Source organism: Rosa chinensis, chromosome 5 (assembly GCF_002994745.2).
Source record: "Rosa chinensis cultivar Old Blush chromosome 5, RchiOBHm-V2, whole genome shotgun sequence".
NCBI lineage: Eukaryota > Viridiplantae > Streptophyta > Magnoliopsida > Rosales > Rosaceae > Rosa > Rosa chinensis.
The window spans coordinates 31,350,533-31,492,429 of record NC_037092.1 but is presented as its reverse complement, the minus strand read 5'-3'; the positions used below and the strand labels follow the sequence as shown (position 1 = coordinate 31,492,429).

General features: G+C 37.6%; 9 protein-coding genes across 11 annotated transcripts; 3 read left to right on the top strand and 6 right to left on the bottom strand.

Moving 5' to 3' along the window:
* Positions 1-3,725: 3,725 nt before the first annotated feature.
* LOC121049187 lies at positions 3,726-5,374 on the bottom strand. The gene is made up of 2 exons (XM_040505823.1): positions 5,201-5,374; positions 3,726-4,330 (listed from the first exon to the last, which is right to left on the bottom strand). Exons 1-2 carry the CDS (start codon positions 5,372-5,374, stop codon positions 3,779-3,781), a joined length of 726 nt encoding a protein of 241 aa, XP_040361757.1. The 3' UTR covers positions 3,726-3,778.
* On the bottom strand, positions 5,371-6,646 carry LOC112203632 (B3 domain-containing transcription factor LEC2). The gene is made up of 4 exons (XM_024344564.2): positions 6,074-6,646; positions 5,898-5,972; positions 5,548-5,648; positions 5,371-5,437 (listed from the first exon to the last, which is right to left on the bottom strand). Exons 1-4 carry the CDS (start codon positions 6,482-6,484, stop codon positions 5,371-5,373), a joined length of 654 nt encoding a protein of 217 aa, XP_024200332.2. The 5' UTR covers positions 6,485-6,646.
* Positions 6,647-39,511: 32,865 nt separating this feature from the next.
* Positions 39,512-42,249, top strand: LOC112202351. The gene is made up of 2 exons (XM_024343338.2): positions 39,512-40,789; positions 41,362-42,249. Exons 1-2 carry the CDS (start codon positions 40,117-40,119, stop codon positions 41,991-41,993), a joined length of 1,305 nt encoding a protein of 434 aa, XP_024199106.1. The 5' UTR covers positions 39,512-40,116; the 3' UTR covers positions 41,994-42,249.
* Positions 42,250-55,546: 13,297 nt separating this feature from the next.
* On the bottom strand, positions 55,547-74,502 carry LOC112168274 (putative anthocyanidin reductase). The gene is made up of 6 exons (XM_024305394.2): positions 74,172-74,502; positions 57,872-58,039; positions 57,528-57,745; positions 57,282-57,441; positions 56,466-56,676; positions 55,547-55,888 (listed from the first exon to the last, which is right to left on the bottom strand). Exons 1-6 carry the CDS (start codon positions 74,314-74,316, stop codon positions 55,714-55,716), a joined length of 1,077 nt encoding a protein of 358 aa, XP_024161162.1. The 5' UTR covers positions 74,317-74,502; the 3' UTR covers positions 55,547-55,713.
* A 14,722-nt stretch (positions 74,503-89,224) lies between these two features.
* On the bottom strand, positions 89,225-91,209 carry LOC112165808 (50S ribosomal protein L24, chloroplastic). The gene is made up of 4 exons (XM_024302476.2): positions 91,050-91,209; positions 90,435-90,473; positions 89,708-89,938; positions 89,225-89,598 (listed from the first exon to the last, which is right to left on the bottom strand). Exons 1-4 carry the CDS (start codon positions 91,158-91,160, stop codon positions 89,413-89,415), a joined length of 567 nt encoding a protein of 188 aa, XP_024158244.1. The 5' UTR covers positions 91,161-91,209; the 3' UTR covers positions 89,225-89,412.
* A 565-nt stretch (positions 91,210-91,774) lies between these two features.
* On the bottom strand, positions 91,775-96,503 carry LOC112167438 (calcium/calmodulin-regulated receptor-like kinase 1). 3 transcript variants are annotated; one of them, XM_040507213.1, is made up of 8 exons: positions 96,155-96,503; positions 94,994-95,629; positions 94,150-94,303; positions 93,689-93,815; positions 93,317-93,402; positions 93,139-93,210; positions 92,764-92,964; positions 91,775-92,368 (listed from the first exon to the last, which is right to left on the bottom strand). In XM_040507213.1, exons 2-8 carry the CDS (start codon positions 95,308-95,310, stop codon positions 92,033-92,035), a joined length of 1,293 nt encoding a protein of 430 aa, XP_040363147.1. In that variant the 5' UTR covers positions 95,311-95,629; positions 96,155-96,503; the 3' UTR covers positions 91,775-92,032. The 3 variants fall into 3 exon arrangements, with proteins under 3 accessions (XP_040363147.1, XP_024160231.1, XP_024160230.1); XM_024304463.2 differs by having other exon boundaries at positions 94,994-95,365; positions 96,288-96,503; XM_024304462.2 differs by having other exon boundaries at positions 94,994-95,365; positions 96,155-96,502.
* A 9,066-nt stretch (positions 96,504-105,569) lies between these two features.
* Positions 105,570-121,399, bottom strand: LOC121049186. Its single transcript, XM_040505822.1, has 5 exons — positions 121,215-121,399; positions 106,749-106,846; positions 106,399-106,516; positions 106,226-106,304; positions 105,570-105,969 (listed from the first exon to the last, which is right to left on the bottom strand). Exons 1-5 carry the CDS (start codon positions 121,397-121,399, stop codon positions 105,916-105,918), a joined length of 534 nt encoding a protein of 177 aa, XP_040361756.1. The 3' UTR covers positions 105,570-105,915.
* A 6,777-nt stretch (positions 121,400-128,176) lies between these two features.
* LOC112203403 (scarecrow-like protein 21) lies at positions 128,177-131,525 on the top strand. Its single transcript, XM_024344376.2, has 2 exons — positions 128,177-128,612; positions 129,377-131,525. Exon 2 carries the CDS (start codon positions 129,537-129,539, stop codon positions 131,256-131,258), a length of 1,722 nt encoding a protein of 573 aa, XP_024200144.1. The 5' UTR covers positions 128,177-128,612; positions 129,377-129,536; the 3' UTR covers positions 131,259-131,525.
* Positions 131,526-132,693: 1,168 nt separating this feature from the next.
* Positions 132,694-133,725, top strand: LOC112203630 (protein DA1). The gene has a single exon (XM_024344563.1). It carries the CDS (start codon positions 132,694-132,696, stop codon positions 133,723-133,725), a length of 1,032 nt encoding a protein of 343 aa, XP_024200331.1.
* The last annotated feature ends 8,172 nt before the right edge of the window (positions 133,726-141,897 follow it).

Genomic DNA, 141,897 nt, shown 5'->3' with positions numbered 1-141,897 from the left:
AGAATTTTTTTTAAAATTTTTTTTTATGTTGAAATGACCATTTTAGGCATCAAAAGTCAAACTTAACGTCCAATTTGGACTGAATAGTAGAAATTGGACATGGCTGATTGAAATTGAAAAGTTTAGAGGGTAAAAATTCAAAATTGAAAGTAGATGGGGTGAAATGATGACACCCTCAAACTTCAAGGGGGTAAACTGAAATTAATCAAAAAAAAAAGTATTGTATCATTCAGATAATTTCTATTAATAGTATGTTGAAAAGTTCGGGATAGTATTATTTATTTATTCTTTCATAAATTTTTAAATATTAATTTGTATTTATTTTTGTGCAATTACAGTAAAATTTCGATAGATAAATGTTCGATAAAATAATAACTTCAGCCAAATAATTTTTTTTTTTTGAAAACTTCCTACTTTTTTATCAGATACATGAATTACTTACCACTAACTTTTTCTTAAAAAAAAAAAAAAAAAAAAAAAAAACCCACCCCATTCCCACCCTTGATGGGTCTCGAACTCTTGACCTCTTATATATGAGACCAAAGCCTTACCACCCCACCAAACACACACACCCAATTACTTACCACTAACTTGTTTTCTCACTTTATTTTACTTCGTAATTTCAATATTTAGATATATATAAGCACACTAGGTTGTAGAATTGAATTTGAAGCAAGTTTTTAATTAACATATTTGTATGTGTGTTTTGTTTGGTGATAGAAAAATATTAGAGAAACGAAAAAAAGATGTGGAAGATTTTGATCCAAAACCTTACCTTACAACAGTATTGAACTGTTTGTTATGGTGTTACTATGGATTGCCATTTGTTAATCCAAACAGCATTTTAGTTGTCACCATTAATGGAATTGGGCTAATTATAGAGCTCATATATCTTGTCATATTCTTCTATTATGCTTCATCAAAAGGACGAAGGAGGGTTGCTACATACTTTGTATGTGAACTTGTTTTCTTTGGGCTGCTATGGTCAGAACTATATTGGCAATACCCGAGCATGAGATGAAGATGAATCGACATTTGAGGGCTGTCATAATTAGTTTTATTTGTGATTTTTTCAATGTCCTCATGTATGGCTCTCCTCTTTTCATCGTCAGTAATGTCATTAAAATAAAGAGTGTGGAATATATGTCATTCTCGCTCTTGATCACTTGCTAATTTTCTAAATGGTTGTTGCTGGACTTCCTATGTTCTTATTGAAAAAGTGGACTACTTTATTTCAGTTAGCAACGGTCTCGGTGCAATTGCTGGAGCATTCAATTGATAGTCTATGCAATATACTACAAAATTACACCAAAAGATGAAGACAAATCTGAGAAGCCTACTAATGAAGTGCAAACCTCAACCATCGTCTAATTATCGCCTATCCATCTATTCATAATCACTTTAAAAATTTTGACATTTAGTTTAATTTTCATATATAACAAGTTCTCTTTTGCTTTTTTATAAAAACACTTTCTATGTTCTCAAATTAGCTATTTTTCAAAATATACTTTTGTAGTCCTTGTATTTAAAACAAATTGAACTTTGAGGGATGTCAATTTGATCTATCTAGGTAGGGATCCTAGAAACTCTCTCTCTCTCTCTGAAACCCTAGAGGACACTGTGGTCTGTGCTAGAGCCTATCTGGCTGTGCCTTGGCCTGACAATGGCCTCCAGCCTAGCCAGCACATGTTGGCAAAGGCCGGACGAGTGATTTATTTCAGGGATGTCTCTCAAGCTCGAAGGTTTGGATCAGTAGGTGTTCTGGTTCGTCTCTTTGGGTCGAAAGGAATGGCTGAGTTGGGGAAGTGGGCTGGGATCAGAGATGGCTTTGCTGGGTCGGAGTGGCGTCTGTTGGCGGTCAATGGTCGGCAAGATGGTGTAGATCAAAGGTCAGCTGGGATCGATGGCGTGCTAAGACGATCGATCCGGATCCACTTGCAAAGGTTCCAGGTGCCGGTTGGTGTTGGGTGGTATGAGATGCTTGGAGTTGTCCAGCGTTGGTTGGAAGGTAACAAAGGCATGAGGATGGCCCAACGCCGGTGGTGGGAAGGCGATTTTGGTGGCTGGGCAACGCAGTTGTTGCTTTGGGTTGGAAAGGTTGGATACCTTGCTAGTATGGCCTTTTGGGCTTGGAGGCTGCTAGTGGGCCCATTCTAGGCTAGAGTTGAGGTTTGGATTCACTTCATGGGCCCAGTCTAAGCTGTTAGTTCATTTAATGTTTTTACTGTTTTAGTTTATTGTTTTGCACATTTTGTGAGCAATAAATCCCTACATTTGTTGTGTAGGGCTAGTCAGGCCTTTTGCCTGTGTGTGCACTCAAAGTGCCTTGTTTGCTCTAGGTAGGTGACAACTTCATTACATTGTCAAATGGTCACTGCCTCCTAGTGGTAAGGTGAGACTAAGTGTTGTCCGATTTATCCTCCGACGACAAAATAGTAGGAAAGCTATGCGTATGGCAATTATGCTACTTTGTAATCAGGTTACGTGTCAAGTTATCTTTCCGTTATGTTACCGCTATGTCAAAGCAAATAGAGTCGCCGGTAGAGCGCTCTTTGCTAGCTGGTGCTTAGTTGAATACAATTATTTAGTAGAGAAGTATGATAGTATTTCAGGACATTCTATAGATGCTTATTGTATAAGGGGTTTAGGCTCAATGTTCCCCCTTTGTATTCAACAGTTTCATTAATCAAGACTTCAGGACAGCTGCACTAGCCTTTTATTCAAAAAAAAAAAAAAAACAAATTGAACTTCATATATCCTTAACTTTTTGCAATGCATGCACCACATTTATTATGGTGCATTAATGGGACTAAGTTATGTAATTCAACTAAAAAAAACATAAAACTCTTTCTAAAATAATAAATGTTTATTTATAAATAAATTAATAAATTATTAATTTAATTTTTTTTTACTATATATAAGTAAAATACATAACAAAATGTGTACAATATCTTTTGCTTCTAAAGTAGTATAGCTAATCTTTCAAAAATACAAAATTTGGATTTTTTTTAAAAATACATATGTGCCCTTATTCAGATATTATTCGCAATTTGTTAACTAGGGATCCCAATAAAATGTCATCATATCTAAGGGTAGAGAAAAGACCAAATGTCCAAGAAAGACTACATGATCGATTCACATGAGATACGATTACAAGATAGGGTTAGGGTTCAACTTCAGATATTAATGTGGGTAATAATTTTTTTTTTTGTGTGGAAAATTACCAAAAATACACCCGAGTATAATTTGTGAATAAAAATTTACTATTTAAAACATTGTAATAGAAATAAGCCAAAACCTGTTGGCTTGCAAAAATACGGCCAAACTGCTTTGATGTATCTAAAAAACAACATTCGGTAACATTTCGGTATTTTCAGAATCCAAGAATGTCATTTCTTTTGAGTAAAATATAATTACATTTTTGTTCAAAATGTGTACTAATTTATCATTTTTGGTAAATCCATTACTCTATTGGCACATCTGACATGTTATATTGATTGTTATTTTCGCTCTAGATAGTAAAACTAAGAATTAGTCTGCTGAAGTATTAGTCAATTACATAATAACTCAATGTTTTTTAGAGTGTAGATTTGGAAAGCGATATTTAGAGCATCTCCAATACACATTAAGTTGAAACTTAAGGAACAACATTAGGGAAAAAAAAAAATTGCTCCAACCATGCTCTCTAATAAGATATAGAAAATACATATTACTCGACCAAATAATCACAACTGCACTTGTCTATGCCCACTGTTTCTTGTCTTCGTTCATGTTGTCATTATAACAAAAAATCATCATGCTCATAGCGATCAACTGCCGGAAGCGTCCCAAGCCCTTTGTAACAGTCATCGAAGTGATCCTCCACCATCTTCACTGTGCTCTGTGAGGACGATGATGAGGCCCCAATTCTTGCCATAGCTGGTTGAGTAGAGCTTTCTAATTGAGTATTGATGACATTGTCGATGGAGCTATTAACTTCCTTAAGTCGTCCACATGAAAAAGCAGGATCTGCAGACAGTGTCACCACCTTGTTTGATTCATCTTCCAACAGTGCTGCTAGATACCATTCATCTTCTTCATTGAAGGTACATGGTGTGTACAATTTTGTATTGTTGGAATCGGTTTCGCTGTGGATGTCAGCATTGTTGCTGGAGTTCACGTAGGTGTTGGTGTTGGTGTTGTTATCGTCAGAGTTGGTAATCTGTGTGTTGATGCTACTGCTAGTGTCATCATCGTTACCGTCTTTACAGTTGGTAGCACAGTGCTGTTGTTCATACGAGAACTCAGTTACATGTGATGGTCCTGTTCCGGCCTTTTCTATGGAGAAGTACTGTTTCCTCGCATGTAAAGACACAAATACAGCAATTAAGAAAGGCTGCAGTAAGCAGACTACATAATGGAAAAATTCTCAGCACAAAGAATACATTATTAGTAGATAACTCGTGCAATGGTAGGCCAGCTCTCCCTAGAGCGATAGACTAGGGCGGTTTGGTCTACAGTCTACCACTAATGTATTATTACTTGAGTCTGTGAAAAGAGATGCCCGCTATATACGACTCCATATTAATGGTCTTACCATATTAGATTCTTTCTTCTCGAAAAATTTAATATCCAAGTTGTGCTTAGGACAGTCCGTTGTATACACCTGGATGACTTTCAATCGTAGATGCATATGAGTCTTGTGTTGAAGTTCACTATATTACTAACATGCTCACGCACAACTGCCTTTTATCATTTCTCTTGTTATATTAGTGAAAGGGTGGTCCACTTAACTGAATTCTATGGATATGTTCTCCTGGTCTAAACTTAGAATTTTTTATTTTCCCCACCCTTGGACCTAATTTTATCAGTGACTCCAGGTTCCTGGTCACTTACTGACCGGCATTACACTACTTCTGAACTCCATATAAAACATGCCTAGATGCCAGTTTCAATTTGTCTTAGTGAGGAAGATGTTTAGGCTATTGCAGGTCCTGCCTAATTACCATGGTATGTTTCAAGAACTGTCAAGGGTGCAAAGCACGCACATAGTTCTAGCTGTCTATTCAATGACACCTTCTCATTTTGTCTCGATCACCACCATTTCACTATCCTCCAAAGATACCGTCCTCATTACAGAAAAAGGTGAAGGGCAATTTTCAACATACCACTTCTTATCTGTAATAAATTCGTAATGTAAAAGAAAATAAGAGAGACTCACAAAGTTCTTGCTCTCATCCTTGTAAAGAGAAATGCAATCTCCCACCTCCAGTCCATTTTTCCTAATAAAGCTTCCTGGTACATTGAAGAAAGGATCGATACACCACTGAGAGAACTTAAAACATATAGTGCTTAATTTGTCAACGAGAGAAATACAAAGAAATTTTGATATCATTCAGTCTCACGTTTACCTGCACTTTCAAAGACATACATTCGACTTTTGTTATTTGCCCAGTACCTGTGTTAATTCAACAGGCAGAAAGGAATATGGCTATAATTAATTTGCAAACACTCTTGATAGACATGGGGTTTATCTGGCTGAATCATCATACAGTGACAAAAACTTACTTGTATTTCATGCCCCACACGTGACCGGAATGTACATCTCTGATCCTCAGCACGATGCCTTGTTTTTCAGCAAGGCTTGGAAGGTATTTCTCTGCCTCTTTCTGTAAATGCAAGCAGATAACACATTTGTTCAGCTTCGTGTAAAATGTTCAATAGTGAAGAAAGCGATATAGAGAGAAATTTTTTGGTGCAAAAATGCTGGCAGTCTGGATGAAGGTATTAATTATTAAGCAGTATAGATCGATCTGAACCATGTTGCAGTAGGAAAGGTCAATAAGATGAAATCAAAATCAATGTATAGATGTTTGATGTTTCATTTAGAAAAAGAGAAAAAAGAGTAATGACCTCACCTTTGGAACGACAATCCTGCCCCAGGATCCAACATCACTCTTCTTCAACTCCTTCTTGAACAACACTCTCAATTCCTATCCAAGAGAGGCTAATAACAATTAACAAATATATATACGGAATGTACGTAAGAGAAAAAAGAAGTGACACTTAGATATGAGATGAATCATGCAGCCACCTTCATATCCGGCGTGCAGAGGTCTGTGTTCTGCATATCAGAATCAGCACCACATAAATCCATCTGCATTGAACTTGATGAGGACCCAGAGTCAGCAGCGCTTCTGCTTAAAAAGTGTCTTCTTTGGCGAGCCATCCTTTGCTCATCTCTTGCAGCCTTGGACTCAATCCCTTCTTGATCTCCAGAGACTGGATTTTGCTGTGGCCGAGGAAGCAGGACTGGATACCTGGGATATTGGAAGGGGGGCTGAGAGGCCTGCTTCTGGTAATTAGGGTATGAGCTTTGAAAGTACAGCTGGCTGCCGCCATTGAGTGGTGGTAGGTACTGAACTGCTGAATAATGATAGGACAGAGAGGATGAACTAGCAAGAGTTGAAGGGGAGGAACTCATAGGTTCATAAATGGAGGTCATGGTGGTTGTTGTGGAAGGAAAGAAAGGTTGTGGAAGTTCTCCATTAACACAGTGAACACAGAGAGGAAGAGGCACAACAAAGCTGGCCTTTTGGGGTTGTGTACGTTGGTGATCAGAGAAGCTAGTGGTGGTGGTTGGTCTGGTTTGGTTTTAAGATTCTGTGTTTGTTTATAGAGATGAGAGACAGAGTGCTTGTGAATGACACAGAGTGTTCAAACTTGCACAGATTTACACCTCGACTTAACCATGGTCGATCCACTCATGCGTTTCACACTACTCTGTCATTTTTCTCCCTCTGAAAGAAAAGCATCAACAAGAGCAATCTTGAGGGGGTGGATTGGATTTCAGCTTTGACTTTTAATTATGAGGACAAGGTTAATGAATTGCTCTTTCCAGGGATGCATGATCTCCTTTGCAATGAGGTCGCCAAGTCGCCAACCATATACCAACCTAGAACCCTTACGGTTTGATTTTTCATACTGCTTTTCTAATAATATTTTTGTTGGAGGTTTTTAGGGTCTGTTTTCATATATCATTAAATAATATATTCTGTTTAATTAGTTTATGTCATGTCTGCGGTGTAAGCAAAAGTTTTTTTTACAACTTGGGATATGAGTAGAAAAGGGGTAGAACAACCTGATGAACTCGATGAATTTTTCTTTTACTCTGGTTTGAAGCCATTTCTTGCTCCTCTTTACTTTGTTTATCCACAAAGAAAGACTTTTAGAGATGCTTTCAAGTCCATCCTGCATAGAAAAGAATCCTTTTATCACAACCTTGTTATTGCACTGACATAATTGTGGTTTTTTCTTTTTTGGGGTAATTACGTAAAGCATAATTAATTCTACACAGGAAACTGTGCAATTAACAAGGGAAACGTTCCCTTGTCAGACAATTTGGCATGAATGCATGATAGGCACGAGAGAAACGATATGTTCTCAGAAAATATATATATCTGGAACAGTAATTAAGTATTCGAATTTGCGTTACAAAATTGACAGTCTGGCCAGATAAGATGCCGATATGAGAAGAGAGCATTACAGATTACAAAAATTTAAAATTATTTTGGCCTAAAAATAATGAAATAAAAGCAAACAAATGGGTAGAAGTATGATTTTGCAAGCAAACTTGCTTGATTCTTCAACTTAGGCCTGTCATTTTTTGAAATTCTTATATGACAGCAATTGTTTTCAAGTATTTAACCATGTATTGTCATGGATATGCTACAAATGCAAGCTTCTATATTCAATTTATTCTCCTTTCAAAAAAAAAAAATAAATTAAATTTATTCTAATCAAATATCCAGAAATTCCTTTCTTACTACTAATTCCACTCTCATTTTTTTTGTTTTTTTGACGATATACGTCTAGCAAATCCATAAGGTAATAAAACACAATTTTAAACAGCTGACGGACAGAATCAGAATTTATATATAGTTAAGCCAATAGGTAATCTAAGCAGCAAAGAAGACAAGCTGGAGATCCTGACTGAAGACATGATAAGTTGATAAAAATTTGCGCATACTCTGAACTGAACAAAGCAATCGTCTTTAAAATATCAATGTCAAAGATTAACAAATGAACCTGAGTTCTTAATAGTACCATGTATTATTTTTAGAGGGAAAAACAAATTTGTATAAAAGTCAAATGATGAAGTAATGGTTCTTAGGACTTACAGAGTTTACCACTGAATCACTGGTATATGCATATTGACTAGGAAGATATTCCATGACAACAATGTCTCTAGTAAGTCGACCTTCAATTGCTTCTAGGATCTTTGGGAAGAAAAGAAGACAAGATTTGATATCATAACACGGATGAAAGACTTGAACACTTCTGAAGAAGCCCTTAGGAGAACATGGCTTTAATAGAGGTGATAAAGAGAGATTCGAAACATGAAACCAATTGTGCCTACAGTTATAGCTGGCGAATGCTCAATCTGTAGAACGTGGATAAAAGCATGCTCTAAACAGATATATATCGTAAGTAGATCAATTTCTTAGTTATGTCTGCTTTTCTTTTGATTATGAGAGCAGAGCACTTGTGTAAGAAACTGAATGTATTTTGGCCATCCAGTTGCCTTCATGCAGTTAAAGAGCACAAACTAATATGAAGCCTTAACCTGATAGACAGATAAATGGGGAATACCAATATACCATTATGCTTTAATACTCATGAATTAAGAAAGAAAGAGTTTCAATAGCTTCAGAGTTTTTCAAGGCCAAGCACCATATATGATCAAGAGTGCTGCATGCCATATGGATCAGCACCACGTCAATCCATTAAATATCAGAGTTCATACATGAAATAAGTTGGAGTTACAGAGTCAGACTCAGTGCAATGGCCAACTAACCTACCATCCAAGGCTGTATAACTTACACTTCTTGATGTATAGAAATAGAAAAGGAATGCTAGCCAAACAAAAGAATAGGGTATCTGAATTGGTCCGAAACTAATATTAGACATCTATAATATTTGTATACTTTATTTGAATGCTAGCATTTCATGAGTCTACTTTTAAGTCAAGTTTGTTTTCAGAAAGTTGTATTCACATAAGTAAATTAACAGGAGATCTCATTAGGTGTTGGATTATTGTTTAGTGATTACATATATACGCCTACTTAAATAGAGGGGATCAGTAAAGAAGGAAAACAAAACAAGGAAACACTCAATTTTTGTTTCTGTGAAAATGAATTGATGAGACTATGTCGTTACATTGTAACGATAGCTATAAGTATTCCTCCCGCAGTAACTACCGTATCGTAGTCTTCCTGCTGGTAACTGAAACCTGGCACTTCAAAAATAATGAATATACTTCAAAGTTGAAACACTCATACCGTTGGCCCGTTACATACTTCGGATGCTATACTTCTAGGACTTTACATGAATGCTAAACAAAACCAATGCTCAAATCATTAAAAAACTAAGTGAGGGGTAATCACTAATCACCAAATGCTAAAGATGGTTTGTTCCTTCTAATAGATAGATTGCACTACAAAGTAACAACTATTGCTATTCAACATTCCATAAACTAGAACATCAGAGGGCAATCTATGTTCTTAAATGCTTCTAACTTTGCTGATGTCATTCAGTAATGCAAAATTAAGCAAAAAAAAAAAATGTTAGGCATATATATATATATGTTCTTTATAGGGGAAAATTCTGTTTAGTCCCTGTACTAGACTCTGTTATCGTTTCAGTCCCTGACATTCTAATTTAATCTGAAAAGTCCTTGAAGTCACAATTTCCGTCTAATAGGTCCTCACCGTCCAAATGCTCCGTTAACTAGCTGACGTGGCACACAATTAGACACCAAGTCAGCGTAATGTAAGCAAGGTGGATGGTAAAATGTCCACTATACCCCTATTCTTTCTCCTTTTTTTTAAAAAAAAAATAATAAAAAATTCTTTCATTCTCTTTTCATTTTCTTTTCTTTACACCCAAAATCCACCACTACCGAGCTCTCCACCACCACCATCACTTAAACTTCTCTGCTTCCTTTGATCCCAGAAAACTCGAATTCCACCTCCATGAAACGACCCTCTTCATTGTCCTCACTAACCTTTAAATTCAAAAACGAAATTGAACCATCAAGACTATTTAAAGGTTCACAAGTATCTCTACCTTCAAAATTTGCAGGCCTAACGAGACCTTGATTGTTCTCCTTCAAACCCATTTCGATCACCCTTAAGACCAGTCGCGACACATTAGAACCCAAAGAAAGCACCTTCAAATACCAAAAACCAAAACCCCTAAACCCAGATTCTTCATCCGCTTGTTCCTTTACCTGAAACCTAGTTCACCTTTACTGGAATGAATCCATTTCCAAGATTAAGTGATGAACCAGTCCCACCCACTATCCACCTACAACAAAATCGCCGCCACCATCTCTCGACTTGTTCTCCAGCTTAGAACAAGGGTTTGTCGGTGGGCACCAGTGTCACGCCCCTGATTTTTACAACAATAAAAATCGATATATATAACCCCATAATTATATATGCGTGAACGTCCAGTCATCAATACAAAATACCTGAAATCTTTTTCCCTTAAACTTACACACATATTGATGCCCGGAACCCTCAAAGTTAATATACACTCGCTCCAAAGAGCTATATATTACACAAGCTTACGAATTAAATTGTCAACAACAAAATAAAACGTAAAGGCTGCTCAGGGTAACTATACAACGGAAGTCCTTATCAAAGGTAAAGTCACAAAGATGGCTTCCTACCGTAAAGCTGCTAACTCGCTGCCTCAACCTCGATTATCCTAACCTGCAGGATTAACTCCTACACCGTTGGAATGGTGCACCAGGTTGCCACACAACAAACCCGGTAAGCTTTTGCAAGCCCGTATGAGTAACTCAAAACACCCATGCACAACTCACGCCAAAAACGAGGAAAACCTTTCAACTCGCGAATAAAGAAAACATACCATGCTTCCAAAAACAATACTCTTTTCCCAAAAGAAACCACGAAAGTCACACCGTGACAAAATCATATAAATCGTTAACCTAACAATTCAAATATGATAAATCGATCCAACCTGGATAAAACAATAATTAGGTCCAACCTGGACAAAACAGCAAATAGGTCCAACCTGGACAAAACAACAAATCGGTCCAACCTGGACAAAACAACAAATCGGTCCAACCTGGACAATACATCAAATCGGTCCAACCTGGACAAAACATCAACACAAATAAATCATACCTATTGTTAACCTAACAAGTAGAATATGATAAATCGATCCAACCTGGATAAAACAACAAATCGGTCCAACCTGGACAAAACATCAAATCGGTCCAACCTGGACAAAACAACAAATCGGTCCAACCTGGACAATACATCAAATCGGTCCAACCTGGACAAAATATGTACCCAGGAGTCTTAAGTAACCTACTTAGATCCCTAAAGTACGATGGCAGACAGACTAGAGCTCTAACTGAATCGTAACCTGTCACTCGGCCAAGGTTCAATCTTACGATATAATATTGCCATGAGGATGCAACCTGCAACCCCGGATCCTTAGGCCAACCTGACCCTCAGATCAAAACGTCAAATCAAATCAAAAGGCGAAATCACAACCTGTGACTCTCAAATCCTCAGACCACCGGTCGTCAGATCAAAACGTTAAATCAATTCAAAAGGAGAAATCACAACCTGTGACTCTCACATCCTCAGACCACCGGTCGTCAGATCAAAACGTTAAATCAATTCAAAAGGAGAAATCACAACCTGTGACTCTCAAATCCTCAAACACTTTTCAAAACAATAGAAATACCATTTCCCACCAATTGTTTTCCAAAAGCCACAACCCAAAACAATAAAAAGCATCGCTTCATGCATATTGTTTCACAAATCCACAACTAATACATGAATACGTATGTATATATATACATCCCATAATATATATATATACACACATAGTCATCTACTCAGAAATGTCACTAATACCATCTACAGTTTGCAGTTAACCAATTAACTCTCAAAACAATAAGGTATTCCCGTTCGTGAATGAACTTCGTGAGATTACTCACCTCAGAATCCCGTTGCGTCTTCAATACAGAACCGAACTAACACTATCACCAACAACTCGTCCAATTCACCTTTAGAAGCACCTAATCACCAATGATCTCAAATTAGTAACGATTCACAAATGATTTAAGTCCGAAACCCTTGTTTTGAACTAAAATCCCTAAAGTGGCGCCAATCGAGGCAAAACCACATTCGAGACCTCCCAAAGTCTCCGGAATACGTCCACGATCGATGTGACCAAACCACAAGTCGATCGGACGCTCAAATCCTCACGGATAGCATAAATCGATCAGTATGAAACTGCAAAAATCATAACAATTCCAAACGAACTCCAAAACTTGCATATTATATATCGAAACGCTCGTATCAACGAGTAGAACATATATAATAACAGAAACAGTTCCTTAAGTGGCCGGAACACCGCCAGAACGCCACCACAGACGGTGGTGCACCGCCGCCGGCCAAAAACACATTATTTCACAAAACTCCCAACATCAAAAAGCTTCATCTAAGCATGCTTGTGAATTCTCATAACTAGCTCGAAGTCAGAAAACAAGCATAAGGGGTCGAAAACTACCTCACAAGCCGTGACCAGTAATCCCAACTGAGTTGATCGAAGTTTCACGTGAATCGATCCAAACAAACACCAAGGATCGATCGGCGAGGCCGCTCTGAGCCCAACCAAGGAAACTCGAAGCCTTGCCGACGTCGGAACAAGGAATTCCGACCGGGTCCGAAAACACCAACCTGCACCGCCTTGCAGCGCCGCCGTGGAGGAGAATCGGTGCTAGAGGACACCAGAGGGATGACCAGACGGAGGAGACGATCCTATCTGGAAAGTTTCGTCGCCGGAGACCGCCGCAGTTCGCCGGAAAAGTCGGGTCGGATCAACCGGGTCCGGGTCGGGTCAGTCGGATTATTTCGATTATGAAGGTGCGAACGAGAGAGAAGAGAGAGAAGGGAATAGTTTCCGGAAATGGAAATTATGAAAATAGTAAGTTTCTCCTTCGGGAAACTTCTATTTATACCAAAATGGAAATTCCTTCCAATGGCCATAACTTTCTCATACGAACTCCGATTCTCGCGTTCCACATGTCCACGAACTCGTATCGACGCGCTCTACAACTTTCGTGAAGGAAGTTTTTGGAGAATCCCAACGAATAAAAAGTCAACCTTTGGCAACCCCCTAAAACCATATTCTTCAATTAATTATTCGCCCGAAACACTTCCGCTCCATCCACGAGCCACGAAACCATCCAACAACCATAAATTAGATTCCGGAAATTCCTCGGAAAATAATTACGAATTTCCGGGGCATCACAACCAGCGGGACTAGTCGTAGCAATGCCGAGTTTGGATTTTCGAGGAGCGAGTTCCAGACGAGTCAACTCGCAGGGACGGTGGAGCTTTATTAGAGGATTGAGGCGAGGGAGTTTGATTGGCTATCGAGGCTACTCTACGCAGCGATGATGGCAAGGATGGTTGATATGAACAAAGAGGTATGGTTTTTGTTGGGGGGGGGGGGTTGGTTTGTAGTGTGGTGAATTGAAGTGGGTATTGCTTGAAATGGGAGAAGCTTTGTTAACAGAGAAGACATTCAAATCTGGGGTGTTAAAAAGTGGAATTCTCTGCTTAATTTTCATTTCTGGAATCTGGGTTTTCAAATTCGGTGCTTTCAATGCTTGGGTTTTTTGTTTTTGTTTTTGGGTAGTTAGATTTTGTTGAGATATTGAGATTTTTGGGATTGAATTGAAGGTGAGAAGGAAGAAGAAGATGAATAGACAACAACAGGCGTCGCACTACTAGTTGTTTTACAGTCGCAGTAACTTAATTCAGTCACCATGGCTTCAATCGACTTTGGCTGGTACACTTTCTGTTTCTTGTTCTAGACCAAGGTTTTAAGGGTTTTTAGATGTTATTGTAGAAAATGGGTTGTGACATTTGACCATCTCCTCATTATAGAAAAGGGGTTGTGAATTGATGGTGTTCCAGTGGGATTGTGATTTGTGGTTTAAAAGATGGGGTCTCTTGATTTTGTATTGATGGAGAAACAATTCGTACTAAGAATTTAGAACATATATAGAAGAAGGGATAACAGTGTTGGATCTAGGTTATGGTGAGCAGAGGAGGAAAGGTGAAGAGCATTAAGATTAGTGGTGGTGGTTGGGCTTAGGGAGAGAGAGAGAGAGCTCGATGGTGGTTATGGTGGTAGTGGTGGTGATTCTCTTATGCTTTGGATTTTGGGTGCGAAGAAGAAGAAGAATGGGAAAATGCAAGAGGGTATATTGGACAATTTTTCAATGACGTGGCATGCAAGTAGCTGAGGTGGCGTGGAATGGAATTTAGCGGAACATTTGGATGGAACCCTAACGGAGTGGACTAGTTGGAAGGAAATTGTGAGGTCAGGGACTCTATGGATGAAATTGAAATGTCAGGGACTGAAACGATGTTGCCTCCATAGTACAAGGACTAAACAGAATTTTCCCCCTTCTTTATATACTGAACCAAATGTTAGGATTTTCCGAAACTCAAAAAACATTTTAGCAGAGTGCAACGTTGTAAAGCAGAGCACCCATGAACCCATATCGAGTTGCAAGTTGCAACCCTGTTATGACAATCCAAACAAACATTTGGGAATATGAAGTTGTAGAATGACATGTTTGCATATAGGAGTAGTAAAAAGTGAAACGTTGGAAGTAATATTAGCGTTGTAAGGAAAGATAGACCTGGGTTAGCAGTGGAACTCTAGAAAGTAGTGCAGCCCAGGAATATGGCGCGACTGAAAAATGGTCTGAAACCATCTGAGGCTCTGGGCAGTGCCACCGAAAAGCGGACCACCGTTATTCTGAAAGAAGAAGAAAGAGTGAAAGGGAAACATATTTTCCCATTTAGACTACTGGACTAGTTTTCCTGCGTGTGGATCAGCAATTTTTCGTTGGGTTAATGACACACCAGTCTTAAACAACGCGTAACTAGCCTCTTAACATACGTTTACACAATTACGCCCGTGTCAAAATTTTTTTTTCTCTATACATTGTATTTTTTTTATATTAAATTAACAATTCATATGTTACAGCTAGTCTTTTGGCGGCAAGTCGTCACCGAAAAGAGGGGCCGGTCTTCTTGCCTGGACACCCCGATCCAGATGCCACGAAATTTTAAGGAAGCTTTGTTCTTTAAAGAGTTTCTGCGACCGGTGAGAAACCTATCTATATATAGGACAACTTTCGGGGTTAAAGCAACACCTTTTTGTTTCATATTGAGTCAAAAGAGGTGCGGCCCATTTGGTTTTAGATCATCTGATAGGTCACTCAATAGTCTTTTGAGAAGTACCCTTGTTTTAGTGAACCCTGGGAGTTGTCGGCGGCTCGACGATATGTATTCCAAAGGTTTACCGAGGTGAGGCTTTTGGCAGGTATTCTATTATTTGTATAGGCTTCTCTACTTCAGGTAGCATAGCTAGGATAGAGTTATCCCCATCTTTCCTTTGCGTTGGAAGTTATAGAAATGAGCAGCTAGGCAAACGAAGATTAGATAGCAAATTCATATGAATTATACAGGGTTCTAAAAGAACTTGCTTACTTGTTAGAGTTAGGAAAACCTCCCAAGTTGTGTTTTGATTGGATCTACGCAGTAAATCGTTTTTTACTTTTATATATATATATATATATATATTTTTTTTTATACCTAAGCTAAGTTCTGCATGCATTGCGGATGGGCCTTGTCGTCATGAATGCAAAGTGGCGAATAAGGAACCCGGTGTCAACCCGTCATCGAGAACAGTATACATCGGATATGTTCAACTCTTTTTCATCTTCGCGCTCTCTCAATGAATCTTCTTTCCGGTTTTTTTTTTTTTAAAAAGCTTATATTCACTTCTCTCCTACCTCCGGTCTTGAACATGATCATGCTATAGGCCCTTAAGGGGATTGGGAAGAACTGTACTGTTGTCAAGATCTCTTTTTTGGATAAACTTCGTCTACCTCAGTCTTTGTTGTGTCTGGTGTTGTTCTCTCCCCCTTTTAGTTGTGGCATAATAGATTAGGACATGTCTGCAGCTTTAAGTCGAACTCACAACCTCCCAGTACTTATGAATGGAAAACTTATGCCACTAGATCAAATGGTATGAGGCTATACATTATATTTTTGTGTTGAGAGAGAATTTTGTTTGATGCTGAAGAGAAAAAAATGTTGTTTAATTCTCTTTAAAAAGGTAAAAGAAAATAAAAATAAAGTAAAAAAAAAAAAAACTGACATTGTCACTCACACATGTTTTCATCCCCCACACACCCCCCCCCCCCCCCCCCCCCCCCCTTTTTTTTTTTTAGTAAATGAAGATTTTCATTGATAATCGCAGGCCAGAACAACACTTAGAAATTTTTCAAAAACGGGAATTATGCACCATTCGCTTAAGACACCGAAGCTCACTTAAACAAGGAGCCTAACAAACTACAACATTACCTTACAAAGAGATAATTTTGTGTGAAAACTTCCTTTGCCAATGCGCTCAATTGCGGTGCGCCAGAAGTTTCCATTATCACAATGTAAAAAGAAATATCATAATCTACAGGCTAAAAAACCACCTAACCACCCATTAGCTCTCATTAAGAAACTAACAAGCATAGCTCCCTAAAAAAAAAGGAAATTATTAGAAAAATAATGAAAATAGAAATAACTAAAAAAATAAAGTTTGGGCCTAAGGCCAAATTCCAGGCCCAAAACCATCAAACCCAAGCTGCAAAAAAATGCAGGCTGCTAATCCTGCAACGCCACCATCTTGTAGGAAAACATCCTTGTTGCCCCACCACCGGCAGCATGCCCATCACCGCTACTGGCTCCGTCCCTCCATCATCCCCATCACGCTTGTAAGAAAAGCTCCCCTCCCAAACACCCCCTCCTAGAGGTGGCAAACGGGCCACTAAGCACGAGCACGACACTCTTAAAAGCGGCCCGATATGGCCCAAGCCCGTCAGTGACCCGGCACGACCCGAGCACGTTAGAATAACGGGTCAGGCTGGGCCTAAGAATATTGGCCCATTGGCCCGGCTCGGCACGGCCCGAGCACGACATATTGTGGGCCGGCCTGTTACAAACACAAAATTTCATTTTGTTTTTAAAAATATTAAAAATCTACAATGATGAGATTTGAATATGAGACATTTTTATTTAAAATCTCATGACAATTCCACCAATGCTTTCTTTTATATTGTTAAAATAATGAAACAAAACATTATATCCTTGTTTTGACATAAGTATTTTTTCTAAATATTAAATATATGTTTATTAATAAAGACTAATCTCATAATAATATAACTATAGAATGAAGGAAAGAATAATAGATACTAAATCTTCATTATATTAATAAAGATTAATCTCACAATAATATACTAAAAATAATATATTTTGAGTTTTTTTTTTTCTTTCTTATAGTGGAATATAAAAAATTATTAGAAATCTAATCTTAAAAAGCTAAGATTAAGAAAAACGTTGTAAAACTTAATTTATTTTAATTTTCTAAATAGTTAAATAAAATTAATTTTTATTTGTTCAAATTAAGATTTTAAAATAGTGCTTTGTAGTGGGTAGGCACGAGCACGGCCCGGCACGATATGGGCTCGGGCCATGGGCCGGGTCGGGCTTAATGTTTAAGTAAATAGGCCGGCACGAGTCCGGCACGATAATAAATGGGCTGATCCAAGCACGGCACGAAGCACGACTAGGCCTGCTTAAAATGGGCTGGGCCGGGCCGACCCGTTTGCCACCTCTACCCCCTCCCTACTGTGGCTCCAAAACACCCAAACTACATTAGAATACTCTGATGCGGTTTGAGCATAACAGACGCCGCGCGCGCAGCCAAACCGCTCATCTTCCTCGGTGACCTCCTCTCCCGCCATGCGTACTCTGATCTCAGGACGATTGACATCAACACCGCCCGTTTCATGCCCAAATGCTGCCCTTCCCAAGCATGGCCTCCCATAGATCTGGATAGGGAAATCAGCACCATACAGCCCTTACTTCGACTGGGTATACGCTACCGCAAGCCACGATGTCCATTCTGACCCGTCCGACGATGTCGCCGTGAGGGCGTGCCGTCGAACCGGGCATACACTTCGGAAGACGACCAGATGCCACCGAAGGTTTAAAGAGAAAAGTGGAAATACAAGAACCTTTTTTTACGTTGTTTTTGTAGAAATTATGTGTCATGTTTTCATCCCTTTGTTATTGAATTTCTTTGTTTTAGTTTTTCCTTTTGTTCTCTTGACCATTTTAACCTTTATACATTAAATTACAGATTTTTAGAGTTTAATAAAGGAAGGGTAATTTCATGTATTTTAAAAATTTAACCTTAATGGTTGTTTGCTTAATTAATATTGATGATAAGGTCACTTTTAATAATTTGTATTATCCTATAGACCATTTAATTTTTTTTCCTCATAACGACTTAACTACACATCTCTAACAACTTAATACACACTCCCTACAAATACATCACTCATTTAATTTCTTATTCTAATATATTACTAAATACACAACCCGAAGTACCTAAAGTATCCTTAATCTCAAAAATCATGAAATATCTTTTTTTTTTTTTTTTTGAAGAAGGGCCGGTGCGGCTGCCCTCAAGTCTTGATTAATGAAACTTCAGAATACATGGGGGGACGCGGTGCCTAAACATCAAATTATAATAAGCATTATGAGTACTTCTTGAAATAATAACAAGAGTCTCAACTAAAACAATGTATTCTAATGAGCACCAGCTAGCGAAGAGTGCTCTAATTGCTACTCCATTCGCTTTACAATTGCGGTGACATACTGGAAAAATAACTCTATTACTAAGAAGCATCATTACAAATAGCATAGTTTTCCCTACTACTATGCGGCAGCGACCATTTGACCAAGCAAGGAATCCGCCGTCTACCCAAAGTAGACACGTTAGTGCCATTTAGAGGTTGCGACCATTTAATATTAGTACATTGACATTTTGTAAATGACCATATTAAGAGTACTATTTAATATATATGATTAGTATATATTAGTATATTGACGTTTTGTAAATGACCATATTGATTACTTGTGTTAGTTATTGGAATCCATAAAGATCTAGAGTTGAACATTCAACCAAAACTATATCAGTAGTTTCTCTACATTAGCGGAACTACGAAGTGGTCAAACAAATTAATAATTACAAAGTTTTCTACATGTGATGTTTTATATTAGACAATAAGTTAACTAATCATAACTTTTAGAACAAAAAGAAAAATTAACTAAACAATGGGAGTAATGTTAAAGTAAAATTGAGATTGGAAAAGTCTACTCATTTCATTTCATAGTCCCTTTATATAGGGATAGAGTTACAACGGAAATATTAATTACATTAAATACATTGAATGCTGATTGATCTATAATTGTGTTGATTGATGGTAATCACTGATTCCTTGATTCCCTCTCCGTCAGTTGCTTTGACGAAGGCACACAATATGTTTTTCCTTTAACACTCCCCCTTGTGCCAAGTCAAAGACGAAATGGTGCATGAGTTGTTGCCTCACTAAAAACCTTGCCAAGTAACAATAAAAACCCTGTGGGACAAAAATACACCTTGGTCGAAAGAAAAGAGCACAACGCACCTTTTACATTTGAGTATGACATGTGTGTGTTAGACTCCCCCTGACGTCTACACCTCCCCCTAATACTTACATTAATCTAGGGAGCTTGGAAAGTCTTCGCATTCCTATGCTTTTCACATGTTTCTCAAATGTGTCCTTAGGCAATGATTTGGTAAACAAATCTGCCACATTCTCCTCAGACCGTACTTGATTCATTTGAATCTTGAGGAGAGTCTGTTGTTGCTGATTGTAGGACAACTTTGGCGATATGTGTTTTGTGTTATCACCCTTAATATAACCTAGCTTCATCTGTTCGATGCAAGCTGCATTGTGTTCGTAAATGCAAGTAGGCTCTTCAGTGGTATAACTCAAACCACTAGTCCCTCGAATATGTGCAATGATAGTTCTTAACCATACACACTCAAGAACCGCCTCATGTAGAACAATGATCTCTGAGTGGTTCGAGGAGGTAGCCACAAAGGTTTGCTTGGTTGATCTCCAAGATATCGCCGTGTTCCCATTGGTAAATACATAACCAGTTTGGGAACGATATGTGGGTCAGATACGTATCCAATATCAGCAAAACAATTCAAAACGTCATTTGACGTTTTAGTATAATGAGTGACGTTTTCGCCATCAACATTTCCTTTAGGGATTGCAGTTCCATCTGCGGTCCCTCTTGTCTCTCTGTAGGGAAAGAACAGTCCCAAGTCAATGGTTCCTTTTAGGTATCGAAAATGTTCTTGATACCATTCCAGTGACGCAGCGTTGGCGCTGAGCTAAATCTAGCTAACAAGTTCACTGAGAATGCAATGTCTGGTCGAGTGAATTGGACTAAGTACAATGATGCGCCTATTGCACTTAGATAGGGAATTTCAGCTCCCAACACTTGTTCGTCATCTTCCTTTGGACGAAATGGATCTTTCCTTGCATCCAAACTTCGACCGATCATGGGAGTGCTAGCAGGATGTGCTTTGTCCATGTTATATCGCCTGACCTTTGGACATATTCAGACTGGTGGATTAATATTCCACAAACTCGGTGTTCTAGTTCAAGACCTAGATAGAATTGAGTTTTCCCAAGATCCTTCATCTCAAATTCGGATTTCAAGTAGCTCGCGGTTTCTCTTATTTCATCAAGAGTACCAATTATGACATATTCTACTACAATTTGCAAATCCGGAACTTGTTTTCTTTATGAATACGCAGGGGCATAATTCATCGTTCTTATATCCCTTCCCAATCAAGTAGTCACTTAGACGGGTATACCACATCCGTCTGGATTGTTTCAATCCGTAAAGTGAGCGTTTCAACTTAATTGCAAACGCACTCTGTGGTTTAGAGTCACTTGACTTGGGTAATGTAAGGCCATTAGGCACTTTTCATATATATCTCTGAATCTAGATCCCCATAGAGATATGCAGTAACCACATCCATAAGCTGCATTTCCAGTCCTTCGGAAATTACTAAGCTAACTAAATAGCGGAACGTTATAACGTCCATTACGGGAGAGTATGTCTCCTTGTAGTCAGTTTCAGGGCGTTGTGAGAAACCTTGCGCCACAAGGTGAGCCACCTCAGGACTTCATTCTTCTCATTACGCTTTCTGACAAAGACTCATTTATGTCCTACAGGCTTTACACTTGGTGGGGTTAGCACTACCTGACCAAATACCTGTCTCTTTGTCAGAGAATCTAATTCTACCTGGATTGATTCTTTCCATTTAGGCCAATCTGCTCTTTGTTGACATTTTTCAACAGAGCGTGGTTCGATATCATCGTGCTCTATGATTCCTTGAGCAATAGTATATATCATCAATGTGTATGGAAGATCTTTCTATCAACTCATACGCACTCTCGTAATCCTTTGAGATTTCTTTGTTCTCTGGAATCATTTCAAACATCGGAGCGTCCTCCAGTATTGATTCATGGACATAACTATAATCAGAGACAATCTCATGAGAGAGATTCTATACATTGATGATTGGTTTGTGCCTTACTCACCCTCTTCTTCCTTGGGTGAGTGTCAATCGAACCAAGTGGCCTCCCCCTCTTCCTTGGGGAGCCACGGCCTCAACCACACCTCCACTAAGTGCGGTTGCAGTGCCTCTATCTGCGGCACCGTACCCCTTGTTGGGGACTTCTAACCTTGCAGGCACATTTGCAGCTGGTATATATGATCTCGTCACTTTTACGATATCAGTAAACGCATCAGGCATCGAATCTGCTACGTTCTGAAGATCGATTATTCTTTTCACTTCACTTTCACTTTGTGAAGTGCGGGGATCAAAATGAGACAGAGCGGGGACAAACCACGACAATTCCTGTCGTTCCCTTGGAAAATCCTTTTTCCTATCTCCCCCTAACGACGGGAAGACTGTCTCATCAAAGTGACAATCCGCAAATCTAGCGGTAGAGAGATCGCCTGTCAAGGATTCCAAATAGCAGATAATTGTTGGGGATTCGTATCCAACATAAATACTTAATCGTCTCTGAGGACCCATTGTGGTGCGCTGTGGGGGCGCAATAGGCACATATACTGCTCAACCAAATATGCGTAAGTGTGAGGTGTCAGGCTCATATCCAGTTACCAACTGGTACGCAGAAAATGGTTGGCTAGCTGTGGGTCCTAAACGAATAAGTAAAGCTGCGTGCAATATTGCATAACCCCAGGCAAATATAGGCAGGTTGGGGCGCATAACCAATGCCCTAGCCACCATCTGTAGCCTTTTGATGGTGGTTTCTGCGAGACCATTTTGTGTATGCACATGGGGTATAGGATGCTCTACATCAATCTCGATAGACATGCAATAATCATCAAATGCTTTTGATGTAAACTCTAGCGTTATCAAGCCTTATAGACTTGATAAGGTGATCAGGGTGGTGAGCCCTTAAACGTATAATCTGTGCTAGGAGTGTTGCAGCATTTCTTGTGGACAATAAAACGACATGTGACCAGATTGTCGAAGCATCCACCAGAACCATAAAGTACTTGAATGGTCCGCATTCTGGATGGATAGGTCCACAGACATTTCTTTGTATCCTTTGTAAGAATGGAATGTTTTGTTTTGTATCTTTAGCATAGGAAGGTCTCGATCCTGTTTTTGCTAAAGAGCAGGCTTTGCAAAACGAGTGATGTGCCTTTGAAATAGTCAATGAGGCATAATGGGAGGGAGGTAGTGCTTCTGGTACTTCAGAAGTCAATGACTGCATTTGAGCAATACTAGAACCGACACCTTGCAGTGTGGCGGATTTTTCTCCCATTTTTCACTCGAAAGAAGGGATGTCCGTGTGAGTTCTTGAAAAATACGGATCATCATGTCACGACCTCGGTGCCATAGGCGGTCATGCAAAAAGCCTGTATGAGTCAGTGTCCCACATTTCATTGTTGGTGATAGTATAGGATTCAATGATCCGAATCGTAGTGAGGTACAGTCCACTAAATTGACTCAAAAGTTTCTCTAAGATGTGTTTCCTTCCACAGTCATTAGATGTAATATCAAGGTATTCAGTTCCATTCTCACGGTGTGTTTTTACATGATAACCGTTGGCACAAATTGCTTTGAAACATTAACAAGGTTCGATTAGCTCTTGGTGCATATAGAGCGTCTGTGACTTGAAATGTTGCGCCATTAGGCAGCAAAAATTTGGCAGTTCCTCGCCCTTTTACTAGTTGTGATAATCCAATCATCGTAGTCACAGAGGAATTATAGGCTATTAGTTCAATGAATAATTGCTTATTTCTTAATATTGTGTGGGTAGTCCCACTATCATCTAAGCACTCAATTTCTCCTCCATTCATTCTTATAAATAAATGGGAGGTATTTAGAAAATATAACTCATATTCTTTAGAGTATTTCTATTTACGTAGAATGGTATTCTTTTCATTCTAATAATTTTTTTTCTCTAGATGTATTGCTTTACATCTTCATAGTGCTATGTTGAACCATGTAAATATGTGTATAGTAAATAAATTTGAATAAATTCAGTGCTTCAGAATAAAATTCAAAATTTATTAATAAGCCAACGATAATCAAATCAAGGTCTTGTTCAGAAATCTTATTCATCAATCCATGATTGAAAATAAACTTTAAGACTTAAACAATAGTCTAATTAAAAATGAGGCATCATGCCTTCACAACTGTTTTTGGAAAATAAAATGAATAAAGCAGATCAGTCAAGATTGAGAGCATCCATTGACTTAGCAAGTTCCTCTTTGCCATTGGAGTCTGCAACTGTAAGGTTGACGTCTAGGTCATGACCTCCTTCTTCCATATAGTGAGCCTCTTGTTCTTTAGACTCTCTATACCTCTTGTAATTGGCTACTACTCGGTTGTTTGCTTGGCAGTTCTTGTACAATGCCCAATGAATCCACACCTATAGCATGGTTCATTGTTAACGCTTTCCTTTTGCATCTTGTTTCCACGATCCCCATGTCCCTTTCCACGTGGTGCATGGTTGCCACGTGGGTAGGGATCAGCACGTCTAAACCCCCTTGCATTGGAGTTATTTCCACCTTTCATTTTTCCATAATTAGCCTCGGGAATTTTCTTTGTCCCAGTGGGCCTGGCATTGTTATTCAAGAGAATCTTATTTTGTCTCTCAGCCACTTGCAGTAGGCTTATTAACTTATTGAAGGTTGTGATTCTTTTGTTGTCATAATCCAACTGATACTGGTTCGCTAGTATAAAAGCTGAATTAGGAAAGGTGGTAAGAGTCTTGTAGATCATATCATCTTCTGTGATTTCCCTTCCACAGAAATTGAGACGTGCCTTTAAGCGCAACAAGTCTTTGTTGAAGTCATTGACATTTTTATAGTCAAGCAAGCGGATTCCATTCCACTGAACAGCCAGTCCTGGGAGCAAAGTATCGTGAATGTTCCCAAAACGTCCTTTAAGGGCATCCCACAGTGCTTTGGCTGTCTTCAACTGAAGGTACTCCCAGCGTAGGCTAGGATCAATATGTCGCCTCAGAAAAATTAAGGCATCTGCTTTCACCTTATTAGATAGTTCATCATCTTTGGGATCAGTAATGGTGGTAGTGTAGTCTTTTGCCACAAAGGCAGTTTCCATATCGGAAACCCAACGATGGTACTCAAGTCCTTCTGAGTCCAAGATGTCAAACTCAGGTCGAATTGGATCAGCCATCTACATAAAACAAGAGAGAAGATATAAATTACGCAGTCATAAAGACATCCACGTAAATTATTTTCCAAACATATGAATTAGATTTCAAGAACAAGATTTGTAATGGTCACACATTTTTTTTTCGATGCTATGTGAAAATACTTTATCACAATAAGTGTGTGTATAATGCGCATGAATTTTCATTATCATGGCAAAATGGAATTGTATATGTTGGATTCTAAAATTAATAATAGCACATTTAATAATAAATAATAAAAACATAGCATATAATAAATTACATGGCATACTCAAATTTCACAAATATATACCAAAATATATGTATGTTACACATAATAACAGCAATAATATATCATGCGTAAAATAAAATATAAATAATAGCATAATATAAAGGCATGCTTAGGAATAATTATATAAGAGTAAATAAAATTCACAAAACATGCTCACAATTGCATAATAAAAACATAAGCAATAAAATATAAAGCATGCTTAAACATAATTATAAATCATGCTTAAATATAATGATATAAAACATAAATAATAAGGCATGCTTAAAACAATCAAAATTATCTAATTAAACATGCTTAATATAATAAAAGCATAAACAATAAAGTATAAAGCATGCTTTGTTAAAATCATAAAATAAAATAAAGAAAACATACTTGATTTCGATAAAACAATTCTAGCACACGCGCGTGTTGATGCAGGCGTGTGTAGCGATGTTTTTGGGCTTGAGAAAAACTGGGCCGCTTCCTCTTTTTCAGTAATGGACCTTGTTTTTTTTTTTTTGGGCTGCAAGCCTACTTTTTCTTTTTTCTTGTCTGGGCCGCAGGGCCTCTCTTTTTTTTCTTTTCTTTTCTGTTTTTTTTTTTTGTTTCTGGGCCTGCAGGGCCTGCTGCTTTTTTTATTTTATTTGGGCCGGGTGTAAACTTGGGCCCTTCTCTTTTTTTTTTTTCGACCGGACCTTTTCTTTGGGCCGGTTTACTTTTTCTTTCTCTTTGTTTTTTTTTTTTCTCTCTTCGATCTTCTTTCTGCTTCTTTTTCTTCTTTTGTCTGAGTTCTCTCTCTCTATTCGCGTCTTCTTCTGTTTTGCAGATCGGAAGAGTGCGGCTAGGAAGTTGGCATCGCGGATCTGGATGTTGGCAGGACGGGTGTGGAGGAGACCGGGTTGGCGGCAGGGCTAAGGCCTGTCTGTTGAGAGGCCGCACGCGAGTTGTTAAGGCGAGCTGTGGCAGCTGGGATCTGCGCAAGCGGGGAGGGCGCTGGAGCGTAGGCGGGTGGGTTGCCGAAGTGGCTGTGCGGGGTGATGCGCGGAGTTGGGCTGCTGGAAGCTTGAGGCTTGCAAGTGCTGCAGGCCCGTGTGTTGCGGCGTGTGTGCAGCGCTTGTGCAAGGCTGAGGCGGGGTCTGTAGGCTGTGTGATGGGCTGCAAGCTGGGCAGCAAGAGGCGTGCTTACAGGTGGGAAGCGCTGGGTAAGGCCGAGTGAGGCGGGGAGGAGGCCGATCTGGACTGAGCAAGGGAGGAGGCCGATGGGAGGCCGATCAGAATTTTTTTTTTTTTTTGTTTGGTGGCGGCAGAAGAAGAAGAAAAAGTATTTTTTTTCTTCTAGGTTTTTGTTTTTTTGTTTTTTTTTTTCGACGGAAAAGGGAAAGAAACTAGAGTATTCTTAGCTATTTGCTCTGAGCGTGCTGATAACGTGTTAAAGTAAAATTGAGATTGGAAAAGTCTACTCATTTCATTTCATAGTCCCTTTATATAGGGATAGAGTTACAACGGAAATATTAATTACATTAAATACATTGAATGCTGATTGATCTATAATTGTGTTGATTGATGGTAATCACTGATTCCTTGATTCCCTCTCCGTCAGTTGCTTTGACGAAGGCACACAATATGTTTTTCCTTTAACAAGTAAAGCTTTTTTTTAAAAAAAAACATTTAATGCCCTTGATTCCTAAATTCTAAGTTATATTTCTCACCCCATTTAATTATAATTTATTTGATGAAAAATTAAATTAGATGGTTTATAACTTTATTCTTGTATTAAATGGGGAGGCTGTGTATAGAAATTTGTTGTGTTTATCTAACTATTTATACATAGTTATAGAATAATATAAGAAAAAATAATTAAAAAAAATCCTAGCGCTAAGCGCCGTCAATAGCCATTTTGGTCGTGTACGCCGCCTCCAAGACGAAACCCGGATTTCATCCTTGACTGTCCTCTTGATGTTGCAGGGGAATGTATTGGTGTGGAACTGCAGAGGAGTGGTGAACCGTGAAACTCAACATGCTCTTCTTGACTTGGTAAGAGCAAAAAACCAAGCCTGATCTTTTTGGCTGAGACTCTTGCGTAGCAAGACATCATTGACTCTCTTCAGGGGCGTTTAGGATTCAAAGGAAATCTGTGCTTTCCTCAAGGCAAAGATTCGCAGGGAGTTGCTTTGTTATGGAATGAGGACCTTCATGCTCAGTTTCGATCTTATTCCCCAAATCATATTGATGTTGCCATTGCAGAGAAAGTGGGTGGAATGACGATCTGGCGCTTTACAAGAATCTATAGGGTTGGTGCACGAATTGAGAGGAGAAGAACTTGAGAATTTAATTCAAACACTTGCTGCTGAAGGGTGCAATCTGCCTTGGATCATGGTAGGTGATTTCATTGAAATCATGAATTGTAGAGACAAGTCTAGGGGTTTGAGACATGCCACTGCTCCCATGCTAATGTTCCAGCAAACAATGACACAGTGTGACTTGATCAAGATGAAATTTGTTGGAAGTCTTTTCACATGGTTGAATGTTGGATCATAATTCATATACATATTTGTGCCCTAAAACATGAAAATTACTTGTTCTAAAGTCCAATTTAATGTTGACTAATCCAATTCCATTATTCCTCTAATCTTATACTTTTGCTTAACCTTTGTGTTTATTTATATATATTTATTATGTGTTTCTTATCATGCTAGGAAATGATGGAGGAGTATGGAAATGCACTAAAAAGTCAACCTTAGCACATTTTCCCTCTCCGGCTAGGAGAAAGCGAGCTAGACAAGAAAGGAGGGGCGGAAGCCTAATCAAAAGAACTTCAAATGAGTTGAAACTTTCCAGATCCATTCTAGACATCCTAAGGATAATTTCTTATGAAGAGTTCAAGCGCTATTTCAGAGTGTAAGGCCTTCAAAAGATCGGTCCAAGTTTCTGACTAAAAGACAAAAAAGACAAAACCGGACTTGTACGGATTCCATCAGCATTTATGGCCAAACCACAGTGAAATAAGCTCTGAAATTTTACCAAGATGATCTACCTTATCAAGGAACATTTGGTATGAAGAAGTCGAAGGCCAATTCCGAAGTCTCGGTGGAGATTCAATTGAATGAAGCTTCAGAAGCAGAAAACAAAGTCAAAAATGGCAGTTTGGCCTAGAACCTTCTTAGGACGGATTTCTTGTGCATTTTTGGAAGGTCTATGATGCTGAAATTATCAAGGAGAGCCCTGGAAGAATTCTACAAGATTATGGCAAGATTAGTTCATCATATTATCCTTTGGATAATAGACATCCCTATGCACCTTCTCTCCTTTGGTTGCCAAATTGACTTTGGTGACCCAAAACCACTCCAACACTCTTCATTTTCATGCTTCCCATGCATAATAAAGAGAGCTAGCTACTCCTCTCTTCTCCCTTAGCCATATTTCTCTACTTTACTCTCTTTAATAGCTCATCATAACTTCCCTTTTCTTACTCCATCTCTTCCATACCCCTTTCCCTTGTTTTTAGGATCTATTACCACTCTTATACTCCACCTTCATGCTTCAATGCTTAAGTTGCTCCTTTTTGCTTCCATTCATCATTTTACTCCTCTCTTTCTTCTCTATATATATAAGGATCTGATAGGAGCATTTTAATGCGACGTTTTAAACATTATTTCATCATATTTACTTAGTTATTTCCTTAAATAAATCCTTCTTTTTTAAGAAAGTTTCTATTTTTAGTAACTTTAATAAAAATTTCTATTTTTAGGTCCCATGGAGCAAGTGGAGCATAAATGAGCTTAAAGGAGAAAGAAAGGCAAGGAAACGTTGGAAATAGCTAAGGCAAGGCACAAGGGCTCCAAAATTGAGCTGAAACGAAGAAATGAAGTTTTCCTGGTCCAGCCAGGAAATCCTGATTCAACAAGGAAAACTTGTTCAAAATAGGAAACTCTGTCAAAGCAAGACTCCTAAGTCAACTAGGAAGCATTATCAAAAAAATGAAGAAAAATGGCAAAAAGTGAGGAGTCCTGATGACAATAGGATACTTGAGTGGAATAGGAGAGCCCAAGAACAAGCTCGATCAAAACGTCCTCTACAAAGGTGATATGGATTGAGAGTCATTTTTTTACAAGAAAAGATGGTTAAAAATCAAATTTGGAGTCCGTATTAGACACATACTGATTTTGGCTGAATTTCAAGAATATATCTAGATAATGACATCTCAATCAAATCCTAAATGCATCTAGACATGATTGTGGCCAAAGGGAGTCTTCTACAGATAATGAAGGAGAATTTCAAGGAAGTGCAACAAGAAAAGGTCCAAAACAAGTCCAAATTCATTGTCCAGATTTATTCCTATTTCCTTGGCCGAAAAATGAAGAGAAAAATCAAACAAATTCTTGGAAAATTCGGCAATAATATATTTTGAAGAATTATGGACTTTATTTTGGAGGCTTTTGATTGGTTGGATGACACAGAAGGGCTTATGTGGCATTATTTGATTGGCTAAAGCTGTGTGGAGCAACCAGATAATTCCTTGGAAATTGAAAGAAGATTCATGAAGCCTTTGTCGTTCCCTATATATAGACCACACCACTTCACACACCACTTCTCCCATAATTCTAAACACCAAAAATTCTCTCCATTCTCTAGTCTTCAAAAGCTCTGCGTCTCAACCAAGGAGGAGAAGAAGTCATGCAATACATCAAGATCCTAGCCGCCATCCACCCTTGTGTCGTCCCTAGAAGATTGCTTGCTTTCAAGGATCTTCAAGTTCTTCGTCTCAAGGCTTTGTCATTCATCTTTTACGGTGTATTTCATACTTTCTTTTGCTTTCCTTTGTTTGATTCGTAGAGTTATGAATTCTAGTTAACATGACGTTAAGGGAAAAATTTAAAGCCCGTTTATATGTTTTGAAATAAAATTGTGATTTCTATATGTTGATTTCTATGTTGCTTATGTGAGATTGCTTGATTGATTTTGGATTACAGAAAACTTTTATATGTATATGTTCTTTGGTGGCCAACTTAGGATATATGCATGTAATTGGAGCAAGATTTAGGTAAACAATTCACCTAATAGTTTTGTGAACCTATTTCATAAGTAGTAAAGGCTTTGGACAAAAGTCGAAATTAATTAAGGACGATTGCAAATAAATGAACTTTCTCATACTAGGTTGTGCAGTTGTGCACTTTGATTGACATCCTTTCTTCGTTCTTCATGCGTTGAATGTGTTCTTGATTAGCTAGCTTTCTAGACTATGATTGCATGTTCATCAATATGTTTAATGTAGGTGCTTTCACTTCGATTAAACATTCAAGGAAAGTAAAAAATGGGAAATCGTTTGTTTTTTAACGTTTCACATGGTCAACTTCTTTCTCATGACATAGAAAATCAACTATAGGAATTCTAATTGGATTGTGGTTTTGATCTTTATTCCTTGCATTCTACCCTTATATATATGTTTTTACATTTTCTTTATTTTCTTTATTTAATTTTTGATTAAATAATTCTAAACCCCCCTTATTTGTGTTTACTTGTATATATTCTCATTCTTTGTTTTATTTTTGTAAATAATACTTTGTACTTTTATTAATTATTTACTTGTTTTTGCAATTACAAGTGTACCCTCAATCCCCGGCTAGAACGATCCCTACTTATTCTATACTAACAACTATATTTTGCAGGGTTAAATTGCGCGCTTCCTTTTAGCGTATCAGCATCCCTTCATCACACTCTTAAGGCATCACCCATTCCACACCATTACATTTTCTTTCTCTCTTCATCTCCTTCATAAAACCTCCATATCCACCTCCCAAAATCCAAACCCATAATATCCATACTCCCCTTACTACTCCATCTCCTCCATCACCACCACCACAACTATATCTTCCACCACCATAAACTCCATCACTACCACTCAAAATTAGCCAAAGAAGCATCATATCTTCATCACTATTCTATTCATCATCAACATCAACAAGTTCATAATCCATTCATTCCACCATCAAGGAGGATCTAAGGGCATTGAAGGAGGAAAACCATGGGGGAGCTAGTCATCAATTTGTCAAGCTTCAACTAGTTCACTCTTTCCTTAAACTCCTTAATTTTCCTTGATGTATTTTAGATTTGGTGTTAATTTGTATGAATATGAGTGAGTAGTTACTTTGTTGGGGCTAGGGTTGAAAGCCCTAGCCAATCTTGTATAGATTGATGCTATAATATGATGTTATGCAATTTTCTTTAACATGCCTACATGCTAGTTCAAGAGTTGAATGCATATGCTTAGACTTTACCACTTTGAGTATGTGTGTTTGCTATGTCATGATATAATGTTTAGAGATTGGTAACCTTTGAATGTTAAAGCATGAAAGCACACTAGGTGTGCATGTAGGGGTTGTGAATTACAATCACTTCGAGATAAGCTTAGTTGGTTTGCATGATTTCTTCATCTCCAAACTTTATGCACTTAGGATAATGCACTAGATATCTAACCGGATTGAAATGCATGACTTAAGTAGTTAAGTACTACACCCCGAGAGGGGTTGCTTGATATCACAAAAGGAGCATGTCCCTTGTCATACCAGAAAGCGATGCAAGGAGAGAAATTGGTTAATTAATTTAGCATCATTCATATTGAAATGCATCAATACTTGTAAGGGAGGTTAGTGGTAGACAATCTAAATCCTAACTTTCATACATTTGATCACTAGTTTAGTGTATAGTAATTCAGTTTACATTTGAGCAACTAGTTGTTTTCAATTCAAAACTATCTTCAAAAACCAAAATCAAATCACTACTCCATCTTGCACACACTCACCATGAGCCTAGATTTCCTTATGAATTTAGGTTTGTGATTGTACATTTGCATATTCTAACTCTCCTTAGGTTCACACCCTAGCTAGTGAAAGGAATCCAATCCTCATCTAACATCGAACAAATTCACCAAAGAAAGACTTGACCATGGTTTTCAATGTGAACAATGGAGAAGAAGATTCCCACATACTCGAGTTATCACGCTAAGTCCATCAGACTCTGACCATTGTCCTCATTTGGTTGAAATAATGGAAGAGCAGAAGTCTTTCAAGAGGCATCCAAGACATTTTCGATTTGAGGAAATGTGGCATGGCCGTGATCAATATGTGAATATCATCCAGAAACAATAGTCACACCCTCTTACGGGAAACGCTCTACATCAATTAGCGCAGAAGATTCAATATACAGGGGAACAATTACTCCAATGGCACAGTGGGAATTTGAAAAATAAAAAGTTGTGTTACGTGTGGTCTAGGAAAGACTCAATGATATTATGAAGGAGCCTTACTCTCCAATACAATATGAAGAGCAGTGCTTGCTTCATGTCAAGCTGAGCCAGCTCCTAGCCTAACAAGAAAAGTACTTGAGGCAACGTAGTAGAACTATGTGGCTTAAGGACGGACATAGAAACTCTGCATTTTTCCATAAGAAAGCTACCAATAGATACAATCAAAATTTGATAAAGGGTTTGGTAGATGACTTGGGAGAATAGCAATCTGACCCGGTGATTGTTAAGGGCTTGCTAGTAGACTATTACAAGCAAGTCTTTAAGGGAACATGTGCAAATGTGAAGGCCATACATGTTGTTGTTTATGCTACTTAACCAAAAGTGACCCTTGAGATGAATGAGTCCCTTCTTCAAATGTATACTGATGATGAAATCAAGATTGCGCTTTTCCAGATGCACCCTTCAAAGAGGGCGGGACCAGATGACATGTCTCCGTTCTTTTTCCAGAAATATTGGCACATTGTAGCTATGGATGTTTGCATGGCTATTCAAAATTTTCTAGAAAAAGGAGAATCTTGGGATGCCTCAAACTTCACCCACTTATGCTTGATTCCAAAAATTCAAAAGCCTATTGATGCCTCTCATTTCAGACCTATAGCACTATGCAACATTATTTACAGGATATGCTCTAAAGTTGTGGCAAACAGGCTCAAAAGTTGTTTGCCAGATATCATCTCGCCATTACAGAGTGCTTATATTCCAGGAAGACTCATCTCTGATAATACTTTAGTTGCTACGGAGCAGCTCACTTTATGCAAAAGCTTGCAACTCAAGAAGAAGACTTCTTTTCCTTAAAGCTTGATATTAGCAAGGCATGTGATAGGCTTGAGTGAAGCTTCTTGCATGCTATGTTAACCAGGTTAGGGTTTGCAACAACTTGGATTAATATGATTATGACTTGTGTGACATCTGTTAGTTATGCCATTTTGGTTAATGAAGAAACTACTCAGAAAATCACCCCACAAGGGGCTTTAGGTAGGGTGATCCCCTTTCAACCTACTTCTTCATTCTTTGCGCAGAAGGTTTGTCAGCTCTCATTACCCAATCTGTGTCAAATGGCTCTATTACAGGTTTGAAGATGTGTCCCCAGGCTCTTACTTTACACCACTTATTTTTTTTGCTAATGATAGTTTCCTGTTTGGATATGCAAATGTAACTGAATGTGTCAAGTTTCGTGAGATACTAAATGTTTATGAAGAAGCATCAGGACAGAAAGTATACTTTCAAAAGAGTAGTGTGGTGTTCAGCATAAATGTACCTGAAGATGTTCAAACCAACCTTGCTACCATTCTAGAGGTTCAGTGTGTTGGTGAACATGACCGGTATCCTGATCTCCCATTGAGATTTGGTAAGTCCAAACCTGCTATTTTTGCCTATATCAAAGAGAAGCTCAACAAAAAACTCATTGGGTGGAAATCAAAGATTCTTAGTTATGTTGGTGAGGAAGTTCTGATCAAAGCTGTAGCTCAAACAATGCCATTATATACTATGAATTGTTATCTTTTGCCTAAAAGTCTTTGTGACGAGGTGCACCAACCGTGGGCTTCATTCTTTTAGGGTGACACAGATGAGAAAAAGAACATTCATTAGCGTAGTTGGGAGAGAATGTGCCTTACAAAGAAAGAAGGGGAATGAGGTTTAAGAATCTTTATGCTTATAATCTTGTAATGCTTGCAAAGCAAGGATGGTGGATTGTCTCAAACCCAGACTCACTTATTGCCAGATTATATAAAGCTCGATATTTTCCTCATTGCACCTTTTGGGAGGCAGAAATGGGGGACTCCCCATCTTTTTCTTGGAGGAGTATTATGAATGGTAGGGCGGTATTGCAAGCAGGGTTGAAATGGAGAATTGGTGATGGCACTTGTGTGAACACTTGAAATGATAAATGGATACCAAATTCTTCACAACCTCTATTGGAAAGACTGGTGAATACTGACTTTGAATTGGTAAGTGACTTAATCAACTCTTATCTTATGAAAGAAGTTGGCTCCCAGCTACAGTTCGTTCTCCTTTCATTACGAAAATTGCTAACTGGATTCTTTCTATACCTCTAAGTCGGTATGTGACAAATGATTGCCTCAGTTGGAGTCCTGACAAGCGAGGCAGATTCACGGTCTAGTCTGCATATTGGATTGCACATGAGACGGTGCTAGGTAATGTCTTAACAAGTACCTCATGTAGTGGAGACCCCTTTGCCATGCTTTGGAAGACTTTATGGAAAGCTTGAGTACCAGGAAAGGTACAAATTTGCATCTGGAGAGATGCGAACAATTTGTTACCAACTCAAGCCAATTTACTCAATAAGGGTTATACAGGAGATGTCAACTGCCTACTCTGCAATCCCAGATTAGAAGATACACCCTACTTATTTTGTCAATGTCCTGTTGCGGTTGAGCTACTATCTGCACCCCCTCTGAGTCTGCAAGCATCATTACTACCTTCTATTGATTTTAAAGAATGGTTATTGGAGCGTGAAATGCATCTCAACTTGGCCACCTTTGAAAAATTGTTGATGCTTATGTGGACTATATGGAAAAACCGAAACAGTCAACTATGGGATGGTGTCACACAGTCTGCAGCTAGCATGCTTCTTCTCTATGGCATGGCTAGATGAATTCCACCAAGCCAGAGACACACACAAAAGTACAGGAAATGGGGTCAGGAGTCCAAAATAGCGCTAGTAGCCGGAATGTGAGAACCGGTGCAAATTAAATGTGGATGGTGCTTTTGTGCCTCAGATGACTAGGGGTGGAATTTGAGGTGTACTTCGTGACTCACATGGGAGTTTTAGGGCAACCTTTGCCCACACGGTGCAGCGTGTTGCTTCACAACAGCAGTCAGAACTTCTTGGCATCAGGAAGGGTTTGGACTTGGCTAAGTCTTTGCACATTCAAAATGTCACCATTTAAAGTGACTATTTGGAAGCAGTTAAGCTTATTAGCAGTACTAACCATGAGCTTGATGCAAATGGGGCTCTGTTGGATGATATTGACGTTCTTATGAAGAGTATTCCAGGAGCAAAACTTGTTCATGCTCCTCGTACATGTAATATTGTAGCACATAGACTTGCTGCTACTGCTTTTGAATCTTTTCAGCACGAGGTCTGGTTCCATCAGCCTCCTAGTCTCATACTTGATGTACTGCAGTATGACTCTACTCATACTACTTAGGCTTCTTCAGTAAAAGTTCATACTTCCATTTTAATATATATATATATATATATATATATATATATCATTTAATATACCTATAAAATCTGATTTGAAATATAAAATAATAAGGATGTGTATCAACTATTAAGTAGTTATGGTTATATATTTAAAAGGACTAAATACTTATTACTCTCTGTACTTTGCTCCATAAAACAGTTCAGTCCAAAATTTTAAAATTAAATAGGTTAGTCTTCATTCTCTCTAATTCTCACACAATAGGTCCAAAATGACTATTTTACCCCTCACTTTCTCTTCTTCTTCTTCTTTTCTCATTTTTCTCTCCAAAATTAAACAAACCCCTCTCTCTCTCTCTCTCTAAGTTTGTCTCCGACCTCGAATTCATCCACACAGACGGCGACCTATTTTCTGGTCAACGTAGATCGTTGATCGGACCCATCCACAGCATCAACTTCCACCTCCTCAACGACGTCGTCTTTGTCTTCGACTCCTCCTCCTTATGCTGCTTCGCCCCCACGTTAAGAGGCACCAGCCCAGGCTCCGCTCTCGGAAAGCCTACTGGGGAGAAGAAAAAAAGGTTTTTGATTGTTTCGAATACCAGCCATGGCGGAGGAAGCATCGGCATCAATGAGCGAAATGCTAGCCCAGCCAAATGCGGCGGCAGCGAAGTCTAACGAGGCCACCATTGAAAAGCAGGCAGAGATTGAAACTCTAACTAAGCTTTATGGCAATCTAGAATCAAAGATCTGCAACAACTTTTCTCAAACCCAAGATAAATTCTTAGTGAAATTCTGGGAATGACGTCTATCAAGTCTACTTGTCTGTAAGCTAACGACTACATCTGTAAGCATTCATCAAAAAACGAGGAGCCAAAGATGACGACTACATCTATTTCTCACAAGAGGTAAATGCAATTAAGCGTACAGATTACCAAATTAAGTCAAATGCTAATTAAGTAGAAAGAAAGGAGAACTAAAATAAGTTCAGTTTGTGTGACAGATGGAGAAGGAGACCTGATTTCTATATTTTTGAAAGAGTAATTCAGACCAGTCCACTTCTTCTCTTATCCTCCTCCATCTTGTCCACTCCGGCCTCTCCCCTCACCACAGCGAACTGAGCACCGCAGCGACGGAGGAGGGAGAGGAGGACGACGGCTGTGATAGGGTGGTGTCGTTCGCTAAGATCTTGACTCATTCTGATGCTAACAATGGCAGCGGTTTCTCTGTCCCGTGGTTTTGTGCTGACTCGATTTTCCTGCCACTGGTCCAGAAGCTGGGTGGGCCGACTTTGTGGTGAAGGCAGAGGTGGTGGAGAAGGCATTGAAGGTGTTTTAGACGGTTGGAATGAGAGTCAAGATGGTCATGGGTGAGAGAGTGCATCTTCAACAGCGGTGGGTTCTTCACAGATGGGCACTGCTAACAAAAATGGAGGTTTTGTTTCCCCAACCATTTCCACTAAAAATGGATCTTCTGGAGATTAGCGGAAGCAGAGAACAAGAATCGATCTTAGATAGAGAGAGAAAGAGAGAGAAGCAGAAAAATAAATATTAAAAAAGAAGAAGAGAAAAATTAAAAAAGAGAGAAAAAAAATAAAGAGGAAATGAGGGGTAAAATAATCATTTTGAACCTATTGTGTGATTTGGACCTATTGTGTGAGAATTAGAGAGAATAAGGACTAACCTGTATAATTTTAAAATTTTGGACTGAACTGTTTTATAGAGCAAAGTGCAGGGAGTAACATGTATTTAATCATATTTAAAATTTCTCAGCTTTAGGTAGTTTAGGGGTGTGTAATTAAAATGTCTCTTATTTCAAATATTGATATCCATCTCTTTCTAAACCATAGCATAAGTGATACTGGTGACGACTCATTACCAACCCAGACCCCCATCACTGTTTTTGCCGTACAATGCGGAGATTTATTTCATCATCTAAGGGCGAATTATAACTCAACGCAGCTCTAGCCGCATAATGCTCGGCTTTATTACATACTCACAAACTCTTCACTCATTCACCAAAATGGGCTTCTGGACTTCGGTCCCCTTTGGTATCATCTTTAATGACTCCAAATGCATCCATCACCTTCAGTGTCACAGTTTGGTAACCACCATTGAACCACAAAACAATAACCCCTGCAGCAATGCTTGGTTTCTTTGGTGCCTTCGGTTGCCAAACTGTCCCCTTCGTTTTGTTAACAACTCTTTTCCTTTCTAGTGAAAACTAGGCACAGCTCTAACTTGAACCAAGTCATTGATTGGATCATGTGTATTTTGATAGTACTCACCAATCTTACACTTCCCTGCGGAAAAAAAAAAAATGAAACATCCATGGGAAACAGGGAAATGTGTCTTGTTCAAGGTTTTAAATTTCTCCGAAACTGCCGAAATTTCCATCGAAATTTCCGTAATTTTGAAGTACCGAAACGAAATTCATATGCTATATCATTTCCGTCAGAAGTTTCCCAAAATTTTTCAAAATTTTCCATACATTTCCACGAAAATATCTATACACAATATATATTTAAAAATTCACACCAAAATTTTGTCTGAAATTTCTCTAAAATTTCTGTTAATTTTTTTTGTCACCTACAATGAATTTTTACTTAATACTTTTATAGAGAAAATATGAATTTTTTTTTTTTTTTTTTGCAATCATGTTGAATACAACAAAAAACCTTTTTGTTTTTATCTGCTACAAAGTTGAATTCTCCAACCATAACATGATTTCCTTTTAATTTGCTTCGTCTCAAATATTGTATGTTTCATATACTGTAACATCATATTAGGTAATTCCACAATATCTGATATATGGATTGCATGTGGAAAGGGAGCAACACGTACACATACAATAACCATGTGATAAAGTACGAAAATCATTTCCAAAATTCATGTACTTGGGAGTAGTATTGTATGATATTAAATGAAAGCAGTTCAACCAGCTAGATCGAACCACATCATAGTAGCTTTTATATTCCTTTTGTTATACTTGTTCATTTTCATTCACGGAGTTTTGGTTTTACATGCCCCCCCTCCCCACCCCCTTGTAATTTTCTAATTATTAAAAAAAGTAAATCATATTTACATTATCAATATACAACACATTATCAATACACATAGATAAAAACACTAGTTTAGCAATCTACTACAGTACTAGTTAATTACTCGTCCATATAAAATATCATAATTATATTATAAATGTATAATTTTAGAGATGTTACATTGTAAATAGGTTTATTATAGGTTAGTTTACTCTTCAAAAATATCATTTTATAAATGCAATTAATTTGATTTCTTTATGTTTAACCGAAATTTCCACTGAAATCGAACCTTTCTCCGAAATTTCCTTAAATTTAAAGTACCGAAACCGAAATTTGAAACATTGGTCTTATTATGTGACTCGATGTTTTAATCAGACTCTCACATGGTGCACGCAAGTCAGAACCCACCATTGGCAAAAGTAGGAACAAAACTTGGGCATTGTGCTTTGCATTTAGTGGTTAAAACTATAATTATCCGATAAATTTTAGCTCTTTGCCTGTAGTACTAGTATGTGCAGTAGTGTTTAAATTTTTAAGTTTCATCTTATAATTATTTGAGCGTTATTCAAAATCTCTTTGAAATTATATATACAAATGTTTACCGATATTTTTTGTTTTTTCGATCACTACTCAAAGTATCTGTAAATCTATAATATCGAAACTTCCACTAAAACCAAAATTGCAAACTAGCTTGCATGGTTGCAATGTCGTAAATAGTGTACCGCACCGAAAAATCTTTCTGACCCAGTTCGTCTGATAACTCACATTCAAAATAAGGGATCGTGACAAAAAAACATAAATAAATCCAGAGAAGTAAATCCAACAGATTCATGAGCGTCCATAAATGCATTTTCGGATTTCAGGGTTAGTGTCTCTTTCTTTCACGTGTGCCTTCCTCACTAACGATGTCCCCATTTATTAGTGCTGTAATTGAACAAGGTTTTCTCTTCTCTGGAGCCCAAAGATTCTCCATCTTTTTTTTTTTTTTTAATTTGAGGACAAGTTTTGTTTTATAATGCAAATGTCTAGTTTGGTTTATAGTTTTGAGATCCATCTGTGTCCCTCTTCCTCTTTCATGGTACCCATTTTAGAGAAGCTTCCAAAGTGCTTCATTTGAATGAGACTCAACACAAACACTATGGTGCTTAGAATTTCTGTTTTTTTGCTTTTTAAAAATATTTTCTGGGTGAGGTTTCAGAAAAGTGCTTGATCACATGGCTTTAAGCAGTATGCTGTGTTAGCTTTTGAATATTCTTGGACTAAGGTTCGGTTTCTACTACTTGTAGAAGAATAGAAGTGGGCAAAATAAGAGTTTTGTGTCCCAAAATAGAAAGCTAATTGAAGAGAGAAAGTGATTGGCAGATACTCTACCTTACTTCTTTTTCCAGCTTTAATGGCAATGAAATGTAGTGATTTTGTTTTGAAAAATAAAGGTGAAGACTTGAAGTGAGTAGGTGTTGCAAAAACAAAAAGAAAAACAGATCGAAGCCACCTTTGGAGCCTAGCCTAGTAGCAAAAGATAGATCAAAACTAAAAAGGGGTCTCAAACTCAGAAGGGGTACTCTCAAATATGCCAACAGTGTGGTTCTCTCTGAAGAAGTCTCTCCACTGCAAGTCAGAGCCCTCAGATGTTCATGACCCAAAGTCAAGGAAGCAGTTGACCACAATCCTGACCAGAAAGCCAGGAGGGGGGAGGTCAGGTTGTTCAAGGTCCATAGCAAATCTCAAGGATGTGATTCATGGAAGCAAGAGACATATGGAGAGGCCCCCAAGTAACTGTAGCCCAAGATCCATAGGGAGCAGTGAGTTCCTCAATCCAATAACCCATGAAGTCATTTTGAGCAACTCAAGGTGTGAGCTCAAAATCACTAGCTTTGATATTGGCAATGGCCACAGCAACAATGGAGGTGGGAATAGCAGTAATGGTGGTTCAACATTTGCGGATACCCTAAAGCCAGGCACACCTGGGCCTGGAGGCCACCCCACAATGCACTATTTCAACCCTTCTTTTAGGACCTCAGCCACTACTCCTCCAAGGAAGAGCCCTTTTCGGGTTTCTGCAGAAACAGAAGGCTCTGGAAATTTTAAGGGTTCTTCAGGTTTCAATTCAGCTAGTGGGATTGGACTTCGCCAAAGCAATAGGATATCTTTTGATGGTTCTACCTCAATTACTTGTCACAAATGTGGTGAGCAGTTTACAAAATGGGAAGCTGCTGAAGCACACCATCTCTCTAAACATGCTGGTATGAACTCCCTTTTTGAATCAGACTCTTATTTTGGGTTAATATTATTCAAATTTGAAATCTTTGTGTTTCTGGTTTCAAACCCTCGAAATTTTTCTGTGAATGCATCTATTTTAGTTTCCCTTATCTTCCAAGGACCAGAGGCCTAAATGCTTGTGACCATTAAAATATGAGTACTTATTGTTCTGACTAAGGAAAGAGGAAGTGTTTTTCACATTGTGAATAGTTGCTAATGCATCTTGAATTTCAGTTTGCCTTATCCTCTTTAGGACCAAATGCTTCTGACCACAAAAAGATGAGCACTTTTGTTCTGTCTAAGAACAGAGGATATATGCAAATAATTCTTATAGCTTTACTGATTCCTAAGACACTTTAATCATTAGAAATTTGAATACGCTCTCAACTTTTTGATCTGCCTTTTCCTTAGGAGCTAGACTTCCCCTACAATTTGGTTTTTCCCAAAACTAATGTTTATGATCCTACAGATTATATTTTGATCCATATATTTATGCCTGCTTTACTTTAGATTTTGTGTTGATTTCCCTCTCACACTATCTGCATATTTTTGACAGTTACTGAACTTATGGAAGGTGACTCGTCTAGAAAAATCGTTGAGATAATATGCCGGACAAGCTGGTTGAAATCCGAGAACAATTGTGGAAGGATTGAGAGAGTGTTGAAAGTGCACAACATGCAAAGAACTCTTGCTCGATTCGAAGAATATCGAGAGATGGTGAAGATCAAAGCCAGCAAACTCCCTAAGAAACACCCAAGGTGCATTGCTGATGGGAATGAACTTTTGAGGTTTTATGGGACTACAGTGGCCTGCTCTCTTGGCCTAAATAGTTCCTCAAGTCTTTGTGTATCAGAAAAATGCTGTGTTTGTAGGATTATAAGAAATGGGTTCTGTGCAAAGAAGGAGCTCAAGGAAGGTGTAGGTGTTTTCACAACTTCCACAAGCGCAAGAGCCTATGAATGCATTGAAATATTGGAAGAGGATCCATGTATTAGGAAAGCTTTGATAGTCTGCAGAGTAATTGCTGGGAGGGTTCATAAGCCTTTGGAGAACATAAAAGAAATTGCTGGACAAACTGGTTTTGATTCTTTGGCTGGAAAAATGGGTCTTTACTCAAATATTGAAGAGCTTTATCTGCTCAATCCTAGAGCTCTCCTTCCTTGCTTTGTTGTAATCTGCAAACCCTGAAGAAAGTTCTTTTTTTTTAATTTTTTCCTAGGGTGTTTAGAAAACTATGCCACATTCATAAGTATGATCTTCTGTGAATCCTTCCTTCTCTTTTTGTTTTTTGGGTAGGAGATTGTCCCTCTTATTTTTGGAAGAAATTTGATTCTTCTGTCAAGCCTGTTGTGCTTCTCGGTCTGAATTTGTAACTCTGCCTCTTCAGTTAAGGGAAGGCCTGTGCCATGCTATCAATGCAACATTCAATTGCAGATTTTGTGTATCCAACAATGTTTGTAAAACAATTAAAAATTAGTTAAAAATTTCAGAAGTTTAGGGAAATCATTCATAAATGAACCTGTAAATGTTTATGGGAAATTACAGTTTATCATAGTAGTTAGTGAAGTATTGAATTGAATGCATACTATTGACTGCATTATAGAAAGGTCAATTTATAATAACATCAAAATAAGACAGCATCCAACCCAAGTGTCAAACTGATTATGAATTTCAAGAATTATTACCTCTAATAATGTACTTGAAACCTTCAAGATTTGAAACAGGTGGGGAGCTACTAGCAATTAATTCTGCAATCAAAGTACAAAAAGAACAACAAATTCTTTATGCTAGCAATTATTAGAGCAACTCCAATAGTTTTCTCATTTATTGATTTTTATATATTTTAGAGAAAAATGAGTCTTTTTGTTCCAACAGATTACCTATAACTTTTTTCTTATTTTAGAGATAGTGAGGAAATAGAAAACAAAATTCCCTAAATTTACAATCTTTAAAATTTTAAGGAAGAATTATGAAAATTTTAGAAATTGCTGAAAGATAGAGAATTTGTTAGAGTTTGAAAAGAAAAAAAGACTAAAGCTTTAACTTTTGTGTCTCTGTAATACATAAATTATAGAGAATATGTTAGAGGTATTCTAATAAATTAACCAAATCTTAGATCTCATCCCACTTTTTAAACTATCGGGACCATACAAATAATGACTCAACTGTTATTAAGAGGCTTAATAAAAGAAGGCTGTCCTTTGAATGCTCCTTTTAAGTAATGTGGGGGGTTTTTAGTTAGCCACTAACTACCATTATTTGAATATGACAAGATTATGTGGTCCTTGTTTAGTCCAAAATTAACCAGAGGACAAATATGAAGAAGAATTTGAATGAGATATGTCCACTGTCCCTATCTTATCACTAACATTTTAATTTTTTCTTTTTTACTCTGTAATAGTGTCAGATTTTCTTAGATTTTCTTGGTGCAGAAGAAGCTAGCATTCAAGATAAGGTGAGGGACTCTCATCTCTCTCTATTTCAAAATGGTAATGTTAATTCTATCCAAAAAAAAAAATGGTAATGTTTATTGTTGGCTTTTAAGTGGTTAAGGGCATGGACCTTCCAATGGCACTATAAGAGTTATCTGTACACCAATTTAAAGGGCATCTATCGTCCTCTGAGGCACATGCACCTCATAAATGTTTCCCTACTGCTTACAACACCTGTCCGGAATCAAGATGTGCACATCAAATTGAATGGGGAATTCAATTTTGGGTATTTATGTTTGAAGTGAAGGTAGCTAGCTAGCTTGGTTGCAGATGAACGGAACTGAAGACCTTTATTACAAAGTGACATATATTACTCCTTGAAAAGGACTATTCTTCTTCTCCTCAGTGTGCCAGTTGCAAAGCAATGATGAACAGTCAGTAATGCAGATCATGTCAAACTTCTGAAATGGTTAATGGAGACACCGCTACGAGCTGATGGGTATATGAAGACAGTTTTCAAACGATAAATAAAAAAGGAAGAATTATAGTAAACCCAGAGAGAAGCTTTTGATGAAACCAAGACAGGACTTGATTTTCTTGGGCGCTAGTTATTGACGACAAGACTTGCAAGGAAATGGTGTCCATGCCATATGTTATGCTCGCAGCTTGCTACATATTGTAGAGATATGTACGCATGCTTAAATACCATATGAACGATTGCCAACCAAAAGAAATACCATATGAGCATATGATACTTGGTTAAGAATTTTTTTGGTGATTTGGTTGTGTTTAAATTCACAAATTTGGTTCATACACACTTAACGATTTTTTTTAATTTTATAGTTGTTCAAGTAAAACCCTAGTTTTTGTTTGGCCCAAACTCCAGGTTACTTGCTCTAGTGGTAATAGGGTTAAATTAGAAGGATTTAGATTCCTATTCAATGTACGATTACTTTCCTTGTATGATTGAGATTCTATGCATTGTAATCCTCTATATAAAGATGCCCCTATTATCAATGAGAACACACAGCAAATTCCTCTCAATTCTCGTTTCCCTAAAACACGTTATCAGCACAAAGCCCTAACCCTGAAACAAATAGCCAAACCCTGATTCAAGAAGCTAAAAACCTTGAATCCGAATACAAAACCTTGAAGCATTTTCTGCCTCCACCTCACACCTTGAAGAACTCGATCCCAGGAGTCCAGAACCGACAGCCCCACCTCAAGAACCGGCCGGAAAACCACCGAACCGGTCACCAGAAGCTCTATACAACTAGCAGCAAATATTCCACTGGTTCACCATCTTCCGGACCTCCAATTTCCACCAAATTATGGTAGCAGAAGCCTCTCAAGCCAAAGATTCAGGAACCGGAAGAAAAAGTGAGAAAACGGGCCTAAAAGTGCATGAACCGGCCGACTAAATCTCCTACAGAAAACCGGCAGAAAAGAGAAGAAAAGAAAAGAAGGAAAAAAAAAAGGGAAAGGAAGCCCAGAAGCCCAAGAAGCAGAAGCCCAAGCCCAAGCCCATGGCAGAGGCCCACTGATGCAGCCCCACTGCCATGTCAGCAGGAGGACCCACTGCCACGTCCGCAAAAAGACCCACTGCCACGTCATCCTGCCGGTCAACTCCCGGTCAAAGATTTTCCGGCCACTTTCCGGTGACTTTTCCGGCAACATTTTCTGGTCAAATTTTCCGGCGACCTATTTCAAGATATTTTTTATTAAACGTTCCCGTTTTTAGAGTTTTTAAATTCAATTTCTCTTCTTTTTCGGGGACTTGCAACCTCGCTTCTACTACCCCCCTTTCTTTTTTTATAGGGGAGACCAAATTAAGCCGAACTGTGGGGGTTCGTGCTCACTCCAAGCTTAGAGCTTGTTGAGATCTCCAAACTTAGAGTTTGTAGAGAATTTATGATCGACCACTTACATCATTGTTTCGATCTAATCCAATATCTCTTGGAAGCGACTACGCTTGGAAATTCCTAATTTCTTGGAAGCGATTACGCTCAGAAATTTCATATGTTTTCGTGGTAGCCTATTTCGCTCCGAAACTAACCCTAATTTCTTGTTCTCTTTCAGGATGAGTAACCTGAACAAATTGGACTTTGCTCCATTGGGAACAACTGGCTCTGTATATCACAGGTGGGTTCGTGATATCTACCAGCATCTTAAGGCTGATGGAATCCTGGATATGATTCTCGAGCCTAGCCAGGACGTGATAACTGTTGAGCAAGCTCAAGCTTTGGAAGCAAATAAAGCAGCCTTAGAGGAAAATAAGGCGAAAGCCATCATCCTAATGACTCGTCATATGGATGATTCGCTCCAGTACAAGTGTATGAATGAAGAAGACCCCAGAAGGCTGTGGGTCTCACTCGAAGAAAGATTTGGCAACGTCCGTGACTCCTTGCTTCCTGACCTAGAAGTGAGATGGCATAGCCTCCGCTTCTGTGATTTCAAGTCAGTTCTTGACTATAACTTGGAACCACTTCGCATTAAATCCTTAATGGAATTCTGTGGTAAAGAGATCACAGATGCGATGTTGATTGAAAAGACTCTCTCTACCTTCCCCGTCTCTGCATTGATGGTTGCTAAGAATTATCGAATCGATGTTAATGCAAGACGGATCATAAGGTTTCATGAGCTCATTGGAGCTATGAATGTCGCTGAAAAGCATGACAATATCCTTGTGAAGAACTATAATTCGAGATCTGTGGAAACAGAGCATATTCCGGAATCCAATTATAGTCGCACCTCTAAGAGAAGGCGCCAAGAGCGAAACCCTAATCTTAGGGATACTTCTGGACATTCTGGTCCATATAATTGCTCTACTTGGGAAGGTAACCGCCAAAATAGGCGAACACGGAACCGAAGAGGTAAACGTGGAAAGAGAGAGGGAGGCAACGCCTCTGGCCATGTTGGTGGCGCCACCAACACTAAGAGTCATCTAAATGACACTTTCAATGCGCCTCAATCAATGGAGTTCGAGCAAAGAGATGTATGTTCTCGATGTGGAGTGTCTGATCATTGGGCACACATTTGTAGAGCTCGTGAAAAACTTGTCACCGCCTACAAAGCATATTGTGAAGCAAGAGAAGCTCACTATGTGGAACAAGAAGATCAAGAAGATGATCTAGAGTAAAGGGTTGAAGACTACAAATCTGGCTGGGATCAATAGATCGCCAATTCTGTTTAAGTCTTTATTTTTCCAAGAGATGTAATAGGCAATTGCCATGTACGTTGTAGTAAATGCCAATGGTTTAGTCTTTCTTCAAAGTAGGCTCACCCAAAGTAAGTGTGATGTCTAGGAAGGTTCTGAGATTAGTGGTTCTTAAGCGAGCCTTGCTCCACCGACATCTCTCTACTCATCTGGTCACATTTATTTTGGAATTACCGAAAGAAATTAGACGACTACCATTGTTTTGCATTAGCTAGCATTTGGATTAGATTCTCCTAATGGTTAAGAGACAATGATGTACTCTATTGGCTTATGAATAAAATTTCGAGTTCTTTTCATTATGACTCCATTTTGATTCTGAGCATATAACTTTGTGATTACGATGGCTGGGCCATCAGTATTAATTCAAGGACATGGAATAGCCCAAGTTTCACTTGCCAAATGGCACCTTGATTACAGCTGTCACAGAAACTCTCTACGCTCTTAGGGCAAATCGCACCCTATGAATAGCCAACGAATTCCATGCGAAAATGCATGTAGAGAACGGAAATGAGTTCCTTTGCAATACCTTTAATGATTGAGAACAAAGATGCATCTTAGAGAAGTTTATGTGTCTCTCTAGTGAACTCTATGTCACTATTCGAGCTATTAATCCAATAAAAGTTATGAGAGAAGATCTCTTGGATTTAGACACATATTGGCTTTGTCACGATAGGATAGATCATCCTAGTCATGATATGATGATCCGTCTACAAAGATTTCACACGGACATCTTTTCTCTCGAGCGAAATGAAGCATGAATCAAAAGTTGATTCCTAGACTAAGTGTGACCGACGCTGTTGCCTAGGGCACTGCCTCCGTCCACCATCAGCCTAGGGCTGGCGTAGTTCCTATCCATGACGCCATGGATGGCGTCCATCATGGTGATGGCGCCCCAGGTGATGCTGCAATCACCAACTTGCTTCAAATAGCGTTTTAGACGCTCAGGCCCAACCAAAATCCTCATTGGTTGCTTCTAAAGCCTCTCGCTCATTTTTACAAAGCCCGTTCCTTAAGGAACTTAGGAATGAGACCGTCCTCTGCAAAGGTTATGAAAATACTCATTATGTTCTTACATAGAATCCTTAGGGATTCTGTGGACTAGTTCAACCAACTTGCGGACGTTTAAATATCTCATCATGTTGGTTGACACGCAAACACGCTAGTCACGTGTTGTGCCATTATCCACTTGAAATGCTGCTTATGCTACACTCCTAGCACATATCATATGACAACGGGCTCACTCCCCAGATCATCCTATTCAGTCAATTGGATTTGACTGTGCTAGAGTGTTTACATCGAAAACTTTCGATCGTTATTGCATTAGGACTAATGTTGGACATTATATTCCCATGAACACACCCAATTGGTCTCGCGGAAACGACTACGATGGTAGTCCGAACATTGGTAATGCGCACCAATCTTCTTACATCCGCTTGGGGTGATGCAATATCGCATGCAGCTATGCTAATTCGTCTACGACCTACCGCCACTCAATGTACCTCTGCGTTACAGCTAGTGACTGGGTACACGTATTTTGTACTTACGCACATTTGAGTGAGCCATTTATGTGCCCATTGCGCCGCCACAGCGCACTATGATAGGTCCTTACAGACGAATGGGCCACTCAGTTGGATTTGAGACTCCAACAATCGTCCGCCACTTAATGCCCTTACAAGGCGATCTCATTACCGCTAGATTTGCGGGATGTCACTTTGATGAGACAGTCTTCCTGTCGTTAGGGGGAGATAAGAACACGGATGTTCAGCAAGAACGACAGAAATTGTCGTGACCTGTCCCCACTATGTCTCATCTCGATCCCTATTAAAGTGACGAGATCACACAAATATGCTGCAAACATGCCTACAAGGAAGGACGTCCCTACGAAAGGACGTAGCGCCACCCTACACGGAGGTAGGCATGACGCCAACACCAAAGAGAGTGGCACTCTGGCGTTACAGGCCATGGCCCCAGCTAGGATGCGTGGGAAGCGCGTGGGTTCGAAGGATACCTTGGCACAAACCAATCCTTGGATCATCAGCACTCAAAATCCGTCTCATGAGTATCTTTCGGGTTATGGTTATCGTTGGGGGACGCCTCAACGTCAGAACCCATTCTTGAGAATATAGAGGTCTATGAAACTTACACTAGTGTACATGAGACGTGGGATAGAAACTCCATCATAATTGATGATGCGTAGTCACGCACTTCGTGGCACATGAGTTTGTTGAGTCCGATGATATCGAACCACACTCCGTTGATGAATGAATGCCAACGTAGAGAGATTTGGCCTAAATGGAAAGATGCGATCCAGGTTAAAATGGATTCTCTAACGAAGAGGAAGGTTTTCGAGCTAGAGATTCCAACAGCTCCTAACATAAAACCTATTGACTAATGGGTCTTTGTTAGAAAGCGTAGTGAGAAAAAGAGATGGTAATCTTGCCTTATGGAGCAAGGCTTCTCATAAAACGCCTTGAAATCGACTACGATGAGACAGATTCTCTCGTATTGGATGTCATTGCACTCCACTACCCTATCAGTTTGGTAGTTTCTGAATAACTAAACATGCAGCTTACAAATGTGGTCACTACGTATCTCTATAGGAATCTAGATACGGAATATACATGAAGGTTCATGGTGAACTTCATTTACCTAAGTCAAGTGGCTCTAGACCATGGAGCGCGTTTACAAAGAGGTTGAAACGCTAGCTAAAATGACTACTTGATTGGGAGGGGATATGCCCACGCGTTTCCATAACAAGTTTCGGATTCCATCGCGGTTCACGTTGGACATGATCTTCATTAGAAGCCCTTAAAGAGTTAAGGGAAACCGCTGAACACTTGAAATCCGAGTTTGAGATGAAGGATTTTGGGAGAACACAATTATGTCTCGGTTTGGAACTTGAGCATCGTGTTGATAGATGCTTAGGCATTTGACAAGGTCAAACCTTCAAGCACCCCCTTGATCGTTCGTAGTCTTGATCCTGAAAATGATCCTCTTCATTCGAAGGATGATAATGAAGATGTGTTAGAGGCAGGAGTGCCTTACTTGAGTACAATAGGAGCATTATTGTACTTAGCTAAATGCACAAGACCGGACATCTCGTTTACAATGAACTTGTTAGCTAGATATAGCTCTGCGCTAACGCGACGCCATTGGATTGGTGTAAAAGATATCTTTCGATACTTGAGATGTATGATTGATATGGGCTTATTCTATCCCTACAAAGAGATGATGGATTCAGACCCATCACACACCAGGAACGCCGCCAACGTTGGCCTGCGTTCTCTATCCCTATCCCAAAACGATATAAGTGTTTTGGAAGGTTTTGCTGATGCTGGGTACCTCTCTAACCCACACAAAGGTCGCTCCCAAACTGGTTAAGTGTTCACCATGGGAAAAGACCATGATATCTTGGAGGTCTACATAACAGACCATCGCTATATCTTTGAACCATGCAAAGATTATTGCTCTTCACGAAGTGGTTCGTGAATGTTTATGGATTAGATCCATAATAACGCATGTTCGAACAATTGTGGTTTGAAGTCTACCACAAGATGAGCCTACAAGCATTTAGGATAATGTTGTTCGTTTTGAACAAATGAAGCTAGGCTACATCAAAAGCGACAACACCAAGCATAATCAGCAACAACAGACTCTCCTCAAGATCAAAGTGAATTAGGTTCAATCTGAGGAAAATATGGCAGACTTGTTTACTAAGTCATTGCCCAAATCCACGTTCGAGAAACATGTGGCAAGAATTGGCTTGCGGAAATTATCTGAACTCCCATGATCGTAGTCATCAGGGAGAGACACAGACATCAGGGGGAGATGACTACATGTTCACCTCGAAACGTGAAGGGTGTGTTGTGCTCTTTTTCCCCTTCGACCGAGGTTATTTTTGTCCCACTGGGTTTTTGTTACTCGGCAAGGTTTTTAACGAGGCAACGAGAGAAGCACCGTGTTTGGGCAACACAAGGGGGAGTGTTCAAGTAAAACCCTAGTTTGTGTTTGGCCCAAACTCTAGGTTACTTGCTCTAGTGGTAATATGGTTAAATTAGAAGGATTTAGATTCTTATTCAATGTACGATTACTTTCCTTGTATGATTGAGATTCTATGCATTGTAATTCTCTATATAAAGAGGCCCCTATTATCGATGAGAACACACAGCAAATTCCTCTCAATTTTCGTTTCCCTAAAACAATAGTTAAGTTGTTTCTAATCTTAAGACGAAATAGTATTGGAATTGTATGACTTGATATAAATTAAGGATGTAGAGAAGAAAATGTCACAAATTAAAAAACAGACACATGAAAATAAAAAATGTTATTGCATTTTATATGTGCCGAGGCTTTTTAGATAAATTCTCACACATGTTGACGTCAATGTGGTTGAGTGGGGAGATGCATGAGTCAATTTGAAGCCATGTGAATATATTTTTGGTTCATTCCAAGCTCTTGAAGTAAAAAAAATGACAAATGAATACTGAACGTAGACACTTCACACATTGACTTATTAAAAGTAACACTTTTCTCTCACACATTCTGATATCCACACATTACTCCTTAAAAAGTGAGACCTTGAAATTAAACATTGAGGCAACCAATCAAGTCAAATTTCTTCACTTAAAAGTGCACGCTTTTATTTAGGCCCCTTTTATTGCTTCACTTTTAAAAAAATCCGCTTTTGTCTATTTGCTTTTAAAAAAATCAGCTTTTGTCTAAAATTTTAGTTATTATTGTGTTTGGTAAATAAATAAAAAACAGCTTTAATTGAAAATTTTAGGTCACTGGCAACATAGTTGCTTTTAGAAGCTGTTTTCAATTAAAACACGCTCTAAAGTTGTTTTACGTACTGACAGCACTTTTAAAAGTAATTTTTACCAAATACGAACCTATTTTAATTCACAACTAATTATTCTCATAATACAGCAGCAGTAGTTTTTTTTTTTTTTTTTTAAGTCACAGCAATCCCAAACAAACTCTTACTCACTGAAATTAGACATAAAATAGAAATAAAAAATGGGCAGGGCTGAAATAGGCATGATTGGATCGTTAAAGTTTAAACCATCTTTAATGAATGACTCATTTTACTCAATAACATTTATGTCTTCTTCTTCCTTCTAATTTCTTCTTCATTCAACGAACTCTCTATTCTTCATCATTAATAATTAGAAACATTTATACTTGAACTACACCATCTGAACAAGCTGGCAAGCCCATATTAATTATTGTCGACCCCAAGCCAGCGAATTCATATCGCCATGCATAGACATCAGACCTGCAAACCTCAGTGCCAACCATAAGTTTCTTGATCTTAATTTTGAGATATGGGTAATGCAGATCTTATTTTAGCAATTTTGTTTTTTTTTTGTTTTTTTTTTAATCAATTAAGAGCTTCTTAATTGTTCGGTTATGATTCTTATGGACCTGGGGCTGGGGGTTCGATTAATCTACTAAGATTCTAAGATTTCTAGAACTAGTAGTCCAAGGTTACTTTGTACTATGCTTTGTTGGGGCAATAAAAGAGAGATAGACGAGTAGAAAGAGAAGGGAAGAGAAATAATTATAAGGAATGAAAAGCCATTGAGTTTGCTACTTGCACTAAATCGTAACTATAAAGCAGCAGCACTCATGATATTGTAGCTAAATTATAGATAGTCATCTCAAAATTTGTGCACCTCATTCCGTTATAGGGGGAAATACTCAAATTCGTAAAGAATGAAAAACCCAATAAATGTTCTCATTACACCAATTCGTAACTAAATAACACTAACCAATAACTAAAATGCAACATGTCACACTATATTGTAACCAAATGGCAGAGGCATTTCAAAACTTGTGCACCCGATCAAATACTCTTCTTTTGTATCTAAAATGATCACTTTGATTACCCACATATAGCTCTAGTAGGAGAGCAGGAGATGTCAAAATTGGATGACCGAATTTTCATCTGTGTCCGTGGTTATTGAACAGGTTTGGATTGAAAATTTGTTCTATTGATCCTTTAATGGTCCGGATTCGTTAATCTGTTTATTTAACGGATCAAACACGAATCTAAGTTGATCTGATCCGTTAATGATCCGGTCCATTTTTATAATAATTAAATATTATATATATAAAATATTATTTCCAAAATATTAACAATAAAATATTATGAATACTTGTTACTTTTAAAAATATTATAATAAATATATAATATTTTATTAATATTTTTTTTTTTTTTGAATCAAAGAAATGACTTTCATATCATAGTGCCCTTAACTGGGCGTAGTACAATCAAAAGCAAGTGTATCCAGAATGCATTCTGGAGCACTATCAACCAGACCAAATTAGGCCGGTCTTCATAAGCTACAGTGGCTAGTCTGTGAGCCACTTTGTTACATGATCTAGGAGCATAAGAAATTGATACAGTTGGCATAGTACTTAACCATACTTTGATGTCATCGATCAGCCCTCCTTCAATCATTAATGTATGGTTTGAATTCTGGATATCCATTGTAGCCTCTAAGCAGTCAGTTTCCAAGACTACATTGTGAATCTGTAGATGTTGCAATAGCTTTAGACCCTCCCTTAGTGCCAGCAGTTCAACTTGCTTTGCTGTTGCTGCATGCGAGACTTGCAGCGCAAAAGCTGCCTTAAAGCGCCCAGCATCATCTCGGAGAACTCCTCCCAAGCCCCCAATTGTCTTATTAGGTAAGAAACTTCCATCCACATTGAGTTTCCACATACCTTGGGGTGCAGGGAGCCATGTTTGTTTCTGTCGGGCCTGTTTTGACCTCAAATCGATGCTCCTAGCACTCTTGAATTCTTCTAGCCAAGTCATCGAGCTCAAGAGAATGTCATTTGCAGTTTGACAAGAGTCATTCCACAACTTATTATTTCTGTTCTTCCAGAGCGCCCATAGCACCATGAGAAGACGTTCAAATTGTTCATGTTGAAGGTGTAATGCATGATCAAGCATCCATTCCTTAAAATGGATAGATGGAAGCAAACTTCCCTCCAAGTTGAAAGGAGCCCCACATAAAATATCTTTAGCAACTGGGCAATGGCAGAAGACATGAGCGTTGTCTTCAAAGGGGAACTGACATAAAACGCACTTTAGTTCTCCTGTATACCCTTTAGTACTGAGTTTGGCCCTTGTAGGCAATAAGTTATGGCAAGCCCGCCATAAGTAGATTTGCACTTTTCCAGGAACCCTACTTCTCCATAAACGCCTCCACAGCTCCTTGTAAGGATCCCCAGCTGAGGTGGACACCAAGACATTGTCAAGTACTCTAGCTCTAGCTACCCAGTATGCTGATTTAATCGAGTACATACCCCTCTTCTCTGGTTCCCAACAAACAATGTCACGTAGAATACGGTGACTGAGCGGGATACATAGAATCCTTGAAGCCACCTCAGGATGAAATGTATTCTGAATGAGTGCAGTTTTCCATTGTCTTGTTTCAGCTTCGATAAGGTCTGAAACATGCAATACATTACATTATGTAGGCTTTTGAATCAGATATTTATGACAATTGGGCACCCAATTATCTTGCCAAATATGAACCTGCCTTCCATCCCCAATGCGCCATTTAACCCCCGCATGAAGAGTGGACCTGCCTTGTATTATACTCCTCCATGAGAATGAGGGAGAGTCCCCTAGCTCAGCCTCCCAAAAGGAACAGTTTGGGAAATACCTTGCCTTGTACAACTTTGCAATCAATGAGTCCGGATTTGTAATTAGCCTCCAACCCTGTTTAGCAAGCATGGCTAAATTGTAAGCATATATATTCTTAAACCCCATGCCCCCTTCCTGCTTGGTAAGGCAAAGTCGTTCCCAACTGCGCCAATGAATCCTCTTCCTGTCATCCGTGTCACCCCAAAAGAAAGAGGCACATAATTGATGTATGTCATCACATAAACCCTTTGGCAGTAAATAGCAATTCATGGCATAGAGAGGCATAGTTTGCGCTACTGCCTTAATCAAGATTTCTTTACCAGCAGAGCTGAGAATTTTAGCTTTCCAACTTACAAGCTTCTTAGTGAGTCGCTCTTTGAGGTAAGCAAAAATAGCCGTCTTGGACTTTCCAATTCTCATAGGTAGGCCAAGGTACCTATCATGCTCTTTCACACATTTCACTCCCAAAAGTGCAGCTAGTGCCACTTGAGTATCCAGTGCAACATTATTACTAAAAACAACACTACTTTTCTCAAAATTGACTTTTTGACCTGAGGCTTTCTCATACGTGTTGAGGATTTCCTTGAAGTGTGAGCATTCCTCCCTCGTGGCCGTGCCAAATAAAATATTGTCATCCGCAAAGAGAAGGTGATGCAATGTAGGAGCCCGTGGACACATAGTAATTCCCTAAATGACATTGTTGCTGACTGCTTTAGAGATTAATGCAGATAAACCCTCACTGCACAGAATGAATAGATACGGTGATAGCGGGTCTCCCTGTCTTATACCTCGAGAGGGGATAATTTGCGGAGTTGGCTCTCCATGCACTAAAATGGAGTACGTTACAGAAGTGACACAAAGCATAACAGTATCAATCCATTGTTGAGCAAAGCCCAATTTTTTGAGAATAGCTGATAAGAAATTCCATTCTAACCTGTCATAAGCCTTACTGATATCTAACTTCAGGGAGAAAAAGCCTGTTTCCTGCAGTCGTAATTTGTGCATAAAATGGGCGGCCTTCGTAGCAACTAGCGTATTGTCCGAGATGAGTCTACCCGGAACATACGCACTCTGCAAAGGGGAGATAATATCCGAGAGTACCAACTTTAGCCTATTAGCCACCACCTTTGAGCTAACTCTGCAAATCACATTACAGAGTGCAATTGGCCGAAACTGGGTTGCATTCTTAGGGTCCTTCACCTTTGGTATTAAACACAGATGCGTAAAGTTGGATTCAGGCCACATCTCTCCTTATTCCAACAAGGCTCTAACTGCAGTACACACATCATTGCTGACAATATTCCAATATTTCTGAAAGAAGAATGGGGTCATACCTTCAGGGCTGGGGCTTTTAGACGGATTTTGGCCTTCATGAAGTATCATAATAAAAATTTAATAATATTATTAAAATTTAAAAATATTCGTTATTACAAACAGATTGGATTAGTTGATCGAGTATCTGTTAATATGGTGGATACAGATTTATATTGATATTTCAACAATCCGCCGGGTTAACGAATTAGGTCGGATTGAAATTTATTATTACTAAACGGATTAAGATTTAGGTTGATCCGCTTCAAATCCGGTCTATTTACAGATCTAGTTACAATTTCCAGTACGAGGTAGAAGGCCAAAATCCAGACAAGAAGAAACTGACTGGTGAATAATATCTTCTACACCATGCTTGTAATTAAAACCCAAATCACTTAGCTTCTTTGAAGATATCTCAGAGGGTGCTGGATTATTCTGTTCTTCCTCCACCACAACCCTGCATCTGAATTTTTAAGTATATCAACATCTAAGTCATATAGAGCTAGGGTTACTCGAAAACTTTTATGTGTATATATATATATATATATATATATATATATATATATATACAGATCCTATCCAGAGCGAGGCATCGCTTTGAAATTTCAGAGCGAGGTTAGGGTTTAGGGTCACTTTTCGGTCGCATATCCACATCTCAACCGTTCAGTTTCTAGGTACCAATGTATAGATCATCTCTGCAAAATTTCAGCCAAATTGATGGTCGTTAAGGCATTGATAACTGCCTTAAAGCTAGTACGGTTCAGGTTAGACAGATTCAGTTCGTCCATTTGTTTAAGCGAGTTAGATACCTTAAACACCATCAATTTCGTTGAAATTTTGCAGAGATGATCTATACATTAGTACCTAGAAACTGAACGGTTGAGATGTGGATATGTGACCGAAAAGTGACCCTAAACCCTAACCTCGCTCTGAAATTTCAAAGCGATGCCTCGCTCTGGATAGGATCTGTATATATATATATATATATATATATATATATATATATATATATATATATATAACAGACAATATATAACTACCTCTGTGAATTTGAGGAAGGAAATGCCTGAGCTAGATAAAGAACCAACTCAGACATTGGAATACTTTTGGCAGCACATATATATCTTCCTTCTGCTGCATTATTCTCCATTAAAAAAATGTGGGCATTGCATATGTCCTCAATGTGAACTAATACAATTGATCCCATTCTTGCATTTACAGCAGTTAATATCCCATAGAGCTCAGAGTCACCTACGTACATAAATCAAAGTTAGATAATATCAGCATGTATATATTCATAGTTCTTATTTTATTGTTAATGAGCATGTTTCCCTATTTTCTGACCACGTTTGGTTTACGAAAAGTAAGCATCAGCATCAGGAAATGAAACTTGTTCCTTTCCTGCATTTGGGATGCAAAAGGAAATGAAATCATTTCCTGAATGGAGGGAAAATAAGGTGGAAAGTGGTTCATTCCAAACCCCAAAGGAATCACTTTCCCTCCTTCTTTCCTTACATTTATTACTCACAACATATTATTTTATTACATTATTCACAAACTTTTTAACAATTTTCTTGATAACTTTTCTTACGTTACCAAACATCAGAATGGAAAGTTGTTGGGAAATATCATTTCCCTTCCCATAGGAAAGACATGAATTAATTTCCTTTCCGTGAACCAAACGAGGCCTCTGTGTAACTGCCATCAAATTGTACCGGCCTCACGTTTGTGATCGTCTGGTTTGTACTATGTAAAGCTGTGAAATCATCATATCTCACTCTACTATTTGTAATGGATTACGCATTATTTGGTCATTTTAAGAAAGGAGAGTTGAGCTTTTCATGGTCAGGAACTACCTGTCAATGGTGACAAAAGAACTCGAATGCTTGATGGAACATTGGAAGTAAGAAATGGTCCTCCAACATTACATGTTATTACTGAAACAAGCTTAACCCCATTCTCACTTGCAAATCTAAATGCTGCTTCCTCTGTGAGGATCTTTGAAAGAGCATAAACCTGTCAAAGAAAAAAGTTTCTCATGTTTGTAGATTTACATAAGTTAATCAAACTATAAAGAGGCAGAAGAAATAAGAATATATTACCCATCCACTTGCTTTCTCATCCCAGACACGATCAACTGGAGTTTTGCAAGATTCGTCAACAACAGAGATTGGATTTCCACTGCTATCTTTGGCAGTCATAGTACTGATAGAAGAGGTAAGCACAACCCTATTCACGGTACCCGATTTCACACAGGATTTGAGGAGGTCCAAGGTTCCTTTGATTGCAGGGTCGATGATATTTGATTGAACATAAGCCTCTTAGAGGTACAAATATAAATTGAGAGGAAAATTAGTATTATGCTTAACCAAGTTATATAAGTGCAGGATCATCATGTGCTATTTTTTTGTAGTAAAAAGGTAGCAGATGAAGTATTTATATATACCAATGTTCTCTTCCACAGGAATACTGAATTGCATTGATGCTGCAACGTGAAACACGCCATCGCATCCCTTAACAGCCTCGTCGAAGCTTCCTTCTTCTTGCAAATCAGCTCGGAATAATCTCAACCGGTCAGTGCCGGCCCACAATGATAGAAGGTGCAAACACTTGGCTGTGATTTTAGGTTGTAACTGATCATTAAGCATTTATAACATACAGATTAGGGATGGCAATGGGGCGGGTTGGGGATGGGGATCATATTCCCCCGGGGTCATTTTCTACCCACATCCCCGCCCAAATTCCTAATAAAAATATATTGGGTATTCCCCATTCCCATCCCCATCCCCATCCCCATTGGAGACTAAGCCTCCAAACCGACCCCAAATCTCCAATAAGAATTTAATAAATAAAATAATTTTTTCTCATATTGCCTTTTTTAAAATCAAAATCTACAACAAATAAATTTAAAATATGATTAAATTCATAAATCATAATTCAGTGAGTGCAAAAGTCAAAACATCATTAAAATAAAAGTGTAGACATTAAAGTAAAGTATTAAATGTATATATTTGTGATTTATATTATAAAATAAAAAATAAAAATATATATAAGTTAAATATATGTATATATTATTGGGGCGGGTTTGGGAATGAGGATCACAATACCATCCCGGCCCCATCCCCAATCTTAGATAGCGGGGATTGGAGATCCCCATCCTCATTCCCCTTTTGTCCTGAATTCTCCCCCCATTAGGGGCGGGTATCCAATGGAGCTCCGCCCCGCTGGGGATTTTTGTCATCCCTAATACAGATCGATTATTATTTCAAAAAAAAAAAAAACAGATTATATAACAAAAAAGATCAAACCTGTAGAATAGAGGGTAATCGGTATATTGGCATGGAGTCGAAATTGGTTATGAACTGGCTTATATCTCCTCCTAAATAATTTAAATATACAATTGAAACTGGCAGGTCATGTTTTATTTTGGCAAAAAACTAAAACTGGTCATTAACTATTGCATGAACAAGTCTCTGCCGTCAACAAAGAAAATCGATTCTCGTCCTGCGGCATGCCCTCCTGGAGTCGTCGTCTGACGGGTTATAGTGGATCTAATGTCCGGTTGTGGATGCCCCTTGAATAATCTCAATCAGAGGGAAGGCTGCATCGTGTTGGTGATGTTGTCTAGATCGCGGGGCGGCTCCGTCCGTTTGGAGTGTAGATGGTGGGACGGCGGCTGGTGGTTGTTGATCTCCCCAAGATTGGAATGCAGACGGTGGGAAGGGAGGTTGACTGGTGGTGACGAGTCAGTGGCGGCGAGGAGAGGATCTAAAGTGCTGAGATTGGATCAGCTTGTTCCGATCTCGTTTGGGCGTGCTTGGATCTGGTTTGGAGCCATTGTGTGGAAAGGGGTGGAGAGGGTTGGGAGGGGAGGTGATTCTTGCCAGCGTGATGGGGATGAAAGATGAACGATGGGACGGTCGGCGCCTGCACGGTGCGACGGGTATGTCACCAGTGGTGGGATGACAGGGGCTAGACTAACGAGGTGGTGGCATGGTGACACGGGCAGCCTGTGCTCTAGGCTTGGGCTGGGAGGTTTTTCTCTTTGGGCCTGGATTGGGCCCAGGTCTCAAACTTTGTTTTTACATTTCTTTTTGTTTTTTTGTTTTCAGTTTAGTTGGGTTTGGCTGTACTAAAAAAAAAAAGTTTAGTTGATGTTTGGGCCTGGGTTACGTTTAGGTCCGTTTTGTGTTAGGTTTTAGCTATGGGTTAGTTCCTGTTTACCCAGAAATCACATGTATTTTGCCCACTTGCACCAACAAGTTTGTATTGTGCCCATTTACTCAAATCTTAGAGGAAAAGACCTATAGGGGTAGTCTTTTCTAAACTAGTGCCTAATATGTCCTATGCTGACTTCTGGGTTAACCTTTGCTTTTTCTTAGGAAAACTTGTTCAAACTGTTAAAAAAAAAACAAAACTAGCCTTCAACATGCCCAAGTTTTTCACCTAACGGCTCCCTGCCTAGCGGTTACTTTAACAGGCGGAATTACTGCTGCTTGTTTCTATCTTAACCTGGAGCAATTTTTTCTAAGAAACAGAAAGTTCAAGCCTAAAAATAGTACAGGAAAAGAGGCAGAAACAGATATAAACATTTTTAAACATCAAATTAAAATAAAATGACAAGGTGGATGAGCAATCTGAAATTATTTATTCAAATATAATTATAGACTAAAATTCAGAGCCTCATTCTCAGGTAAATAGCTAAAAAGCTGTTTAGCTATCCATAAGACTAGTTACTTACTTGTAATGAAAGCACACTACTTCACACTAGATAGGAAGGAAAGAGCACCCTTGCTACTCTGGCTTTCCTACTTCTTAAGTGAATATGATTCTTCTCAATTTTCTGATCTAGAACTGATATGGAAATTTTCGAATGCCTTACAATCGAAGCTAAAGCTCCTTATATAGGGAGCGGAACTCAAACTAGAATTCAAAACATAAAAATGTTCAGAAGGACTCCGTGATTTCCTGCTTTCCTGAGTGCTCTTGCTGGTGGAGGTTGTACAGGTAAAAGCAGATTCCTTTAGGTGAAATATTTTTCACCTTTTTTTTTTCTGAAAAGCAAAAGTAACTTTTGGGAAAGATCCAAAAGTACTTTCGGTGCTTTCGACACCTGCTGCTTCACATGTTCTCGTCTGTTTCTGAATTATGACCAAGGACAAACGAGTCGTTATCTGCCTTGGCCATACGAGCAGTTGTTGCATTGTCTTCGACATCTGTATCAACAAACATCTTGTAGTGGTTGTCTGTTTCAAGCTTTTCAACCCACTGTAAGCATGCCAGTGTCGAGTCTATCTCCTTTCTTGTAAGAGATAGGAAATTGTCACTGCTGACTGAGTCAGAATGATCGTAAGCAGTGATAATTGTTTTTTCTCCTACTGATAGGAGTATTTTAATGCGATGTTTTAATAATTATTTCCTCATATTTTACTTAGTTATTTCCTTAAATAAATAAATTTTAATTTAGTTTTTATTTTCTCTGTACATTGGAATAAATGGAGAAGAAATGAGCTGAAATGAATACAGATGGCAAAAAGAAAGGAGTCCTGATGGCACTAGGAAACCACATGGCTTGAAGATGACGTGGGAGATATTATGGGAGATTAAATCTGATTTTTGCATGGGAAATGATGGAGATAATGTGAAAATCAAGGAGATTACGTTGAGAAAATCTTGGGAAAGTTTCATGGGATTGTGCAACAAGAAAAGGCTCAAAACAAGTCCAGATTCATTCCTTAATTCCCTCAAGATATGTTGGCTGAAATTAGATAATAAAATCTGCAATTTTAATGTGAAAATCAAGAGAAAATCAAGGGGAGGATGTTAAGGATAAAGCCGTGAAGAGATTTAAGGGAGAAAATGTCCAAAATGCATCCAGATACATTGTCTAGGTTCATGCCTAGATATTTGGCCGAAAATTGTGAATAAAATCAGATTAAATCATGGGAAAATTAGCAACAAAATATTAGGGATTGATTTTGGAGCTTTTTGATTGGTTGAGTGACATGGCAAAGCTGATGTGGCGCTACGTGATTGGTCGAAGCTGTGTGGTGCAACCAGAAAATACTTTGGAAATTAAATTCATGAAGCCTTGCCTTCCCCTATATATAGCCTCCTCTCTAGAAACCACAACACAACACACCTCTCTCCATTAGAAAATAAACATTAGAAAAATTCTCTCCATTCTCTAGTCTTCAGAAGCTCTGCGTCTCAACCAAGGAGGAGAAGAAGTCATGCAATACATCAAGATCCTATCCGCCATCCACCCTTGTGTCATCCCTAGAAGATTGCTTGCTTTCAAGGATTTTCAAGGTATTTTTCATACTTTCTTTTGTTTTCCTTTGTTTGATTCGTAGAGTTATGAATTCTAGTTAACATGACGTTAAGGGCAAAGTTTAAAGCCCGTTTATATGTTTTGAAATAAAGTTGTGATTTCTATATGTTGATTTATATGTTGCTTATGTGAGATTGCTTGATTGATTTTGTTTTACAGAAAACTTTTATATGTATGTGTTCTTTGGTGGCCAACTTAGGATATATGCATGTAATTGGAGCTAGATTTAAGTAGTAAAGGCTTTGGACAAAAGTAGAAATCAATTAAGGAGGATGGCAAATAGGTGAACTTATTCATAACTAGGTTGTGCACTTTGGTTGACATCATTTCTCTATGCTTCATGCATTGAATGTGTTCTTGATCAGCTAGCTTTCTAGACTATGATTGCATGTTCAATAGGATTAATTTAGGTGCTTTCACTTGGATCAATTATTGAAGGAAAGTAAAAAATGGGAAATCGTTTGCTTTCTAACGTTTCACATGGTCAACTTCTTTCTTATGACATAGATAATCAACTATAGGAATTGTGATTGGATTTCTTGCATATGATTGTGGTTTTGATCTTTGTTACTTGCGTTCCACCATTGTGTATGTGTTTTTATATTTTCTTTCTTTTAATTTTCAAAACTCTAATTCTTAAATCCCCCTTTTATTTAGTTATTTGTATATATTTTGTAAATATTATACTTTGCATTTATTTCAATTCTTTATTTGTTTTACAATGACATGTGTGCCCTCAATCCCTGGTTAGAACGATCCCTATTTACCGTATACTAACGATGACATTTTCAGGGTTAAATTATACGCTTGCTTTTAGCGTATCACCTACTGCCAGGAAAGTATTCTTGGTATCTTCAGAGATGATCTTCTTGATATATTCAAGAGACATGGCCTTCATCCTTGGAATGCTTGAATTAGGCTGGCCATTGTATCCAACACAGGTGGGCTGAAGATATATTCTTTGAATAATTCTCACATAATGATATGGAGAAATGTATTCAACTTCACCATTTGTCTTCTTTATCCATTCTGGTGGAGTAGATCTGAATTTCAGTCTCAGCATACAGTCATTTTTTCTGATATTTTTGACTGTGTTGACAATAATAGGGGGTAGTCCCTTGAGATCATCATTTGTTTTGGTCCATAGATTATGGACAAAACCATTTTCAACAAGCCAGAGCTTGTGTTCTTGAGGATGTTCACTATGAACATTGACTAAATATCTTCCAACATAAAGTCCTGCAATAATGAAGAGAGTTGGAGGAATACATGCCTCAAAATTATGACTTCCTATCAGATTATGGAACTCGAACCAGTCTGATTCTGTTAATGCCATGATAGGAACTCTAGCACTTTCTGGATCTTCAAGAAAATGAATTTTTTTATTTCTATCAGCACTCTGCTGTGTATGAACTTCTTCAAACTGTGGCCTGCCATTTTCATGGAGCTCTTCTGCTAAAGTAAACAGAGCTGGGAACATTATGCCACTGTTTCTTTCTTGAAAGGCAAATAAGATGTTATCTAAGATTGCCTTCTGGTGGTAAGCAAGTCTCCTGCCAGTTCTGAACACAGGAGTGTCAAACACTTGAAGTTCATAGTTAAAAACATTTATGACTCCAGTTGGAGTAGGTTTGCTTTTTGGCAAAGCAACAGCCGTCAACGGTCTTGGTGAGCCTTTACCGTCTGCCGTTTGAGACAGGCTAGCCAATCCTTTACCCTGCGATTGATCAGTTGTGGCTAGTCCTTTTGGACCTAGCAGGAATCTTTTGAGGATTTTTTCTTTAGGATCCTCAGTGGTTTCATGTTCTTTCCCAGTTCTTCTACTTCTGGGGTTACGACCTTCGTCGTCATCTTTTCGGCTGAACATTGCCATTTCCCTGGTTAGGGCGTCTGGAAGATAGTTCTTGTTTCCTGCAATCAACTCAACAATATAATCATATTGGTTAAGAAATAATTGCCAGTTGGCTAATCTTCCTCTATCAGCAGCTTTATCAAGTTTAAAATTTTTGAAATTCTTTACTCTAGCACAATCGGTGCGGACAGTAAAAGGTTTTCCAAGAAAAGCTGGAGAATTAAAAATTGTTTTCTTGACAGCCAAAATTCTTTTTCCCCTGTGGGATAATTCAGTTCTGCAGGGCTAAACTTGCCACTATAAAATTTACAGATCTTTTCAATGTTAGTTCCAGACGTTTTTGCCAGAACAACACCGGACCAGTAATTATCACTCTCATCTGTCTGGAGGATAATTTCATCATTTTCCTCTGGTTGTTGTAGAGGAGGGAGATTTTTGCAGAGATTTTTTATCTGCTTCACAATTTTTACATCATCTTCTATGAAGTTCCATTTTCTTTTGGAACTAGTTTTAGGAGATAACATTGCTGTTAGTCCTGAGATTTTGGGAATGAAATCTCTCCCATAATTTATGACTCCTAAGAATCTCTCTAGACTCTTAGCATCAGGAATTATATCTAGGAACTTCCAGATCTTCTCAAGGATGTGAGGTTGGAGTTTTATTACTCCACTCTTGATGTTTATTCCTAGGAAGTCAACTTCATCGAGGATAAAGAATATTTTCTTTTCGCCTAGGATAATTCCATGCTGAACTATCAACTTTACAACCTCGTGGAGGTGTTTCATGTGTTCTTCTCTGTTTTTGGAGAAGACAAGTATGTCATCAATATAGACAACACAGAATTCAGCCACATGTTTGAAGATGTTGTCCATCTTTCTTTGGAAGATTGAGGGGGCTTGTTTTAGACCAAAAGACATTACTAACCATTCGTAATGACCTTGTGGTGTTCCAAATGCAGTGAGAGGAACACTCTCAGGATGTATTTTGACTTGCCAAAAACCCGACTTTGCATCTAATTTTGAAAAAACTTTAGCTCCTCTGAGCTGATTGATCAATACTCTTACTTGAGCAATTTGATAACCGTCTTTGACAGTCTTTTTGTTGACGTCTCTGTAGTCAATCACCATTCTAGCTTTTCCTCTGAGGTTTTCTGCATGATGTCTCACATAGAATGCTGGAGCATGATGAGGGCTAGTGGAGGGTTGAATTAATCTCTTGTTCAGGAGATCTTCAATATCTTTTCTGAATTCTTTTTGGTCTTCCTCTTTGTATTGAGGAATGGCCTTGACATGACAGATAGCATTCATATCATGTAATCGTAATTCATAGACCACTGGATCTTTTTCCCAGAACTTCTGAGGGTCTACATCGATATTCTGCTCGAGTAGTTTCTTGATTTTATCAAGAGTGGGAATTTTCTGAGACTCAAGCTTATTCTGAAAGTGCTTGAGGTTATGCTAGTGAATGAAACTAGCTTCTTCATCTGTGCTAGTTGTTTCTTCTTCTTCATCTTCAGAAGATGATTCTTCAACAAGTAGTTCTTCTTGTTGTTTGATTTGGAGGATGGTTTCAAATTTGGGTTTGTAGGGGCTACGATCACCACTATTCTGTTGCGATCTCTGATATTGTGTAGTAAAATTTGGACCTACTACACTTTTGGCTTGAGTAAGCCTGTCCGCCCAGAACACCCGTTCTCCTTTTCTGAAGCCTATCGCTTCTTCATCCTGGATGAATCTTTGGTTGAGAATAAAATCATTTCCCAACAAGAAATCTGATCTTTGGCCTTCAGATTGCCAAACATTATGGATGAGAAATGTTCCTCCACCAATGGTGATGTGAACATTTTTTGCTACTTTGTTCATTGTAAGATGGCTTCCATCAAACGTAACACCAGTAGCTGTTCTTTTCTTATCTTCTTTCCAGAGTTCTTCTGGAATTGTAAATCTCTTTGCAATTGTAAATCCTGATCCATTGTCTACAAAGGCATGTGGATGATATTTTTTATGGTTAGGGAATTTGAGTCCAATCTCTATGTAGTTGTTGTATCTACTAGTAGAGACGACTTTCGATTGTTGTAGCTCATTTTCTTGAGCTTGTTCCTGAGGTATGAATGGTTTATATTCTTCTGGAACATGTTCTGGTATTTCAACCAGTTCAATAGTTACATCAAGTTTTTCTTCCTCGATTTTTTCTTCCTTTATTTTTGGGGAGAATGGTTCCATAATTTCGTGGAACTGAGTTTCTAATTCTTTCTCTTTTTTCTCAGAGAAATATTCTTCATATTCTTGTTCTACCAATTGGCTGACAAGGCCATTCTTGGTCTTTCTTCTTGCTTCAGCTATGAAACATTCTTTGTGATAAGTCTTTTTAGACCTTTCACAGAAAATAGGAAGTCCATTTGAAGTCCATTCCTTTCATGACATAAACAGTAGTCACAAACGAATGTACCAAGGTTCACCTGATAAGAAGACGTGATTGCCTCTGTCTTACTTTCTTCCCAGTTTTTAACGTGTAGAACGTTCATTTGTCTAGATTCCAAGTACTCTACTTCAGAATCTATTTCAGAATCAGATGATTCTTCTTCAGACCAGGCAGAGTAAACTGACCTGTCATCATCTTCATCATCAGAATAGACTATTTCGTAGCCTTTCATGTTTGTTGTTTCTACTATAGGCTCATATTCTTCAAATAGAGCTATAGTAGACCTTTTACCCTTTTCCGGGCATTCATTGGCATAGTGCCCTTCAGCTTTACATAACCAACATCTGCAAGCTTTCTTGCTTGGTTGAGTATTCTGATGGTTGACTCTGTTATTCTTCTTTTTCTTGAAGAATTTCTTTTTAGGATCTTCATCATGTTGTTTCTTGTAATTGGAACTCTTTTTGAATTTCCAATCTTTTTTCTTATTACTCCTTTTGAATTTTTTCGAGTAATATTTTTCTTTTCTTTTTCTGTGGAACTTGGATTCATGACATCCCCCGTTGGTTGGCATATCCAGTATTCCATAGCAAAAATTTTCAACTCCTTTGAGTTGTTTCTTGGCCATCTTAGCTCTAAGATTGGCTTTGCATTGTTCTTTCAGTAATTGCCGGATTCTGTCGGCAATTCCTCCAACTGAAAATCTTTCAATTGGTTTTTCAGCTATGCTTTCTCTCACAGCTATTCTCCATGGTTCAGGGAGTTTCCTGTGCAGCAGGTTGACTAGATCAGTATTTTCTAGTTCACCAATTGTACAGTAATATTCTTGAAATTCATTCAAGTATTCTTCAAAATATCTCATGTCACAAATTTTGAGAGCATAGATATTTGATTTGGCCGTTTCTTTAGCCTTCTCACTTAGATTTGAGAGATCTCCACAGAACTGATCATATAGGGGTACTGCAAAATCATACGAAGATTTTGAATTTTTGATTTCTTCAAGCCAGTCTTTCCCTCTAGCAGTCTCTTTGACAGAGAAATAATACTTTTTTGCTACTCCAGTGAGAGTAGTTTCATAATACACCTGAAGATCTGGTGCTTCAAATTTTCCAAGGGTTAGAGCAGAAGCCATCATCAGGCTATCAACCCATTGGTCAAGAGTTTTTCTCTTGTCTAGAGCTTTGTCTAGATTTAGCCAAATACCATGAGTAGAAATTGGTATTCTGGGTATATTGTCCTCTGGGACAAATCTTGGAGAATTTCTTTCTCCATTCTTGCCCGTGGGGGCTTTTTGTGTAGGGAGTTTTATTTTTCCCTTTTCTCTTATGATGACTGTTTTGGAGTTTTCTCCTTTTTCCATTTCAATATCCTGATAGGGAAGGAGTTTTCTTTCCTTTCATGTTTTGAAATTTTTCATTTCTTCGATTAGTTTTTCTAATCGTTCAGGATCTTCGCAGGATTCTGCTTCATCATAGAGATCATAAAGCTTTTGTGCTCTAAGCATATTTACTGGTCTGTTCAGATCAGCTTCTAATTCTTCTTCAGTGATGGATTTTGATGGTTCTTCAGAGTTTTTAGTACCACTAACACTAGCTTCTCTAGTGCTATAGCTTCTTCTGAGAAGATTTTTGTTTATCCTGATATTTTCATGACAGATGTCACTTTTTCTGTGATCGTCAAATTTTAGACTGATATCTCCAGTCTTTCTGCTTTCATAAATTGCTCTTTTGGCATTTTCTGCTGGTTTTTTCGGACCAGACAATTTCCATTCAATAGGAAAAGTTACTTCATTCCAAGTAACCTTGTGAATCTGTTGTGAATGGTTTTTCTGGCTGGTGAGGAAACCAGCAGTAAGACCTGGGATATTTGATATCCTGGTTTTAGGTTCTATTGTGGTACTCATCAATTTATAGTATATTCTGTATACTATAGCCAGTTCTTGCATATATTTTTTCATGGATATGTCATCTGTCTTGACTCTCAGTCTTAGACAGTGAGTTGCATCTTTTAAGCTGGTTGAGAAATTTGGAAAGCACTTGAAATAAGCCACTTGATTGCATAAAGATGCTTCAAGGGTTCCCAACAAACTAGCTTGAAAATCTGTTAGTTTATTATCTTGGAGGACACATAGAACTGAACAGTTTATACCTTCTCGGGCAAGAAGTTTTATGTCTACTTGGACTGCTCCAATATGCATAAATTGATAATTTTTTGTTCTTGCTCGGGCCACTTCTACAGGAGTGAACATCAATAGATCGGTTTCTCCTGTTGTGGAGGGGGTTGTAAATTCCAGTAATTTGAAGTGATGGCTATCCATCAGATCAAACGTTCCCCTTTTGTAGATTTGTTTGAAATCTAACTTTGGAATTGAGGAGTTTTTTACCTCATGTTCGATTTCATTGTATTCAAATTCTTCAGCATTTAGGAGTTGTACTCCTTTCTTTTTCTCGAAGATGCTCATCATTTTGACATCTCTTGTATCTTTCGGGTTTTCATACCGAATACTAGTATGACTAGTAGATGGTTCCAGAAAAATCATGTTAGGAACAAGATTCTTATCTGGTTTTTCTAATGGTTTAAATCCATTAGCTTTCTTTGTTTTTACTGTACGCATTTTCTTGTCCTTCAGTATATTTTTCATAGAATCCAGCGTTTTTTGCTGTTCATTGATTTTTCTACTAACACTTGTTAGCTTTTCTTCTTCCGTTTTTGGAAGTTCCTTGATATAATCTATTTTGTTTTCCAATTTTTCTAATTGGTAGATTATAGCAGGTAGTTTTTCTAGATGATCTTGGCATCTAGATAATTCCTTCAGTAGGATCTGATGTTTCTCATCAGAGGATTTCAGTAGAGAATTCAACTTCTCTAATATTAAATCAGACATTGTCCCCGTTGGGGGATTCCCCTTTTGAGCTATTTTACAAGCTCTGATACCAGTGAGGTGCGGATCTAACCAATGCTCAAATAATCAAGAGGTTTTTGTTCCTCTATAAGCATATACAAGAGATTCTCAATATCTTGCTCAACTTTATACATTCTTATCTGGGTATGGAATATGATATCCCAGTAGCCAGGAGTTTCTTTTGTAAGACTGTTTCTAAAGTCTTTCTACTTTCTCAACTTTTCTCTTTCTTTCTTCAATTCCTTGCTAGTATTTTTACAGATAACATTTGACTCAAGTCTGTCAACAATCGAAATTATGAATAGTAAACTTTTACTGCTTACCTTTGAATATAGAGGATGAATTATAGCTGCAAATATAGTTTAGACAAATAAATTCAAGATGAGCCCACCACGCTTTATCAAAAAATAATAAAAATGTAATAAGAAAGAAAAAGATGATGGGGAGAGGTATTAGTGGGATGAATAGTGAGTGGTTTTGAAAAGTAGGGAGAAAAGGTGGAAAGTTTTGTGTGAGTGTGAATAAAAATAAGTTGGTGGGGTGTATGAGAAGTATATTGCTAGACTTGGGGTGTATGAGAATTTTCTCTTTAGCTATTGGTTCGGACGCACTGCAAGTTGTGGCAGAGACAATCTTCTCTTTGGCTGTCTAGTGGGTAGTTCCTGTTCTAGAGTTGGGTCAGCAGCGATGGCGAAAATGTCTGGCTGTGGCATAGACAATCATCCTTGGCCTTCTAGTGGGTCGTTCCTGTCTGGTTTCGGATCAGAGGCGATGGCGATTTGGAGCAGTAGTGGATTGACGGTGTTGACATTAGGGTGGTGACGGTGTTGGGTTTACTTTAGTCCCAGGTCTGACGGTTTAGCTATTCAATTTGGTTGGGTTTGAAGTCACAACGAGTGTAGGCTTGGTCGATCGAAGGCAGGCCGGGTGGACTCTGGTTGGCAAGTTAGTGTTGACAAAGTTGAGTGTCAAAGATTCACTGCTTCTGCGCATGTTGTCCTTGTCATTTAGTTGTTGTGCAAGTTTTCTTTTTAGTTGGAGCCTCTTTGGCTCCTTCAGTCAGTCATTTTAGATTTCCAGTGTGAAGTCTAGTGGTCATTTCTGTGTAAGAGATGTTGCCCAAAATCATTGTAATCAGTTCATTATTAATGAAGTTTCTTCTTGATAAAAAAAAAAAAAAAAAAAAAAAACTATTGCATGAACAAGATCAGTACGTATGACTCTAGGTCGGTGGGGCTTCGGTTTGTGCTAATCATGAGGCTTGTTGTTTTTGTTATCCTGTCGAGTTTGATGTCTACTATTCTGAAGACATCTTTCCGTACCGTTAAAGTTTATTGAATAAAATCAATTTTTTTTCTTTGATCAAAGAAATGCCAATACTATTGATTGATTTAATTTAAACAACCGTAGCACTCTTCCGGTTCTTTGCTCTTATCCCAAGTACCATTGTTATGCGAATAACACGAATAGCTCAATCAACACGCTTCTCTATTCATCAAACCTTAGTACACAATATCAGATTAAACTGGAGAGGATTGTATGCATCGACAGTGCACTTGCACTGTCGATTATTTTAATCTCTAAAAAAATAACAGTCACTCATCTAATCCACTCCTTTATATATTTTAATATCAAAAAAATTACATCCATTCATATACTCATGCACTGACGGTGCATGGAATAGACTCGCCAGATTAAACTACAAAAAGTTAGAATCCAAACCATTTAACAGATCTTCAACATTAAGAACTCGATTCAATGCACTGTGATGAAAACTAGACAACACGTCAAAATCTATCACTTTGAGTTCTGAATATAAAAAACAACGTGGGGTGGTTTCAGCATCCAAAATTAATTACTAATAATTTCAGGCATCACCTGCCCCACTCATTTCAGCTCCATCATATATAAATGTAAACAAATGATGATGACTACTACACATCAAAAATAAATGGTGACAAAAACCCTGACTCTGCTCGATTTAAATAACAAAAACAAAACTAGAAATTAGTGATACAAATAAAATCGGAGTAGAACTATGAATCGTTTCGGAAACGGAAAAGGAAGATTAGAAATTGGTAAGTGTGAGAGAAATGTGAGGAGACTCACGATTGAGTAATGGGAGAGGGAAATGTGGAAGATGAAGATGAAGAAAAGCGCGAGAGATTATGAAGCTGATTCTGTGAGTGTGTCTATGCATCGGAAATTGAATGATTGCGTGTGAGAATAGAGAGAAGAGGAAGGTAGTTGGAAAAATGGTTGATTGCAATACTATCGATTGATTTCAAGTGGTTGAGCTTGCAACATAGTATTAAGAGAGGTCAAGCTACGGTATGTTAACATTTCGCATACATCAATTATTTTTACCCATCTAAGGACTCATGTTATCACTTTGAGAACTAATATTACTATTTTCATGACTCATATGGTAAACTAAGAAAATTTACCACTTTAAGGACTCATGTTACCACTCTGATGACTAATATTACTATTTTGAGGACTCATGTAGTAACTAAGAAAATTTACCACTTTAAGGATTTGAGAACTAATATTACTATTTTGATGACTCATTTTACCACTTTTAAGGTAATTGTATGCATGTCATACATTAACACATCATAGAATTTTCCGTATTAAGTGATGATATTATTCCAGGGTTCCGGGTACCTCAATAATATTTTAAGCTAGTTGTATAATACTTGCAGTGGGCCATTAACAAGTAATTGATGAGGTCTCAGGCGTAGGTAGTATAGAAAGTCAATTCTCAAATACCTAGATATCCGAAAAGAAACCCAGACCCAATCAAAAGGCACGTTTTACAGAAATATAAACTTCTTTAAGTCCCAGACCTGATACCCACCAACATGTTCCCTAGATCCCAGAAATAAATGCAGACTTCAAAACCAAAAACCATTATAAGGGAATCTTACCGCCAAAACGACAAATTACTTCATGATAGAAGCATGAACCTATTGAAAATAAAATAAAAGGAGGCTCTAATGTTTATCTAGCTGAGATTCACACAAGAGATAACGGTATAATAGAAACTTGGATTCATGGGCTAAGATTTGAAGAAATTGATCTTGATGGAGAGTAATTGTCCCCTTTCAGTATCTCGCTCTTTTCTTTAGGGTTTAGTTTTTTTTTTTTTATCAAATAAGAACTTTATTAATAATGAACTGCTTACAACGAGTTTTAGGCGACATCTCTAACCCAAAAATGGCCTCTAGACTTCACACTGGAACTCTATAATGACTGACTCTAAACTACAATGAGGCTCTTTTCTTTAGGGTTTAGTTGATTTTTTTCTTTCTTCCATTATAAATTAGTTATACTATAGAGTGTGTTTGGATCAGGGAAAAAAAAGATAGAATTTAATTGAAAATAAGAATTTCATAATTCCTAGAAGCCAATTTCCTCATTTGGCATTTTTGGATTGGAAATTTTAAATTTCTCTGTGGAAAAAAATGAAGGAATTCATTTTTCAATTCCCCACTTAAATTTCCACCAAAATAGGTGTTATTTACGAATTCCTTTGCAGTATTCAATTTTTATTTTCAAAACAAGACTTTTTTCTATTTGAGTTTTTTATTTGTTTTAAATTTTCTTAATTTATTACACATTCTAAATCCTAAATAGATATAACCAAACAATAAAAATTGCAATTACTAAATTTTTTAATTGATGGAGTTATAGATTCCATCATTTATACAAATTTCACAATTTTCTCATTCAAACTCACCCATATAGGTATTACCAATAGTTGAGAAAAGAACCCAAAAACAAAACAAAAAAAACTTGCGGAGGAGAATAATTGAGGGGGAAAAACAGTCATCAATCAATCAAGAGTAGGGCAGTCAATTCCGACACGACCCGATAACACGACTCGAAACTCGTACTAAATAAAGCGGATTGAACTAGCACGATTAAAAAGCAGGTCGGCCGTGGGTCAACCTGCCATGACCCATTTAATAAATGGGTCGGCCACGAGTCAACTCGCCAACATGAAGTGAACCCGTATAACTCATTATGCTATAGTTCTTATTGAAATTTTGGACGTGAAGAGTATTTGATCATAGGATTAGACAATTTGAAATATTTTTCTTTGTAATTATTGGATTTAATTATTTATGAATATATAATTATTTATATTCTTCGTCTTATAGAGTTTTTAGTGAATTTAATTAATAAAAATGGGTCGCATTGTTAACCCTTAAATATGTTATTGTGTCTAACACGACACGACACATTTGTTAAATGAGTTAAACGGGTTAGAAACTGGTAACCCATTTAATAAATAGGTTGAGTTTGGGTTTAAATTTTTGACACGATTATTAAATGTGTTGGGTTTGAGTTTGAGTTTGTATCTTGCGACACCACAAATATCTTGACCCGACACAAATCCAACCCGATACGACCCATTGACAGCCCTAATTCAAGAGTTGGGCTATAAAACAGAATCTCATAAAATTGGTCAATGTCAAACATGTTACTTTAATTGGGAAACTATGAATTAGAATAGGTAATCATTTTCCATTCTTAAATAGATAATTCTTCTATCATTACACTTAAGGAGTTGAGGTTCGCAAAAAGATACATGTACTAGATACGATACTGGAAAGTCATTAACTCATTATGCAATTCAAATAAATACTTCATTAATTTTTTTTAAAACACTCAAAGTTCCTCCGTATCTAAAACATATCGGACTGCAACAAAAATAAAAAAAGATATATTGGAAAGTGGCCGGAAGTCATCTAATACGTTTCCGTACACTATCCACACACGGATACAACATTCTTAAATGTCTGGATCATCCGTGCCATTATACACAAAGTTCAGGCATGTTAGTAAAGTTCAGAACTATGATCACACCATCAACTAATACACATGCATATACATATATAATTGACTTGTATTGTAGCATTGGGTAGTTCCATGACTACTGTGCGCGCAAAGAATTGATGATTCAAGTTTGAATCAAAACACTTCACCAACCTCAGAAAGCTGGTTCTAATCGAAGTCCTTCTATATTTCTCTTTGCACCACTTAATTCGATGAGTTCATTGGTGTTCATACTATGATTTCTTTTTTTTCTTTTTCTTTTTCTTTTTTCCCGACTGATCGAAATAGAAGAAAATTAATTTTTCTTTTTTCCTGACTGATCGAAATAGAAGAAAACTAAAACTTGAAAATCAAATTTAAACAAAGAAAATTTAAGTGAGAGCTGAACTGAGTACCAGGATCTCGGACTGTGGCATGAACCGTGTGGCCTCTTTCAAGAAGAGTCTTCACCAACCAAGACCCGATATAACCAGTGGCTCCGGTGACACAGTAAACTGCCGGAGCTCCATTTCTATTGCCCTCAGATTCTAAACCCTCCATTTCTTCAATTCACTTTCTGCTCTCAAAAACAAAACCAGTGTGGTCTATCTTAGAGGGACCTTGATATCAGTTTAGTCTATGAAAGACGCTTATATAATCAGGGTGGTGGACTGGTGGGTTTATGAATAGCACAGTGAAAATAATACTCATTTGCCTTTTTTTCTTTTCGTGGTCTGATTCATCTGCAATAAAACTAGTATACTAAGAAGCTACTAGAAAAATAAGCATGTGAGTCTAATAAATTTAGGTTTTGAAATAAAATCTAGTGACATCAATTAAAGGGTAAAAAAGTATGATGATACATAGTTGCTAAGTGTTAGACTCATCCCTAGTGGCTAGTCATTTCGATCAGTTGTACACACGTACTTGTGCACGCATCATTCATATATGAAGGGAAAATAGGGGCGAAAGATTGTTCATAATTTGCTCTTTTTTCCATATTTGCTTAGACATCTACCTAACGTTTCCACTAGGGTTTTCTCAACCAAAAAAACGTTTCCACTAGGGTAATAATGAAGATCTAGACAGATATGCATGACGTTTCAAATTGTAAATTTTGGGTCCATTTTCAAGTATCAATCTAAAGACAGTGCTTATGATCTAGTCATTTCGACTCACTATAAGTCTATAACAATGACAATTTACATAATTTTTGTAGTTCGGAAGACAATAGTGAATTGGGGTTTGGAAGGCAGGAAGAGGAACAAAAAAGGCAATACATTGCACCATAAATCTTGACGTGGTTGTTAAATAGACCCATAGTAATCGTGTTTTCCTATTCAAGTATTAAAACCTGGCTCACTCTCTTTGTTAGCGTGAGTCGTGGCATAACATTAGGAATGTAATTCATGGCAAAACATTAGGAATGTAATATATTGTAGTTATACCGTAGTTAGTACTTACCTATTCTATGTGTGGTAGAGAATAGAGATGTAAGTCAGTTGTATTCCTATAATCTTCTTTATATACCTCCACTGTGAGCTGCATGTAGTATCAGACAATTCATTCTCTCAATCTCATTATATTTGACTTGGTATCAGCGCAAAGATCTGAAAATGACTTTGTCACTTTTTTCCTTTTAGGCTTTTCTCAATCCGAGGAAGACAGTTGATTTAGAACCCAGTTTTTGGGCTAGTCGCTAAACGACGTCGTTCACTACTTGAGCGGACGTCTTCTTTTTTCGATCGGCTTCGTCTTTAGCCAAAGACCGCCGTCCTCATCTTTGTGTTTGCTTCGCATCGCTCCCAGGCAGTTCCATCCTCAGCTAACCGTCATGCAACATCACCAATCCCGACGCCAATCAGATTCTGATAGGAATCCGTGCATCCTGACCCAAATTTCCCGAAATTGCTTTTCCTGGCTCTGAGTTTGATTTCCACGAAGCATTGCCTAGGTTCTCAACCAAATTCCTCTTGATTCCGCTACGTATTATTGGTCTGTTGTTTTTCGATGAGTGATAATAGAGAAAGTCAGGTTTCCAAGATCAATGAGGTCCCGAAGGTTGAGGTCTATGTTAAGAGCTCAGAAGGTAGTTCTTTCGGGGGTACCAAACTCAATGGTACCAATTTCCGAACATGGAAGAGGGTTATGTCAGTGTATCTCCATGTGACTGGAACAATCAAGGCTCCTAGTGAAGATGATGTGGAGGCCTATGCTAAGTGGGAAGATGATGATGGATTTGTAATGGTAATGCTATTCAAAGCGATGACTGATGATGTGCTACAGATGGTGGAGGATTGTGAAACTGCTAAGGCAATATGGAAGACGTTGGGAGACCTCTATACAAATGATTCTGATTTTATACAGGTTCATGAATTGATGTACAAAGCTGCAGGAATGCAACGGAATGGGCAACCAGTGTTAGTGTTTTTTACCAAGCTGAAGAATGTATGGGCTGAAATTGATTAGAATTGTCCTTGCAAGATCAAGAATCAAGAAGATATTGCATGGTACCAGAAAGAGAAGGAGCTTGAGCGAGTTCATGCATTCTTGAGAGGACTTGATGCAAAACATAACTGTGCCAAAGGAAAATTACTCAGAATGCCAGACCATCCTAGCTTGACCACAGCTTTTACATACATTCGTAAGGATGAGTCTCAGCAGGACAGTCTTCAACAGGCATAAGTTGAAGTGTCTAGCCTAGCCATTCAAGCAAAATCACCAGCACCTTTTCTCCAGAAGCAGAGTGCAGTCTCACTTCGTCAGCAAGGACCTCCACCAGGGTTGCCAATCTCCCTCATCCGCAATGTTTACTGGAATGATGTTGGGCATGTTCGAGAGACTTGTTGGAAACTGAACCCGCACCTTAAACCTAAAAGGCAAGGTTAATGTCCTAAGGCGAAAGCAGCTGCTGTTCAATTAGTTCAAGAACCAGAATTCAATGAAGTGGCTGGACAGGGTCATCATACAGCAGGCGGGACTACTCCTACAGCCTCTATAGCTAGTCATGGTAAGATTGGTATGGCTTTAAAGGTTTCTAACTTTGTTGGTTCTGATACTTGGATTATTGATTTTGGTGCATCTAATCATATAACTTATGATAAATCTTATTTTACTTAATTGTCTTCCCCATCAATGTCTTATGTTACGAATGCCAATGGTGAAGCTTTTCCTGTGTTAGGGACAAGGTCAGTCCGTATTACCCCAACCTTACAACTCCATAACATTTTATATGTGCCTGACTTATATCATCACTTGATATCTGTCCCATAGTTGAATACTGATTCTCAATGCTCTGTAACCTTTTATCTCATGTATGTGATTTTTCAGGAACTTCTCACCAGGGAGATAATTGGACGGGAGTATCTGAGAGGCAAATTGTTCCATCTGGATCAGACATACACAAGGGAGAAACCAGGAGCACAGTTCTGCACAACTTTGACTTCGAATTCTAACAAGCTAAGTGGGATTTGGTTGTGGCATCGCCGATGAGGGCATCCATCTTTTAGTCTTATGAAATATTCCATGCCTATTTTATTTATTAGTGTGAATGAGTCTGTTTTGCGTTGTGAAATATGTGTCTTAGCCAAGAGCCATCGTGCTACTTATTCTCCTAATATTTCTAAAAAAAGGGTTATTCCTTTTGAGTTAATTCATTATGATGTTTGGGGACCTTCTAGAGAGCTTACTGTATCGGGTATGAGGTATTTTGTGTTGTTCATTGATGATTGTACGAGATTGTCATGGGTTGTTCTAGGCCTCATCAACGGGCCGGGCCAGGCCGAGTCCGGCCCATTGGTAGCGGGCTTGGACCGGGTCGGGTAGGGCCTTACTCCATTTTTAAATAGTAGCGGGCCGGGCCGGGGCCGGGCTTTATTGTAAATTGAAGAATCCAAGCCCATTCATGTAATGCGGGCCTCACGGGCTTTTTTGGGCAGGGCCAGGCTAAGCCTTGAGGGCTTTTTCGGGGCGGGCCTTACGGGCTTTATTTACAAATAAATCTTTAAAGATAATATTTTTTATAAACTTATATTTATATATCATACATTCCAAAGAGAAACCTCTATCAACTTAAATAAAATGGGAAAACCGACCGTTGGATGAGATTATTATAATAAATTATGAGTGTGGTAAAAAATTTAGCCAATTTCACCATATTTTCGAATCCCATTGAATTGGTCAATCGTCGTCACTTGTATGTTTTCTTAGTTGACCGATGGCATGACGACCGCGAAACGTGTTTATTTTTTCAAATCATGTCTGTAAATATTCCATCGATGGATGTGCGTGGACATAAGATAAAAATTTCAATTTTAATTGCAAAGATGTTGGCCTATATCAATTTGCCTCATAAAGTCGTATGACTTATATATTGCATTTAAATTGTTGAGGTTGCTAAAGCAACCATGAAGTGGAAAATGAATTTAGAGAAATCAACCGCTCGATTGAGAGATTGTAATGTTTTATGGTGATTGTAAAAAATTCAGCTAATTTGATTCTAGTTTAGAATTCGATCAATTAGGTCAAATTTAGTTACTCTTATAAACCTATATCTATACATCATACACTCCAAAGAGCAACCCCTATCAATTCAAAGAAAATGGAAAAATGGACCGTTGGATGAGATTATTACAATAAATTATGAGTCTGGTAAAAAATTTAGCCAATTTCACCATATTTTCGAATCAGAACGAATTGGTCAACCGCCGTAACTTGTATGTTTTCTTGGTTGACCGATGGCATGACGACTGCGAAACATGCTTATTTTTTCACATCATGTCTGTAAATATTTCATCGATGGATGTGTGTGGACATAAGATAAAAATTTCAATTTTAATTACAAAGATGTTGGCCTATATTAATTTGCCTCCTAAAGTTGTATGACTTGTATATTGCATTTAAATTGTTGAGGTTCATTCTAAAGCAACCATGAAGTGGAAAATGAATTTAGAGAAATCAACCGCTCGATTGAGAGATTGTATTGTTTTATGGTGATTGTAAAAAATTCAGCTAATTTGATTCTCGTTTCGAATTCGATCAACTAGATCAAATTTAGTTACTCTTATAAACCTATATCTATACATCATACACTTCAAAGAGCAATCCCTATCAATTCACATTATTACAATAAATTATGAGTATGGTAAAAAATTTAGCCAATTTCACCATATTTTCAATCCAATCGAATTGGTCAACCGTCGTCACTTGTATGTCTTCTTAGTTGACCGATGGCATGACGACCGCGAAACGTGCTTATTTTTTCACATCACGTGTGTAAATATTCCATCAATGGATGTGTGTGGACATAAGATAAAAAATAAAAAAAATTAATTACAAACACATTGGCCTATACCAATTTTCCTCCTAAATTTGTATGACTTATACATTGCATTTAACTTGTTGAGGTTCATTCTAAAGCAACCATGAAGTGGAAAATGAATTCGGAGAAACCAACCGCTCGATGGAGAGATTGTAATGTTTTATGGTGGTTGTAGAAAATTCAGCCAATTTGGTTCTCGTTTCGAATTCGATCAACTAGGTCAAACTTAGTTAGTCTTATAAACCTATATTTATATCATACACTCCAAAGAGCAACCCCTATCAATTCAAAGAAAATGGAAAAACCGACCGTTGGATGAGTTTATTACAATAAATTATGAGTGTAGTAAAAAATTTAGCCAATTTCACCATATTTTCGAATCCGATTGAATTGGTCAACCGATATGTAGAATATATATATATGCACTAATGCACATATTCTATACAGAAATATAAGAACTTCCACACACACACACACACACACATATATATATATAAACACACACACACACACACACACATATATATATATATATATATATATATATAAACACACACACACAAATATAAATCTATATGTATATATATATATAAAATATTTTACGGGCTTTTACCGGCCGGGCCGGGCCAGGTTTTTGCTGGCTTTTGGCGGGTCGGCCCACTACCCACTGAGGCGGGCTTTTGCGGGCTTTTTAACGGGCCGGGCCGGGCCTGCGGGCCTCCATCGGCCCACTTGATCCGCAAGCTTTTTGATGAGGCCTAGGTTGTTCTTCTTAGAACCAAAGATGAAGTCTTTCCAGCTTTTCAAACTTTTCGTACTCTTGTTCAAACACAATACAATAGCACCATTAGAGTCCTACATTATGACAATGAGGGAAAATATGTTAATCATGTTTTCCAAGAGTTTTTCCAAACACATTGGATTGTTCACCAAACTACATGCCCACAAACACCATAACAAAATGAAGTATCCGAAAGAAAAAACCGTCATTTAGTTGATATGGCTCATGCCCTTCTTTTTAGTACTCATATGCCTAAGTATTTTTGGGGCGATGTTGTACAAGCTTCCTCCCATCTCATCAATTGTCTTTCATCTAGTGTCCTTCAGGGAAAAATTTGATTTGAGGTTCTAGCATCTCATGTCTCCGTGCCATCATTTCATAATCTTCCTGCCCGTGCTTTTGGTTGTATTGCTTTTGTCCATGTTCCTAAAATCAAAGGTCTAATTGGATGCTCGAGCGATTAAGTGTGTGTTTGTTGGTCATGGATATCAAAAAGGGTACAAATGCTACCATCCACCTACCAGAAAGTACTATTTCACTATGGATGTTACTTTCTTTAAGGACATGAGTTATTTTTCCTCCTCTGATACTGCTCTTAAAGGGGAGAATTCATATTTTGAAGAGCTGTATCATGGTGAGGGGGAAGAATTCGAAGGGGGTGAAGAAGTAACGCAGGCAGGAGATATTTCAGCGGGTCCAGTTGAGATTCTTAATCCGTCAAATCCGTCAAAAACCATTGTTAATACAAATAAAATAAATACTAAAGAGGCAAACAACAATACAGCCCGGATGTGAAGACTGCAAAAGTATACCAAGTCAAATCTGATATGCATGCCCCCTTTATCTAGTTTTTTAATTTTTTTATCTATCTCTACATTTTCTGATAGTTTTTTTTTTTTCGACAAAGACATTTTCTAATAGTTGTGTATACATTTTCTCCACAGAGAACAGGTATGCTATTTTAATTAAGCACTTCATGAAGAGTAACCCCAGCTGACTAAGCAATGTAAACAATTTCCAATGACCTAGTCTCATAGGGGTCATCATTTGGCCCTTTGTCCCTAAGCCCGCCCGGCCCATAGGGCCGAAGCCCTACCCGGCCCTTGCATTAGGGCGGGCCGGCCCGACCCTTTCTCAAATATGGTAGGGTAAGGGCCATGCAATTGAAACCCGGCCCGGTCCTTTGGCCCTACCCGTTTGAGCCCGTTAGGGCCAAGCCTGGCCCGGCCCTCTAGGCCGGCCCGTTTAAGCCCTAATATTTTCTATTTTTTCTATTTTAAAAATAAATTTCTCTTTTTTTCTATAGCATACAACTTATCTCTTTTTTGGTAATTGATTTCCTAAGCTTTATTTTCTTTAATTCTTATTTCCTTTGTTAAATAAAAATTAATTTAGAGATTTAGAGAGATAGTTAATTAAATATAACCTCATTAACTAATATTTATAAATGTTATAACTTATAAGTTAATCTCAATATATATATATATATATAATTATATATATATTAAATATGATCAACAAAAAACAATGAGTCTTATATTACCTATATTGTTAAAGGAAAAACATATTGTGTGCCTTCGTCAAAGCAACTGACGGAGATGGAATCAAGGAATCAGTAATTACCATCAATCAGTGCAATTACGGATCAATCAGCATTTAGTATCATTAATGTAATCGATATTTCTGTTGTAATTCGATCCCTATATAAAGGGACTATGAAATAAAATGAGTAAACCAATTCTAATTGTCATTTTACTTTAACACGTTATCAGCACGCTCAGAGCAAATAGCCAAGAGAAAAAATCCTAATTTTCTAGTTTTCTTTCTATCGAAAAAAAAAAAACCCTAGAAGAAAAAAATATTTTCTTCTTTTTCTACCGCCACCAACAACCGATTGAAAAAAAAAAAATCGTCCATATCGGGGACAGCCAGCCCACATCACCGGCATCCATCTCGATCCGGTGGCCTTCCCCCTCGATCCCAGCTCTCTAGGCCAAGTGCTGCAGCCTCCAGCCACCGTGGTCCTTGCAGCAGCAACCCCCTCACAGCAGGCCTCATCCTCCCTGCCACGAAGCCCCAGCGCCCTGTGCTACTGCCTGCACATCAGCCAGCAGCAGCCCCGACACCTATCTTCCACCGGCGCAGTCCTTCATCGGCAAAGCCCTGCCCAGCCTCCAGCCCACCTGCTGCGCAGATCCAGCACCGATGCTGCACCTCCGACGCCTAGCTCCGACGCGCCCAACCAATCCACGTCGCCGGTGATCCGTCTCCAGCACTGATCCGACCTCGGCGCAGCCCACAACCTGCAAGCCTCATCCCTGCGCCCTCTAGCAGACCTGAACGCATCTCCGCCCAGCTTTCACCGCCTGCATCACCGACCGCAGCCCAGTTCCCAGCGTCGCAGCCCAGATTCCGGCATCGCTCCACCTCCTGAGCGTTGCTCCCAGCCCACTGCCCTGCCTGCGAACACAGCCCCATGCAGCCCACTCGTGCCCCGACCAGCAGGTTTTCTTGGCGATCAAACCTGCACCAGACCAGATTGAGGAAAAAGACGCGAAAAAAAGAAGACGGAGAAAGAAGGAGGGAGGAAAGAAGACGCGAAAAAAAAACACAGAGAAAAGAAAGAAGAAAGAAGAAGAAGAAAAAACAGGAAAAAAAAAAAAAAAAAAAGGGTGACTGGGACAAAGTAAAGACCCCACCCAAATTATTAAAAAAAAAAAAAAAAAAAACAGAAAAAAGAGAAGGGACGAATAAAAAAAAAAAAAACTCCGGCCCACTATTGAAACAAAAGGAAGCGGCCCAGTTTTTTTTCTCAAGCCAAAAACAACGCTACGCACGCCTGCATCAACACGCGCGTGCACTAGAATCGTTTTGTTTTCTCGAAATCAAGTATGTTTTCTTTATTTTTATTTTACTATTTTAACCAAGCATGTGAATTTTATTTTTTGTTTTCTATTTTTCAGCATGCTTTATACTTTATTGTTTATGCTTTTATTTTGTTATTACGCATGTTTAGTTAGATAATTTTGATCATTTTAAGCATGCCTTATTATTTATGTTTTATATGATTATATTTAAGCATGATTTATAATTATGTTTAAGCATGCTTTATATTTTATTGCTTATGTTTTTATTATGAAATTTTGAGCATGTTTTTATTTTATTTATGCTTATATAAATTATGTCTACGCATGCTTTGTATTATGCTATTGTTTACATTTTATTTTATGCATTATATAATTTGCTATGATTATGTGTAGTATATAATTTGTTGTATATTTATGAAATTTGAGCATGCCATGTACTTTATTTCTTATATATGCTATGTTTAAATGTGCTATGCTTATTTTTAGAATGCAATATACAAAAATTGCGTTTTGCCATGATAATGAAAATTCATGCACATTATACACACAAACTTACTGTGATAAAGTATTTTCACATAGCATCGAAAAAAAATGTGACCATTACGAATCTTGGTCTTGAAATCTAATTCATATTTTTGGAAAATAATTCACGTGGATGCCTTTATGACTGCTTAATTTATATCTTCCCTCTTGTTTATGTAGATGACTGATCCAACTCGACCTGAACTTGACATTTTGGACTCAGAAGGACTTGAGTACCACCGTTGGGTTTCCGATGTAGAAACTGCTTTTGTGGCAAAAGACTACACTGCCACCATCCAAACTCCCACTGACCCCAAAGACGATGGACCGTCTAATAAGGTGAAAGCAAATGCCTTAATGTTTCTGAGGCGACATATTGATCCTAGCTTACGCTGTGAATACCTTCAGTTAAAGACACCCAAAGAACTGTGGGATGCCCTTAAGGGACGTTTTGGGAACATTCATGACACCTTACTCCCAGAACTGACAGTTCAGTGGAATTAAATCCGCTTGCTTGACACAAAAAGGTCAATGACTTCAACAAGGACATGTTGCGCCTAAAGGCACGTCTAAATTTCTGTGGAAAGGAACTCACAGAAGATGATATGATCCAGAAGACTCTTTCCACTTTCCTACTTCAGCAATTATACTAGCGAACCAGTATAGGCTGGAGTATGATAACAAAAGAATCACAATTTTCAATAAGCTGATCAACCTACTGCAAGTGGCTGAGAAGCATAATGAGGTTCTTTTGAACAACAATGCCAGGCCTGTTGGGACAAAGAAAATTCCTGAGGCTAATTATGGCAAAGTGAAAGGTGGAAAGAACCCCAATGCAAAGGGGGTTAGACGTGCTGATCCCTACCCACTTGGCAACAATGCACCACTTGGCAAGGGACATGGGGGTCGTGATATGGGCCGTGGAGGCCCTCCCAATGTATGGCGCATAGATGGTGGTGCTGGCCCTAGTGGTCATGGAAACAAGGTGCAAAGGGCACCTAAGAACCCTTTAGTCAAACATAATAGAGTTGGCAATGAACCATGCTATAGGTGTGGAGTCATTGGGCATTGGTACAAGAACTGCCAAGCAAGCAACAAAGTAGCAGCCAATTACAAGAGGTATAGGGAGTCTAAAGAATAAGAGGCTCACTATATGGAAGAAGGAGGTCATGACCCAGACGTCAACCTCACAATTGCAGACTTTAATGGCAACAAGGAACTTGCTCAGTCAACCGATGCCCCAGATTTTGACTGATCTGCTTTATTTACTTTATTTTCCAAAAACAGTTGTGAAGGCATAATGCCTCATTTTTAATTAGACTATTACTTGGTCTTAAAGTTTATTTCAATAATGGTTTGATGAATTAGAACAAGACCTTGATTTGATTATCGTTGGCTCATTAATAAATTTTGAATTTTGTTCTCAAGCACTGAATTTATTCAAATTTATTTACTACACATATTTACATGGTTCGAAATTGCAATATAAAGATGTAAAGCAATACATCTAGAGAAAAAATTATTATTAGAATGAAAAGATTATCATTCTACTAAAATAGAAATACTCTAAAGAATATGAGATATATTTAAAGTCAAAGACGCTCTGTATGCACCAAGTGCTAATCGAACCTTGTTAAGTTTCAAAGATATTCGTGCCAACGGTTATCATGTAAAAACACACTGTGAGAATGGAACTGAATACATTTATATTACCTCTAATGAATGTGGAAGGAAACACATTTTAGAGAAACTTATGAGTCAATCTAGTGGACTGTACCTCACTACGATTCGGATCATTGAATCCTATACTGTCACCAACAGTGAAATGTGGGACACTGACTCATACAGGCTTTGGCATGACAGCCTAGGGCACCCCGGTCGTGACATGATGATCCGTATTTTAACGAACTCATATGAACATCCCTTCTTTCGAGTGAAAAATAAAATGGGGACAAAAATCCTTCACATTGCACGGTGTCGGTTCTAGTACTGCTCAAATGCAGTCATTGCCTTCTGAAGTACCAGAAGCACTACCACTCTCCCAGTATGCCTCATTGACTATTTCAAAGGCACTTCACTCGTTTTTGCAAAGCCTGCTCTTTAGCAAAAAAAGGATCGAGACCTTCCTATGCTAAAGATATAAAATAAAACATTCCATTCTTACAAAGGATACAAGGAGATATCTGTGGACCTATCCATCCAGAATGAGGACCATTTTAAGTACTTTATGGTTCTGGTGGATAGTTCGACACACTGGTCACATGTCGCTTTATTGTCCACAAGAAATGCTGCAAAACTCCTAGCACAGATTATACGTTTAAGGGCTCACCACCCTGATAACCCTATCAAGTCTATATGGCTTGATAACGCTGGAGAGTTTACATCAAAAGCATTTGATTTGATGAATATTGCATGCCTATTGGGATCGATGTAGAGCATCCTGTACCCCATGTGCATACACAAAACGGTCTTGCAGAAGCCACCATCAAAAGGCTACAGATGGTGGCTAGGGCATTGGTTATGCGCACCAACCTGCATATATCTACTTGGGGTTATGCAATATTGCACGCAGCTTTACTTATTCGTTTCAGACCCACAGCTAGCCAACCATTTTCTGCATACCAGTTGGTAACTGGATATGAGCCTGACATTTCACACTTACGCATATTTGGTTGAGCAGTATATGTGCCTATTGCGCCCCCACAGGGCATCAAAATGGGTCTTCAGAGACGATTAAGTATTTATGTTGGATACGAATCCCCAACAACTATCCGCTATTTGGAACCCTTGACAGGCGATCTCTTTACCGCTAGATTTACGGATTGTCACTTTGATGAGACAGTCTTCCCGTCGTTAGGGGGAGATAGGAAAAAGGATTTTCCAAGGGAACGGCAGGAATTGTTGTGGTTTATCCCCACTCTGTCTCATTTTGATCCCCGCACTCCACAAAGTGAAAGTGAAGTGAAAAGAATAATCGATATTCAGAACGTAGCAGATTCGATGCCTGATGCGTTTACTAATATCGCAAAAGTGATGAGATCACATATACCAGCTGCAAATGTGCCTACAAGGTTAGAAGTCCCCAACAAGGGCACGGTGCTGGAGATAGAGGCACTGCAACCGCACTTAGTGGAGGTGTGGTTGAGGCCGTGGCTCCCCAAGGAAGAGGGGGAGGCCACTTGGTTCGATTGACACTCACCCAAGGAAGAAGAGGGCGAGTAAGGCACAAACCAATCATCAATGTATAGAATCCCTCTCATGAGATTGTCTCTAATTATAGTTATGTCCATGAATCAATACTGGAGGACGCTCCGATGTTTAAAATGATTCCAGAGAACAAAGAAATCTCAGAGGATTATGAGAGTGCGTATGAGTTGATAGAAAGATCTTCCATACACATTGATGATATATACTGTTGCTCAAGGAATCATAGAACACAATGATATCGAACCACGCTCTGTTGCAAAATGTCAAAAAAGATCAGATTGGCCTAAATGGAAAGAAGCAATCCAGGCAGAATTAGATTCTCGGACAAAGAGACAGGTATTTGGTCCGGTAGTGCTAACCCCACCAAGTGCAAAGCCTGTAAGACATAAATGAGTCTTTGTCAAAAAGCGTAATGAGAAGAATGAAGTCCTGAGGTACAAGGCTCGCCTTATGGCGCAAGGTTTCTCACAACGCCCTGGAATTGACTACGAGGAGACATACTCTCCCGTAATGGACGTTATAACGTTCCGCTACTTAGTTAGCTTAGTAGTTTCCGAAGGACTGGAAATGCAGCTCATGGATGTAGTTACTACATATCTCTATGGGGATCTAGATTCAGAGATATATATATATATATATATATATATATATATGTATATATATATATATATATATATATGAAAGTGCCAGATGGCCTTACATTACCCAGGTCAAGTGACTCTAAACCACGGAGTGCATTTGCAATTAGGTTGAAACGCTCACTTTACGGATTGAAACAATCCGGGCGGATGTGGTATACCCGTCTAAGTGACTACTTGATTGGGAAGGGATATAAGAACGATGAATTATGCCCCTGCATATTCATAAAGAAAACAAGTTCCGGATTTGCAATTATAGCAGTATATGTTGATGATATGAACATAATAAATACTCTTCATGAAATAAGAGAAACCGCAAGCTATTTGAAATCTGAATTTGAGATGAAGGATCTTGGGAAAACTCGATTCTGTCTAGGCCTTGAACTAGAACACCGAGTTTGTGGAATACTAATCCCCTAGTCTGCGTATGTCCAAAAGTTAGGCAATTTAACATGGACAAAGCGCATCCTGCTAGCACTCCCATGATCGGTCAAAGCTTGGATGCAAAGAAAGCTCCATTTCGTCCAAAGGAAGATGACGAAGAGGTGTTGGGAGCTGAAATTCCCTATCTAAGTGCAATAGGCGCATTATTGTACTTAGCCCAATGTACTCGACCAGACATTGAATTCTCAGTGAACTTGTTAGCTAGATTTAGCTCAGCGCCAACGCAGCGTCATTGGAATGGTATCAAGAACATTTTCCGATACCTAAAAGGAACCATTGACTTGGGACTGTTCTTTCCCTATAGAGAGGCAAGAGGAACCGTAGATGGAACAGCAATCTCTAAAGGAAATGTTGATGGCGAAAACGCCACTCACTACACTAAAACGCCAAATGACGTTTTGGTCAATTTTGCTGATGTTGGATACGTGTCTGACCCACATAAAGATCATTCTCAAATTGGTTATGTATTTACCAATGGGAACACGGCGATATCTTGGAGATCAACCAAGCAAACCCTTGTGGCTACCTCCTCGAACCACTCAGAGATCATTGCTCTACATGAGGCGGTTCGTGAGTATGTATGGTTAAGAACTATCATTACACATATTCGAGGGACTAGTGGTTTGAGTTCTACCACTGAAGAGCCTACTTGCATTTATGAAGGCAATGCAGCTTGCATCGAACAGATGAAGCTAGGTTATATTAAGGGTGATAACACAAAACACATATCGCCAAAGTTGTTCTACAATCAGTAACAACAGGCTCTCTTCAAGATTTAAGTGAATCAAGTAAGGTCTGAGGAGAATGTGGCAGATTTGTTCACCAAATCATTGCCCAATGCCACATTTGAGAAACATGTGAAAAACATAGGAATGTGAAGTCTTTCCAAACTTCCTTGATTAATGCAAGTATCAGGGGGAGGTGTAGACGTCAGGGGGAGTCTAATACACACATGTCATCCTCAAATGTAGAAGGTGCGTTGTGCTCTTTTCCTTCGACCAAGGTGTATTTTTTGTCCCACAGGATTTTATTGTTACTTGGCAAGGTTTTTAGTGAGACAACAACTCATGCACCATTTCGTCTTTGACTTGGCACAAGAGGGAGTGTTAAAGGAAAAACATATTGTGTGCCTTCGTCAAAGCAACTGACGGAGATGGAATCAAGGAATCAGTGATTACCATCAATCAGTGCAATTACGGATCAATCAGCATTTAGTATCATTAATGTAATCGATATTTCCGTTGTAATTCTATCCCTATATAAAGGGACTATGAAATGAAATGAGTAGACCAATTCCAATTGTCATTTTACTTTAACATATATGACCATGGAGCCACATTTTAAGGAAAAAAGAATAATGTATTTCTTTTTGTTAAACAAATTAAAGCCCTTTTAGGCCCATTTCGGCCCTATTTGGCCCTATTTGGAAGGCCGGCCCGACCCGGCCCTTTTAGCCCTAGTGACTCGGGCTTTTCGGGCGGGTAAGAGTGGCATATTTAAGCCTCGGCCCTACCCTACCCCGCCTTAAATTTTGTTGACTTTGACTAGGCCCGGCCCTACCCTAAGCCCTAAAATTTAGGATAGGGCCGGCCCTGGCCCGGCCCATGATGACCCCTATAGTCTCACATGCCCCAGTATCCAATCCATTCAAGATGCATTACTCAAACAAGGATTTAAATTTACTTGCACATTTTGGAGGAAGATCAACATTCCATTTTGACAACCAACCAATACAAATAAACAAAATTACATTGGGGTACTTTTGTTTCTGTTGCATGTGCCTCAGTCAAATACAAACAGCAAATTGATATTAATACATCTCAAGTGTCTTAACTACATCAATGGTGACTCAAGAATTGGATCCTTACGCAGATACAGCTACTTCAGTTTTTTTTTTTCTTCTTTCAGCTTCTTCCAGTTCTCTGCATTGTCTATTATCTCACCAGTTTTAATGAGGTAGCGAACTCGTTGTCCATTTTCCAGGATCTTATGACCCACACGACTTGCTACGTTCTTTTCTTTCGAGTAAAGCATCACATTTGAGCTGTGGATAGCTCCTTCTACCTGAAATATGTTACATTAGAATGTTTATTCGTAATTAAATGCAACTGGCACACAAGTAAACAGATGAAAGAGTAAACTGATGGCTATGACTTTAGGAAAGAAAAGGAACCTTAATAATCTGTCCTGGTTCACCCTCTTCTCTGCTCTTCATATGCTTTGTCTTCAAATTTATGTCTTTAACTATCACAGTACTATTGTGCTTAAAGATCTTTGTTATCTCTCCAGTTTTACCCTTTTCATGTCCAGATATGATTTTCACTGTATCTCCAACCTTAACATGCATTTTGTGTAAAATTGGAAGACTGTTTGGCTTGCATTCCTTCCGCTCCCATTGCTTCAACTGTCAGAGAAAGAAAACAATAACCTTTCAGGAAATGAATGTATAGCCTAATAATTCTACATAAGAGCCCATCTAGGAAAATATATTGTCACTAAGAAAAGGATGCTACATAAAATTTGTGTAGACTATTCTTATAACACGATGAAGGTTAAAATTATGTGAACCATGCCATATGTCCATGCAAATCGAAATGAAGTTTTATTTGAATCAAGGTGTCCTTTATATGGCTTTTCCACAAGTGGCGCCTGGAATATCCCATAGTGTGATGAAATACCACAATTATAAAGACAAATTGCACACTTAAAAGTGCTTTCAAAGAGACAAACAAGATAAAGAATTACTTCTAACCTCTTAGAAAGATAGCAATTTCATTACCCTCCTTTAGGTCCAAAATTAACAAACTCGTTTCCTTTGGTTAATACAATCATCATATGCATTCTAAAGAAGAGAGAAAGTCATAACATAAATTAGGCGAAACCATACTCATAATACTAACCTTCACTACAATCAGACAAGGCTTTGATGTTAACTTACCCTGCACAAAGAACAAACAGCAAAACAATTATGAAATTACTCCTCTATCTCCAAAGTAATCAAAGCCACTCAAACTAGAACTGTTTCCCAAACAGTTGTCATATAAACCTAACGTAATACCACAAGAACGAAGCCACTCATCATTAAACTGAAAACCCAAAAGTTCCACTTCAGAGCATTTAACTCATACATTTCAGTACTATATGAATGAAGGGGAGGTAAGTACCATCCAAAGCAGTTCGAAATCGTCCACGGGCAATATTACTTTCTACAGCCTCGCCAATCCAAAGCAATTCAGCAACGTAGAACCAAAACCAAATGAACATTTTGTTTGTGTGAATTGTACAATAACCCATTACAATGTTACCCATCACCTTTTCAAATTTCTAATCCTAAGGCTGATTAAACACAACAATCTTTACAAACATTTGTGCCCAGTCCAATAATTCACAAAGACCCATTTCAAAGTTCCCAAAAAGGAACCAGAACCAAGTTTGAAACTTTCAATCTAAACAAGGAGCTGAGAGTAGCAAAACACAGGAAATTTGAGGATTGAATGAGATAAAAGAAAACGTACCGGAACAGGATAAATAGTGAGGGGTGAGAGGCGTTGGCCCAGGAAGGAGTTAGAGCAGAGAGAAAGGGAGGTCATCGAGCTCTGGAGTGCAGCCATGGCTGCCATTGTCATTGCTTCACTGAATTTGGCTGTCACTGATGAATGGATAACACACACACAGAGGAAGAGAGCACAACATAGGCCACTCGGGGCATTTTAGTAATTCTATTGACTGCTGGCACCCCATAAAAACAAAACGACGACGTTGCTAATCATCCCAAATATATATATATATATATATATATATTTTTTTTTTTTTTTTTTTTTTTTTTTTTTTGGGGACCGTTTGGAATTTCAAATTATATATGACCCAAGCTCGTTAATCGAGTGTTCATGTTTTATGGGTCGAATTGAGTGTTCGTTCATTCCAGACGAAATTTTGATTGTCATTCTTGCTCCATATGAACATTGTTTACATTATTCATAATGGACGGAGGTGTCGATAAGTTATAGACTTGGCGATATTTTTTTTGATATTATTTAGATGATGTCTCAAGTTTAAAATCTTTCTCAAAAAAAAAAAACAGATTTAGGTAAATTCATCAGGTAATGTGAGTCAATTGGAAGGTGATGGCCAATTGGGAGATCACCTAAAGGACAAAAGCATTGCTGCATATTCCCATTGAGTCATTGACAAAATCATGTGCTGGTGCAAATAGTGGAGAATAAGTGGAAAGGAAGGTAAATTTTCCTACATTTCAATTGCTCCAAGCATGGTATATAAATCTGGAATCTGTCCTTTGAGCAAACAGGGGAAAACGGAAAAAGAAAAAAGAAAAAAAAAGCTGTGTACAAAGAAGGCTGAACTAAATCCTATGTCACTTGAGCAGACATCAGAATTACACTATCTGCTGTTTCAATCCCATTAAAGACTGCACATATATCAAAAGGCAAAGCCAACAATACAAGAACCAGAATGAATGAACAAATGCAAAAACTAAAGCCTATAAATCATATGTATCGGCTGTGCTGTCCATAGACTCATCTCTTTGGTGTTCAGCCATTTGAATTTTGGTTTCTGGTTGGTTCACGTCAATCATAACTTCCCCTGCTGTGGATGACAATGATTTCGCATGGTGCTTTCTATTGTGCCTCACTTTCAGCATTCGTGATAGCACTTGTACAATGTCTCTCATGGAAGACCGCTTTTTTGGGGAGCGGCTGACACATTTATATGCAAGAGCTGCCACTTCGTTGAGCTCTTGCACATCAAAGTTCCCATTAAGACGGGAATCCACAATTTCCTCCCACCCAAATTTCCCCTCCGTATTCATTGCCGCCTATTATTCATATAGACAATTCATTAGACATACAAGTAAATAGCACTTGCTGGATCTATAAGTGGGATTCTGCAAGATGAATGAATGGTTTTGTCTTCCTTTATGAAGACTAAACACTAGCACCTATTTTCTTCATATCTATATACCGCTAAAGAAGAAAGCAAGTGCAATCACACCTTCTATGCATTTTTCATGCATTCTAATGTACTATCACTATAGCAAACAAGTAAGAAAACAACTTAAAAATACACTTTTAAAACTGTTATGTTCCTGGGTTATCAATATTGCAACCTCCATGAAAAGTGTAATAGGGTCAAATTACGTCGCCTTAAGTTTCTGTTTTGTGTACAGAGCGAGAGAGAGAGAGAGAGAGAGAGAGAGAGAGAGAGTCTTACAAGCTCCACATATTCCATCAGACCCTGTTGAGGATTTCTTCCAGCTATGAGTTCAAACAGCAGAACTCCAAAGCTGTAAACATCACTTTTCTTGGTGAAATTTCTAGTAGAGATATACTCGGGATCTAGATAGCCAAAGGTTCCCCTAATAGCTGCATGTTTGTCCACCATCTCTTCTCTTGAAAGTCCAAAATCAGCTACCTGAATGATCCAGCAAGACCCATTATTCATCTATTAAACAAATATGTAATCCAAAATGCAAGTATTTCTTCCATATTTGGAAACGAAGTAAATTAAATACTCCCCTTCACACAGAGTGAAATTCTGGTAGAAAGTTCTCGTGGAAAATGAAAAAAATTAGCAAAAGGGTCATACCCTGGCTCTCATGGATTCATCCAACAGGATATTGTTGGATTTGATATCCCGGTGTATTACAGGAGGAACTGCCTGAAGTGAAAATTATAAATCAATAAATAAATACCTTGATCATAAAAGAACATGCATGTACTGGCACAAACAAAGTTCCCTGTTTAGTCTGGTACTATTTACTTACTCCATCATGAAGATACTCCAAGCCCCTTGCAACATCTAAAGCTACATGAACCCTCAAATCCCAGCTCAATGGGTCATTCTTTTCATCTGCAAGAAGAACAGCATGTTAATTTCAATTAAATATATTATATATGGGCTCATGGAATCAACATTTGATGAATTCTAATCTTGAGCTTTCTATTTCTAGATTAGCTTAGTGCAAAGCAAGGTTACAAGAATACACACAAGGTTGGCACTTCACAGCACTCATTATTATGAATGGAATTGGAATAAAGTTATGTAATAACGACTACAAATAAAACAAACACTACTCGAGTATTAAGTCTAAAATATTCCATTAAAGTAAACAATGTGAATTTCAAAGCTAACTTACCATACAAATGAGAGGCCAAACTCCCTTTACTCATGTAGACATAAATAAGCATATGTTGGCCTTTTTCTGCACAGTATCCAATTAAGTTCACGAGGTTCCTGTGATGCAATCTTCCCAATAACTTAACCTGAAGGTAGAAGAAGTGAAGGACTGTTACTGACATAAAAAAAAAAGTTTGAAATACTTATTATACTAAAAAAGAAGATATATAATAATATAATATAACACATATGAGTAACAAGACATCTCAATGATGCCATTTGAAAAAGAAAATGAGTATATAATTCAAAAAGAAAGAAGTCAATGATCAAGTGTTTTTGGATTTGATAACTTCTGGCAAAATTTAGCCTATTCATAGTTGCTAACAAGTTATCTTCCCATACAACTGCACAGATTTCCAATAGATTTATGATTAATCGCCAACTCTTGCAGGGATCCTAAAAATACTTTACAATCACTACCTCTGTCTGAAACTCTTTCTCCCCTTGCTTAGAATCAGTTGCAAGCACTTTAACGGCAACAGTCTCACCCGTTAACATCTGAGCTTTGTACACAGGACCAAATGCACCTTGCCCTATCAATGTTGTAAAATTATAGGTTGCTTTCTGCAGATCCCTGTATGGAACACATTACAAAAAAAAAATTAACAAACCAAATGGAAAAGGAGTGAGCTCTAGGATTCGGTATGCAAAATTAAGTTGTTTAAAAATGAAAAGTCATTGTAAATTTTATTAACAAATAAACAGAAAAGGAGTAATAGGCAGTTAAGAGTTGGGAAGGAAGTAATTGAGCATTTCATAATGATGCATACATGTATGCATTAGGTATCTGACATGATAGCTGAAGCAAAATAAGTAATTTCTAGGCATTTCAAGCTTCTTGATTTTCTATTATGCCATTCAATAAATTGTGTATCAGATGATGCATTTTATGAAACTCAAGACTGTCATATGAATGGTTATTGGAGGTTAGATTGATCGTCTAACATTTATATGTTGACTACAATTATTCCAGTTAGTTTCTCCATCAAAAGTATGCATGCATGCTCAGAATTGAGCCATTGTCAGCATCGGTACCAGATATTTCCATAAACACGACTGATAAGATTCTGTGCAAGACAAGAAAGGTGCCTGCGTCTAAAGCCACCCCATTCTAAGAAAACTTAGCATATATGTAGAAAAAGTTATGAATTAATCATACTGAACATCATCATCACATGTAAGGAGAAATGATATGATAAAAAGATGCATCATCCAAATCAGGAAGGGAAGTCAATGAGAGAAATAGATTTTCTAGAAACATTACTTGTAAGAATACTCGGGTATTCCAGACATTGAGACTACATTACTCCTCTTAAATCCTTCAACAAGCCAGAAGGAACCACCAGTCCGTTCAGATTTGACAGGTGAGTCTGGACCAAGTGTCGAGTCTGACAAAATTGTACAAGAGTCGGCGCCATTAGCACGAATAGGAAGATTTGCTGCCCTTCGAGAACTGCTGTTCCCTATTTGCATACGCTTCCTATGGTACCTAATGCAGAAGAACCCAGAAATTGCCAAAAGCACTCCAATCACTACCCCTATAGAAACCCCAATGATCAGTCCAACTGGCTCGCCTTTCATCTCCTCAATTACAATTTAGTATTCCCTATTCAATTATCCAAGCCATTTAGCAAACCTGCAAATGACCCAACAATCTTAGGAGAGGACGACTCAGTCAAGAAAGGACAATCAAATTCAAGAACTCAAGTCAATATTGAACAATTTGTTGATTTATAGCCATAAAAATAAGTCAAACTTAAAATTACAAACTCCAACGTAGCGTTAAAGGAGAAATGACAACACAAGCACCCATTTCAACATTTTGAACACCAAATTGCCCGGCATCCCATTAATCCACTTTCAAGCTCTAGAACAGTTGGAACTCTAAACATTAAAAGGTCTATGTACAACAATAAGGGAGGAGATAACAGTTGTTATCAACTTTCTTCTGCTCTTATCCAAATAAAAGCTTAATTAATACGGTAAAAAAAATAAAAACTCGGCAACACTAGATTATATGCTGCAGAATTCCATGTTTGATCGAAGCTAGTAAAAGAAAACTACTCGATCTGGTTCCCATTTACCCAAAGAAATCAACCTAAACTGAGATCCCCATACGATCCCCAACGATCCAATAATGCTCTGTTTGGTCTCTTCAGAAAAATAGGAAAAGAAAGCATCCCATGATCAAACACAAAGAGACAGAGTCTCTACTTTTTGTCTCATTTCTTCAACTTTCTTGCTTTCTCAGCACCCAAACCCAGAATCAAGAAAAACCCACAAAAGGGTGACGACCCAGAACCAGAACCAAAACCAAAACAAATGGGCACCCAGAAAAGTAGAACCAAAACCCAGAAGAACAAATCACACCAGAAACAATATAACAAAAGGGCAGAGCTTCACTGACACACTAAACACTACATACCTGTTAACACATTTTGTTCGAGTATGGATGACAACAGTGAAAGAGTTGCGAGGAAGTAAAGTGTGGAAAACCACCAAATGAGAGAGAGAGAGAGAGAGAGAGAGATTGATTCTAAGGGAATAAAGGGATTTACAATTTTCTTGAAGAAAACACAGGAAACAATAAGTTGGTGTCTGGGAAAATAACGAAGCAATCTGGAAATACAGTAAGAATGGTATGTATGTATGCTCTGGTTTTTTGCTTTTTAAATTCCGTGAGTCGCCGCTTGTCATGTATAATGAAAATTCAGACCCGCCTCCCTATATACAATGGCATTTGCTTTCTGGGATTGGACCAATATGCCCAAATTATTGGATGTTGGGAATTTGTGTAAAACTAATAATAATCGTTTACTAAACAAGGTAACTGTTCTGTCATGTTGTGTGATTAGTCTGTCAATCCGACTCGTTATGACACACTTACCACTCTTATCTGTCTACTATTTAAGTGAATGCAAGAATATTAGTATTGTCATATTCTAAAGTATCGTGAGATTTCTGATATATTTGTAAGTTTTTGTTTGATTATAAATTACATTTTGTCGATCCAAACAGTGATGGAGTTGTCTTCGGATATGTCTATGTAGGATCTTTTTTCACTGTGATGTTACAAGTTTGCCGAATTCAAGCTTTTGACTAATTATTATTATTTTATTTTTTTTATGTTTCTCGAAGAGACGTTAGTATAGAGTCCTTCTCTTACAATGAGGTAAAGTACACTCTCGTTGTAAGATGAAGCACTGTACTTACTTAAATTTAGTCTTTAGTTGATTTTAATTACCCTTAAATTAGCTTGATTAGTTGATTGGTTTAGATTAATTTATATAATTGATTTAGTTGATTTGGTCTTGTAAATGCTAGATTCACCTTCAAGGAAGATGATCAATATGATTATCCATTTCTCAAAATTCTTCAAGGGCATTGTTGAATTGAGTATATTAAAAGGATTATTGGGGTAGGATGAATCTTGAATACTTGGTTGGTGCACTTGTTCGTAGGCTATTTATTTCATGGTGACAATTCGGTGTGTACCAGTTTAAAAAATAAAAACACAAACACAATTTTTATTGTCCGATCTAAATTTTGAATGTCATAAAGGGATCCAAGAGTAGCACATAAATTTTCTCATATGATCCTTGACCTTGTCACATTGGGTAGGACTGTAGCAGGTTTTGTATGGTTGCATTTGGTTGCCTAATAAGGGGCTGATGGGACTAGGGACAGAGATCACCTTAATCAGTAGTTTGTAGTTTGTACGTGATTAGGTAAGGCTGTCTTTTATAGAAGTATGTATTTCCTATTGGACTTGAAGATTGAGTTGCTTAAATCAGACTGGGTATGAATCAGTTCAAGTCATCCTCAACCATTATGTCATTGTTCAGGAAACTGGTATGTGTTCTTTGGAGATTGAGTTGCTTAATAGTTAATTCGGACTTGGTATGAATCAGCTCAAGTCCTTCTCAACCATTATGTCATTATATAGAAAATTGGTATATATAATCAAACTTCAAGGTTGAAGGTCATTTGACATGTAAATAATGTACGTGGAACAGATTACATATTAAGAAACTATCACCTGGCTAATGGCCATTTATATATATTGAAGAAAGTCATGGATGAATTTTCTATTGATCGAGAAAAGTGCAGCTTCTCGAAATAATCATGTACATGCTTTGTCAATTTTTATTATGATAGCATAGCAATACTGTAAATTACACAATAATTACTATATATATGCTCTAATATATTTAGCATTTCCAAAGTTACTTTTCTATGAAGAAATTTTTTTTTTTCTTTTAAAGTTTTATTTTCCTATACAGAATATTAGAAGGTAGATTAGCGTATAAACAACAAAGGACTCTCTCTAGCCCTAGCGCCACAGGAGAGGAAAACACCACCAAACAGTTCCCTGTCTGGCGGCGGCCATGGATAGCGCCGGCTTCGCTACGCCGTCACTGGGCTGACTGCCGGACGGGCGCTTCAATGCCCTGGGTTGAGATAGGGAGAGAAGTTGTTCAACTGTGATTTGGCAGGCTGTTTGGATGCAGGTCGACTGGTTTTTCTGGCGTTTATGGTGGTTTTCTATGCAGGGATCGCTCGAGCTAGGGCCAGAGGCAATCTTGAGGCTTGATCTAGCGACGGTACGGCTTGTGAGGCTCGGGTCTGGGCAACAATGCGACTTGCGGGTCTCGGGCTAGGCGCTACATGTCATTGGCTTGGGGACTCAGAGCGGTGCTGGCTTCTGGCGGAGTTCGACGGCGTGGATCGTGGTGAGGCGAGTTTCAGGGCTGGACTCGTAGGCTGCGCTGCACAGGCGACTGCAGGCCTGGTGGAGGGGTGGTCTGGGCCTGGGTCAACCATGTCCAGCTGGGCCTTGAGTTTGGGCCTCTTCTCTTTGGGCTGCCCTAGTGGGCTCTCTAATTTAGGCTAGGGTTTTTGCCCTAGCCCTTTTCTATGTTTTTTAGTTAAGTCTAATTTACAATAATTTCCTTATATTTAGGAAGCTAAGCACCACTATGGTGCACTCTATATATCTCTAGCGCCTCTAGAGTAGTACCAAAGGAGGGTTTTCGCTACCTCTATGTATTTGAATGTATAATGAATATGACTATATGTATGTACCACTTGTGGGTACTACCACTAACTTCTTATCTGTCTATACCCTTAAATGACAGCGAAAGGATATGTAATGGCCTATTCTGGCTTTAGATGAATATACGTTTCTTTAACTCGAAAAATAATTTTTTTTCTTTTTTCTTTTTTTTGTATATCATAAAAATATATTAATATACTGAAATCAGTGATTTGAAATTTAGATAAACTCTCTCTTTATAGTATTAGCTAATTTGAAATTTTATCATAACAAATGTAAGTGCGAGGATCCGTTTCGAATGATGGCTCCTACCCACTTATAGTTTAGTTTTGAGTCTGTAAATCGAGTTCTTAGGAAATTTACCTTCCTAGCAATTGTGGTGATTAGTGCGGCCATAGGTGCAAGTGGAAGATGGTGGGTTTGCCATATTCTAACCATTATTGCAATAGATGGAACGATATAGGGTCTCTTCTCGCTCGCACATCTCATTTAGTTTAGGATTTTAATATGATGAGCTGTCAAAATCACTGCTAGCATGGCAATGAGATCATAGGACATGTACATACTGATGGATATTTCACCACTAAGGTTTGGCAATATCAGCTGGGGCCCGTAGGAGAACCCAGGCACCTCACCATGGGCCGGGTTCGCAACCCACCATGATGGTGCTCATCGGAGGAACCACCTCGGACGCCAAGAGCCCCGGACTTGGCCAACACAGTCCATCTAATTACACCAGAAAGCTGATATGACTGCAAAGGGGACAAGCCGCGTCCCACATCGACGAAATGGGAAACTCCTATAAAAGACCAACACAACTACCTTTTTGAAGGTAATAACTCCTTTCCTGACACTATTACTAAATTCATTTATATATTAGTATCTCACTCTAGCATCGGAGAGGCATAAACCGTCCAGTACGGTTTATTCCTCTAACGGTGTGTTACTGGTACAGGATTAAGGAGTTGGATCAGTACCTCGAGCGGTATAGCATTCTGTGTGAGGTACCCGGAGAAAGCCACCAGAAACAGGACATTCTTCATTTTATGCTTATTTCAATCATTATTAATCCTTCTCTATCTTTCATTTTTTATTTTTTTTATCCTATTGTCTTATGATAACTAGAAAGTCAACTTTTAACTAGACTTAAATGTATTTTTTCTACAATGATCGACGAGGTCTAAAATTCAGGTTCTCTTTATTTCAAGATAAAGTAATTATATATATACACACACACACACACAGAGAGACCCGTTTTAAGGCGGACGTCCTCACTGTCACAAAAGTGTGGACGTCCATGCTTTTGCAGAGATCAAGCGCCGACGACGGAGCGGCTCTTGCAGGATGGAAGCAAGGGGCATTCCGGACGGCTTCACCTTGAAGATGAAGGCCAAGGAGATCGATCGAGGTCGAAGGTTTTGGGCAGCGACCTCACCTAAAACTTCAAGCCTGATCAAGGTCGATTGCAAACTGGTATCCGGCGAGTCCACTGGCAAGAAAAAGCTCAAGATCGACGTCTGGCGTCCGACAAGAGTCGTGCCGCCATCGGTGCCTAATTGCGGCAAAAGTATGGATGTCTACACTTTTGCAGCACTGCAGACGTCCGCTTCTAATCCTCTCTCTCTCTCTCTCTCTCTCTCTCTCTCTCTCTCTCTCTCTCTCTCTCTCTCTCTCTCTCTCTCTCTCTCTCTCTCTCTCTCTCTCTCTCTCTCTCTCTCTCTCTCTCTCTATATATATATATATATATATATAAGTCCGGATCAAATGGTTATGCTTTACGGTTTTTTGATCGACGACTCTTACTCCTGTTGAGCTTAATTTGATGCTTATTATGGAGTGCAATTCCTTAATAGATATACTTTTAAATGAATGAAATTTAATTTGCTCATTTCCTTTAAGTCTGCCATGATCATCGAAACTGCATTTCGAGTAATAGGAATTCGGATTATATGCTACCAATTTATCATATACTAATGAAGGTAACGGATGCAGTAGAGTAATTACTATTCTCAGCTGTTGCTATATAACTTATGTGTATACTGTATAGTGTATTAGAAAATAGAATATGAAGTGGTGGTTGTTGTTTAGACGTTAATGGGTATGAAAAATTGATATTGGTAGTGAGCAACTGTCAACACTATATCCACCTAATGCAATAAGAAAAAGAATAAATGACGAATAGACAAAGCAAGAAAATTTAAGATATGAACAGGTGAAACCCCACAAGTAACCTCATTGAAAATGACATTAGATTAATGTTTAGATTTAGGTTCGAGTCACCTACAAATATCTAGAGTGATAATATTGTTCTAGTTAGACCGTTCTAGTTAGTCTTCATGATCAAGTTCATGCATAGCTATCTTTACCAAGATACGTAAAATACAGTAATGTTCATACAGTCACTGGTGATCAAAAATTTTATGGCTGCTCACCCTTGAGTTTAATATTAAAGTTTGAGTTTTAGTCACTAACTATTGGATTTAATAATAAAAGTTGAGATTAAAGAATAATTTTTAAGTGTTTTAATTTGGTTTTAGTTTTGTTTGGTTTGTGTTTTTCTGTTTTCTGCAGTGTCAATAAGTCCCTACTCGTTAGGGTTAGTGTCATGGATTCTGACAGATGGTTTGAGTTGGATGGTTGGTTTAGGGTTAATAGGATCCGATTTTTGCCGGCTTTTGGCCACTCATTTTAGTATCAGCCTGTGCTGAGGTTTCCGAGAGATCCTGGGATGGCCCGCCGCGCCCTATAGTTATCTATGGTGGCTTGACCCCATCCCAGATGTTGCTACTTATTTTGGCCTAGCTAACTCGATTAGCCATCCAATTTAGTCTTCATCGTTGGATTCATTGACGGTTCAGTTTAGTGTCTTCAGAGTAAGTTTGTGCAGTACTTGTCTGGTGCTGTTTTACTCGAGTGTTAGCCCGTGTTTGGGTGCTATAATTGCAGTTTTATTGAATGATATTTCACTTGATTAAAAAAAAAAAGTGTTTTAATTTTAACCGTTAAATCAAATAGTAGGTGATTACAAAATATATGATCACGTGAACACTACTTACGTAAAATATTAGTATAAATGAAACAGATTCAAGTCTAATTATGTATTTGACCTTCAGAGAGAGAACAAATAAACTATACATTTTACTGTTATCAAATTTTTTATAACATTATAATATGACATAGATGTTCCCTGAATGCTTGTTTTTATTGTATTAACATTTTATTCGATTTCTTCAACTCATTGTCATGATACTAATCGGAAAAAACTCATGTGTCATGATTTTTATGTTAGAATAATCCAGTTCCTTATCAGAAAGGAGGAACAGAAAGCTATTGTATCTTTGGATATTAATAATGATAGAATCATGAAAGCTGCCTGTGGAGAAAAGCTTGATTTGCAAATGCGACAACGATATGTAAACGTGGATAATACGACACTGATCTAGCATTAGAGATGTTCTCACAGATTATGATCTGTTCCATAAATTAATTTTATGTTTATGTTGGGTATAATATTTCCAAAAACACAATAATACTCGAGCTATTTTTAATTTTTAACATTTTGGAAAACGTCTACAAGGAACAGATTTCTCGAAGCTCCTAGGGTTTTTTCGTATTTGGTCGTGCGGTCTCGTCCGGCGGCACCCCAGTGCTGGTGTGGGCCTCTGGCTTCCCTAGTACTTGGTGGTTGTTGTCGGACGGGTATTTAGATTCTCCGTAGGGATGGAGGCGAAGTCGCTGCGAGCGACTCTTCTTTGCCTTGGATGATGTCGTCGGCTCATCTTATGGCTGTTTCAATATGGTCAAGAGTGAACGACGATAGCAACGATTCCAATGTCAAGTTGTGCAGATTTTTGCCAAGAACAGGAGTGTTCGGTGCCGGGTGGGAAGGCGGGGTTGGTCTTCATCACATTTGATTATGTCTTTCTGTGATAGAGGTTGGCGGGAGGCGGCTGGGCATATGGATTTTTGGAGGAGGATTTTCAAGACTGGTCGAGTCTGTTGGCATGGAGGATGGATATGGCGGTGGTTGGTTTTGTTGGTTGGGGCTCATCATAAAACAAAATTGCAGTGGGGTGGAGCGATGGTGCCTGTACCAATCGAGTGACGACGGCATGGCGGTCCAGCAACTGTTGTTTGGCAGCGGATTGTCGGTAGCAACTGCTTCCTTTTAGTTTTTTGTTAAGGTTTTGTTTTTTCAGTTAGTTTGTTGGTTAGGGTTAATAAGTCCCTACTCCTTTGAGTCAGGTTTGTGTTCCTACTCTTTTGATCTAGGATTAGGTTTAGATGTTATGCCATGTAAATGGTGTCATTCCCGAGGACGATTTGTTTCAAATTCGGTTTACTGTTGTGGGCGATCTACTGACGAGCGATCCTTTACACGGGGTCCTGGTACTTTTTTGCCACAGTGTTGAAGATGACACAGTCTTTTTGCTGTTGACTACTAGGTATTACTGGGTCATTCGGGATAATATGATCAAGGTAGCCTTGGAAAGGGGTGAATTGTGGTTAGAGTTTTGACCCATTAGTCTAATAGTACCTATAACCGCGATTTTTTGGGGTTTTGGTTGAAGTCCCCCCCCCCCCCCCCCCCCCAAATGCATGCTTTCAGATTGATTGAATGAATTTTTTATCTTTCTCTAAAAAAAAAAACAGTTTGACCAACTAAATGACTAATTATTAATTTAGCTGTGTATTTGTTTTCATAATATTTTCGTAAAGTTCATCATATATCTGGTGTACGTGCTTGTTTGTGTCTGTCGGAAACCGGTAGTTTAGTATATTAGAGCATTTTTTGCAATACTAGTCATTTATAATCAAAATTTAACCAAAGTAACTAAAAAATCATTTTGTCTAGCCACTTTTAAATACATTTGTATCAGTTCTCTCCATTTTAGCTAATTTTGAAGTTATATTATTTATTGAATGAAGAAAAAAGAGTTTAAATGCATTTATAAATTACATAGAATAACTTAAAATGAATGTTTAAATTTACGAAAATAATAGAGAACCTCATCTCGCTCTTTCTATATTTAAGAGCGAGATATCTAAAAGTTAAAATGAAAAGTCATTTAATTAGGAGACTGTTGCAGCTGCTAAAATTGATAAAGTGTTAAACAATGTCTCTAAAATAGCTAAAGAGCTAAGAAAGAGATTCTACTAAAAATGCTCTTAGAAATAAAAAAATATATATATATTTGCCTTCTAAGAGCATCTTTAGCAATGCTAGCCATTTTTGAGTCAAATTTTAGCTAAAGTAGCTAAAAAGTTATTTTAGCTAGTCACTTTAGAATTACGTCTGCATCAATGCTCTCTATTTTTTCTAGTTTTGAATTTATATTATTTTTTAAATGAAGATTAAATAGTTTAAATGTATTTATAAATTACATAAAATAACTTAAAAGGAATGTTTTAAATTATAGAGAGTCTCATCCCGCTCTCTATATTTGGGAGCGAGATAGCTAAAAGTTATAATAGAGAGCCACTTAGGAGTCTGGTGCAGCTGCTAAAATAGATAAAAAGCTATACATGCTCTCCAAAATAGCTAAGGAGTCAAAATAGAGAGTCTGCTAAAGATGCTCTAACTAGGTCTTTTGGAGATTAAAAGCAGATCAAAAAGCATCACATAGGTACAAAAAACAAATCTGAATATACCTTGTATATCTTACAAATACACAACTTTAATTTGCATCCAATTAATGAAGAACTCTGATTGAGGATATATTGATGCATGTTCGTAACAACTCATGAGACAATAGCCACATAAAACTTTATAGCTAATGTGATGTTAAACATAAACACAATAAACATAATAAAAGAAAATTAGTGAACAACATGAATGTAATTTTTTGGTGTAAGCATGCAGCTAGCTAGCAATACTCGTACTTTCCCTACAATCTGAAAATGTGGATTATATTTAGTCATATACACACCACTAGGCCATGCTTGAATCAATATATCCATACTGCGTCTGGGAGTGGAGGTCACGACGAAGTGCTTAAATACTATGATATTGAAACCACTATATATAAACAACAAAGAATAAAACAACAATGGCAACTTCCAGGAGAATTCGTAGAATTGTCTGGGACTTTGTCTGGGAAGGCTAGCTAGGGTTTATTTAGTAAATTGACGTATGAAAGTGAGTGATATACAACTGCTGCAGAATGTTTCTGATTTTTCTGACGATGAAATCGAAGACTGCTTCAAAAGTCAGACGCACAATGCTCGAAATTAGCATTTTAGGATTTTAAAAGAAAGAAAAAGTTGATAAAGAGAAGAGCCAAAGCGACCAAATGACTGTCTTGTAATGATAGTGTGTTGGTTTGAAATGAGCAAGTCTTGGATCACCACGATCACTTTATTAACTTTAACAAAGCTTAGTTTAGTGGGAAGTTAACAAGTTATATGTTAATTATTAGCTAGTTAGGGTTTCCAGGGAAAATTTTCAATTTTGCAAGATGACCGTTTGAAATCAAAATTTGCATTCATGAATTCTTACTGCCTTTCTATCATTTGGCACCTCTCTAGGAAGCTTAAATCAATTGTAGTTCTAGGGATGTAAATGAGCCCAGTTAAAGCAAATATGAACGTGATTAGCTTGGATCACTTGCTTGTATTAGGCCTCATCAACGGGCCGGGCCTAATTATGCCCGGGCCGGGCCTAATTATATTTTTAAATAGTCACGGGCCGGGCCGGGCCGGGCTTCATTGTAAATCAACGGATCCAAGCCCGTCCATATAAGGCGGGCCTTGCGGGCTTTTTCGGGCCGGGCCGGGTAGCCCACCTTTTTTCGGGCCGGGCCGGGCTTTTCTATAATGCATTTTATTGTGCAATATTTAGCCTCATCCACATCAACTAATTTTACTCAACCTCATTCAACTAATCTTGCTTCTAGATCATCTCAGGTCATATTAAGGATGCTATTTTTTTCCTTTTAAAATTTTAAGGGGTTTGGAACCTAGCCGAACTAGGAGGCTCATCCCCACGCCCGTTTTAATGTACTAAAATAAAAAGACAGAATACAAAGTGTCCCAATTTACAAATTACAACTTAGAACGAAAGCAAATTATTAATACAATTTCTATGAATTTATCTAATTAAGCATATTGTCTTCCATTCAGACTTGGTATCATTGAGGTTCACACTTAGAATCTGCCTGCAGCCCTGCATAATTGGTACATCCCTGCAAAAAATTCTTGAAATGAGCCACTTATTTGTAATGCACGGACTACACAGAATACCTAAAACTCCAGCTTTATTTCTACTTGGGCATAAAATTGAACATGCTTATTACTGTTACATATATCTAATCTGCAAATTTTAGTAATAGCAAGCAACTCACAGTTTCAAATGAACCAATTCACACATATAACTCCTTATAATCTTAACAACACATGTGAAACAAAACCACTGACCAAAAACATCAACAAAACCAGTACCTGCTCGATTAACACCTCAGAAAACAAAGTTTTGATTTTTCTCAAACCAAGGCTGATCCTTTGTTTGCTCTTACTCATCCTGCAATGTAAGAGATCACAATCAAAACAAGCAAATAATTAATCGTACAACAACTACATAAAAATTAATAAGTGGCAGATCAAAACTCCATTACAATCGAAAAAGACTTGGTCGAGACTGAGACAGAGTCGAAGGGCTGGACTGAGGCCGTGGTGGTCGGAGACTGAGGCCGTGGTCGAGACTGAGACGGAGGCCGTGTGAGAGTGAGTCGAGACTGAGAGAATGGACTGAGGCCGTGGTCGATCGGAGACTGAGGCCGTGGTCGAGACTGAGACGGAGGCCGTGTGAGAGTGAGTCGATCTGAGAGAATGAGACAGAGCCCGTGGTCGATCTGAGAGAATGGACTGAGGCCGTGGTCGATCGGAGACTGAGGCCGTGGTCGATCGGAGACTGAGGCCGTGGTCGATCGGAGACTGAGACGGAGGCCGTGTGAGAGTGAGTCGATCTGAGAGAATGAGACAGAGCCCGTGGTCGATCTGAGTGAATGGACTGAGGCCGTGGTCGATCGGAGACTGAGGCCGTGGTCGAGACTGAGACGGAGGCTGGAGGCAATGGATGGAGGGTTGGAGACAGCGGCTGAGTGACCTGAGTCGAGAGAGAAAAGTCGTGAAATAGCGATAGGGAGATAGGGTTTTGATTTTAGGTCAAATACGGCAATACGTATACGCTGGTGTGAGACTCAGAGACTGTGAGAGTGAGACAGGTGGTCTCCATTTTCCAAATCCAACGGTAGAAAATTAGGATTGGAATCATTGGATTCCCTTTCCAAATCCAACGGTTATTTTTATATCATTCTAATTTCTAAAAACATATATATCATTTTTGTATTTTACATAATATCACACACACTCCAAAGAGCAACCCATATCAATTCAAATAAAATGGAAAAACCGACCGTTAGATGAGTTTATTACAATAAATTGTGCGTGTGGTTAAAAATTTAGTCAATTTCACCATAGTTTTGAACCCGATCTAATTGGTCAACCGTAGTCACTTATATGTTTTCTTGGTTGACCAATGGCGTGACAACCTCGAAACGTGCTTATTTTTTCACATCACGTTTGTATATATCCCATCTATGGATGTACTTAGACATAAGATACAAAAATATAATTTTAATTACAAACACATTGACATATACCAATTTTACTCCTAAAGTTGTATGACATATACATTGCATTTAAATTGTTTAGGTTCATTCTAAAGCAACCATGAAGTGGAAAATGAATTCAGAAAAACCAACCGCTCGATTGAGAGATTGTAATGTTTTATGGTGGTTGTAGAAAATTCAGCTAATTTGGTTATCGTTTAGAATTCGATCAACTAGGTCAAACTTAGTTACTCTTATAAACCTATATTTATATATCATACACTCCAAAGAGCAACCCATATCAATTCAAATAAAATGGAAAAACCGACCGTTGGATGAGTTTATTACAATAAATTATGCGTGTGGTTAAAAATTTAGTCAATTTCACCATAGTTTTGAACCCGATCTAATTGGTCAACCGTAGTCACTTATATGTTTTCTTGGTTGACCAATGGCGTGACAACCTCGAAACGTGCTTATTTTTTCACATCACGTTTGTATATATCCCATCTATGGATGTACTTGGACATAAGATACAAAAATATAATTTTAATTACAAACACATTGACATATACCAATTTTACTCCTAAAGTTGTATGACATATACATTGCATTTAAATTGTTTAGGTTCATTCTAAAGCAACCATGAAGTGGAAAATGAATTCAGAAAAACCAACCGCTCGATTGAGAGATTGTAATGTTTTATGGTGGTTGTAGAAAATTCAGCTAATTTGGTTATCGTTTAGAATTCGATCAACTAGGTCAAACTTAGTTACTCTTATAAACCTATATTTATATATCATAAACTCCAAAGAGCAACCCATATCAATTCAAATAAAATGGAAAAACCGACCGTTGGATGAGTTTATTACAATAAATTATGCGTGTGGTTAAAATTTAGTCAATTTCACCATAGTTTTGAACCCGATCTAATTGGTCAACTGATTACCGATATGTAGAATATATATATATATGCACATATTCTATATAGAATAATAGAAGTATAAGAACTTCCACACACACACACACACACACACATATACATATATATATATCTCTATATATATTATTATATTATATATATAAACACACACATATATAAATATATATACATATATATAAACACACACACACACACACACATATATATATATATATATATATATCTCTATATATATATTATATATATAAACACACACACATATATAAATATATATATACATATATATAAACACACACACACACATATATATATATATATATATATCTCTATATATATATTATATATATAAACACACACACACATATATAAATATATATATATACATATATATAAACACACACACACACACACACATATATATATATATCTCTATATATATATTATATATATAAACACACACACACATATATAAATATATATATACATATATATAAACACACACACACACACACATATATATCTCTATATATATATATTATATATATAAACACACACACATATATAAATATATATATACATATATATAAACACACACACACACACACACATATATATATATATCTCTATATATATATTATATATATAAACACACACACATATATAAATATATATATACATATATATAAACACACACACATATATAAATATATATACATATATATAAACACACACACACACACATATATATATATATAAACACACACAAATATATACATCTATGTGTGTGTGTGTATATATATTTATAAACACACACACATAACTACAAATATATATATATATATATATATATAATATTTTACGGGCTTTTACGGGCCGGGCCTACGGGCCGGGCCGGGTTTTTGCTGGCTTTAGGCGGGCCGGCCCTCGGCCCACCAAGGCAGGCTTTTGCGGGTTTTTTGACGGGCCGGGCCGGGCTAAAAGCCCTCCGGGCCGACGGGCCTCCATCGGCCCACTTGATCCGCGGGCTTTTTGATGATGCCTAGCTTGTATCAAACTCAAGTCGGGCTTAAATTTTTTTAAAAAAATTCATGTTCAAGCACGGCTTGGCTTGAATATTTTTACTAAGCTTGAGCTCGGCTTGGCTTGATTTATTGGACGAACTTGAGCTTGAATTAGGTTCAGATTGGCTTATTTGGCTTTAAATTTAAAAAGTGAAACAAGAATGAAGAAAATTTAAAATATTAATTCAAATTTGATGTCTAACTATCACAGCAAACCTTATATATACTCTCGATAAATGAAAATAAAAATGCTCTATTCTCCGCCTCTCGCAAGAAAGGCTTTTTCACCGCGGTTGGCTTCTATTGGTGGCGGTTGTGTTCCTTCGACAGAGAAGGGGGTCATTTCTTCTCTCTTTTGTCTAATTTGCGGTGGTGACAATGGGCTTGCTCGTCAGTATTTCCTAAACATAGGCCTTTGTCTTTTTCTCCTTACTATTGTCATTGGTTGTGATGGCAGCGTTGGAACTGTGGCCGATGGGATATTGGATTGGAGTTGGCTTGAAACGAGGGCGAGGGTCGATTTGCCTTGTAGTGGTGGCTAGATTCATGGCAACAACGACCAGTTTGGCATTCAACCATCGTCTGGGGTCAAACCCTTCGATGGTTGTGATGGAGGTCGGGGGGCCGGCTTTGGGCTGGTTTGGCTACAGATCGGAGATTCTCGTGTACGGAGGATTAAGGGATCTCCCTCTCATCCGGAATAGCTGGGATTGGTAGTAGTGGGCCGCTGGTTCTGCCTGTGATGCTAGCGGAACAATTATGCTCAAGGTTGGCTTTGTTTGTGAACATATTGGCTTGGGTTGTGGTTCACACTAACTCTGGTGATGGCAAAGGCGGCATGGTCATCGGCGTCATTTTTGACGACGATGGAAGCAGCTCATATGTTGTCAGTGGCAGCGACGGAGGTGGTGCTCCTACGGCTTGCTCTAGGAGCTCTTGTTGGGTCTAGACTCAATTGGATTTAGGTTAGGCGTACTAGGTTTCTCTTTTTTGGGCCTTGGTAGTGTGGGCCTGGTCTGACTGGGTTCATCGGTCTCCTTCTGGGCTTAATGGAGCTTAAGTCTTGAGGGTTGCTAGGGTTTCCCTAGATTGGACTTTTGCTTATACTTGGGGCTTTTGGGCTCGACTTTGGATGTTGGGCTCCTTGTGGACTGGGTATTAGGCTGCTTGGGTCTCTTACTAGGCTGAAGTTGATTGGCACTTCTCAATTTGGGCGGTTCTGATGAATGAAGATGGAGTGGATAGTGGCACATTATCCTCTACTCCAAATGTTGCTTGATTTTTTACATATATCACAAACACCAGTAGCTCTAAGATTCATTTTACTTTGCTGCTTTGAAGTTTCTAGGTTTTTGTTTGGAATAATGGTGTGTGGACTTTCTAAACTGTGAGTGTACTGAGGAGATGCTAGGTTTTTATTCTTGTTTAGAATAGGAACCTTAGGATGCTCTAAGAAACAATTCTTTCTATCGACCCCATAGGGGTGTATTGTTTTTGTACTGCTTGCTGAACTTAAGGAATCGGTTGACATCTTTTGATTAAAAAAAAAAAAAACACAACAAACCTTATGGCTGCCCCCATCTTAAGTCTTTTTCTAATTATAGTATCCATTAGGATTTTGATATAATTGTTGCACAAGTATTTTTCTTAGGCTGATATGTTATACTTAAATTCTCAGATTCTTTTCTAATTGAAAAATAAGGTAATTAATAAAAAAAAATTGAAGAATTAGGATTAGAAAATCTATATTTTATTTATACTATAAATCTTCATGAGTCGAATTTTAACTAATGACCTAAGTTTCAACAAGCTCGAGCTACTCATGAAAATACGAGCTACTTACTAGCATGACGAGCCGAATATATTCTAGTTCAAACTCGACTCGTTTTTTTTTTATCAGGCTTAATATTGAGCTCAAGCTTAGCTCATTTATCTTAGGGTTATTATCACAAATGGTACTTGAACTATACCTCAATCTTATCGATGGTACCTGAACTTTAATTTTGATCACAACCAGTACCTGAACTTTTCGATTTCATTTTAAATGGTACCTAGAGCCACCTCTGGTCACTATTCTGTCTAAAAACGGCTTGGGAGGCGATCATAGTGATGATTTTTTGGTAATAGACTTGTCTTGAACTTGTTTTTTTTAAAAAAAAAAAAAATTTAGATTTGGCTTTTTTGGCCTGAATAGTGACCGAAGGTAGCCTTAGGTACCATTTAAAATGAAATCGAAAAGTTCGGGTACTGGTTGTGATCAAAATTAAAGTTCAAGTACCATCGATAAAATAGAAGATAAGTTCAGGTATCATTTGTGATAATAACCCTTTATCTTATAAATACGAGCCAAACGAGTTAAAAACGAACCGAATACCAGTCGAACACGAGATATATTGGGCCTATTTACAACCCTTGTAGTTGTAAAGATTGGTTAAGTGTAAGGGGATCAATAACCTAAGTTTGAACTTCTATAAACCCTTAACAAGGATAAATTTGGTCTATGTAGTTTGCTGGGGTTTTAACCGCAGCGGGGACGATATGTCCTTATATTTTATGACAATTTCTAGAATTTCACTAAAGTTTAGGGGGGTGTATTCAATTTAGATTTTAAAATATTTTGTTTGAGTTTTTATAATCCATGAATTTACTTAATCCACGGATTGTTTAAATTCTATATGAACTCTGATTGATTCTAATGGATTGATTTACAATTCCTTATGATGTTTTTGGTAGGTTAATTTTTTTTCTTCTTCTTTAAAAGCAATGGATGTATGGATCCAACTATAATGCTATATCAGTGACAAAAAAGTGTGTATATATATATATGTATGACAATCTACCATTCTTTATGTTGTATATAATGATATATGAATAATAAGAGAAAACTAATCAACCAAAATGTTACACAAAAAATAAAGTAGTAAATGAATAACATAATTTATTTCATATCTAATTTACAAAATAAATATGTGTGTATGTAACAGCCTATTCTGGCTTTAGATAAATATATGTATATATATTGGCACCCAACTTCGGGTTTGATTAAAAAAAAATAGAAACGTGTGTGTATGTATCATCTTAACAATACCATTGAGAGTGAGCTTAATTAGTTAGAAGGATTAAGGCTTCCAGAGCTATAGTGATAAAAATAAAATAAAAATTATTAAATAAGAGCAGAAGCAGAGGCAGAGGCAGAGGAGGATAGTGAGAAGATAGGTCTAAGACAAAATGGATGAGTGTCACCTATTGAGAGCTGCTTTTTTTTTTTTTTTTTGGGTGAAGAGTTTCTTCGTGGGGTGTATTGTATTTAGATTTGTGCAGACTTTTTGAAAAATCCACAGACTCTTTAAATAGTTGATAGACTGTTATTGATTTCTTAAAACAATTGATTTTAGCAACAGACTTTTATTAATTCCTGAATATCTATATACTTTATTATGAATGACTTCTACAGATTTCCTAGCATGTAAAAAACATAAAAACAAAAAACAAAACTAATGCAGTCCAAACACAAAACAAGATAATAACTTGTTGTCTCTTCAATACTCAAGTATCTTCTAATAGAAATTGACTCAAATGAATGATTGTTACACTGTCTAGCTAGTTTGTTCTCACTCCTAATCTCACAACAACATAAAGATACAATATAGATCACTTGATGTTTATGGCTAATTATTCTCATCAATTTTGTTTTCGCCGATTAACATATATCACAACAATATTGGTCAATGTCTTGATCTATAATCAATCAATTGAAATTCAATTGTTCAACCTTTCTTTGAATCATAATATAAATTCAAATCGATAAGAATAATTCATTAATAAGATAAAATTTAGTATGTCATAGCAACGCTGTTCAAGGTTTTAGGGGTAGACCCAATATTTGAGTTTTAGGGTTTCATAAATCATTTTTATAAAACTAAAAAAAATCACATTCAACAACTGCAAATAAACATGTTGAGTATCAAAAAACGTTGATATCATAAAATAATAGAGAAAAATCAAGAAAGAGAGATGAAACACCAAGGACCAACCTATTCGCGCGTAGAGAGAAGAACTGTGATAGACTTTTTATTTTTATTTTTATTTTTTTAAGAGGAAACTTTGATAGACTTTTTCAAATCTTTGGTCTGGAGGCTGGAAAATTATTGGAGTTTGGTATGTATAGTTAACACTACAAAGTCCATGGTTATCCATGATTTTCTAATTCCATAAGTATGAATGATATTTTGAATACCTGTATACTTTTATTCATTTTTAAAAGTCCTAATTGAATACCCTTAGATTTTGGTGGAATTCATGAAATCTTTAAAAATTCTAATTGAATACCTCAAGACTTTCATGGACTGCTAAAAGTCTATATTGAATACACCTAGACAATTCTTTAAAAGTTCCACTAATTCCATATACAATACACCCCCTTCATTTTTTGAGTGAGAAAGAATCAATCAAAATCTCTTGGGAAGTGGTTGGATTGTTTTTGAGTTTTGATATGTATAAAAAGCACTATAAAATCCTCCAAAATCCAGCATTTAATGAAATCCTTAAAAATCTGTATACTTTTGAATGTCTGAAGATTTGAATGGATAATTTTAAATCTTAATTGAATACGTCAAGATTTTAAAAGATTTGAATACTCATAGACTTTCAAAATACAAAAAAATCTTATAGACTCTTAAATGAATACACCTTCCTTAGTTGTCTTCATCAAAAGACTGCGTCTACCGTGTCTTATTCAATCACTCAAATGACATAAAAGTCTCAACAAGTACATTAAGTCCTAGTCAAATATATAGAGAATTAAACGTACAAGAAACTCTATATTGTCTTGAATTGCAATGTAGGTTATTTTGACAATCAAACTAAAACCTTAAGAGCATCTTTAGCAGACTCTCTATTTTGACTTATTAGCTATTTTGGAGAGCATTTTTAGTTTTTTTTTTCATATATATTTTAGCAGTTGCACTAGACCCCTAAGAGCATCTTTAGCAATGCTAGCCATTTTTTAGTCAAATTTTAGCCAAAGTAGCTAAAAAGTCATTTTAGCTAGTCACTTTAGAAATACGTCTACATCAATGCTCTCTATTTTAGCTAGTTTTGAATTTATATTATTTTTTAAATGATGATTAAATAGTTTAAATGTATATATAAATTACATAAAATAACTTAAAAAGAATGTTTTAAATTATAGAGAGTCTCATCCCGCTCTCTATATTTAGGACCAAGATAGTTAAAAGTTATAATAGAGAGCCACTTAGGAGTCTGGTGCAGCTGGTAAAATAGATAAAAAACTAAACATACTCTTCAAAATAGCTAAGGAGCTAAAATAAAGAGTCTGCTAAAGATGCTATAAGTGGCTCTTCATTATAACTTCTAGCTATCTCACTCTTAAATATAGAGAGCGAGATGAGGCTCTCTATAATTTATGACATTCATTTTGAGTTATTTTAAGTAATTTTTAAATAAATTTTTACTATTTAACTTTCCTTTAAAAATAATATAAATTCAAAACTAGCTATAATAGAGAGTACTGATAGGCGTATTTCTAAAATGGCTAGCCAAAATGACTTTTTAACTATTTTGACTAAAAAATGGTTAGCATTGCTAAAAATACTCTAACTATTTTAACTAGGGTGCATGCAATTTAGTTAAGAAAAAAAAAAGGACAGCACAGATATGTATCGATATTTTCTTTGCAACAATATTGGAGACATTAGATTTGCAATCCCAATTTCTTTATTTCTGGCTCCCCATATATGTATCTTTACAAGCTCAGAGACCGTACAGTGGGTTTCAATGGTGTGGGAATGGAGCACAACTAAATTGTCACACCCAAATTAATATTCAAACAAGCAGATCGATCATGAAATGTTGTAGGGTTTCTTTATGCGCAGCGCACCACCATCATTGATTGTGCTCACACCTTTTTTTTTTTGAGAATGTTGATTATGCTCACACTTAACTTGTAGGACATTATATTTATATAATGAGGTTGAAGCAATTGCATAGCCGCTTTGCCGGGGTCGATGGGGTCATGTGCAAATGCACATGTGGATGCATGTGGTTTTGTTCTCTTCACGTTCACATAATCCCATTCCTAATCTCAATATTAGGGGAATGATTGATTATATAGAGAGGGGGGTCAAACTAAGTGAGCTTAATTAATTGGGGCACAAAGAAATGGACTAGAAAATAGGAAGAGGGACAACCCATTTCATATAGCCATCATGCTTTGTCCAGAAATGCAACTATATATGCCAAGCACTTGAGATGGTAAAGTTGGGCAATTTTTTTTTTTTTTTTAAATTATACAAATCAATTAGCTCGGATGCACAACCTTTGATATCTTGGAGCCTTGGAGGAGAAGAGGACTAGCCATCAGGAGAAAGGAGAAAGGAGAAAGGCGAAAGGAGAGACGAAGAGCCTTATTCCAGTACAATGAGGTTACGCTTGTTATAAACACAACAAGAACTTAAAATAATTTATATCACATCATGTATATGATATATCTAATGGAAGAAGTATTTTTTTTTTTTGTCAAATTTCTCTTGTTTTGTTAATGATGGTTGCAACTGCAATCCTCTAACACTGAGCTAAAACTGATTTAAAGAAAAGATAGGAAGACTAGAATTGAATAAAACCATTTAAGTTCAAAAACCACCAAAAAGCACTTTCGGTTCTGATTTTCAAATACGGGCTTCCAACTGTAAGGTTGGTGAGCCCATTATCTAGCTAGCTTATATGAGATACCTTTCCAAGTAATTTATTATGGGCTTATTGGATCAATGATTTTGTTTCCACATACACCAGCCCCTACCTCTTGATAGAGTGGTTTGCAGACACCCTGAATCTTGTTATGGACAACTAATCTTTAAATACAAATTTACCTTTTCTTAAATCAAACAAAATGATATCTCTAAGATGATTGGGTGTCAAGAGAAAAAGAAGTGCTTCAAGTTTTATGCACAAAGATCATGAGAGATTAGGTGTCCAAAGTAAACACTCCTTTGACTTGGATCCCTTTGTCCATCTACAGCTCAAGAAAAGAAAATAGTCTCTGGTAAATCATGGAATCGCTATTTTGTTGGAGTTGAGTTTTGTTTTAAACGGAAAATTGAATGATTTAATAACTTGGATTAGACCGTGACCTGTCGTAATCCCCATTATCTTTCAAGCTTTAAGCTCGAAATTCTTCTGAAGAAACTGACCGAAACGTGTGGTACGTGTTCTATTGTGTTTTTGACTATGAGCTTGGAATTGCAAGCACAAACTCAACTAGGTACATCGAACTGTGCGTAAAATTCAAAATCAATAACCAGTCAAAGAAATTAGAGCCCACAAGCCCACTTTCACGAAGCCAACTTTGTGCGAGTACCTTGCACGTATTCCTAATTTCCTATATATGGAAGAGAAGGTGATGCAAATAATGACGCACTGTCGTGCATAAATGTGACCAAAGCCTCAACGAGAGACTGAGGTACTGAGAGACGACAATGTGAAGTGCGTTTCTGTCGCAGCTTGTCGAATTGTGGTCAATCCCAGCCGCGGAGCCGCCACAATATTTGGGATTCATTGGTTTCAATATTTATTCTCAAGGTAAAAAGTATGTGATTTTGGTGCCCATGATCTCGATATTTCTTCTGTTATCGAAATGGTTTTCTGTTTCAAATCGTAAAAACCTTCTCTTCACTACTCACCGGTGTCCGGTGGCCATTAATTATTACTTATTACTAGCTTCTCCCAGAAATATGTACCCAATAATTGTTCAATACGGGATGAGTACTATCAGGATGAAAACACATACAATCAAAGTTCGAAAAATCGCTAGACGCTAGTTGAGCAGTAGTCAGGGGACTAGCACCCAGACTCCTAGGCGGACGCCTAGACTGCGTCTATGCGGTTTTTATTTTTTATAATTTTTATTATATTTTTATTATATAAGAAATATAAATTTATAGAGACTTAAAGTGTGTATCCATTTATTAATTTTTTTAGATCACATAAAATTTTCTTATTCATCGTCAATGTGTGAGCATGTGTCTTACCTTTCACATTAATTAACGTGGCAAGAATAAAGCCAAGGCCTAGAAGGTTTCAAAAGTAAAAACGTGGTCGTTTGAGGACTCCCACCCACTGAGTCCCAGACCAGCAGCTTTGGGTCTCTGCTTTCCCTATCTTCTTCTCTCTTCAGGTCCCCAAAATCGTCTCATGAATTTTTTTTTTAATTCTATTGAATTCAATTCTCGCCATGGCTTTGTAAATTAACACAAGGGCGACTTGTCCTTCAGAGAGGCACGGATGCAGATCTTCAATGACTACACCATCAAGTACGAAGCAAAGCATCTCTCGTCGCCAATAATCTCCAGATCAACTTGCATCTCCAATTCCTTTAGCAGGCCCTTCTCAGGCAATCATGACTCGATCTTCAGAGCCTCGAAAGCCCAAGACTTTGAGAACATCTTCGGCAGCTAGGCCAAGTTTTCAGCAATTCCACCTTTGAACCTTTCAATTAGGATTCCACCGAGTTGCCACCGTCGAGCTGAGAAACCGCCTAGACGCTTAGGCAGCCTAGTTGCCCGCCTAAGCCGCCTGAAACCCACTCTACCCATTGCACCGATTTTCCATTACTTGAGGCGGAAACCCACCCCAGCGCTTAGGCGCCGCCTAGGTGATTCGAGTTTTAGAACATTGCATACATTACGTACTGCGTGAATATTAATTTCAACAAAGAACAATACATGATAAGGGTGTTATTACTCCAAAAAAAAAATGCAAAGAGTCATTTATAGGTGTATAACGAATAAAACTCGCTTACTCATTACCTTCAAGGTATCTTGGTAATTCACTACTAGTAAAATGAGCAACACACACAGAGTTTATACATACTAACTTTCACACTGATAAAAAATTAGTGGATTTTAGTTTATAGATACAAACATCCGTGTGAATTGAATGATTGGATCCTACATAAGAACATTGAAATCAATGTGGCTAGGCTTTTTCACAGATGTTTCTATGTACCAAATATTTAACCTATACTGATATTTGTGTAAATTATTTTATACACATATTTGTCAGTAATAATAAAATTATAATTTAGAAAATAATTTTCATTCACACAGTCATCTGTAACAAATGATTTTTCACACTGTTGTCAGTGTGAATGTGGCGATGACACTAATATATGTATGAAATTATACACATTTATCCCTTGCAATTGCTACTTTTCCCATAGACATGTGTCAATATTTGATTTACAGACGGACATGACAAAAAACAAATTACAATAACCATTTATGTTTGGTCATTCCGAATTAAGTGAAAGAAATATGTGTTGAATATGTGACAGAAACACAATAAACATTTTTAGTGATAAAAAGACATCACATTTCTAACAAGAAAATTCACAAACGCAAAGAGCATGTGCTCGGGGTAAGTTTGAAACTAAATTGTTCTAACTTCTAAACATCTCTCAAAATACAATTCATTAATGCTTTGGAAAATTGGCAATTAATTTGGGTCTATGACACGTAAAATCATACAACGTTTTTGACTTGATTTATAACATTTCCTAAGGTTTCATAAAATGTGAGATAATACATATAGTATGTACGTGAAACATATCCAAAAGCGTGTAGTGTTTTGTTAGCATTTAAAAGGTTGAAGAAAGTTGGAAAGAAGAAAAGAAATTGCAATGCACTTCCTGCGGGAATCACTAGCTAAAAATATGGAAATGGACCTCTAACTAACGGCTCCGTCCAAATCAATGTAGCATCCAAAGCCTTCACGACCTGAAAATTGAGAGAAAGTCTTCATTAATAAATAAATATTCTGCTTCATTTTAATGTGGTTGAATTTCCATTATAATAAATACAAAAGAATAATTGAAAGTCAACAACTCGAACGTTGTTTCAAACCCTAGTCAAACTTCAAACTCTAAGATTGAGCCGTCCGATGATTCGTACTTGGGGTTAGGATGTTGACCTGTTCAGTACGAATTTGACCTGATGGTGACGTGGCCCGCACACAGAATTTTCGATGCTTAATTTAATTTAATCACATCACGTGTGAATGGGTGAGAAATGGGAACGCCCCCTAAAATTTATGCTGGTTTTTCTGACTTGCATACATTTTCCATGGGATTGAGGGTTTCGTAATTGTCAAGGTTGACCGACATAAAGTCAAAAGGAATTTTTTGAAACTTCAAATTTGATTATTATAATTTGGTACCGACTCAACAGTAGGGATGGAATTGAAAAAACAAAGGGGAAGAAATAATCAAAGGACAAATTGAGCTTATCTTAGAACAAAAAGGACAACTTGTTTGAATGGATCCAAGGGTTTATCGTGCCCTTGGTGTTTATGGGGTTTCCTGTTTTGGTTTTGTGTGCTTTGGTGTTCATGAAATGGTTCTCAACGCATTGCAGAGCTCTGACTCTGATCCTCATTGGTCGGGTTGTCGGGACAGAGGTCGCGAAACACAGTGACACACCGGTAATGAATACATGTTTTTGCCAAACCAAATAGTACCTAGGGTTTTGAGTTGGTAGTTCACAAGCATGTATGTATTAGCCGCTACAAGTTTTATTAGTCGCTGATTAGTTAATAATATATATGTCGTTTCACTTAAAATATTCATAAGGACTAAATACTGTTTAGTCATTGAGCTTTCGACTAAAAAAACACTTCAGTCCCCGACCTTCTAATTTCACATATTTAGTAGCTAGAAAATGATCTCAACTGGGATACTCGAAAGTTAAAAAAAAATAAACAAATAAACTTAAACTTAAAATATATCAAAATTGTAATAAAAATAATAATTAGAATAAGGTTAGGGAAAGATCAATATCTATTTTTGTGCTAAAAAAGGTCAATATTTTTTTTAAATTACATATTTTATTAATAAAAATTATAATTTTTAGATTTTAGACAATTTTTCATAATGGAAATAGAATTTATCTTTGAACTTTGAAACTATATGAAAGAATACTATTAATATTTTTTTTTCTGAGAAGAAATACTAGTATTAATGTTAGAAAAAAGAAAGAAATAATAAAAAAGAAAGTATTAGCACATTGCTGAGAAGAAATAATAGTATTAATGTAAAAAAAAAAGGAAAAAGAAATTAAGCACATTGCTGTTACCAGCAATCGAACCAATGACTAGCCAAAACACATTCATCTGCCTCAACCACCAAGACAAGGCAGATCTCAGGTATAATTTGCAACCAGATTGTATATATTTCAAATCTCACTGGGGCACTGGACCCATTGTGCCCCAACGTGGCTCCGCCCCTGCACAGTGACACACCGGTAATGAATACATGTTTTTGCTAAACTAAATAGTACCTAGGGTTTTGAGTTGGTAGTTCACAAGCATGTATGTATTAACCGCTTTAAGTTTTGTTAGTCGCTGATTAGTTAATAACATGTATGTCGTTTCACTTAAAATATTTATAAGGACTAAATACTGTTTAGTCATTGAGCTTTCGACCAAAAAACACTTCAATCCCTGACCTTCTAATTTCACATGTTTAGTCCTTGCACTCTCAAATTTTGGACCAATAGGTCATTTCCGTTAGTCTCCATCCAAAACTTTCGTTAAGTAGCTGATGTGGCAATTTCTTCCCCGCTAAAATGTATATTCTACCCTCACTTCCTTTTTTTTTTTTTTTTTTTTTTTTTTTTTTTTTTTTTTTTTTTTTCTGTTTATCTCTTCTCTCCTCTTTCACCTACACGGCTACACCTGCATCAGCCCATCGTTGCCACAAACCGTAAGCGCCAGACCACCGCCGGCATCGGAACTCCACAATCTACCTTAGATCGCCCCCGCCTGCATTGATCTCCCACTTGACGCCCATCACAACTTCAACCCCTTCGCCGATCCCATCGATTCTTGCAGCTTTGACAACGACTTCTTCTCCAACGCTGCCTCCAATTCCGACCGTGACGTCAGCTGCTTCGCCATCGATCTCTTCGACCGTCGCGCCTCCTCCGGTCATCCCCCAGCGACTGCGTCCTTGTCTCGGGATCTACCAAAACCCACCCAACCCCAAAGCACCAAAGTCTGATCTCAAAGGTATACACACATCTGTGATCTCATCTCGCTTGTAATTTTGGATTCAAGTAATGTTGGGGTTTAGTTTTTGATTCTGAAAATTTGTTAGGGTTAGGGATTCAGGTCCAATTGGTTTCTGATTTGGTAAGGGAAGAATATACTCTTCGATACCCTAACAAACTAACTAGCTGATTTGATATTGTTGGTGATTAGATGACTATGATGACCAAGAGGAGGTGCTGAGGCAATTTGATTTGAACATGGTGTATGGGCCGTGTTTTGGGATCACCAGATTCGCACGGTGGTAGCGTGCCTGCAAGCTGAAGATGGATCCATATCGATCTTCTTGATGAAAATCCCAGATCGAGACCCATATCGATCTGTCGGGCCCCTGCAAATTCCTCTTTCTAATGTTGGAGTAATTGCTCAGACTTGGAGATGGTGGGTGCTCTACTTAGAGATTTGAATCTTGGAGATGATGGTGTTTTGCGTCACATTGATTTGGTTGCAGGAAAGCAACGATTAGGTGGCTTTGCTCTTTCTTGATTGTGAACAATTGCCCTGACCTTGAGGATGTTCTGTATCTAAAGCAAGTGTTTGAGGGAGTTCAGGGCCTTCTTGATGATGAATTGGTCTCTGGTAGCCATGATATTAGTGATGGTGAACTTTTGGTCTATGCCGTTGAGATGGCATTTGCTGGGAATTGTTGCATTAATTTGGACGAAAGTACCTTCTTTCATAAGGGACATATGGGAGGAAGTGTTGGTGGTAGTGGCGGTGAGGCTGCAACGCGGGTAGTGATGGTGGTGGTAGGGGCAAGGATGGGGTTGAAGTGCTGCGGTGATGGGGAGGGGAGAAGAGATGAACAGAAAAAAGGAAAAAGAAAAGAAAGAATCAATTAAAAAAGAAAAAAGAATCAATTATTTTTTTAAAAAAAGGAAGCAAGGGTATTATAGACATTTTGACGCATAATGAATGCCACGTCAGCAACTTAACTGAGTTTTTGGACGGAGACTAACGGAGTTGACCTATCGGTCCAAAATATGAGAGTACAAGGACTAAACGTGTGAAATTAGAAGGACAGGGATTGAAGTGTTTTTAGGGCAAAAGTTCAAGGACTAAACAATATTTAGTCATATTCATAAATATAAATATATATGTTTAGAAATTAATATATTATATTTATACTTGATATTATCGATCTAACCGTCCATTCATGTTGGTGCTGTTGCATATCGATGCACTGAATACTCTCTAATTTTACGATTTTGTTTTGGATTTTTCAATAAAAAAGATCGTGTATGGGTAAAATAATGCAGTACTATTGAAGCTATGTGGTAAGTCCACCCATTTTTCCAAAATCTTTGCCATTTTTATTATCTTTACTTCAAATTTGGTTCCGGACTGTTTTTGGATATTATGTTTTGACTTTTGATGGCGCCATGTTATAAATCTTTTCGCTGTGTCAACATGTAGTTTGTCATTCATTTGTGATATGATCAGCTAAAATATTTTGGGGTAGCAAACTAGCAATGGTTGCAGTCATTCGATAAACCAAGATCTACATGCAGTCACGCTCATAGTTGACAGTTCCTAGGTCGGGCAATCTGACTACCAAACATGCAGGTTAACGTTGGAACTTATCTCCACCACATAAAGAAAATCTAATTAGAGGACGTAGACTTAAATTGTCGATCATTGACTTCCTTTTTATTTACATGTAGTAATTAATTAGAATTATTCATAACTCATAAATTACAGGCATAACTATTACATGCGATTAGCAGTGTTCATCTGATTATTTATTGAATTAAAATTATAATAAATTATTTTTTAATTGATCTCTAGACACAAGACTAAGATAATAAAACTTGAAAAATAGATCTCTTTAGCTCCAAAAATTGTTGACCGTAATATCTCTAGTCAATTACTAACTAAGTTAACATCACTATGAACACGAGATTATGAAATTTAAAACCTCTGTTAATGTAGTCTTTTATGTAAATGAATTGAGTCGTTTAAATCTATGATATATGGTTATGTACAAAATTGTGTTTTGAGCTGTGACATCATTGGATGCTAAAATTATTAACAGAGACAAGCCTCATTCATTGAACTAATCCATACATAGCACCATGCACATGCATGAACAGTGTAAACTAAACTGGATGCTAAAATTATTAACAGAGACAAGCCTCATTCATTGAACTAATCCATACATAGCACCATGCACATGCATGAACAGTGTAAACTAAACGTACATTGCTTAATTCTTAAGTGTTGTGTTTAGTACTTTAGTTCATGCACGGACGCAGATGCATCGTTTAATTGACGTATTTAGATGCCCCAAATCTTTGCTTCTAGCTCTTTCTTTTGGTCGATTTTGCTTTTAGCTCTTTCTTTTGTTATCCTTCTACTCCTTGATGGCGCAAAAGGGTCTCATGCAATTGTCTACCAAACAGCATCCTCAAAAAGAAAGGGGGAATTTTTCGCCAAAAAGAAAGAAAGAAAGGGGGAATCGGTGCCACAAAGGAAGAAGCATACGTGTCAGAGATTGGAAGGCCAATAATTTGGCATATGATGAATAGGGTGACATTTGCCGAATTGAACGAGGCATTTCTATGAATTCAGTATGAACTATTTGGATAAGTTGTATATATATAGAAAATAATCGTGTACATACTCCGCATGTGAATCACTGTACATACTCCCACCCACATTGAAATGCCGACAATCGTTAATTAGGATCACGAGCTTAAAAAATGGCCATGCTGTTGTTTGGTTACGTACGTACTTACGTTCTCACCTTAATTAGCTTAACCATGCGTTTGCCTCGTCTCTAACAATTACGATCTTAGGTAAGAGATTGTCTATAATCAATGACATCTAATGATGGTATTTTATTTGCGAATGATGTATGCGCATATTCTCCGCATGCATATAACGAATAGAATGAAATTATTGCTGGATTAATTCATCCGTTCATTGTCTGAAAAGTGTTAAAAAAAATCAATGCACACACATTTACACGTGTTTGATTAATTCAGACACGTCATTTTTGGATTAGCCGTTTTAGCAACATTAGCAATCTTGTGGTGAGATTTGATAAAGCAATCCCCAGGATGTTTTTGGCACCAGCTAGCTAGGCTCACACCGAGAACTCAACGATCACGCCAAAAGCAAACACGTCAATTCATAACGTATTTGTGGCGAAAAGAAGTGACAATTAAACTTGAGTAGGATGGGTTGTCGTTCGTTCTAAGTTTTTGTATTTTTGTAAGTTGCAAAATCAACTTCAAACTTGATCACATCCAACTCCAGCTGCATGCACACGTCTATTGGTAGACATCCCTTTGGACGTCATTAATACGTCAAAAATTTATGAAAGCCCATTCGTTCACCAATTATATAATACTAGATTAAATAATAGTTGACCGACAGAATCTTATTAATACACAATTTCTTTAGGAAACTTAAAACCGAATTATATATATTTTTATTTGTTACATACCGTCATTTTAATTTGTAGATTATAAGTTATACACAACTAAAAAAACTACAAAGTTTATAATAAATACAAATAAGGGTTCAACGGATGTAGGTCAATTGGTAGAATGGTTGGTAATTTGGTGTGCAACTCTTTATCAAAATTTTGTTTTACCATAAAATCTAAGATGTCTATTTTTAGAAAAATGTCAACGGACCGTTTAGTGAATAGTGAGTTTGACAGAAACAAAACGTTAGGTTTGGTTGAGTAGAACGTCAGGGTCAAAGGAGTCAAAAGTAAAAAGATTCCTTGTTATCTACATGTGGGAGAGCATATGGTGAGGCAGTGTCTTTTGATTCTTTTCCAGTTAGTTTGAACGTTCATCAACTAATTTAAGACGTGGCTTAATTGGTGTGACTGCATCATTCAATTTATAAAGGCGAAGGTTTTGTGTAAGAAGAATTGAGGAATTTTTTCCGCTTCTTTTAGAAATGCATGTGTTAGTTAGGAACGCATTTTTATTTTCTGCATTTTAAATTAGTTGCTGGATATACTTTATTTCTATATGTTGTATACATTTAAATTTCTTAGTGATATGCAATTATTTTTTTTTTTTTAAAGGCTACTTGATCAGAAAGTCACGTTTTTGTCACGTGATCCCCTTCCGTCGAACATGTCGAACATGGTGGCCAGTGGGGAGTGACCTTTGATACATTGGAAACTTTCAATAGTTATTTTATCTTATTTTGTAATTTTTTTATTATAGAGAATTAAGCAAGTGAAACGAGACAACAAAAGCTAATTCTTAGTTGTGTTTTCGTTGCTAGAAAGAAGAGCAAATTATCTTAGATTCTTAATAGATCAATTTAAAGTTAGTAACTACTTATGATATCATGATAGAGTGTAATCTTTCAAAATTTATATGATTGATTATTAAAAAAATTCATCATTCGGCTTCGTAAAGCGAATTTGGTTGGCCTCGATCTAATATGGTCTAACCTGGTTGGGATTAGGGATGAGCGCTAGGTAGAGTGGTCGAACTCGATCTTGTCTTGCTAACGGTTTGGTTGGTTATCATGCGGAAGGCGGCATGCTTATAGGAAACTAACGAGAGATGCAGTGAGCATTGATGGGGAACTGGTAACTCGTTGGCAAGTTAGGTGACCTGGATCCACCCTTAATCGAGTTTTCCTGGCTGCCAAAGGAAACTGAACTGCGGTCTCCTTGGAGATGATGGAGGTTGGGTTCGGGCTGCTGCTTTGGGTTCTTGTTGGCATGATGTTCTTTTAGATCCTTGGTGGCCTGCAGTTTTTGTTTTATTATAATTTTATTTATATAGATGTGTCTTTTTGCCGTTAATAAGTCTTTATCGTTTAGTGGTAGGGGGAGATGAAGTTTGTCCCGATCTGCACATCTTGTGTCATTGTCTGCCCTAACTAGTTACGCGGCGAGTTCCTTATTTTGTTAAACAGTCACAACCTCCTAGTGGCAAGATAAAACTAAATATCATCAGATTTATTTTTTGGTGGCAAAATAGTGGGAAAACTAATTTCATTGTTCGGAATAAGCGGCATCTTTTCGGTATGAAAAATGCTTAAGATCCCAAAATGTTATACAAAAAACCTATACCAAATAAGGTGGCATGTGCCACATGGATTAAGATTTAATAATTTCCCTCATGTCTTCCTATTTTATTCTTTTTCATTTAAAATAAAAATCAACAATTAAAATTTTTATTTTGATAGAACACCTCCAGAGTCCTCCACAGTGAAGATGACCCGCCATAGCCGTAGCCATGAAATCATGAATACAAGCAAAGACAAGGACAAAAATATAGACAAAATCTGATAAAACTGTCAAAGAAGGGCAAATCATGCAAATGCACTTTACTATTCCTTCAGCATCCGATCCAAAGCCAAGAATCCTTGCTACATCGGCATCTTCTGCACCCTTCCTCAAGTGCCTTAATCAATAGTTGAAGAATCGAAGGTCGATGCTTCTAATTTCTAAAGATGAGCGACATCTTAGTTATATCACATGACTTGTTTCAGTTATGCTTAATTTTTTTTTCTCTTCTAAAAAAAAAAATGTTTAAATTTTCAAGACTAGGTATCTATAATCATCCACCTCTTTCTATACATCTGTGAACTGTTAAATTTGCAGAGTTATAGATTGTTTTGTTTGATCATCACGTCTTCCTTTTAGATAAGGAAGTTGTTTTAATTTTTTTTTTTTACATTTTTAGGTTAATTGAAAATGAATATTATTAGATAGATAATATGCTGCAAATTATTTAATTGAAGGTGATGACTGGACATATGCCATGTAGGATGCCACATCCTTTGGTATTAGTTTTTTGTATAATTTTTTGGTGTATGTAGCACTACTCTTACGGTATATGTCACCATAATTGTAAAGCAAATAAGGTAGTTAATGAAGCACTCTTCGCTTATTGGTGCATGATAGAATACTAATTTTAGAAGAGACTCATCTTATTATTTCAGGATGTACTCTTAATGCTTATTGCAATTTGGGGTTTATGCACCTTGTTCACCCATGTATTCGTAGTTTCATTAATGATTAAGGTTTGAGGGCAGCCGTATAGGCCATTTTTAAAAATAATAAAAAATAAAAAATGTATGAAGAAAATGTTTCAAAATAATTACAAGATTATCTACCAATCATGTATATTCTAACATACACCCGTTAACAAAAAGTACTCTACTCACTACTTCATTTACTTTAAAATATTACTGGCATACCACAAAATATGAAGTTATAAGTGTGAAAATTTATAATGCATTAACATATTACTGTTTAAACATGTGATGGTGGTTGATTAGTTCTTTAAAGAGTTAGACCAACTCCATTTATTTATAAACTAGCTCATTGATATTATAAGAATTGCCTATCATTATACGAAGTTAAATTATCACAATAAGAACTAATGTATTAAGGAGAGGATTACATTACCATCCCTATATCTATATATGTTTTGAAATAACAAGAACAGAAATTTCAGACTTTTTAACAAATGCTTCTCTAAGTCAAACTCAAGTCAACTTATGCAACCTCATCAAACAAACCATAATCTTAATATAATCGGACATGATTATCTCTAATTATATATTCAAAATACCCTCAATGATTTCCTCAGCACTGGTCAGAGACGATGTGACAGAAGTACAATAAAAACCTCACAGAGCGTCAGTTTGTAAATTGTAACCAAGCGCGTCTCGGATTCACACCCCATGACTTTCAAGTTTCAACGAAACCAAAACAAAACCAAGTGGAGCGAGCGAAGGAAAAAAAAGAGAAAAAGCTTGGAATGTTCTCGCACAGAGCCCAAGCGAGAGGTCGGCGCCAAGCTCCTCCCTTTACAAATCACTCGCCTCTCCCCTCACAAACCCAGAATGCAAATCCTATCTTGTTCCACTCTATACGACGTCACCGTTACGTTCCGTACAGACTTGACGTCAAAGTCTCTCTCTCATTCTCTCTCCTATATATACCCTCGAGAGCCTGGCAGCCTTATTCTCTAGAAAGCTCGACGAGTTGAGGAGAGCTTGAAAAACCTGTCTTGGATCAAAGCAGAGGCTACCCAAAACCAAAGATTTCAGCTTTGAGATGAAGACCCAGTACACCCAGATGAAAGAAAGACAGAACCCAGGTATATATGCTTTCCACGACAATTAGCTAGCTGTTCATATTGCTTTGAGGTGAAAGAAAAGTTGAATAGAATCTGAGTGTGTTTTTTTTGATTTGGAGTTCAAGAAATGTTAAAAGCTGGTATTGGGTTTGATTGTGTGGAAGGTCTGGTTTGATCGGTGCGAATTGGGTTTAACTGTTCAGGGTTTAAGGGCTTTTGCAGATTCCTTGTGTTCAAAATGAAAATTACTTCTAATTTGATTCACCTGGATTAATGGTTTTTCCTACTGGCAATTAGTTCAAATATGATATGTCTTATGCACCTTGAGATAGTTTGTTTATGGTGGATCTTTGTTCTCATCTTTAACTGAATAACGTCCTCTGTTTGTTCTCAATATTTCTCTCTTTTGGACTTGGTGTCATATGTTGGTTCGAGTTTGAAGTTGATTAGGTCTTGCCTTATTGGGTTCAATCTTCATTTCTCGGTTCTTATCGTATGTTTATCCTTTCACTTTAGATATGTATTAGTATTGAACCAAACATTAGAATTGGTTAGTAGTGCTTTAGTAAACCAGAGACCTTTGCTTTCTATAAGTTTCAAGAATCATGAAGACCTGGACTTTTTAATTGGGATATGACCTGCAGAATGATTAAAAGAAAAAAATCTATTAAAGGTTCAAAAGTTATTGCTTTGGTGAAAATTTTTTGCTTTGCAAGGTTTGAGTACATGGTATTTTTGCTTCAGGATCTCTGCTTATTGGTCCTTTTTCTGTATCAATTTTGCAGATTGATTTCATCTTGAAAGTTCAGGACTTTTGAGTCCAACTGGAGTATTGCAAAGCTGCTTAGAGCTGTTTCTGGTGAAAGCAACCACACCGAAACTATTTGATTGATATTTATACATTGGAGAGTTTTTGTCACATATAGCTGATGCCAATCTCATAGCATGGACTCACGCCAGCATTTTGGTTTCAGTGAAACTGGTGCAGGCTATTTTGCAGGTTCTCATCCCACTGTTCCTAACAGGTTGCTTGGGTCTTTGAAATTAGATATTGGTAACTCACCAAATTCACACTTTTCAACTCACTTTGATTCTGATACTGTTACTACGCTGAGTGACTACCAGGAGCAACTTAGCTCCACAGAAAATCTCTCAGGAGTCAGCCATTCCTCTAACTCTCCATTTGAAACCAACAGTTATATTTCTCGGTTAAGCTTAAGCCCTTCTGTGGATTGTCGTCGAGACAGTCTGCAGCTCTCTTCTGGTAGGGCATCTTTGTTACAGGATGCAAATTGTAGCCCCAATATAAAATACGCTTTGCAGGAATTGGAGAGTGCTTTAATGGGGCCTGATGAAGAAGAGGTCACCGCAACAAACATTTTTGGGGAAACTAGCAGGCGGAAGGGACAGAGATCTCTGTCATGGAACCAGGAGCGCGCGGGTGCACATGTGATGCAGCACCAGACTTCCTTTGTTTCAGGGCATAGACAGTCAGAGAAACGTCACAAGGTGCTTGATGAAGCATCTCCACAGGGTTTTCCGGCTGATAACCTGCGACAATTGCTGATTGCATGTGCTGAAGCACTTTCTGACAACAATATGGATGGTTTTGAGAAGTTGATTGAAAAGGCTAGAGGTGCTGTGTCTATCAGTGGAGAACCAATTCAGCGTCTTGGAGCTTACATGGTAGAAGGGCTGGTTGCAAGGAAGGAGGCTTCGGGCTCCAATATCTACCGTGCCCTCAGGTGCAGGGAGCCTGAAAGCGATGACTTGCTCTCATACATGCACATTCTGTATGAGATCTGCCCCTATTTAAAGTTCGGTTACATGGCAGCCAATGGGGCCATTGCTGACGCCTGCAGAAATGAGGACCGTATCCACATTATAGACTTCCAGATTGCTCAGGGTACTCAATGGGTGACTCTCCTTCAAGCTCTTGCAGCAAGACCCAGTGGGGCTCCCCATGTACGAATTACAGGTATCGATGACCCTGTTTCTAAATATGCTCGTGGTGATGGCTTGGAGGCAGTAGGAAGACGGTTGAAAGCAATCTCTGAGAAATTTAACATCCCAGTTGAATTTCACGGGGTTCCAGTTTTTGCACCTGATGTCACACCGGACATGCTTGATGTCAGGCCTGGTGAGGCTCTAGCAGTGAACTTTCCCCTGCAGCTTCACCACACACCAGATGAAAGCGTTGATGTGAACAATCCAAGGGATGGGCTTCTGAGGATAGTCAAGTCACTATCTCCAAAGGTGACTACTTTGGTTGAGCAAGAATCAAACACGAATACAACCCCTTTCTTGAATCGGTTTATAGAGACTTTGGACTACTATTTGGCAATGTTTGAGTCTATTGACGTGACTCTGCCGAGGAACAGCAAGGAGAGGATCAACGTGGAGCAGCATTGTCTGGCTCGAGATATTGTAAATGTGATTGCCTGCGAAGGAAAGGAAAGGGTGGAACGCCACGAGCTCTTTGGGAAGTGGAAGTCTAGGTTGACAATGGCAGGATTTCGGCAATACCCATTAAGCTCATATGTCAACTCTGTCATAAGGAGTCTACTGAGGTGTTACTCAGAGCATTATAAGCTGGAGGAGAAGGATGGTGCTATGCTGTTGGGATGGAAGGAGAGGAACTTGGTATCAGCTTCTGCGTGGCACTGATTGTCAGAAAATAAAGATACAGAAGTAGCAGTAGAAACGACCACTTTGTTTTTAATTTTTTAATTTTTATAGATTCATTGTGATAGCATAGCTCTTTGGTTTTGTTAACAATGAGCACCACGGTATCAGCCATTGTATGTTTCAAAGATGCTTATCATTGTTAGAATACATCGGAATATGATAGCCGATTCATGCTGATACAAATGATACCAGAACTGATACCACCAGGTGTATCCTCACTGTTTATACATATTCTGTTTCTCTGTTCTTTTGATTCTTTGTTAAAGAATTGTGTATACTTCTTTGTCTAGATGAGCCGAGATCTAAATCCTCCGTCTATTTTAACCTCGAAACTTAATGATATATTGGTCAGTCGGTTCTTTGTCAAAGCAATTTGTATGATGACTCCATCTATACAAATTAAAGAAGGAAAAGTGAAATAGTTGTGATGTCAAACAAAATGCATTCTGATTTCTGGAAAGAGCTCTGCAGTTGCAAGGTGCTTCTGTCATCTAAGCTTTGTTCAGGGGAACAGACTTTCTCACCATCACGGATTCAACCACTTAAGCGGTAACTTTGCGACTCGATTCATGTTCTGCTTAATTAAATACGAAGCCTATCGGAAACCTGTACCGCCTTACTTCTGATTAAGGAGAACTTATTTCGGCATGAAAGAGCTCTGGTTCAACCAAGGACTCCAGCTGCACCAACAGAATCTACAATCCAGAATTTACTTTTGGAAAAAGAATTTATACTAGGTTTTTCAGATTGATCACCATTCTTTTGGTTGCGGAAACAGCAAACTATCGAAAGAGGTCATTGCCAGAAACCGATTTCTAGCTGCTGCAGATAAGTTTAGTGCTCTTAGCTTTGCTTTCTCCACGACTAGGGGCGGTCTGCCTTGGAATTGTTAGAATGTGATTAGCTAACAAGAGGAGACAATGCGATAGTTTTGATATCAAAAGGGAAAGCTGTTAGGTGTTCCATATTTTTCCACTTTGTAAGGTTTCGTCTGAGTTAGTTCGTAAGGAACAGGATTCAGGTTCCTGGCTTTATTTTTTTTGTGTGTGTCAATGTTTGACTTGTTACTCTTAGATTATTTTTTTAAGAGGAATAACTACTAATCAAATTAGGAAACCCTATAGACTAATGAAAGGAAACCTTATTTGTTCAAAAAAAAAAAAAGAAGAAGAAGAAGAAGGGAAACCTTATTCAAACCGGGAAACCTTATTCAAACCTGAAAACTTGATGGATTGTTCTCTATATAAGCACTCAAATGAGTTTGTTATTTACGTTTCCAATAGTCAACCTTCAAAGCCTTTAGCATTACCTCAAGTGTGTGGGAGGGTGGGAAATAGAAATAGGAGGCTAGGTCAGAGCGAGGATCGATCTTATCGTGAAATTGTACCGCCATTGTCAATACTTTGAGGATACTATGTATGAAGATCAAGATATCGACAATATAGAGCTTGCCATGCAGCTAATTTCCGTTTCAGATCATCAATATGAAAAAGGGCAAAGTGATGCAAATAAGGAAGTTGCTATATCTTCAAGACAACCAATGTTGGTTTGCGATGTTTGTACTAATACAATTATCGAGAGCTTGCATCATCCCACTTATTTCCCAGATGGAGCTCCAGTTTGCTGCGACATAATATGGAAACAAACAATTTGTCCCAAACATCTAGAGGATAGAACTCCAATATGCTGTGGCTGCATGAGGTTAAAGACAAGTGATGTAACATATATAAATCTCGGTGAAGGTCGGGAAATATGCCTAGATTGTTATTCTACCGCAATCGTCGATATCCGACAATGTGAACCTCTCATGATCCATAAATGTCACGAATTTTTCCGTACACTCAACCTGGACCTTCCGGACGACGTTCGTGTCTTCTTGGTCGATAAGAAAGAGATGGATAGACTAAACTGCGAGCAAGAACCCACGCCTTTCGGGTTGCCTTTCAAGGCAGATATGGGCACCATCACCGGCGTTACAAGTTGTTCGCGGAAAGGGGATAGCGTTGTAGTGGAGCGACAGTTTCATGGTGATTATAGAACCGGCATAGCAATTTTGTTCGGTTTGCCCAAGATTATGACGCAGGCAATCTTGGCTCATGAGATGATGCATGTATGGTTTCGATCGAAAGGTATCATATTCGGGGAACTGGAAAAGAAACTGGAAGAAGGAATGTGTCAAGTAATAGGTTGGAAATGGTTGGATTGGCTGGACAGTGAAATTACTTCATCATCATCAGCAACTACTAGTCATGAGCAGGCTCAGTTTCTGAGAAAATTAGTACAAACATACAAGTTTGTAGTGGAAAAGCATGACTCTGATGAATATGGCCAAGGATTTAGAGAGGTCCAACGAGCAGTTGCAAGATTTGGCCTTGAAACTACAATTAATCATATGATTACAACTTACAAGAAAAAAGCTTCCAGAAGAATGCCAGTCACACTCTAGCTAGCTAACTAGGAGCGAGAGAGCTCGAGAGGCACAAATTGCTTTCTAGATTTTAGTCCCTAGGCATGTTCAGAATTAGAATTAAGTTGAACATCAAATTAATGGTTTTCTCTCTGTCTGTCTTTGATCATTTTCCAATTATTATTACATGAAACATTTACCCTGTTTGACACAATTATGATTTTGATCCCTTGTCTCTTGTCATTTCCATCTCTCTAGCTTCTTCAAGACCAAGACACATGCGATGGGTCCACCAGTTGGGCTTGAGCGAGCTACTATAAGGGTTACACAAGTCGGGCCTTTGGACTTAAACCCCTCAAATTATAACGGCATAGCATCATGCTATGGAGATGTGGTATATTCAAGCAGCATGCCATTAAAGATGGGGTGGACTCGTGAGACTCTTGGCAGAGAGATTATTTGCTCAATCCCTAAACCAACAGGTTTTCGTGGCTAGTGCAAAAAATATGGAAAGCGTTGATATTTTCCGTTTTGTTCAGGTTTTGCCTAGCAAACCCGAGTTTAGATTAGCTTTTCTAGTTTGAATAAGGCTTACGTAAGACAGAGAAATTTTTATTTTTGTATTTGTTTATCTTTAATGATGGATTCGAGACTTGAACTTGTTACTTTATCCATCACTATAAATAGAAATGTCATAAGACCAACTAGGTGTTAGTGTAAAGAAGACTATCGATCTAGGATTCCTAATTTATGGGGTTCTTATTATTTCTCTTTTTTTCTTTATGTCTGATAAAAAAAAAAAAAAAAAAACCAAGTTATATATGCTCTATATAAACACTGTATAAGCATTGTATAAGGAGGTATTTGTTTGTAAAATTTCTCACTCTCGAGTCTAAAGCGAGTCTATCTAAAGCTGCGCAAGTAATTAATGTCAAAATGTGCATGATCGAAGCTGGAAGCATCAAGTTCAAAATTAGGGTTCTATATAAAGTGCAGGAGCTAGCAGGGTGATTAGTGAACATGCATGCAGAGAATATTGGCAGAATTAAAACGGTTTAGTCGGGGTGAATTGTGTCGGCTTGGACTTTGCAGCAGATTGATCTGAGACCGGAAGAAAGTGAAGTTGATGATGATCTTCAGATCTTGGACTGTTAGAATGTGTGGGACAACAAGAATCACGTGCAAAATCAAGAAAATGGAAACCTCATGGAAAGAGCTGATATAGATTTATATAGAATAATAGAATAACTACTATCTAAAAGTTGGTGCAGTTTTGCCTCTTTATTAGTTTTTATGGAGTCAAATTTGGATGGGGAAAGCCATAGCGACTTTTTGGGTGTAAATTACAAGGATATCGTTTGATGCACTTCGAGTAAATTGGGTTTACAAGTTATAAACTTTAAAATAGATAAAACCACCAGTGTACGAGAAAATTTTTAATTGATAATAATATAAAAGATAGATGTCTGCAGCCATTTAAGGTTGCTTAAATACTAGAAAACAAACCCTCAAGCAACTAACAACCAATCCCACAAGCTCACGGATCAAATTAAAACAAATTCAAAATTAACTAGAAAACTTAAAATATGGCATAAATAAATAAAATGCAATTTTGAGGCTGGTAATGACCTCAGAAGCCTAAGAAAGCCCATAGGTCATAGCAAAGCAATGAGTTTGACTCTTGGTGCCGTTTCCTTCTTGGAAATGTATAATAATTAGCATTCTGACACCGAACGCCAAATCTGCAATGTTTTGATTTTAATCGTGCATTTGCTCTTCAATCCTTTCAGCAAATGTTCTACATCACCATTTATAGGGGTGTAAATGAGCCGAGCCGGGCTAAAGCTTGAATTTTTTTTTCCATGCTCAAGCTCGGCTCGGCTTGAATATTTTTCTTAAGCTCGAGCTAGGCTCGGCTTGGCTCAATTTATTAGACGAGCTCGAGTTTGAACAGGCTTGTCTTGGCTCATTTGACTTTAAATTTAAAAAATAAAATAAAAAAAATAAGAAAGTAAATTAAAAATAATAATCCAAATTTGATGACTAATCATCACACAAATCCCTTTTGACTTTATTGTAATACTAGCCCCTTCAGACCATCTCCAATGGAGAGATAAAAAATTTTGAGGTAAGTTTAAAATTTGACAACTGACAAGGAATTGTCAATTTTGACAATTTTTCACTCCAACCCATAGGTTAAAATAAATAAATATTTTATTATTATTATTATTATTAAGATCATGATAATCATCATCATCATCATGGTGGATTTTGACACCACCGTTGGAGCTCCACGGTGGATTTTGATACCACCGTTGGAGATGCTCTAACATGTGTTCCACACATGTCAATTGGCTTTATTTATTTTTATTTTTTTAAATTAAAAAAGTTACAGTAATTTATCTCCTGATTTTGGGAAAGCTTCTCATTTTTTTATGGGATGTATTGTAAAATTTTCAAATATGATATAGTCTATTGATTGTCTTATCCTCATATAGAAATAATTTGTTTATTAATATTTATATTATGTGAGGGCATATTCGGTAGTTCAAAAATTTAACCATTCCCTCAAGAATTGGTTTAATTATATAAGATGTTATACTTAAATGCTCAGATTCTTTTCCAATTGAAAAGGAACATAATAAAAAGAAATTAGAACATTATATTTTATTTATATTATAAATTTTCATGAGTCGAGTTTTAATACACGTTGAGTTTTAACAAACTCGAGCTACTCACGAGTTAGACGAGCCGAATATATTATTGTTCAAGCTCGGCTCGTTATTTTGTCGAGCTTATTATTGAGCTCAAGCTCGGCTCATTTATCTTACAAACACGAGCCGAAAGATCTAAAATCGAGCCGAATACGAGTCGAACACGAACTATGTCGAGTCTATTTATAGCCCTAACCGTTTAAGACCTTCTACGATATGAGTAATGCTAGATGAATCACTTTATTTTTTAATTGTTTTATTCCACATAAATGTACACATATTTTTACACTATTTATTAGCCTTTAGATGAAACTACATCCAACAGCTCTTATATCTTTAGTAAATGATGTGGCAAGTGTGTAGGAATAAAATACATTCATTAAACATACAAAAATGGAAAAAGGGATACTACATTGAGAAAAAATAATAGCAAATTACCAATAACTACAATCTCAGCCCATTTATTACCAATAGCAGGCCTGTTTTTTTCTAATTCCCTTGCGGTACTGTAGCTGAATCCAAATTACCAAAATAACCTCTATAGACTTAATGTACTGGGCTTCAGTATCATTCCGAGGAATTGCAGATTTAATGTATTGAGCTTTAGTATCATTCTGACATACAAAACTTGCAGTTGTTTCCAGTTTCTAGAGGCAATTCTAAATGATTAACCGATTGAATTGTTTGTATACACATAAAAGAGCAAAAGTTATGTGACCTTGCACCATTTTTTTTGTTTGAAACTCAATAATAAAATCGATCCATTAACATTAACTAATAAAGAACACTTCAAAAAGCCTGCATCTCTGTCAATTTACTTTCATCAAAATCCTATCAACTCATAAACACAAATCCATATCCGCAAAAGATCAACATTTTACTATTAATCTCACTTAATAAAACAAAACGATTCAAAATGATCAAATGTAAATCCTAATCCCAATCCAATCCAACCCATGGTCTTTGCTTGCCTTCAATTATCACATACTTTCGAATACCAGCTCTTGTCAAGGTGAAGAATCTCTCCACCATGGTTCTTCTCATGTTCTTCAATCGGTACATCCTTTTTGTCTATTGTAGCAGCTTTCCTCTTTGCCATTTGCGATTAATCTGTGTATATGATAAATGCAAATATATGAGTACTGACCCTCAATAGTGTACTAACCCTCAATTTGATTAAAAAAACCACTGTAGTTTATAAGAATACAAAAGACCTAATTAAAAGATCCTCACAGTTGCAGCAGATCAATAACCATAATTTCAAGCAAAAAAAAAGAAGACTAACAACAGTAATAAGATCAAACATCCATAGAGCCTATAGATAGACATAATTTCAATGACCCTTCCATAAAGTAAAGCTAACAAATCTGTCCAAAATTGCAAGCTCAACTGAACCGATAATAGATTTGAGTTGAATACCTCATGCAATTAAGCGAATGTACTCATGAAGCTAAAGCTATTGATCCTCATATATAAACATCAAATGAGGTTGCAATACACATAGGGTTACTGATCCTCAATAGCATACTGACCCTCAATACACATGGTTCTCTAACTTCAGTTATACCATTCACAATCTCAAACCTCTTAAATCAATCATCACATACAGAAAGGCACATATGTCATAATTGCATACTAGAAACTTAAAGATGTCACTCAAAGAATGATCTTGACATGTTAATGAAGTAATCATTATGGAACATAAACTCAATACAATTCGGCACCATTTTGTATCCAAACATTTTAAGACCCCCTGTCTAAGCAACACCAACTGACTTACAACAACATTCTCCAACAGATCATGTCAATTATGAAGATCACAAAAAAATAGAATGAATCAGCCTCTCTATTCTACAAAGCTCCAGCAACATCATCATACCAATTCAAAACACTCAATTACGAAAACCAGAACCAATCGTTATTCTCCTAACACAAGTTTGAGGACAATAAACATAGTGTTAGTGAAATCATAAAGCTAAGGCTACTAACCCTTAGAAACTAAAGCTCATACAATTTCTTTTGTACTATTGAGTCAAAAACTCATCATTTTCCATCAGAACAAGCAAATCTCAGAAAGCTACCGACCCTCAGAAACTAAAGTTAATGATCTTTAGAAGGTCCATAAAATCATAGATTGCACATACTGTAGCATTTTAGTGCTATTGACTCTCAATAATCATAGATTGCACATATTGCAACCATTTTAATGGTACTGAGTCTCAATAAGCTCATACAATTCATCATCAGTCACATAACATCAAGTTTCCCTCCTTAGCAACTCATCTTAATTGATACTGACCTCGCTCTTTGGTGGATTTGTAGGCTGAGAACAAACCCTAGCTTCGCCGCGTTCCTTGCCGGTAGATTTGCAGGCCAAGACCAAAAAATAGGTTCTCCGTCTAGCTTCTCCGCCTAGCTTCACCATCTCGCTTCACCACCTTGCTTCTCCTATCTCATCGATGCCTCGCTTCTTCGCCCAGCTTCTCTGATCTCAATACAAATCTAGATATCGATCTAGATCTCTTCTCCCCCTCTCTCATTTACTATTAAATTCCAGTTTGAATGAGAATTTCAAATTCATCGTCTTGATTGATTTTGATTTCGATCTCGATCTCAATCTAGATCTGTTATCTCTCTCTCTCTCTCTCTCTCTCTCTCTCTCTCTCTCTCTCTCTCTCCATCCATCTCCATCTCTATCTTTATCTGTCTCTTTATTGATTATCTTCCTCTATTAATATGTTTAGGGACATTTTCGTCATGAAATAGGCTGCACGGGGTTTGGGCATTGCGCATAGGTCAGAAACAGTATCGCAAGGGAAATATAAAAAACAGGCCTGTTAATGATAAATACTGGACTAAAAGTGTAGTTAGTAGTAATTTGCTAAAAAAATAAAGCAGATGACTCAATGAAACAACCAAGCGCCACCATCATTTGCAACTGAATCAACGATCGCGCCACCATGTTCTTGGCAAACAATGACAAATCAGTTTTTCCACGACTCTCTTTCTTTTGTTTTTCTTTCTCTCTCTTTGTACATAATATGCTCTCACTAATATCTAGCCAAGGATTAGCCGGTAGCCATAAATGGATGAACCAAACCTAGCTTGTATTTTTATGCAATTTCTTTCTAGCATCATAATTGATAATTGATGTGGTAATGAGAAATTCTTAATGTGAGGATTTGTGGATTGAAATTTTGACTAGATTATCATTGAAAATTAGAAACGTACATGAGTTTTCAATTCATGACATCGAGAAAACCTACTACCATTCCATAATTTCATATATGTGCAATCTAAGATTGATCCATCGATATGTACCCCTGTACATGGTATTCAATCGCATCTTCCAATACTGCTTGACAGGTTCTTAATAAGCTATCTAACTACAATAATTCTCTTCACTTTGATCTACTTGGTTCATTCATGAATATATTTGGATCATGCAGGGAGATAATTATCTATGGTCTTCTTGGGGGTTTACTAATGGCGCACCACCATAGACAAATAGCAAACATCTTATCTGCTTTGCATGAATTATGAGAGAGAGGAGGGGAGGGGGCTCTGTTTGTCACTGTTGAGGAACACATATGGGGGTATGGCTGGCTCAATTGTGGTGGCGGTAGGTTGTTGTTTCTTTTTTTGTTTAATTTATTTTCAAATTTCTTATATTTAATAAAGATGATATGGTTTATTTTATATAAATTGCCACATCATTTAGTGAAGCAATATGAACTATTGGAGAAAAATTCTTGTGTGAGGGCTGCCACGTGGTGGGGCCATGCGGCCCTCCAATAAAAAGCCCCATATTTTCCCCTCTTTTCCGAAACTGCCACTGATTTTTAATATGCAATACCCAAAATACCCCCCTACTTGGGCACTGATTGGCCCACCCCACTGCCACGTGGTGCGGGTGCCGTGCAGAAGACTCCCTCACTATTGGATATAATCAAATCTAATGTCTAATAAAGAGTGTAAAAATATGTGTAAAACTTTGTGTCCCTTGATCCTGACCCTAAACATATTTCGATTAGCAAATGTACTAACAAGTAACAACATTTCAAGCTATGATAACTATTCCATTGCACATGCTTCTACGAACTGAAATTAACGGATTAGAACAACATGCAGTGAACTATGTGAGTTGGAAGACCGAGTCTCGACTCTTTAGAAGTACTACTAATATTTGAAGTTTGAAATTTCGATTTTAGTACTACAAATTTATGAAAAACTTGATGAAAATTTAGAGTGTCGATTGAGATTTTGATAAAAATCAGTAAATATTAATTAATCCGCAAAATTTTGAAAATATCTCGAATATCGCTCAAATATCATTAAGGTCAAATTACAAAAATCTTAGGGCATGCGTGTTTTGAATGTTTGTCCACCATCTTCTTTTAGTAGGAATCGAAGGTGGCGGGTGCATGATTGAGGAGGATCCTTCACTCCCTATCATCTTCGATACACTAAATAGCAACATGTTTTCATCATTGGAAACCAAGACAGAGACATTCATGTATTCATTTTGAAGTCAGTACCAGATCTACTAGTGTATATGCATTTCTGAAATCACATGAAGCAGGAATTAAGAGGCAGCTGGATTCCCTCTTAACTTTTTAAAGCTTAAATTATTTTTGATCTAGCCTCTGTTATGGCCCTGTAAGACCATCTCCAACGGAGTGGGTCAAATCCACGTGGAGTGCCCAATGGTTACAAATGACCGATGAAACACTCCTTGAACCCATATTTCACACATGTGGATTTGACATTGTGCCTTCTTCTGTCAAATTTGACAGCCCCAGCTCTCTCTGTCTTTTATTTGTTTATTTTTTCTTTCTTTCTTGCATCCATCTCTTCACTACCACAAAAGTGGGCTAAGGCCACCATTTTCTGAGCACAAATCGGGTAATGGTGCCTATGGGAGATATTTGGGTTGGTTGTGTATTTGCATGGTCTCACTATTACTTATAATAGTGTGTATGCATTTGTTTATTAATAGATGGTAACCTCACGTTTACCCATATTGGTGCTGATGCATTTTAGGCCGGATATAAATCATATAATGGGGGGTTTGGTTCTTTTATTATTTTATTTTTTTCTTCTGAAAAGTTGTCCTTTTATTTTTGGGAAAATTTCGCAAACAGTACACCAAGTAAAGACCACTAATAATTCTTATACATAATGTTCCAAACCGATCATTTTGGTACACGGACTCTCAATCCCGACCCACTATGTAGACACGACGTCAATGACGCCGTTAACTCTAATACAATTATGCATTTGTCAAAGGGTAATTTAGTACTATCACACTCTGGCTCATTTTTTGGGTTAAAAAAAAAAATCCTTATCTCCTCTGATTCTCTCCTTCTCTCTCTCTCTCTCTCTCTCTCTCTCTCTCTCTCTCTCTCTCTCTCTCTCTCTCTCTCTCTCTCTCTCTCTCTCTCTCTCTCTCTCTCTCTCTCTCTCTCTCTCTCTCTCTCCCTCCCCCCACATGCCC

Bases quoted from the DNA above. Each gene is read 5' to 3' on its own strand.
- LOC112203403 (XM_024344376.2), top strand. From the start codon at position 129,537: ATGGACTCACGCCAGCATTTTGGTTTCAGTGAAACTGGTGCAGGCTAT.
- LOC112203632 (XM_024344564.2), bottom strand. From the start codon at position 6,484: ATGACCTCCATTTATGAACCTATGAGTTCCTCCCCTTCAACTCTTGCT. The intron at 5,973-6,073 runs GTGGCTGCATGA...TCTCTTGGATAG, and splicing joins TCTGCACGCCGGATATGAAG to GAATTGAGAGTGTTGTTCAA. The intron at 5,649-5,897 runs GTGAGGTCATTA...TTGCATTTACAG, and splicing joins GCAGGATTGTCGTTCCAAAG to AAAGAGGCAGAGAAATACCT.
- LOC112202351 (XM_024343338.2), top strand. From the start codon at position 40,117: ATGCCAACAGTGTGGTTCTCTCTGAAGAAGTCTCTCCACTGCAAGTCA. The intron at 40,790-41,361 runs GTATGAACTCCC...TATTTTTGACAG, and splicing joins CCATCTCTCTAAACATGCTG to TTACTGAACTTATGGAAGGT.
- LOC112203630 (XM_024344563.1), top strand. From the start codon at position 132,694: ATGTATGAAGATCAAGATATCGACAATATAGAGCTTGCCATGCAGCTA.
- LOC112167438 (XM_040507213.1), bottom strand. From the start codon at position 95,310: ATGAAAGGCGAGCCAGTTGGACTGATCATTGGGGTTTCTATAGGGGTA. The intron at 93,211-93,316 runs GTAAGTAAATAG...TTTTCACTTCAG, and splicing joins TGGAGTATCTTCATGATGGA to GCAGTTCCTCCTGTAATACA. The intron at 92,965-93,138 runs GTATGACCCTTT...TGGATCATTCAG, and splicing joins ATGAATCCATGAGAGCCAGG to GTAGCTGATTTTGGACTTTC.
- LOC112168274 (XM_024305394.2), bottom strand. From the start codon at position 74,316: ATGGAGGGTTTAGAATCTGAGGGCAATAGAAATGGAGCTCCGGCAGTT. The intron at 56,677-57,281 runs GTAGTTCCTGAC...TTATGTACGTAG, and splicing joins TCTTTTGTCACCATTGACAG to GTGACTCTGAGCTCTATGGG. The intron at 55,889-56,465 runs GTAGTTATATAT...TTAAAAATTCAG, and splicing joins CCTTCCTCAAATTCACAGAG to ATGCAGGGTTGTGGTGGAGG.
- LOC121049186 (XM_040505822.1), bottom strand. From the start codon at position 121,399: ATGACCGGAGGAGGCGCGACGGTCGAAGAGATCGATGGCGAAGCAGCT. The intron at 106,305-106,398 runs GTAATGGAGTTT...CTTACATTGCAG, and splicing joins CGACCAAGTCTTTTTCGATT to GATGAGTAAGAGCAAACAAA. The intron at 105,970-106,225 runs GTACTGGTTTTG...AATTTTTTGCAG, and splicing joins CTGAGGTGTTAATCGAGCAG to GGATGTACCAATTATGCAGG.
- LOC121049187 (XM_040505823.1), bottom strand. From the start codon at position 5,374: ATGATATCAAAATTTCTTTGTATTTCTCTCGTTGACAAATTAAGCACT. The intron at 4,331-5,200 runs GTGAGTCTCTCT...GCGAGGAAACAG, and splicing joins AGGATGAGAGCAAGAACTTT to TACTTCTCCATAGAAAAGGC.
- LOC112165808 (XM_024302476.2), bottom strand. From the start codon at position 91,160: ATGACAATGGCAGCCATGGCTGCACTCCAGAGCTCGATGACCTCCCTT. The intron at 89,939-90,434 runs GTTAGTATTATG...TTTCTCTGACAG, and splicing joins CTTGTCTGATTGTAGTGAAG to TTGAAGCAATGGGAGCGGAA. The intron at 89,599-89,707 runs GTTCCTTTTCTT...AACATATTTCAG, and splicing joins AACCAGGACAGATTATTAAG to GTAGAAGGAGCTATCCACAG.